At 41.5% G+C, this 122867-nt stretch overlaps 1 protein-coding gene across 1 annotated transcript; it reads left to right on the forward strand.

The window, feature by feature from the left end:
* Positions 1–1298: 1298 nt before the first annotated feature.
* Col4a3 (collagen type IV alpha 3 chain) lies at positions 1299–118990 on the forward strand. Its single transcript, XM_035438850.1, has 52 exons — positions 1299–1385; positions 52447–52503; positions 54189–54278; positions 58101–58145; positions 58797–58841; positions 59691–59753; positions 60375–60428; positions 61378–61404; positions 62345–62422; positions 64086–64148; positions 64271–64306; positions 67518–67559; positions 67768–67845; positions 69457–69519; positions 70688–70747; positions 71959–72003; positions 72653–72706; positions 74536–74581; positions 76382–76465; positions 76767–76802; positions 78423–78587; positions 79088–79180; positions 79618–79713; positions 80568–80638; positions 81790–81972; positions 83208–83376; positions 85275–85367; positions 86218–86319; positions 88054–88151; positions 88565–88715; positions 89031–89144; positions 90179–90346; positions 91727–91816; positions 92474–92608; positions 98233–98331; positions 99136–99225; positions 99562–99701; positions 101642–101768; positions 103199–103279; positions 103632–103730; positions 104155–104202; positions 104898–105083; positions 105570–105700; positions 109869–109941; positions 112070–112141; positions 112229–112354; positions 113138–113236; positions 115505–115717; positions 116303–116480; positions 116587–116701; positions 118124–118296; positions 118906–118990. Exons 1-52 carry the CDS (start codon positions 1299–1301, stop codon positions 118988–118990), a joined length of 5016 nt encoding a protein of 1671 aa, XP_035294741.1.
* The last annotated feature ends 3877 nt before the right edge of the window (positions 118991–122867 follow it).

The following is a 122867-nucleotide window of genomic DNA, read 5'->3' on the forward strand; positions in this document are numbered from 1 at the left end:
TGCTGTAGAGCTACAAATACCTAATTTGATGAGAATACTACCTGTCTGTTAATACTACTCTCCTTTAGCACTGTATCCAAGTACTACTGTCTGATTTTACTGTAGCCTCTGCATTTTACATGATTAACTTCATTTAGTGTAGTCTGCAGCACAAGAAAGCACAGAAGTCCTGCTCCAACAGGGTGCTCTAGCAAGTCTTGCATCCAAGGCCCTCCCAGGCGGGGACACCCTGGACCAGAGCTGGCTCTCCACCCCATTTCCGCAGATAAGGTTTAGCCTGAAAGGCAGTTCAACTCAGAGAATAGGATGCGCTTTCTCTTTCCCCTCAGCTGCCTCCTGCTCTTGGCATTTTGGAATGCCAGGACTGCCAGGACAGTAACTCGAGCCTCCAAATTAATCAAAACACACAGCACCCAGTTCAAGCCCTGGCAGAAAAGCCTGGGAGCCAGGAAAGCTCTCCTCTGCTGACCCCAAGGCCACAACTTCCCCAGCCACCACCCCTTAGATGCCACAATGCTTCTGCTCCCAGGCAGGTGCCCTGCTGTTGAGGCAGTGCCTGCCCGTATGTGGCTTACCTGGGCGAACAACCAGACAGAGAAGGAACTGCAGGCTATCAGGCAGACTTGACACACGCGCCTCGCGGTGGTGGCTGGAGGGAATCCACCCGTGACGGTGATTCCTCTTCACTGCCTGTTCAGCATCAACTCTGTGCGGTGGCTGCGAGTTGAAGGCCGGCAACAGATGTGCAGCCGCGGGAGCTGCCAGCAAACCTGGCCTCCAGAGTCACACACACCCGCGCGTCTCCAGCTTAATCTGGGCAGGGTTGCTGGCCACTCCCTCCACCCCGTACAGCCACCTCCCTACCTCACACCCCTAAATTCCTCACGCTGACCCACACCCGCTAGGCACAGGAGTCCCAGGATCTCAGGGATATCGCCTCTTTCACCCTGACCCTGGATCCGAGCCCACCTGCCTGCTCTGCGGGCGCCCAACCCTTTCTCACTTCCTGGGCACGATGCCCGGTTGAAGGGACAGTGCCTGGCTAGCTGGGAGGGGAGACGAGGGCGGGACCTCGGCCACTTCTTCCCTCCCTTAGAGTCGCAATCAAAAGCTTGGGTGAGGACAAACAGACCCGCGGTGGGTCGAGCCCTACAAAACTCTCACTAGTAGGCCAGCGAGCAAGGCGAGCTTCCCAGCGGGACCTCCCCAGTCTGTGTCCCTCCCGGGACACGGAGGCCTGAAAGCCCGTGGGTCCGGTGGATCCCTGAACACACTGAGACTCAGGACCAACGCCCATCATGCGCGCAGAGACTACTCTAAGGTTGCAGGCACTCCTGCTGCCTATGGTGCTGCTGCTCCTGGCCACACCATCTGTGGTTAGCAAGGTGAGTGAGTGAAGGACTGTGTGACCCCACTGCTGCTTGTCCCTATTCCGGGAGGGACAAGCCAGTCCCACACACTAGGGTGCTGTGGGGTAACTATCTGGAGGGCTGTTCAGCTGGAGGCTTCTCCTGAGTCCTGGGAAAAGAGCAGCTGCCCCGTGCAACAGGTGGAATTTGCAGTACTGGTAGAAGCCAGGAGCCAGCCAGCTGTCCAAGACCCCAGGAGTCCCAGATGGAGGAAAACAGCTTACAGAGATTAGCAAATGGATACCAATAAATAGGTCATTGGTAAATGTCTGATAGGGATGGATGTAATGTAAGTAATAGATAGTAAATGTAAGTTATATAAGATAGGCGCTAATGATAAATAGAAGAGCAGAGATGATAGGTAAATAGGCAATCGATGGATGGACAGGTAGATGGGTTAGATAATAGAAGATGGGTGGATCGACAATGATAGTGGACAGGGCAGTGGAGGTTGGTAGCAGACTGGTGAATGAACAGGTGGCTTGGGGTGGGGGTGGGGCAGACCTGGGAGAGAGAGAGACACCACCACCTCTTTGGAGTCTCAGCCCTACTCCTTTCTGAACCAGACCTCACCTTGACTCTGACTTCTGTGGGGTTCAGTGTTCCTTTGGCACTCTCTGGATACAAAAGCCATCACAATAATTTAAGACATAGAACGTATATTAAGATGAAGTAAGCAATGTCCCATTTGATTTCTATTTGGAATTTGGGTGAGCCTGTGCTCATTTGAATGTGCTCTATAATCCTTGTTCTTTACCACTAAAAAGATATAATCTCCTCAAAACTATGAGAATTGTTTTGGCTTGATTTTAATTTGTGAAACAGAAATTTAACTTTTCAGATGCTTGGTGTTATTTTTATACTTAAAAGTTAATTTGGGTGCAGTAAGCTTTGTTTCCAACAATGACAAGGGGTCTTGGTCTTACATCACTGAGACTGATTGGAGATAATGGTCTCAGAGCCACTAATGCATTACCTGAGAACACTTTAAGGGCTGATGGTTGTATATGCTCCAATTGTTTCCATTCCACTTACATTTTAAATGAGGCATTACAGCATCATGGCTAAGCTAACACCCCAATGGGCCCTATTCCAGTAGATTTCCATTTCCTCACAAATACCCAGACTCACCCTTTTTGTGGGGTTTCTTTCTAATATTTGTGTGCTTGCATACACAGCTACAGACCCATGCCAGTACATAGTTGTGTTGTTTTGTTTTGTTTTACATAACTGTTTCCAATCTAAAATGTGTCAGTTTGCAATCTAAAGATCTGTCTGCACCTGTGGTTAAGAACTACATCTTTTTATCTTTTTCACTTTGTTGCATAGTTTTTAACAATGTGCTAAAGTTAATTGATCTGGTCACCCACCATTCATTCACAGGTAGGTGACTTAGTATGTTTGCATTTGCATTCTAAAAGATTGTTGTGACCTATGTAAAGTAACTCTAACAATATCGCATTTTTCAAGGTTAGTGAGATGACCCAGTATATAAAAACTGACAACATGAATTCAATTCCCAGCTCCTGAAAGATGTGTCCTCCCCCCACCCCCCACACACACCCAGTGAATAAAAACAGTAATCTAAGACTGCCTAACCGAGGTGACTAAATACTGCTGGTCAGGATGGCTACAGCTTGTGCAAACTGGTGTGAACTAGCGACCAGCTTTAACACAAACCAGTAAATTGGAAAAGCTTAAAGGAAGTGCATATTATGTAAAGGCCTGGGAACACTCCAGAACAGTAATAATAATAATCTTTCTGGACTCAGAAGAAAAGTAGTGAGAGTGTGAAGGAACATGGGACTCTTGCAAGAATCATCCTTGAAAAGTGGTGCCCAGGGATTAGAGAGATGTCTCAATGGTTAAGAGCAGCTGTTGCTCTTGCACAAGACCTGGCTTCCATACCCATTTGGTGGTTTACAACCAATTGCAATTCAAGTCTCAGGAGATCCAATGCACTCTTCTGGCCTCCATGGATGGCAAACACACACATGACCACATACATACATACATGCAGAGAAAATGGGTATAAAATAAAATGAATCAATCTAATTTTTAAAATGTGGCACTCTGACTGTAGATCCTCCAGTTATATACTGTGCAATTATATCGTTGTCTTCTCTTGTATTTCACATGTAAAATTATTTCTGCTTTGAGTTTGGGGAGATGAAAACATTACAGTTTAAGTTAATGACTACCATAGTGAATCCATCTGTTGTGTTCCTCTTGAAGCTTGAGGTGAGTCTTTGTTAAAAGCATTCACAATTGTTATTTCCACTGCACCTGCAGAAGGAGACAGAAGAGATGCCCCTAAGATTACAAAACGGGCCCTCATATTGTCCAGGAAAAGATACCTCCAGTTTACCAGTAGCTGGATGACATGTGCCAACATGGCTGAACCCCCAAACTAACAGCTACATTGAGCAGGACAGATGGCTACTATGAATCTCTATCCATGGTGTGGGAGAATTGATGTCCCTCCAGTAGCCAGTAGGTGGGGGAGGGGATAATCTTCAAGCACACCTGGCTGTTGACAGTCTATAATTCAGGTCCAATGTGCCACCATCTTCCTAGGGGGAGAAGCTAGGAATCTAAATTTTAATCATAAATATCTCGTATTAAAATTAGCAAGCAACTGAATTCAGTTTTACTCAAAGCAGAATAACAAACAGGAAAAACAAACACACAAACAAAATCACGGTGAGTGAAACAACGTGTAAATAAGAGTTACATCCAGCCTTTGGGCCTGCGTGTGTATAATCTCTGTGCTGTTAGCTGAGTGTCTCCAGTTGTACTTTAGCATTTCCCCAAACAGGAAGCTAGCAACAGTGCTGACCCTGCATGCCCGGCTTAGCCAAGGTGAAACTGCAGGCCCACACAGTTTGTCCTCACCACCCAGGGAGATGGTCTTTGCTGCCTGGATGAGAAGCCAGGCACCACCTAGCTGTTCGCAGTCCCTGCAGGCTCACAGCTAGCTGTCTTCTGCCCGCTTCACCCATTTTAAACTACCAGGCCCTCTGCTATTACTCCAGGCAATAGGTGAGAACGCATGCCCATCTCTGCTCCCTGAATGAGATGAAAGTCACCACCTAAATTAGCATTGTCTTAAGTTCCAGGAGGAACTTCGAGACTCACATAGCACCTGACGATGTTTTCTCCTGTGAATTCATTTTCAAAATCAAAAACTTCAGTTGGATTAGTTAGCACTTCAAACAAACAAAAAGTAATGTAATAGCACAAATTTATCTATCCCCGAGACTAAGCAAATATTAATAAAACTTGGCTTGTCGTCTCTCAGATACCCTGTGCTAGGAGGAAAAATACAAAATGTCATATTATCTAAATTCTTGACTTTCTTCCAGCCCAGGAGGTCTGTCTATGTCGTTCTCATTCAAGATTTTGTTTATGCTCTCCATACAAGTGTGTGTGTGTAATCTCCTTAAGAAGAAATATTACTGTTTGTGGTTTCATATTACACACTTGCTTTTTTTAATCGTTGACTATTATGTCATTGGATTTTATCCATATTGACATACATGTTATTTTGTAGAAATACCTGTTTCATGACACTCTGTAATATAAAGCCCCCTCCTCAACAATGTAAGCCTGTCTTCCACACTTTTACTTTACAAAGTTGCAATGCATGCCTCTCTATGTGTAACACTGTGACAACTAGCACTTGAATTCCTGGGTGCTTATAGAAAACTCAGTACTGTTACATTAATCTACAGGGAAGTTGCATCAAGTTTACCCTTTCCCTTCATCTGTGACAAAAGCAGATTGCTGGGATGTTAACAAGTGTGGAGTGGAACCTCACTTTAACTAGTAAGCTTTCATACTTGTTCACCCCTTTATAGTTCCCTCACTATGGATTGCATGGACCACTTCCTGTTCGATCATCCATTACAAACTGTGCCTTCCCATTTGCTAAATGTTCAGAAGTGACGTGTGCATTTGGATACCAAACTTGTGCTATTCAAATTTGTTACAAGAAGGTGATCCTAATCTTTGGCTTACCTTTGAATGTAGTTATTAGTGTCCTAATATACAACACTGCACAAACATAACTTCAAAGCTACCCATGTTACTTTAGCATTTTGTCTTCTGAACCTTGTCAAAAAAATCCTTTCTTGGGATTATGAAAACATCACTTTGTATTCCTCCATTTGAAAAAAAAAGTCTATGGTCTAAGTTCTTTATCCTGGAACTGTCTCCAATTTACAGTATATGAACTCATTTTTATTCATACAGATAAGAAATTATTCCATATTCTTTCAATAGAGCATTCTTTCTTTGTTTGGCCATTATGTCTGTAAACATGTAAGGTATGTTCTATTCCATTGATCCTTTGTGTTATTTTGTTTATTCTCTATGGCAATAATATACAGATTTTGGCCACTTTGTTTTCAAACTACATCGTCTTCTAGAGCAAGTCTCAGACAGAGCAGTCATGCCTGATGTTATTCTTTTCTTCAATATTGCCACTGCCATTCTTCTGTGTTCCTCTGGATGAGGTCTGGTATCCACTTATCAAATTTCTATCAGAAAAAAACCCTGTTTGATGCTGATATGCATTGCATATAATATATAGGCTATGCTGCTGCATAAACATGTGTCTGTTTCATATAGATGCTACTGATTTTGAAACTTGAATGTGGGTCTAGCAACCTTCTTGAATTCTCTTATTATTTCTAATAGTTTATGCATTTAAAATTTCCATGTAGCTAGACATATTATCAGTGAATAATGACTTTACTTCTTTCTAATCTTTATAGATTTTGCCTCCTCTCTCTCTGTCTCTGTCGCTCTTTCTGTGTCTCTCTCTCTCCCTCTCTCTCTTTCCCGTGTGTGTGTGTGTGTGTGTGTGTGTGTGTGTGTGTGTGTGTGTGTGTGTGTGTGTTTAGGAAAGAGATTCCTGCACATGTGTATAGAGGCCGAGGTCAACATTGGGTAGCTTCTACAATCTCTCTCCCCCTAATTTTAGAGACAGGCCCTCTCACTGATCTTGAAAATCACCAACTAGCTAAACTGGATGACTAGCAAGTCCCAGGAAAGAGTGTTGGGATTGCACTGGCATATGCCTGACTTCTGTGTGGGTCAAACTCTAGGCTTCATGCACTCCACTGATTGAGCTGTCTTCCCAGCCCTTCTTTTTCCTTTTAATACTGTGCTAATTATAATTAACACTTTGGTCTTATTTCATTACTGGATTAAAGGGAATCTTCTAACATTTCCTTAATGTATTGTCTGCTGGATGGTTTTAAGAAAGTCTGTCATGTTAAAGAGTTTCCTTACCTCATAAATCCTACAGTTTCTGTTTTGTTAAATAAATTCATATTAATGTTATTGCTGTTTTTGTATATATTTTAAGAAAATTGTACAGTCTTTAGTCAGCCGATGTAGTAAGTCAATATATTTTGAATGTCAAACCATTCTTGCATTACTTTAGATTGAACTCTTAATTCATCACAATGCTTTTCCTTGAAACGCACTCATTATTAAAGATGGCACAGACATGGGAGAACACACTAACAAATGTAGAGTGGGACTGGTCACCAGTCAACATTGATGTAAGGGCCAGGCTGGTCAAGGAACAGAGTGTCACCAGGACCCAGAAGTCATCCCTCCCATCTCTCTCTACCATGATTCTTTGCTTCTTCCTTGAAAGACACTAAATCGATTTCAAATAATCACTTCCTTCATTTTCTTGAGATTTTTAGCATCTAAGTGTGTATCCGAGTTCTCACTCACACTTTGCCTGGACTGAAATTTCTGCAGATAGAGTCAAAAGGTAGTTGCTTCTTTGGGCTTCTCTAGTTTCATTGTGAATTTTCCTTGTGGCTAATGTCTTGGTGGATTGTGATGGATTTTCATTTTCATCGTTGCATAATGTTCTGGTGTATGAATAAAAACAGTATCTCTACCTGTAAGTGGCCTTCAATTAGAGGCCATTGTTGCCATGTATGTCTTTACGAGTTTCCACAGTATTTTTTGAATTTTTTGTCTCTTTAATATTTAAATATTTTATGTTCCTGGTGCTACTGTACACAATATATCTTAAACTTTTTAGTAATCTGGCTATTAAAGAAATAGTAAAAGTCTACTGAAGTTTGTATTTTGACATTGAGCAAGAAATTTGAAAAGTACAAATGAACCTAATGCAAAAATTTTCTGCCTTAGCTGCATTACAAAAATTAATTAATAGTGTTGCAGTATCATTAGTCTCAAAGCCTGTAAAATATTTTTTGTGACAGCTTTGTTGGGCGGATTATTGAAATTATATTTCTTAATTCTTAAATATATTAAGTTTCAAATATATTAAGTTTTTCCTGGTTATAATTTTGGTAAATTGTGGTGCCAGTTATAGAATGATTTTTAAAAATTTTTGTGAGTCCAAGTTTTTGACCATGCCATTAAAGTATAATATATGAGACAGGGCCTCACCATGTAGTCAAGGCTTGTCTGTAACTCTGCTGCCTCAGCTTCTGGAGTACCTGTAAGTGGACACCATCATTCAAAGATCACTATTCTTTAATATTTCCCCTCCTCGTTTTCTCTAAATACAGTGTTCTCATTAGACATTTTCTGGTCCTTGCTATGTTTCCCCCTAGTTCTGTTACTCTTTAAAAACTGTGACATGCATTCTATTTATTTTGTGTGTGTGTTGATGCACACAAGGCATGGCATGCCTGTGGAAGTCAGAGGACAAATTGCAAGGACCACTTCTCCCCTTTTGGCATGTGGGATCCAGAGATCTAATTTGAGTCATCGGGTTTGGTGGCAAGCACCTTTCTTACTGAGCCCTCTGACTGACCCTGACTTCTATGCAAATCAAACATTCTTGGCCCCCCTGAGTCTTGCATTTTGATCTTTAGCTTCTCAACAGCCAGTCACTTTCAGCATTTCACAGGCTTCTTTTGATGGCTTCCCTTGACTTCGTTCCACTGATTCCCCATAGCACCTCAAAGTTCATGGCTTCCAGGCCTATGGAGCTAATCTCTTCCAGTGGGAAATGGGAGTCCCAGAATAAATCCCCTTCTACCCACAGAGCTTCACACAGACCCTCTGTATAGTCCAGTAAGATCCATTATCATTTATACATACGCTGTCTCACACACTACTTCTAGAGAGTTCAAGGCCAAGCCACTTCTTTTGTTTTAATCCCCTTTTCCCTCCATATTGAACTCTGAAACTTCCTCACATTCACCCTGGAGTTCTTTAATTCTCTCTTCAGCTGTTTGTAATTCGCAGATGATTTTTCCGCAACTGCAATTTCTCGATAATAAGCTTGAACTCAAATTTTGTGATGCTCATTACAACCCAGGTCTATTATAATTACCAGCGCTAGTTTTTGACCTTAGTCACTCATCTTAACATGGTGGTAACAGGTTTGAACCTCAAGATTTTATGAGGCCTGGATGATGTAATATACACACTTTCCTTGGCATGTCTGGAATCATTCTCCATATGTTAACTGTAATCATTGATACTCATCATAGCTTCCTTTCAATGACCACTTGAGTCTCTAGGCTCTCTATATTTTCTATTTTTATCTTTATTTCCCAAAGTTCCTCTTGCTGCATCTTAAGCATTTTGCAGATACCTACTCTATACCATGCTTCTGATTCCTGTTCTGTATGTCATGGTCCTGCATCTTCTATTTGCTGACTTTCTCATAAGGAGACAGTGTGAGGGATGAGATATGGGGATGAGTCTCCTCTCTCATCACTCAGCCTGTCCACCCAGGTATCTCTCCAGAGTCAAATGTTTATGTTCTCCTCAAAGCCATATGCTGAAATCTACTCCCAAGGTGATGGTATTGGAAGATGGGGTCTTTGTGAGGAGATTTACTTACGAGGGAAGAATCATATGAATATGATTAATGTCCTTCCAGAGGAGGCATGCCTGCCTTACACTGTGTAAACAGTATAGAGGTGCCTTCTTCAAAGGAGCAAGCAGGGTATGCCCAGACACTGGATCCATTACCATCTTTATGTCAAACTTCTTGGCCTCCAAACTGTGGGTAATAAATTTCTATTATTTGCAAATTACCCAAACCAAGGTATTTTAGTAAATCAGTCCAAATAAACTAAGAAGGTAACAAACAAGTTTCTTTTCAATGTTCCCAGGGTCAGCTTCCTCCAAATCCTCCTGCTGCTTTCCCCAAATATATTAAGTTTCTGCTTGGTGAGGCAGGGGTCAAGATCAACACAGTACAGCCACCCACTCTTCTAGACAAGCTAAGCATCTTTCTTCTTGAGGACAAGCCCTTGGCTGTTTTTGAGTATGATCCTAGGGAAGGCATCCAATTGAGTGTGATTTATCTTCAGGATTCCCCTTTAGTCTTGACTGTATTTTCCCGTCTGCAATCTGAACTTCCTGGGGCTAACTATAGCTTGGTTTTTTGAAATATTGGTGTTGATTAAGGACGCAGAAGTGTTAATCAGTGTACTATTCCAACTGCAGGGCTGTCTAGTTGGAGAACGCCCTGAATTCCTGCATCCCTTTGGAGCTGACCATACTTGTGCTGTGGCATTCAGCCAACAAGCAACCATCCGTCATGGAGTAAAAGACTTCCAAAGCCCAGTGAAAACACACAGTTAGAGTATTTTTGTTTCGCAGGGTTTATATCTGGCTTCCGCCAAACTCTTAATCATAACATAGCTTCGCCATAGCTCATTTACCTCACCTCTGCACTCAGTTTAAGGGGAAAAGGAAACTAGGATGATATCATTTTAACAAAGCAGCCATCTTCCTGATCATCCCTATCATGGTGACCCTGAATTTCTACTTAAGCATCTATCCATCTCTAAAAACTTCAGCAGCCAAAGGCTGAGGGGAGACTTTGAGATAAACACAGGTGAACTCCTAATGCCATGTTCAGTGTAAGTTCCCTGGGTACACATAGAGCTCAACTAACAGGTACACGCTGTAATCTGCCAAAACTGATAAAGAATGAGAGGTCTTAAATGAGAAAGGTATGTGCTAGATAAAAAAGGCAACATTTGCAATGTTTTTATGGTTTTTAGAATTCATCTGTCTGTGTATGTTTTAGTCAACATGGGCTGCTTTGACAAACTACCATAAATTTAAATGGATATTTATTTCTCATAGTTCTTGGCGATCCTAAGTCCCCAATCTGGGTACCAAATGACTAAGTGGTGGTAAAAATCCACTCTTGGCTTGCAGACTGCTAGCTTCTTGTGTCCTCATGTAGCGAGAGTAAGCTATCTGTTATCTTCCTACCAGGGATTTACTCCCATCACAAGAACTTGGCCCTCATGACCTCATCTGAACTTAATTATTTCCAAATGACTAGTCTTTAAACACTACCACATTAGATATCATGTCTCTAACACATAGATTGGGGAGGGCGAATATAAAGATTGCCCATATATCTTGCGAAGGTTTCTTCTGAATAGAATGTGTCCCTGGCCTTTAACCAAAAACTTGACATAGATAAAAGTTACCAATGAAGTTCTGAAAAGGTGGTGACCCTTCTGTGATAATCCTAGTGTAGAACTTTAGATTTAACATAGTTTCTATAACAAAAATTATCAGTGTTTCCCATCAGTAGAAACTAGGACAATTTATTACAAAAGTCTCGGTGTGACAGAAAACAGTTTGGTGACCTTGGCATAAAGCATTAGACCAGGGCCTGACTCTCCTGTGATGGAGTACATATTGATCTGTTAAGACAGGCTTTATACTGTGAGTTCTGAATTTATCACAGGAGATGTCATCACGAGCTGTTGTCTTCTCAGAGCATCCATGTCAATCTTTCCTTCTTCTCAGAGTTCCCCCTTTGCATCTGCTAATTAAGGCTTCTGGCTTCAGGTGTTTGTTCTGGCCAAGACTGAACGAGGTTACACAGGTCAGTAACTTTCCACTTCACTCATGCTCAGAACTGCAGATATGTAAACATCTGTGTGTCTGTCATACAATAGGAAAATGATGTGAGCCATTACCTATGAGCCACATCAGCCATGTTACATTTGAAGTTCGCTTTAGCATATATCTTAATGCATTATCATATTTTCTAAATATATAGTTACTATAAAAACATTGAGGAGATATAATGTTCTTCGTAACATGTCTTCAAAAACTGGGAGTATTTTTGCATTTCTAGAGCATATTAATTAGATAAATTTCTATATTTTGCCACTGTCCTGAGGAGGGACTTCTGTGTATGTTTTCCAACGATGGGGGGAGGGGACATCTACAGGTTATATCCAAGGCAAGAACAGTGTGATTCCTTTCAACAAAAAAATTATTGTCAAAACAATAAATCTAGTTTCTGCTATTAATATAAGACTGGGAATTAAGTTATCCCATGGGTTCTGGCTGACAAATATATTCAAACCCTAACTTGGTGGGGTTTGCTCAGGGTTGTGTGTGGCAGATTATGGGTAACATTAGTGTTTACAGTTAACAAAATGGTTTTTTAAAAATACAGTCAACACAGAACATTTATGTGACTCACACAACAGCTATTGAACTACCCAGGACCCACAGGGTGGCTTAGGAATTAGCCACATGTACAGTGGCAGGTTAAGATGTCCTTCATTTGGACATCACTTGCCACTTATCTCTCCTCAGCCTCACTGGGAAGAATCTGAAGTCGCCAAACATGACACCACGTCAGAGAGTATAAAATCCCCCTACAGAGGTTAGAAGGAATAAATGGCATCTTAGAAGCACAGGAAGGATGGAGAATTCCCCTAGATCGGCATGGCTACTGCTCAGTCTAGTTCTGCTACTCTGTTCTCCTGAAGGTAACTTAATAACCACTATATACAGGGAGAAGTTTCAAAGGTCAACTCTGTACATTTAATATCAGACAAGGAGAGCTAATGAGAGGTTTTTCCACTGGGACTAGAGAGATGGCCCAGCAGTTAAGAACACCGTATGCTCTTCCAGAGGACCCAGGTTTGATTTCCAGCACCCACATGATGGCTCACTACCATAGGTAACTCCAATTCTAAGGGGTATGATTCCCACTTCTGGCTTCTGCAGACACTAGGCACACACAGGGTGCACAGATATATACATAGGCGAAACACTTACACACATAAAACAAAAAATAAAGACTATTCCCATATGTCATGATATGGTATTGTATGTATATTGTATACATATGCATTTGCATACATGTATGATTAAAGAATACTTTATTTTTTTCAGTTTTTTTTAGCATTGCAATGTGAAAGTGTGTAATCTTCAGGGCTTTTTAAGATATACTACTGGAGATGTAGTTCAATGGTAGAGCTCTTACTACCATGCTTAAAGCCCTTGGTGTAATCCCAACACAAGAATACACAAATAAATAGTTGTAGTCCTAGAAATGCTTCATAATCATGGCAGCAGGTTGGGGAGTGTACTGACTAGTTTCATCAACTTGATACAAGCTAGAGCTACTAGGGAGAAGGGAGCATCAATAGAGAAAATGCTTCCCTATGACTTGGTAGTAGACAAGCCTGTAGGGCATTTTCCTAATTAGTGATTGAAGAAGGAGAGCCCAACCTATTGTAAGTTCTACAAGAAAGCAGGTTGAGCAAGCCATCAGGAGCAAGTCAGTAAGCAGCACCCCTCCGTAGCCTCTGCATCAGCTCCTGCTTCCAGGTTCCTGCCCTGCTTGCATTCCTGTCCTGACTCTTCAATGAAGGATCAAGTGCAGGCCAAATAAACCCTTTCCTCTCCAATTTTGCTTTGGTCATGGTGTTTCATCATAGTGATAACAACCCTAACTAGGACAGAGAGTAAGTACAAAACTTTCCATTTTTAATCCGTAAGATCTACATTTCTTAATGAGAAGGTCTCTCCCAGTTGCACTCTCAGACAAGCTTTCCACTGTTTAAAAATGAGCTCCAGGGTGTTTAGAAACATTGGGGAGATTTGTCGTAGTATAGACAAAACAGTCAGGTTGATGGAATTTTTTCCCATCATGATATTTTTGTTGTTATGTGAACTTCCCAAGGAAAAGGTTCCATAAGTAGGAACTGAAAGATATGTGATCTTCTCCCTTTGGATCAAATGACAAACTTTGCATGAGGAGTCAAAATAACAAGGCAAGATGTTTATTTTCTTTGTTTGACCAGGGGATAATTTTATGTTGTTTGTTTACATATAATATTGAGAAAGCTGAAAAATGTGAATTCTGGATTTCAAAATAATCTGGGTGTGTTTTAAAGTGAAGGCAAAAATATTCTGTAATTACATTTTCTAAAGATGACATAGTTAATATGTTGGTACCATCCTTTCTTGACCTTTTCTTTGCTTACTTTTTTTTAATCCAATGGTAAACTAGAGCATTTTTTGTGTTGTTGATTATTGTGAAAATAATTTTCAAACTTCTACAGAAGACTTCATTATAAGCTGATGCCATGTATTACTGAAGGAAGATATTCTACCAAATATACTGTGTATTTTCAACTATTTATAAATAGTTCAATCTGTAAACTAATCACTGAGCAAGCTCAAGGACCCAAGCTCCAGCATTTTAAACCACTTAAGAAAGTTGGGTGTGGATGCATTCGTTTAAAAGCAGAGATAGGCAGATTCCTGTGGCTCATGGGCCAACTACCCTAGCCTAATGGGCAAGCTACAGATCAATGGAAAGACCTACAGAACAAATCAAGGTAAATAATACCAGAGGAACCACATAGAGGGTTCATCTCTGGCCCCCACATGCATACACACAAACACACACACACACACACACTGGGGGACAGGTAATGCTAAAACATAATTGAACATAAACTTTTCCTAAAGTCATGTTTTAGTGATAATGGTCTTTTAATAATGTAGATACTTTCTTGTCTAATGTCCAACTCCATAGCATGCATTTCTGGGAGCAAGATAGCAAAGTAACATCATTTCTGGTTCACAGATGAAAATCTGATCAAAGAGCATTGTCAGCTAACAGAGGAAGCGGGTGTGTCATAGGGATATCTGAGGAGTCTTTCCAGATACCTGAAAAGGAACATCAGATACTTCCATGTTTGTTGCTTAAATAACTACATGGTATTTCAGACAAAATTGGATTTCAAAATGCTTTGGTTACCAAAGTAAATGATTCCTGACACCATTACCCCCTTTTAATGAAACTCACCAGTCAACTCCATTTATTTGCTGGAATATAATCTCTCTCTGTGGTGCAGAAATGGTGTAACCTGTTCCTCAACACTGTCCCACTCAACTCCTTATAGATGGGTGCCACATCTGTCTTGGTGATTCCAGCTCTTAGATCCACAGTTGGTATTCCTGACCTTCAATGAGCTGCTGTGGAACTGGACCAATATTGAATTAAACACCAAAACCCGAATACCAATAAAGAATGACTAGTTCCTCAAATCCTTTGGCATTTGAAGAAAACCATGTTTGCTAGATGGAATGTTGAAAAAGCCATTTATTAATTCAACAATTCAAATACTTCCTCATATCTTCAATGTGTGTTAGGTACATGCTGGGGGAAAAAAAAAGATTTTAAAAAGGGCCCCTTGTCCTCATGGAGTATGTACCTAAGAGACAGGCCGGGATAAGCACCCAGAAAATGAGTGATACATATATTCCTTGAGAGGGTAAATATGGAAAAGCAAAACTCAAGTGGAGATTAGAAAGAGGAAGCAAGATGGGTAAACAGAACTGGGAGGAAGAGCAGCAAGCAGCTTGTTTAGTGCAGGAGTCAAAAGTGGGAAGATTTCACTGACCTAAAACCCATAGTTTGTCTTCAAAGTAAAGTATGTAAGGGCTTGCAGTGAGCTTGGAAAGCAGCAAGCAGCCTTTCTTGGCTGTGCTCATACTTCTCCCCCCAGCTTGGGCTCCAGCTCCAGCTCTTGCTGGTAGTTTGTATACATGTGGGCTGGGTCCTCTTTATTCGGCCACCCCAAGCAAACACAGATTCCACAGTCCCTTCCAAACTCTCTTTAATACCAGAACCGTGACATGTCTGAAATCGCATGTGTGTTCCTGCTCACAGGAAGCCTGCCCATGTGTCCTGGGCAGGTGTTCTCTAATAGCTGGCAGAGACCAGAAGTTAAACTTCTTGAATACCGAATGTGCCTGGGGCTGAGTTCAGAGGCCATTTTCCATTCACTGAGACCTACCCAGGCATTTCTGAGGCAGAACACAGACAGAACATGTGACCTGCATGTGCTGCATCCCCAGACCTACAGGGGCATTCATGAAGGCAGATGTGTCTAAGGCATCATGTCACACAACACGGGAAGAGTCCTTCGTGACATAGCAGGAGAGGGGCACTGTTCTGATAGCTTTGGGAAAGTCATTCAAATTCCAAGGCTCTCCATTTCCTCAGCCACAAAATGTGGCAGATCAAAATTTGTCCCTCTTATCTACAGAAACACTGCAGTTAAGCACACTCTGTGCCCAGTCAAGAATTCCACAGATGCCAGGTATTGCCAAGACAAGGAAGCTTCAACCTGTCACCCTAGCAGATGTCTGAATGTGCCTTTCAAGCGCCAGCAATGACCCTGTTGTCTTGTGACTAGGACCTCCTGGAATGTACTAAGGAGTTTCTTCCTTTCAAAAATATTATCCAGTGCATTCTTTACTGCTGGCATTTTCTAATAACTTCATTCTAAAACATCAGCAAAAACAGCATCCTCCCCTAGTGAAGTCCCCTTTATGGGTTTCTACTGTTATGGGTTTCTACCAAATACTTCAACCAACGTACTTGTTAATTGTAGAGCTATTCCTGACTGATAGTTAATATTAGTAATTTTGAGGACTGGGAGATGGCTCAGTGGGTAAGAGCACTAGCTATGCAAGCTCAAGGACCTGAATGCAAAGCCCCAGATCTCATTAAACAGACAACTAGAAATAGGCAAGCACAGCCACACATAGCTGTAATCTCAGCACTTAGGCTGGAGATGGGTGAGCAATAGAGAATGGAAGATTGTCAGGACATTCTGCCAGCCAGACTAACTGAAAATCAGTGAGCTCTGGGTTCAGTGGGAAATCCTGCTCCAAGGGAACAAGTGATAAATCAGGGCACCCAGCACCCACCTCTGGCCTCGCACACCTTCACATGGGCATGCACACCTCCCAGCCATACACAGCTATCACACACATCATACACATTACACACCAACACATATATTATGCAATCACATACATCACACACACAAAGCTATCACACATCACATACACACATCCCCCAGCTGTGAAACATATGGCACATAGACATCTCTCATACACACATCACACATACATCTAACATACACAATACACATCAACACATATATCATCCACCCCATGCATCGCACTTACAAATTAGGTCACATGGCATATGGCATTTGATATTCTGATTTTTTTTATCTGTGCAGTGATAGGAAAGAATCAGGATGTCCTACTTGTTTGCAAATGCTGTACCACTGAGATTCATCAAGCCCTGAGCTTTTCATGTTATACTCTATGGTGAGAATTTTCTCTACATTAAATATTTCTTAAAAGTAAATGCATTACTTTCTGTCATGTTTATAGACCACAACTTCATCAAATTTTCTCATGTTAGTAGTGATACCTATGATAACTTCTCTTGCTTTGTGTCTGATTTTTGTAATAGATTCATATAATGAAACCATTAAGTATAAGTAGCATAAAACCTTTTGCACTACAAGCAGTATTTCTAAAATAATGAAGCTTTAATAATGATAAACGAAAATAAAGTGAAACTACTGAAACTCCTACCTTGTAACTAAAACAATAATTAATATTGCATGTATACATATTTAATATTCTTTTCCTTTTAATAAAAATGTGATTGGCTGGAAACTAACAACTGAAACCAAAAAAAAAAAAAAAAACAAATAAAAGTAGTGATGGCTCATCAAGTGAAAAAAAATCCCCCAAATAGCCAATTTGTCCATTATTACTTCTGTCCACCTGTTTTTTTAAACTTGTCTCTGTTCTGACCCAAAATGAGTCAAAACAATATCTTGAATGGTGCCAGTATTTTCTGAGAACACAACCTTACAAGAAACTACAAGTCCAGTGGTCACAGATAAACATGGAATCTATTCACCTTTCTTATAATCAGGACTCAGCCAAGTATTGGATAGTAAGAAAGGCCAAGGGCCCCCTCTATCAGCCCACATTTTCAAGCATCCCTCCCCAGCTCATGGCAGCTGTGAACTGGGAATGAATTAGGGCTAACCTCTTCCAGCCACCATCACTGCAGGATGGTGATATTGGTTCTAGATGCTGCCAGTTACTAGAAGAGAATTTCCAGCATTTCAGTAAGCTATTTTCTCTTTTCCTACAGCATCCCTTTTATCCCCTCATGTCCCCTTCACCTATCTTTATGATTTGGTAGCAGGACATTTAGCCTGGTGTCTACTAACTTTTCTCTAGGTTTCTTAAAAGATGTCCTGTTATAAGTCATGTGCATATTCTGAGATAAAACTGACCCCCTTACTTCTCACTGAGCAGTGAGTTAATAGTTCAAGAGTGCTTTAATCTCAGAACTGATTATGTAATGGCTGCAGTATAATCTTAGAAACAAGAATGGAGAAAATCAACAGACTAGAGATAGACACCACCTGTAGACCCAAGGCTCAGTGACAGAGGAAGTGTGGGAAATCATGACTTGTCCCTCTTGAAACAACATGTCAGACCCCTCTTGAGGTGTCACACATGCCACCTAAGGAAACACTCAAACAAGTTGACATGTACACATGTTTTCCACCTTCTGATATAAAAGTAGAAGGCAAATTCCAATTGCCCAGGCATGCACCAGCTGGTGCACTGTAAATAATTTACCTGGGAATCCGTTCAACAATGTTCACCTTCACAACGACATAGCGACTCTTCCATAGCAACTCTTCCTCAAGTTCTCACTGGCTCTCACCTGTGAACCTGCCCTGCTCTTTCTATTGGATAAATCACTGAGTTGATCAACACAGAGTGGGATCTGGGTTTTTTTTATAAGTATTCTCAGCTACTAATCTTCCTGTTCACTTAATATTAGGGTGGTGGGTTTTGTTGCTAAAATGGAAATGGCCCTTCAGTGGGTGAGCAAATTGAATATGATGGCATCTGTCCTAGTCAGCGGTAATTGTCAACATAGTTCAGAATCATCTAAGAGGAAGAACTCCATTGAGGAATTGCCCAGATCAGATTGGCTTGTGGGCATGCATGTGGGGAGTTATCTTGACTATTAATTGATGCAGAAAAGCCCAGCACACTGTGGGCAGTGCCATACCTAGGCATGCAGTCCTTTGCTATATAAGAAAATTAGCAGGACTGGAGAGATGACTCAGTGGTCAAGATCAATGGTTGCTCTTACAGAGGACCTGGGTTCAAGTCCCAGCACCCACATGGCAGCTCACAACTGTCTGTAACTCCAGTTCCAGGAGATCTGCAGCCTCACACAGACATCTATGCAGGCAAAACACCAATGCACATAAAACAAAAATAAACAAATTATAAACTGGGTGGTGGTGGTGGCGGCAGCAGCAGCTGGGGTGCCAGTGGTGGCTCACGCCTTTAATCCCAGTACTTGGGAGGCAGAGGCAGGTGGATCTCTTTGAGTTCCAGGCCAGCCTGGTCTACAAAGTGAGTTCTAGGACAGCCAGGACTGTTACCCAGAGAAACCCTGTCTCGAAAAACCAAAAATGAAAGAAGGAAGGGAAAAGAAAATTAGTTAAATACAAGTTAGAGAGTAAGTCCAAATAAATCCTTTCCTCCTATAATCTGATTTTGATCAGTGTTTTATCACAACAGTAAGCAATGCAGGACAGAGTCCAGCATAGCATCAGTGCAAACTATACCTCCAAGGCTTGCTCGCCTGTGCTTTAGAATATAAGTGAGAGTGATTAATTCTGGCCCTATTTCTCCTCTAAATTCTAAATACATAAATTTTATCATTTTAAATAAGAGAATCTTTTACCTTATGCAAAACATTTTTTACAGACTTAACCTGTTTTGATGAGATACTTAGAAAACTCATCACAATCCACTCAACAAAGAGTTAGTTGTTTGGCTTGGTCAAGTTGTTGAGCTTTGTTTCCTGTGTTAGAAAATGATAATAGCATCCTATTGCTGCAATGATGAAGTGTTCAGCTCCATGCATGGCACCTGCTAGGAGCTCAGGGTGCAACTGTGTTTGGTAACAGCTGACAATCATCGTCTGTGCTGAGAGATGGCTCAATAGTTGGCAGCACTTACTGCTTCTGTGAAAGATCTGAATTGGTTCACAGCGATGGCTGTATCAGGAATTTGAGGAAAGCCTCAGCTACACAGCAAATTAGTGCCAGCCTATGCTGCAGAAGACCCGGTCTCAAAAAAACAAACAAGACAGCAAAAGCAAAGTAAAACAACAACCACATAAAATCCTTCCTGTTAGTTCCTATACCATACTTCTCCCAGAAGTCCTGGGGCTGGTTTCTTTAGCCTTCTTTTCAATATTCGTGAACTACCCACTCTCCATTTCATTCAAATAAATTCCATTTCAAAAAGTCATTTTACAAGCCTGAATCATTCCAATCGCTTACCACTAAACATGGAAGCAAGATGGTACAGGAAGCCATACAATAGTCTAGCCAGTGGAACTGGTGGGTCGGCAGCCTTCTACCCCTGTCATGGGTCTCATCTTACCATGCCAAGAAGCAGGTAGCTCAATAACCACAAACTCAGGGCAGCAAGTGCACACGGATGCTGGGAAGATCGAAGATCACCTGGCAGATACCCAAAATGAACTAAATAACCAATTAGTCTGAAGTCACTAATTGGTTAACCACCTGTGGCATTTCCAGGTTTGCATATCTTAGTACGAGTGCTAGTCCTGAAAAACAATAACAACAAAAACCAAGATTTAGTAATCTATCTACAACATAAAAGGAAAGCCTAACTACCAAAACATCACCTTTCCCAGAGACACTATTAGGAATGGTCACTTGACCTAGAAAATTCATCGGGATACCATGTATGCCTGCTTGTCAGGGCACCTGCCTAAGAAGATATTATCCTTACTTTTCCTATGAAGAAAGACCTGGGCAGTATCTTTTCTGAGCTACTGTACTGTATTTTGTATTCATCTCCAAGCGTATTGTTTATTAGCATAATTGTTTATGAGTTTTGCCTTTTCTTCTCTCTACCAGTAATAATTCAACTTCTCCAAATAACTTAATATGTAAAATCATAACATATCAAATTAACAAAACACAGCAGCATAATCTGAATATGCCTATAATTCATATTCATGGAGCCAGAACAGGACAAACTAAATAATGATTTAAGTACATGGAACGGGGGATAGAACAGCACCTACTTCACACACGTTTGAAAATTTTTCTCTGAACCACCATGCTATTTCTTATGCTATGGTGCATGTCGTATGCAGATGACAATTGGAGCCCCAACCACTCCCCAAGTCTCATTTGTTTATTGACTTCCATGTTCAGCCATAGGGTCATGCCACAATCTGCTGTCTCCCTACATGCCCAAAGAAAGCAACAGGGTCAATAGATGATGACTTCAAACTGCCCAAATGTCTTCAGCTATAGAAGTAAAAAAAAAAAAAAAAAGGTATCTGTTTCAAAATCTTTTCATTCTCTTGGGAGTTTTGGTTTTAGTCTGGTCCCATTTGCAAGTGGAGTTTAACACTGAAGAGAGACCTCAAATAGCCCACTCAAAGCTCAGTAATCCGTGTGAGGCATTGGCTTAACACAGAAAGCTTTTACATAACCCAAGCCACTGAGAGGGATATCCGGTCAGCTATTTTTAAAGTGTTTCTCCCCCACTCCAGCTCGTGTGGCAGAATTAAAACCATTTTGCTTAGAAAATTGGCACCATTTCTGTGATTCACGAGATCACATTTTGAATGAAATATTTTAACTTATTTAAAAGTAAAACTGTACTGCGTGTGAGCTGCCATCCCAGGAAACGACTTTCTGAAGTAGACACATGTATGCATGTGTTGGATATACCTTTATATTACTGCATATGTGGTATCGTGCATTGAATTAATTAACTCACGCAATGAAGATTCACAGAACAGATAATGTCTGGCAACTGTTGGGTTATAGTTGGAGACAAGAGAGTGAGAAAGAGTATAAAGTGGGGTAAAATTAAAGCCAAAGTCAACAGACAACCTCAGTGGGAGGGAAGGTAGTGGTAGAGAAGGCCTGTGAAGGAGCAAAGAGCCTATCAGAGCTCATCAAAACGGGCATGCTGAGAAGAGCCGAGAGAGTCTCACACAGGGAGAGCAGCAAAGGAAATTCTCCTTTTGCATCCTGCATCTTAGTTTTAGTCACTATTGGTAAATAAGCTGTATTGAAATACTCACAAAACCATGAAATGCTGAGAGGTGTGTGTGTGTGTGTGTGTGTGTGTGTGTGTGTGTGTGTGTGTGTGTGTGTTCACACATGTGTGGGTACATGTATGTGCAGGTAGACATTACATGAATGTGTGTGCACATGCATTCGAAGGCCAGAAACTGATATCAGCTGTACACCTCAGTTGCTCTATTTACACTGAGGCAAGGTCTTGCAGTTGAGTCCAGAACTTGCCAAATTGGCTAGACTGACTAGGCAGTTTGCCTTAGGGATTTCTTGTCTGAGCTTCTGAGTGATGGGATTACAGGTAAGTGGGGGTCATGATGGGATTACAGGTATGTGGGGGTGGCAGAGACGTCATGCCTGCCTGTCTCTGATATGGGTACTTGGGACCCAAACTCCATGCTTGCACCCACTGAGCCTTTTCTCTGCCATAGACTCCTGATTTCTTCATGTTAATTGAATTCACCTCCCTCTCCCTCGGGAGATAGAGACATTGTGGAGAGAATACTTCTTCCCCTCATTCCACCATGGACAACTGGCCCTGCCACTCTGAATCCCCCTGCTGAATATGGATCCGTCCTCTGTGATGGGTCTTGCCCCTTTACAACACGGGCATAAATGCCTTCTTCTTTTCCTATTTTAGCCTTTTAAATTTATGTGTTATTTGGAAGCATACATAAGTGTATTATTTTAAACTAAAAGATAAAATTATACACCAGATAAGGAGCTTCTAGATTTTGTATATTCAATAAGAATGGAGTGTTTTATTGACATATTTAGGTAGTACAGAGTATACTGGTAATATCTGATTAAAAAAAAATAGTATGTGCCCATTAAGGAAAACAAGGAAAGGTTGTAAAAAAAAAAAAAAACAGAAAGAAACTCTAGTTTCACTATGTAAAGGCAATATCATTAATGTTTCCAGGATTTCCTCCTAACATTTTTACTATGTAAATGGTTTCATAGAATATAGTTATGCATTGTACATATAATTCTATTTTCTTACAAAAAAGAGACAACATAAACAATATTCATAAGGTCTTATAGATAATTTTCAATATTCAAACTATTGGTTTGTGCTTTTGAATATTTAGACATTCAGCCTTGCTTGACTATTTCATTTTTAGTTTTTTTACATGTGTTTATTTATGGGGAAGAGGGGTACATAATAGCATGCATGTGAAAGTCAAAGGACAACTTGACATACTTGGTTCTCTCTTGCTACCATGTGAGTCCCAGGAACCAAACTCGGGTGGTTGGGCTTGGTGACAAGTGCCTTTACCCGCTGAACCATCTCTCTGGTCCTTGGCCATTTCTATACTAAGTATTTTGTAGATATTTAGAGCACTTAATTTTATATTCTTTTGACACATGTCCCATTTTGTAGACCAGGCTGTCCTGTCCCAATCTCCTGTGTCAGTCACCTAGTGCTGGGATTGCAGCAGCACCAAACACAGGTTTATCTCTATTTCCGTCTTGCTAATAGTGCTGTAATCACATTCACATATGACACTCTGTTTCATCTATAGGCTCATAGAAATAAATACTTCTGTGTTAAAGGATATGAAAATGGGATATGCTATGTACAAATGACCCATCTTATATATTCAGATTCTTATGCAAAAAAAGTAGAAGAATAATTACGGTTCAAATGGGCAAGAAGTATTTTGCAAAGAAGTCTACCCTGTATGAGCCATCGAAGACTGTTGAAAGGTTCCACAAAAGATGCATTTTGGGAGCCCTGTAACACGGATGCAGAGGACATGCTGAGTGGCTGCCGCAGAAGGGTGCTCAGCCAATGAGATTGATTAGATTCTAAATGACTCATTTTGCAGATAGTTATAGCTAGAATGTTAATGGTTACTGCCTTCAACTTCAAGAAATTCCAACACAACTCTAGTGAAAGCCAACTGTGCTTGCTACTATTGGGACAGTCTCGGGTTACTCTGAGCGGAAATGGCTTTCCTAGTCTGGTCATTACAAAGGCTAAAAATAATATTGTGTCATGATTGATTTCTAGAACACCAATAATAAAACATTAAAAATGTTCTTTTAAAGTACAAAAGCTCCGGAACACATCTGCTAATTTATTTTTAGGACAGAGAACAGAAGAAAACGATATAAAGTATGTATCCAAATACTTTGTTTTAGAGTCAATCAATGAAAAATTGTTCCATGAACTCTCTCCGAACATCCTATACTGTTATGTCAATTTCTGTGCCTATCTCACCACTGACATATAAGAAACTGAGGCACAGGCTTTGAGTTGCCCTGACTTAGAGGACCTTGCTGATAAAGCATCCTGTGACATGGCTGACCGTGTCTGTCTCCCACATACAGACACACATGTTCTCTGGGCTCAGAGAAGATTTATGAAGTCTTGTCAGAACCATCAAAAGGATATGAAGAAATTGTGCAAACTAAGTTCACATACAGAACTAGAGAAAAGAGTCTATTTTAGAGTGCAGTGGAGTCAGAAACAAGAAAAAGACTACCAACATATTTTAAATATTTCTCCTAAATAATTCTCATGTTTAAATAAATATAGATAATGAGAAAAATGGTAATAAGATTATATAAGCTAAGTTTAACTGCTTTCTTCAGGCTGTGCGCGCGCGCGCGCACACACACACACACACACACACACACACACACACACACACACTGCCTGAGAGTTAATCTTCATTGTCAACCTGGCAGAATTTAAATCACCCAATAGACACACATTTGGGCATAATTATCATGGAGCTTCCAGGAAGGATTACCCAAGGAGGAAGACCTACTCTGAATGTGGGCAGCCGTATCTCGTGGCTCAGGCCCCAGGGTAACTGAGGCCCAAGTGAAAGAGAAAAAGGAGAAAGCAATCTGAGTTCCAGCCTTCCTTCCACTCAGCTTCCTGTCTATACATGCAATGTGACTACCCACTGCCATGGTTACAGCCATCCCTATCACTACGCCTTCCCAACCTTCGTGGACTGTCTCCTGGAACTGTGAACCAAAACAAACCTTTCTCCCCTAAACTAACTCAGGAAAAACATAAAATACAAATGGAAAGATAAAAATGGAAACTTATCTTGCAGTGGTTAAGACATACTGATCCTGGGGCAGTGGTGGTGGTGGTGGTGGTGGAAAGCATTCCATGGGTATTAATTAGAATGCCCTCAATACTCTCACAGGGTAGGTGGCCAGGACTGGCTTACGACGCTAATAAGCAGCAGAGAAGGTGATGTGAGCCCCAGGTGAATCTCGGGTTTGGTTAATATGAAACTGGAGGTTCAGTCTAACAATCTGCTTCTAGAACTGTGAGGGTGATCTCTGGAATGGGCAATCTTTCCTGGGTCCTCTACAAGCAGTGGCAGTCACCTTCCTGCAGGGATGAAGAATAGATAAAATGCCATTCCTCTTGGAAATGGCCACGTAGTCTCTCTGTAGGCATCAGCGTGGACTTGTGTGTTAGTTTGTGGCTCTGGGGATGCTGCGTTTTTTTTTTTTTTCTTGTGGTCAGAACAGAGTGAATTCAGTGCTCAGTTATCTATGTGGGTCATCTGCTGTAAGCGATCGCAGGACAGCTATCTTCATTATTGCATACACTTGCATCGCTGGAGCCAGACACTCACTTCCTGCCCCAGGGTTTAATGAACTCAGATTTGTGAATGGCCACCCGGGTCTGATTAGAATGAGGGCCTTCGCCTCAAATATCTTCTAATAAGGCAAAGGCCAATACATTACTGCAAAAATGGTATTATGCTATCATTTTCAAAAGAGTCTGTGAGATACATCTCTTAAGACAATCATGTCCAATAATTTCTTCTTTCACAGATTCTGTTTTTTAATAAATAAAATCATAAGCAGTGAATGAAACATGTTTGTGGTCCTAGAACTCTGGAGCTTAGGACAGAGGCACCTGGGAGAGACAGAGAGACTGTATTTGAAATATAGAATGTATATTCATTATATATACATCTAACCAAAATGCTTGACCTTATGCTAGAAAGTAAAATGAGTAAGAGAAAACTTCTATGACCTCAGGAAATCCCCATCAGAGAAATAGATAGAAAAGTTTCCAACGTAAAGGTAAATTGTTACAATAAGGCGAATCTACAGAAGAGCCTACAAAGAGGGTGAGATTTTCCTCTTCTGAGAAAGCCTTAGTGATCTTTCCTCTTCATCAACTTAAAATCATTTGGAAGGCATGGGAGCACCAGTGTAGATTGCAACAGGAAGTTGGCAGTTCAGCATCTTACATAGGTCACCTGGCTAGAAAGAGTGTTGTCTAGAAACAAACGGGGGTGCCCCAAGACATAGCTGATATTTCCCCCATCATTCTGACATTACTACTGGCTAGGCCAAAGCAGCGATGTGATGCTGGATGAGGCCCTTCCTCTAAAAATATATGCATGTACACAGGAGACCGGAAATAGTGTTTGCAACACTTGAAGCTCTCAGAACAAACTTGACAGGTTGTTAGAACATTGTCTGTGGTGTTAAATACTTTTCTCTACTTGTTTGGTTATTGTTCAGTGGAGAACACTAGTTGCTTTTACTCTTCACAGAAGACCTAAAAGGGACAAGTGAGTAAGAAATGATACAACTTAGGTTAGGCACAGAGATGCTTCACCAGCAATTAAAGACTGGTACCAGCAGTTACAGCAAGTCAGTTACCAGATTCCTTGATGGTTCACACACATGTAGGCATGTGCATGCATGTATGTGCACTCGTGTACACCACACACACACACACACACACACACACACACACACACACACACACACAGACACACTTACTTGAGATTGTATTGTTTCTATCATAGACACCACCTGGTAAGTCTTGCCCCCAAAGAAATATTTTAGAAATTCAAATACAACCAGGTAATCCATGGCCTGCTGCTCATTTTGGCTCTGAGGGCCTGCAGATCCAGGGTTTACTTCTTTCTAAGCTGAAGCATTCCAAAGAGATTGACTTGAAATTGCCCTAAAAGTCTCTGCAAGTCCTCAGCTTGACAAGGACTAGGAGTCGGGCTTAATTCCTTGCTGTGGTATTCCTGAACTGTCACCTGTGACCCACAGGAACCACCTGAGAGAACTCAAATATCCAGATTCCTGAGAGGAATTCAGACTAAACATTCATATCCCTGGCTGGGGCTCAACTTCCCTGAATCAAAATGAGGACAGACTGTGGGCAGGGGAAGTGCAGGCTGATGCTTTCAGCAAGCTCCCTGGGTAATTCTTTTCCTTTGACTTTTAGGTTTGGGGAAGTTTGTTGTTTTGTTTTGTTCAGATGTTTCATGTAGCCTGGGGGCAGGGGGGGGGGCTCAAATCACTATGTGGCCAGAGTTGATCTTGAACTTCTTACCCTCCTGTTTCTACCTTCCAAGCAATGCTGGGTAATGTCCACTTCCAGTTTATATAGCACTGATCAAGCTCAGGACTATTTCTACCCTAATCAAACACTCCACCAACTGAGCAGCATCCTCGGCCCTGCCCTAGGTAGCTCTTAGGTACGTAATCTCAGAAAATTATCCAAAGAACAGGCCGTGCTTCCAGTGCTTTCTAAGAGAGAAGTACTCAGTGGCACGGTTTTCTATATTGCATGTTGGTTTATGTTTTATGCTTATCCAAAGCCTTGAAGCACTTACACATGTGCCTGGTTTCACCTCTTCACAGAATCTAAAAGCACAGAAATCAAAGAAAGAACTAAAAAGAGTCCTCCAGTTACACGCAGCTAACTCCCCAGGATCTACATGTGGACTGTAGAGAAAGAGAGCAATGAAGTTGTGTATACACTTGCAAGCAAGGGCTTTATCTGCCGTCTACAGTTACTTTCCATCAGAACATTCTTCAGCCCACTGTACTCAGAATCCCTTTTGCATGCCATTAGCCCTGGCATCTCTCCCTTCTCCACTATCCAGAACAATGTCAGTTCTCCAGACTGTCGGCCCCTGACTGTTCTCCCCATTCTGTTCTACATCATTGGTTCCATTAACACACAAAGGGGTTTTCCACAGTCCACACACTGTGTGACCCACAGCAGATGCTTAAACAGTGTGTCTGATAGTGCCCCACCCCCATAATAGGACCTTCCAAAGTGCTGTTGGAAGTTTCTAGAATGTGCTGGAACTGAGACTCACAAAACTGCTCAGATTCACAAAGCTATTCATAGTTGATTCTCAGGTAGCACAGCAGGAAGAAAAGTTTTAGGTCTCTAATGTAAGTTCTAGAAGCCTTGGACCAGACTCCAAAAGCAGGACCTGAGTTCTCATAAGTGGCACCTGTACCTGTCGCCATCTGTCCCTAACTCACATAAAGCTCATGGATTTATTGTCTTTTACAAAATGTCAATCTCCTTCCCTCTCTTAGCTTGTTTCTTGTTTTGCTTTTTTTTTTCTAAAATGTTACAGTGAAAATATTCAAACATTTGAAAGTATTGTTGTTAAATTTAATTACGATTAATTTATAGATTGTATACATTCAATTTTATTGTAAAAATAATGAAATACCTTGGGGATCCTTTTAAAATTTTTGTTTTATTTGGATTACAATGTTGCTTCCACAAATCTTTTTAGAAACAATCAGCCCCCAGAAGAATTGAGAGGGTAGGAGCTGAGCAACATTTACTTAGTTTCCATGTAAAGAACAAAGACCATTTTCTGTGAGGAAAAAAATGCTTACTTATAAGTTCACGAACTGTTTTTAGGGCATGGAACTTTTCCAGTGAGAAACAACAAAAAAAATTCCTCTGTTGGTAAAATTTTACAGTAGCTTAACAGGACTTGACCTAGTTATACAGGATCAAAAGGCAAAAGGCAAAAACCAACATGTGTGGGCTAAAAAGGAAAATTTCTTAGATCCTAGACTGGCAATGATTTTTCAGCTGTCAGTCAGTGGCTGTAGCTAAAGCCCAAAAGTACGAAAAGAATGGAAGGCGTGTGTATGTTTCCAGCTGACCTTGACTTCAATAGACTATAAATCCAGGGTGTAAGGTCGTGTGTTTGGAGAGACAAATAGTTCATTCTGAAACCTGAGAAATACCTGATGCTACTATAGACGCCAACCAGAAACTATCTGCTCCTTTCAACTGTAAAGTCAGAAGGCTACTGAATGTAACCAGAGCTTCAGCCGTTTGTGTGTGTTAGTGACTCTTGTCTGTTGGGTTTATGTTGTACAAAATACCTCTTAAGTGCATTGGCCTAGTTTTCCATTACTTGTTTTGACATATCCTTCAGACAACATGGAAAGATATATTATTAACTAAAGTACTGAATAGAAATTATAGTATGCTCTAAATGCCAACTCTTAACCATTAACCTGAATGTTGGTTAAAAAAAAAAAAAAAAAAGGACTTAAACGACTTGCTAAGGCACTAAGTCCCACTTAGCAGTCTGGTTTCAAGGTTGGCCAGCAGCATGAAACTCCAGGTGCAAAATTCCTTTACTGAATCCTTGGTGTTATATGTAAAAAATGGAGCTCATGGGAACTCAATATTAACAATGCATGAGGACATCACAGCATCCTGGGATCTGGCTTGTCTGTGTCACCTGTGTTCAGAGAACTGTGTAATCAGGACTCGTCCATAGCTTCCTTGTGGGTGTTTCTACATCTTCCCTTTTCGTGTTCCTTTGTCCTCTGTATCACATATAACAATACATAGGCTTTTGTGTGTACTGGAGCCTACCTTTTATGATTATGGTTGTCTGTCTTTAGCACCCAAATTTGTTGTATCCTGTGGATTCTAGTCTCTCTCTCTCTCTCTCTCTCTCTCTCTCTCTCTCTCTCTCTCTCTCTCTCTCTCTCTCCCTCCCTCCTTTTTATTTCTTCCTGCATGAGCAAAGTCAATTTTTATCACTTCTAGTAATAATACTCCATAACTATTAGACATACATCAAGCACACCCCTCTACAATACAAACCTTCTAAGTATGGAACTTTATCTAATGTTTATTTCTTGTTCCCTAGCAACTGCACCAGTATCGGGACTTCATACACATTCATTGGCCATCATTCTGTCTAAATAGACCCTGGGCTGGGTGTGGCTATAGTTCTCAAAACACGAGATATTGAGTCAGGTGGATCACTTGAGTCTAGGAAGTCTGGGTCATCCTAGGCAACACAAGGAAACTGCTTGAGTTCCTGCCTTGACTTCCTTGACATGATAGGAGTCATCTGGGATTTCAGCTCAAATAAACCCTCTCCTTCCTTAGTTGCTTTTAGTTGGGTGCTTTACCGTAGCAATGGGGATGAGCCTGGACCACCTGGCATGAGAGACTTCTCAGCAAATTGCGCAGCTCTCACCTGGCGCTGCATCTTTCATTTTCTTCTTGCTCTTTTCTCTTTTCCATCTCACACCTTCACCATTTTTTTCTCTTTTCTCATTTCTCCTTTACCACAACACTCCGGGAATTTTCACAAGCATCACTTAGCCCTGGGGAGGTTGAAGGTCCAATGCCTGCAGGCCCAGCTTTGGTAGCTCCAAAACTGAAACTCTCTGAGTTTCTAAAGACAAGCTAAGAGAATTCTTTGTTGGTATTTTCTTTGAAAAGGCCTCTTTCTTAGCTTAATCCTTAAACCCAACAACTGCTGAGCTGCATAAGGGATAAAGTGGCCAAGGATTTTTCAAATTCTATCTCTAGATTGGCCCTAGTCAGCTCACTAAAGCTGCTCCTTTGTTGCTTTCTATTTAGCCAAGAAAACCTAACTGGTCCCACAATAGTTTGTGGGCTCCTCAGAGCAGCAAGCAACCTGTGAGGTCAACTGTGCCTGTGTTTGTGTGCACATCAGGCAAGTTTTCAATGATTCTATTTTACCTGGCCAATGGCTGAGTCTGTGCATGGAATATACCCAGTCAGGAACTTGCATGTAGGTGTGACACTCATGACAGAACACAGGGTTCTTGGTCCTTTCAATTCTTTTTTAAAGATGAAAATAATGGAAACATCCAATTACATTCCAGATAATGGACAGATTTCTTCAAGTAGAAATGTAAACCTGGTTACTGTATAGAAAGCATGTAATACTTCCACGTGCTATCTAGAAATATGGGTGACTGACAGTTTGCTTGCTTGCTTGTTTGCCTGCCTGCTTGCTTACAGTTTGTTTGTTTGTTTTATTTTTAGACAGGATCTAGCATAGTCCAGTCTGGCCTTAAGCACATGGTGAAATCAAGAATAACCTTGCTTTTCTGATCCTGTTTCTACTTTCTCAGTTTTGAGATTACAGCTGTGTGCCACCATGCCTGGCTTATATGGTGCTGGGCATCAAACCCAGGACTTCATGCAAGCTTGGCAGATACATTACCAATTGAACTATATCCCTAGTCCATACTTGAGTTCTGAGAATTTTGTCTATACATTTGAGAAAGATTACCAAAATATGAGGCTTGTGCAGCTTGCCTTTTATGGAACCTAGGACCACCAGCCCAGGGATAGTACCACCCACAATGGGCTGGGCCCTCTCCCATCAATCACTAATTAAGAAAACGCCCCACAGCTTACATGCAGCCTGACTTATGGAAGCATTTTCTCCTCCTTTCAGATGACTTTAGCTTGTGTCAAGTTGACATAAAACTGTCCAGCACACTGAACATAGCTACAAATGCCTATAATCCCAGCTCTAGGATTAGAAAGGTGAGGATCCCAGCCAGCCTGGATGAGACAGTGAGCTTCAAGCTCCACCAGTAAGGTGGAGAATGACAGAAGATATCTGATGCCCTCCTCTGACTTGGTATACATGAGCACAAGTGCATGCACAAATTTATTGATAATAATATTTTATATTTCTCCCACAACACTTGAAACTCAGGTGAAGATTGGGTGTCTACTCTACCAGGCCTGGCTAAGTAGAAAAACATACATGGATTTGCAGAAGCTAGTTTATATCCAAATACCCCTCTCTCTTCACTTCATGTTTCTCTATAGTCTCTCCCTTTGCTCTGATGTAGCCAGTGCCCCCACACTTGAGTACAGAAAAAGAGGCAAATAACAGGATTCTAGAAGGAGGAATAAGGAGCAAAGTGAAGTCTGGGCTGGGGCTGAAGTGACAGCTCCACAGTGAAGAACGCTTACTGCTCTTCAGAGTACTCAGCTTTGGTCCTGCACCCTCGTCAGGTGACTCACAGCTACCTGTGGACTCCAGGAGATCTGATGTGCTCCTCCAGCCCCCATAGGAGCTGAATGCACAGGATATCCATAAAATCATACAAAAATCATGCATATCCATATGTACATTGTTACTGTAAAGAAAGACTCAAGGGGTCAGGCAGGAAGTGAAAGAATATCTGTGCATGTTTCTAATGCATGATAACTAAGTTTCAAAGATTTTCATTAAAAAAAAAAAAAACTTTCTCTAAAACAAGACAGATAGGTAGGTGTTGGTGGTGCACACCTTTAATCCCAGCACTGGGGAGGCAGAGGCAGGCAGATCTCTGTGAGTCTCCAGAGAGAGTGCCAGGACAGGCTCCAAAGCTACACAGAGAAACCCTGTCTCGAAAAACCAAAAAACAAAACAAACAAACAAAAAAAAAAACATACATTGAGGAAGTCCCAAGGAAGCATGGCATTAAAAACAAAGCTTTGGGAACTAATTTATTACCTAAGTCAATCATCTTATCACAAAGGGAAACCTGAGAAAAAGCAGTTCTGCCATACATGATCATATGCTTGGAGCATAAAGTGAAATGCTATAGCAATGGGATCCTTGGGAGGTTGTCCTGGGATAAGCCTGGGGGATTTCTTCTGGAGTACATGGTCTAGGCTGTGCTCAGCTACGTTGGGACAGTGTGGTTCAGACCACACTTGTCTGATTTTTAAATCCATCATCTGCTACTTCCCTCTTCCTCCAGTCAACATGATCCAATGCACACAGCCCTACCCTTATCACCTCCCTTATCACCTCCAGCTTTGCTGTCCTGCATCCTGACAGGCCCGCTGTTTGAATATTGTCATTCTTTTTTTTTTTTTTTTTTGAATGTTGTCATTCTTATCTGTGCAGCTGGGGTAATGTAATCTGGGAACGCCAGTCAGTGCTCCTGACTTGGGGCTTTCAATGATGCAGCCTTATGTGGGTACTTCTCATTGTCTTTTTACTTGGAAATGTGCCAAGAAACCTCATGTGACTGACAGAATGGAGCTGGATGAGAAGGCTGCTAGAACATCAATTTTTGCATCTTTTTTTTCTGTTAACTGAGAATAATCCTGCCATATACTCAAAAAGTGGTTGCTGATGTGGTCCAGTTGGTAGAGTTGCCTAGCATACATGAAGCCGTGGGTTCAATCCTCAACACTGCATAAACCAGGTACAGTAGTCCATACTTGTAATCCCTCCACTCAGGGGGTGGAGACCGGAGTATCAGAAATTCAAGATCATCCTTGGCTCCGTAGTGAGTTCAAGGCCAGCCTGGGCTATACTCAACTGTGTCTTTAAAAGAGCAAGCATAGTGAGGATCTACTGAATTACTCTAATACTCCATATACTTAGTAACAACTCTAAGTATCCTGTATGAGTCTGGAATGTTGTTGATGCTAACTACTGCTGCAGAAATGAGGTGTCTCCAAATCACGACTGTAAGTCTCTGCCTCAAGCACCACAATGCTGCCTCAGTGGAGCATGGAGCATACATAGACATACTGAATACACAGAATGCAAAGCATAGATCCTACCAGTGTACTTCTAAGCACAGTGTGCATTACCAAACTGCTTTCCTTCCCATAGGCTCCCCACCCCCGGGGCAATTTGAAACTCTATGCTAATTAATGTCTTGTCTTCTTCAGAGTTAAATTCCATTTCTTTATTTCCAAATAAGTGTATATGTTAATATACAATGTATATTTATATGGATTACGCATTAATACATATTACTGTGACCTGTTTTCAAATTCCACATCAACAGAATTATGCTGCTTGCTTTTACAGTAACTCACTTTTTGCAGTCCATGCGATTTCATTATTCAGGTAGAGTTGCCGTCTACTCATCTTCACCATTGTATAATATCCCTTTCATCTGATGAGTGCAATAAAACTAATTTTCTATTCTACCACTGGTAGGGTTTTTCAATTTTTACTGTTACAAACTACTGCTGTGCACACGTGTGTATGTTCACCCTTGTCCATAAGTGCCAGAGTTTCTCTAGGAAATAGTCTAGATGTGGGAATTGCTATGGGATAGAGGGATCTGTGCACTGGTCTTTTTTAGGAAATAGATTAAAGCCTTGCCTGAAGCACATTGAGAGTTGCAGTCTTTCCTCATCTCCCCCAGTCTTAAGTCCTGCCAGACGTAACATTTGCCAGTCTGCAGCTCACTTGGAATTTTTGAGAAAGTGGTGTATGCGAATTTCATGCCTGCATTTGGGTTAAACATGTTGGTCTCCTTTAAATTATGGATGTGATTTAAAGAAAGAACTTGAGAAGCTTCAAAGTTAAGGTCACTATGGTGGTTTGGATGAGAATGGGCCCCGATAGCCTCATGTGTTTGAATGCTTGGTTGGAAGTTACTGGAACTATTTAGGAAGGATTAGGTATTGGAGGAGGTGTGTCACTGGGGGTGGGCTTTGAGGTTTCAAAAGCCCACACCAGGCCCAATATCTCTCACTGCCTGCTGCCTGTGTATCAGGATACATCAAGCCACTCACAGCTACTTCTCCAACACCATGCCTGCCCATGCCATACACACACCATGGTGATCATGGACTAACCCTCTGAAGCTGTAAGCAAGCCCCTAATTAAATGCTTCCTTTTATAAGTTTACTTGGCCATGGTCTCTCTTCACTGCAGCAGGACAGTAATTAAGACAATCACCCTGCCATGTGGTCTGAATGAAGAGGATAAACCTGTTTAAAAAGATACTCCTACTTGAGTTGCCTAAGACATAGCTCTTGCCTCAGTCACACTGGCCTTGAACATTCACGGACTGTAGTGCCATCTTGCTTTGCCAGTTAACTTGGCGTGGTGACCACACCTTTCAGGTGTTCCGATGTGTCCCCTTATAAGGTAGAGCAGGGGCTGGCTCTCTCTCTCTTGGGTTTCAGTGAGAGCATTGGAAGGGCAGAAACTGAATCTCCTGGAGCAAGAAGACCACCAAGGTTATTTACTATCATTTGTGTAAGTGCTTCCCTAATAAATATCTAATTATCATTTATCTTGGGTCTGGTGGACTCATTTAAAGCCCACCTTCAATGGACAGATCCATTTTGAACAAAATTTTTGGTTTGATGTTTAAGAACTTGTAAATATAATTACTACCCTTCATCCTGACCCAAACTGACCCTCTCCTCCTCCACTGCAAACCAGGGTCACAGCATTGTTTTGGGGATTCACTGGAAGGTTTAGTAGGGTTTTCTTAAGCTGAAATAAAATGTAGGCTAAAAACAAGCTCAAATTAAATTGAAGGCGTCATGTGTATGAGTGTGTATGCCCAGGGCACAAACTAGCCTAGTGTCACACACTCTGAAAAATGACTTGGGTCTCTTTGCTCTGAACTCAGTCCCAATTTTTCCTATTCTGTGTCGTGGAGTGGAAAACTTTAGAAAATTGAGTAGTGACTATCTTGGTGCTTGTAGGCTGAGTCACTGTGTCACTTCTTTCAATACCTATCCTGTTAGGAAGCTTAACAACAGTCTTCATTTATTTTTTTAGTTTTGATTGACATATCATAATTTCAAGATGTAGATCACTCTCAGCTCAGGGGCAATGTAAAACCAGACAGGTAGATCAAATGTCCCCAGAAGATGACAGTTAGCAAGTCCTGCTCAAACCCATGTGTTAGAGATGTAAATTCTTGTTTCTACATTTTTTGTTGATAAAAGGCATGGGAAAATATATGGGGAGTCCCAAGGTAATCCTGGTTCTGATTGCAAATTAGGAGCAACCGGGAATTTCTAGAAAGAACTTAACTATACTGTAGGCCAGTGATTCTCAACATGTGGGTCATGACCTCTTGGGGGGCTTGAATGACCCTTTCACAGGGGTCACATATCAGATATGCTGTATAACAGATATTTGCATCATAATTCCTAACTGTAGCAAAATTACAGTTATGAAGTCGCAATGAAATTTTTTGGTTGGGGGTCACCACAACATGAGGAACTGTATTAAAGGGTATTAAACAGCATTAGGAAGGGTGAGAACCACTGCTGTAGGCATCCGAGGCTCAGCTCTGGAAATGTCTTGTGTAAAAACTGAGTCAGACAAATTTCAGATTCCACATGAGAAGGCTGTTATCTCATAGGCACTTTGGCACCAAATCCCAAATTAGGAATGAAAACTATTGTGAGCATCCTCAATAATGTGGTATAAGTTACCACATTTGTGTGGAGCCCCCCACACAGGCACCTTGAGACTATGCTTATGACTATGCTCCATTCTTTCCTTGCATTTGGAGACAGAAAACCTCCGTTATAGCTCTTGGAGCTTCTGAAAACCCAAGCAGAATGTGGCTGCAAGAATATCAGACATCCCATTAACATTCCAGTTTTAGGAGAGAGTTTCTCTTCAACGTGGGTGTTGTCACTGTTATCTTCTCTGATTCATGTTGACTCAGACATTTTGAAGTATGTTGTGTTTTCATGGCTTCAGTATCTTATCTTTCCTACTTCCTGTTCTAAACACAAATCACCAAGAATATGGCTCAAGCCATGCTTTTAAAAAATTATTGCATTTATTCATGCATGTATGTGTGTGCACCTGTGAATACACACGTGCCATGGCAAACATGAGAAGCTCAAATTCAACTTGCAGGAGCAGGTTTTCTCCTTCTATGGTGTAGGTCATTGGAATTGAAGTTAAGTTGCCAGACTTGGTTTCCAACTGGGTTTCAATTCTTTAAGTACCTGCCTGTAATGAGGCATAGCCTCTGGCATTGGAAAGTGAAAAGCATTTCTAGATTTATGAGTCTAGACCTCGAGACTTACTACCCAGCCCTTTGAAATATGGTCAGCTAGATATGTCTACCTCCTTCTCATTGGTTTTGTGTCCCATATTCTGAAGAGACTTCTAAACTCCTGGCCTTCTGGGGCCTGGGTGTCTAGCCTAAGAACACTCCTCTTATCAAATATTTCCCTGAGAGCCACCAAAGGCAGTATTTACCAGTCCCTCAAGAATGAAAAGTGTCGCTGAGAACATTCTCAGTCTGGCTCATTCTTGACTGTCTGACACTTGTATTGGATGTTTTTTGTTTAGTTGGTTGAGGATGGAAGAGCGAATGAGAAATTAACCCTAGCATGTGCACTCTATCTTACACTTCCATGGACCTGTCAATGTCCTATGACTCTTTCATTATGCTATGTCCTTCCTCACACAATGTCAGGTATTAGTGGTAATAGAGTAGCTGACACTCAAAGCAATGAAAACAATTCAAGAAACTATACTAACATCCATTATGGAATTCAACAAACTCCCATTCTCAGACCTACCCTGTGATGGAACATGCCCATTTCTTCAGAGATGAAATATAGAGGCCTTAAAAGTTAAGCCTACCAGTATGGGTTTTTGCCTACACCATCATACAGCGGCGTCAGCAAAGGAAACAGTGCATGCTCGAGGGCAGAGACACTCTCGGCACCATTGTGAGAGGAACATTCAGCCGTTAAAATATGCATTCCAACTCCCTGGCCAAGACCATTGGGACATTCCAGGACTGCATGTCAGTGCAGTCTTCAGTGCTCAGACATGCAGCAGCCCTGGTGGCTGAAGCCCAGAGTGCAGAGAGTCTCGCCATCTTACAGATCAGCTCCTGTGAGCAACTATAATGTAAAACATGCCCTAGGTCACTAACACATTCTAAAGGTTTTCTAAGTGTAACTGTGCGTGTGGAAAAATATCAGGTGAAAACATGGAATTTTTCTTCAAATATGACACTCGTGACATCTCTGCACTAAGGACATTATTTCATGTGCCTTTGTTGTTGTTTCTGTAGTGTGTCTTCCAAAACCAACAGTGAAGCAAGCTGTCTAGGTGTCTAACCTTGTGAGTCAACTACAGCAGTCAAACTGTTTTAGCGATGACAACACGATATTTTTGATATTAAGGAAAAACAAAAGAAATATGTGGAAAGTGTGAAAACGCAATCATTCCAGATAGCTCCCAGAAGATATCCCGTGCGGCATATGGCAAAGTTCAGGGACAGGAAGTTCAACTGCGTTGAGATCTATATCATGTTTTGTTTGGTTGGTTTTTCTGCCTGCTTGTGTATTTTATTGTAAAAATCAAAATCAAATTCTTTTAAATGCCCTTTTTCCAGGCTCTGTCTGTAAAGTGATTGCCATGTGAACATGAGGACTTGAGTTCAATGGCCAGAATCCATGTTAAAAAGATGGACAGGCATGGTGGCACACTCCTGTGAGCCCAGCCCTGGAGAGGTACAGACAGAAGGATCCCTGGGGCTCACTGCCTGTTGGTCTTGCTAAGTTGGTGAGGTCCTGGTTCCGTGAGAGACTTTGTCTCAGAAACTAAGGTGGAGATAAACAAAGAAAGACATTTGATGTTACCACTGGCTTTTACACACACACACACACAAACATACACACACACACACACAGACACACAGGTGCACACACACAGACACACACATGTACACATACCTAATTCCCTTTCCCTTACATATTCCAGTGAGACACCATAATGTAGCATGTCTTATCTTGGGAATTCTGTGTCCTCTGACCTACTGTTTGGATTTTCTCTGCCTTCCCTATTGACTGCTTTCTGCCTCTGACATGGCTCTTCTCTCATATCTTGCAGTTGATAATGCCCTACACTCGCTGTTGGCTTTCTTTTCGCTACTGCCAATCCTAAGGACTCTGGTCATTTCTTCCTTGACTTCCTCCACTGCTCAGAAGATTTTACCGACTTGATATCAGTAATCAGATGAGCACCAAAAAAGTCAGCCAGTCATCAAATGTCCAAAATACCCAAATGTGTGTTGTTGCAGAGCCATAGCCTCCAGCGAGGCATCTCTTTTGTGTGGTACCCTGTATAGCTGTCATCACGGAGCCCCCATCCCATTTAATTGTTTCTTCCCAGTCTACTCTCAGCACCATGAAGCACCGTCATTCTGCACCTCATCACAGTTCCATGTTTGACTGCTTTAATAATGGTTAGATGCTTTGCATAGCTAAGTAATATACACTCTTATTCATTTAGCATTATGCATTTAGCACCCCTCCTCCCATGACAAACCATTTTTCTCATAGTAAATAGTTCCAGAACTTCGTCTATCTGCATTTGTGGCCCATGGTAGCATTTGGTAAAGTCCAAGTGTTTCCCTATAATTTCTGTGTTCATCTAGGCTGGTATTTTATTAGTAGCATCTCCCTGGGATTTTCTGGACTTTTGTAGGCGACCGAAATTTGTCAACATCTCAGTTTCCATGCCTGTACTTTCGTTAGTGGATCAGAGTGGGGTAGAGTGCCTCTTGATCAATCTCCCTAGAACTGGGCAGTTTTGATTCACAGATGCCATCCATGTGGGGTGTTGGTGACAGTATCTTGATCATTTTCTGTACACAAGATTAGTTTCAAATATTAGCACCAATGCCCTGTCAATCATTCAGTAAATAGCGAATGAATGAGTAGATGGCATCATTTCTAGATTTGCTGACAAATGTAAAGTTAGAATGAAGGAAATGATAAATGTGAGGTCAGAAAGTAGGAACAGGTATGTGGGGGTGTTTTGAGAGTGAAAACGTGGATCATCATGTCATTGATTCCAGAAGATGATTTCATTAAGGGTAAAAGCCCCCTCAAGCCCCCTCAAGCCCCCTCAAGCCCCCTCAAGCCCTCTCAAGCCCCCTCAAGCCCCCTCAAGCCCCCTCAACCACAGAGAGGTTCCCCTTCCAAACAGTTCCTTGGGTTCAAAGAATATGCCATCCTTCAAATCTCACTGCCCAGCTTCTCTCTCTGAGACCACATGCATTTTCCACAATTCCTGTGTACTTGTACATAGGGCACCATTACATGTTCCTTGGCCAGCTCACAAGGTAACACCCATCCCCACCATGCTATGACCTAGGGTTTTCCTTCCAGGATTTACTCAGGTTCATGAAGTTGTGGGAGCTGAGGAGATGGTTTCCTCGTGGGAGAACAGTCCCATCTTTAGCTGGTGCTGAGAGACACTGTCAGAACCCAGAGAAGAGTGAAAGGAGACTTCCTTTGAGAAGCTGAACTCAGTGTCCTGGAAGCAGTGTAAACAAATAATTGCAGTGAATAGATGTATGTCCTAAGAGCAGTTATGCACCCCAAAAATGAGGGGGCTGGTAACTGCTTTGAGGACTTAGAGAAGGGGGTAACCTTTGAACAGCTCCCAAATGTGCAAACTTAGCCAAACAAAGAACCGAACAGTGAGAAATGGCCATGGCAGCCAAAATAGCATGTGGAAAAGCACAGGAATGTCAGCAAGCAGGCAGCATTTGTGGGTGGGAATAGCACACGGCATTTCCTGGGGAGCAGGGGCTCAAGCTGTGGGCAGTGTGGTCACCAGAACACAAAATAATGTCCTAAGTTTATGAGTGTAGACTTGGCACTGATGGCCACTCGTGATAAATAAATATGTTTAATCAAGGAAGTGGCATAATCTAAATTGGGGAGTTCATTTGGAGTCGCTCACTAATCCCAACTAGTCTGTATTCTTCAAACTAAATATATTCTCTTATTGTTTCACAAATACCACAGATAAGTAATTTTAATAATTGAGAAGTCAAGGATTTTGTCAGTGTGGTCTGGGGAACTCTTGCAAATGAATCGTACTTATTCAAGTGCAGACACCAGCCCTCCACCTGCTTGTCAGGCATGGGGTCCTGGAAGAGTAAGGCTGCCATGGCTCCAGATAGCTGGAGTAATAACGAGGCTGAGAATAAAATACCATGAAAGAGAGACATTTCTGATCCAGTGTGATGTGGACCAAAGCTGCCACACCGGCATGTTACTTAGAACAAATTATCTTGTACAAATTTTTATCTCATATCATAAGAGGCAAAGTTCAGGGAGTGGGGGATCCAGCTTGCCTAACATGCATGAAGTCCTGGGGTCCATCCCCACCATCACATCAACTGAGGGCGATGGTGCAGACATTCAATCCCAGCCCTTATTAGGTGTATCAGTCAACAGATAAACAAGTTTGAGGCCAGCCTGGGATAGGCAAACTATTTTAAGGACATTGAAAAGGTGTACACACACACACACACACACACACACACACACACACACACACACACTGTGCACATACACACACATAAATAGAATTTTTTTAGAAAGCTACTTCAAGGTTTTCTTATCCTTTATGGAGGGTTACAATAAGGATTCCTTGGCTTATGCCCAGTCCCACACCACCACTTACTTAGGTAGCATCTCCTGTCCCCTGTGTGGGAGAGAAGGTTTGGTGATGTAGCAGACAGCTTCAGGGAGCCCAGTTCAGTCACAAAAAATGGATGCATGTACCCTGGCTGCCACACAGGCCAACCTCTAGGCAGAAAAGTCAATGTGTAGATGGCTCTCCAAAATCTCCACAAACAGAAGTGTACTCATTTTCCAGGGACAAATAAAAAGATCCAGGCTCCAAAGACAATCTGGACCAGTCCTGGAATGAGAATGACGTAGGAGAAGCTGAGGCAATCTTAGCATCCTATAAGTTAAAGCCACCACCTCCTACCAGCAGTAGCTTACAGACCCCTTGGCTTTGGTATGTCTGTAGAAATTTTCCAACCTTAAACTTTCTTCACCAAATACCTTAATCATTTGGCACTTAAAAACTTTCCTCTGTTTACTCTGACTGTATGTTTTTCCTGTAAGGAAATCAAAGCTAAGTTAGTAGTTTTCCAAATGGAGAAAATTACCATCTAAGATGAACTTAGCATGTTTAGTAGTTTGAGAAAGCAGCTAATAAATTACAAGCATTTGAATGTAAAATAAAAGGCATTTTATGTATTTGAGATGAACGTTTTTGTTGTCCTGGGCTTTCTTTTCAGATGTTAATTCTGACTTTCAAAACAGCTATCCTAGATGGACTTTCTACTTTTATCTTTGTTAGCAAAGTAAACATGCATAGAGTAAAAACATAATAATAAAACACCCGTAACATGAAAGGCTGAGAAGAAAAGTCCACTCCTCCTGGCTGCCCCTTCCTGAGTTCTTCTACAGAGAGGAAACAACTTCAACTCCACACTCTGTGTCTCTGTCTCTGTCTCTCTCTGTCTCTCTCTTTGTCTCTCTCTCTCTGTCTCTCTCTCTCTGTCTCTGTGTGTGTGTCTCTGTCTCTCTCTTTGTCTTTCTCTCTGTGTCTCTCTCTCTGTCTCTCTCTGTGTGTGTCTCTCTCTGTGTCTCTCTCTGTCTGTCTGTCTGTCTGTCTCTCTGTGTGTGTCTCTGTCTCTCTCTTTCTCTCTCTCTCTGTGTGTCTCTGTCTCTGTCTCTCTCTCTTTGTCTCTCTCTCTGTCTCTCTCTCTTTGTCTCTCTCTGTCTCTGTCTCTCTGTCTCTCCCTCCCTCCCTCTTTTTCTCTTCCTCCCCGCCATCAACACTTACCTGTGTATAAGTCCTCAGAGGGAGTGAGACCAGATGAGCCTGTCTCCTTCCCTGACTGGGTGCTGGCAGCCCCTGTGTAGATCTTGTGCAGGTGACCACAGCCCCTGTGAGTTCAAGAATGAAGGAGCCATGACATGCCAGGGAGTCAGCAGTCCACATTGCTCCCCTCCCTACTTCATCTAACTATTCTGTTCCTTCTGTCCTTTTCTCCATAATGTTCCCAGAGCCATGGAGGGAGTGCTATAGATACCTTACTTATGGCGGGACATTTAGCAGCTACATATTCCCCATATTTGAGTAGTTATAAACCTCTACAGTCATGGCCAATTATTCTGACCAAAGCTGACAGCAAAACTATTCTATAGACATAAAGGCAATTTGTCATGTCCATTTAACAAAACAATAGTAGTAGTTGCCCTAGTCACAGGCTTTGGGCTAGGTTTACAGTTCCAGACATGAATTCTTTCATCCAGACTGGACATAAAATCTAACCAGAAAGCGAGTGGTTGGTCACCCCCATCCAGACTGGTTTCTGTGATACCAGTGGGCTCATCTTGCCTGGCCAGTCAGTATTATGGCACACAGGGTCAACCAGTGAGTAAGACTGGCGGTGTGATCAAACTTTTGACATTGTGGCATGATGTTTTCACCTATAAAAGTCACAATGGAGAACTGCAAAGCCAAGTTAGCAAACAAGGCTGCAAGAAAATCTCATAATATATTATGGGCTTTTATGATGTTGCACTGCAGACTGTGGGCTGGACACATCTACAGTACCCAAAGCATCTCAGGACCCTCAGGTCAACAAGCAGAATGCCACTGTTTCCCCAGCAGCTGACCAGTGCAAAAAAGGAGGCAGCTTTTGTACATAAGAAACAAACACTTTAAAAAACTAAATAGCAGTTGGGCGGTGGTGGTGCATGCCTTTAATCCCAGCACTTCGGAGGCAGACAGATCTCTGTGAGTTTGAGGCCAGACTGATCTACAAAGCCAGTTCCAGGACAACCAGAGCTGTTATACAGAGAAACCGTGTCTCTGGTGGGGGGGGGGAGATTAAATCGCATTAAAGTACTTTCTGAATGACCTAAAGAACCAGAATCCCAGGGACCCACTTCCCAGCATGGAGTTTGTATTTTCTACTGCTTGGTGAAGTTTCTTGTTAGGATTATTGGGTTGTTTGTTTGTTTGTTTTATTCTACTTGGGGGAAGTTTTTGTGTTAAGACTTATTGGATCCTAAAAAACACTGTGAGAAACATGGCAGACTTTTTTTAATAGATGCATTGGTACGCACGACGCTGTTAAATTAGCTTGCTTTCACTTCTTAAGAGAAAATCCTATAACAATAGATGACAAAGCCAGCAATGTTTCATAGGACAAGCTAGGGAAGTGGAAAGAGGCAGCGAGGGCCCATTCAGTGCCTCGCAGCCTAACCTGGGCAGGTCAGTGATTCTTTCTATAGGCCGAGGGAAGTGAGAAAGAACAACACTCCACATGCCCCATGAAGAATGGCTAAGACAGAGAAATGCAGTGACAACCGCTGGTGCAAACGTGGGGAAAGCGGACCCTTCCTCACTGCTAGTAAGCATCTAAACTTCAGCCGTAATGGAAATCAGTAGAGACGTTTCTCACAAATTAAAGCCGGAACTACTGTAAGAGCCAGCTGTATCACTCCTGGGCATAAATCCCTAAGGCTCCATGTGCTACCACACATCAACTTGCAGACCACATCTGCTGCTGCATTTCACAATACCAAGGAAATGGAAAAGATGGGTGGGTATTGAAACTGTGGGACATATACACAAAGGAATTATATTCATATATATTCATATTCATATATATACATATATATACATATATATGGAAAACTGAAATCAGGAAAATAGAGGAATCTGGAAAGCATTATATTAACCAAAGTAACAAGCTCAGAAAGAAAAAAAAATCTAATGTTTTCTCTCATACACGGGCCTAAGCTTGTAACATTCATATGTCTATGAGCGAGGGTGAGTATGGATATAGGCTATAAAACCAGAAAGGAGCTCAGGAGAAGAGAACGAGAGATCTTAAGGAAATGGGGACACCTATGGGACACGAGACGTGAAGGCAGAGAGGAGGCTATGGGTGCATGGAGGTAGAAAAGGACTGGGTGACAGAGGGCAGGGAAGAAGCGACACTGAGTCAATGAAAACAACTTTGGTTTGAAAACTCCATAGTAAAATATATGACAATTAGCAATTTTTAAAACTTAAAAAATTTTCAGTGTTTTAGGGGAAAGGGAAGCTGGGGTTGGGGTTGATAGTCACAGACATACACCTCATTGCTTGCAATTCACAAGGCAGGAAGAACATGTTTTTACCAAAAGTGTTTATTTCCAAACATGCCGGAGAACTCAGATTGCCACTTTCTTTGTCAGCGTCACTCATCTGTGTGTTTGCTGTCACTCAGGAAATCCAAAGTGGGTGGCTGGGTTCCTTGTCTAGACTAGCGCTGTCTCCCTAGGCAGGCACTGAAAGACAGGAAGAGTGCCAGCTTCGGTGGAGATGGCTGTGGGTGGGGCAGGCGGCCACTCTCCGCGTCCTTCTTCGCTGGAGGGCAAGCTGCCAAGACTCTCGGTCACTGGGTGGAGGCCATGCTGCAGAGAACAGCTGGCGGGGCCTGTCTGGCACCGCTTGGCTTGAACTTGGTCAGCTCTTCTTTTCACATACAAAAACCATTGCCTCGGGCCATTGGCTGGGCACCGAGACTGGCAGGGTCAATCATTTTAATGCAAAATCAACAGCCTTGCTCAGTAGAGTGTGAACCAGCTCAAGGTGCCAACTTCCCCTCCCACTGACCCTGGGTAGCTGGATGTGGAGTAGAGACAGGGGGGACAGGAGGTCACCTCCATATCATGAGCCGGCTGAAATGGGATGTACTGTATTCAGAGAGCAGGGGGAGGAGAATCTGAAAATTATTTTCTATTAATGGAAAATACAAAAAAAAAAGTGTGTGTAAAAAGTGTCCAAGATTTCTTAGACCTTTCAATAAACAGTAAGAATGCATGCACCTCATTAGCTCTCCTGTTGATTTACTATTTTTCTTCATGTATATGATTGTGGGGGTAAATAGCACATGTATGCGGGTGCCTGCAGAGGCCAGATGAGGGTGTTGGATCTCCTGAGGTTAGAGTTGCAAGTGGTTGTGAGCAGCATGCATTCTAACCACTGAACCACCTCTGCAGCACCAAATGTTTGCTGAGTTTAATGATGTATTAAAGAGTATGGGTGATGCTCTAATGCTACGGAAGTTGAGATGAAGACTATACAGGCCACCTGGGCAGCAGCTGAGAAGTCATTGCCACTTGTCTATCATCCGTGCAGTGTAGCGCCTGTCGTTATGAGCATCAAATATCACTGAGATTTCTAACAAGCATTGTACTAAATAAATAAAACGCTATGGTATCTGTGCCCGTGTACAAATAACAGTCAACTACTCAACCAACATATTTGGTGTCCTCTAAAAATACTGGCAACAGACACTATGATTCAGTTGTGGAATTAACTAAGGATTTTTAGTCTCATCCTTATTCTGGAAGTCCCAGCCAGTTCTCTGGCATTGGATAAACTCAGGAGGAAATGTCTGGGGGGAACATGGCTAGTTTATACTGACTGAAGATAAGGCCAGACAGTCACATGGCTGTCCTTTGGCAAACAGTCTTGTGTGGAACAGAGAGGGGAAATCCCCAGTGCCCGAGTCCTTACTGAGTATGGCCATCTGCAAGCAGCCTTTGACCAAACCCTATTGCTCTGCAAACTACTCCAAGATGGATCTTTTTTCTTGTCTTTTTTGAGATTATAACATAATGGTATCATCTCTCTTTCACTTTCCTCTCTCTGAACCCTCCCATACACCTTTCCTTGCTCTCTTACTAATTCAATGGTTGCTACATGCCACAAGACAAATCTTAATGTCTTCCGCTGCAAGTGAGACAATGGGAAAGCCTTTGGCAAATGACCCCAAACGCTAGTTAGAACTTACACAGATGACCCACAGGACATAAAGCAGGCCATGTGTACTGGGCATGTGATCACTGTGGTTCTAAATCTTTTAGATTCTCTACAGTGAATGTTTATCTTGCATTCTGAGGCCATAAAAATATTAATGCACTCATTTAGAGAGTGATTTTCCCCCAGGCAAATTATTGAATATTCAAATGTGCTAAAGCATTAACCTTGGGCAATGTTCTGATTCCAAGGGAGAGAAAAGGCAGTATTATTAAGAACTTCCTTTTCTTTGCTTCCTTGAGCTTTGGCATGGGGACCCTGAGAAGCACTTTGTTGTTGAAAAGGGAAAAATCGTAAAAGTGTTGCATGAGTCTGTTTTATTGTTTGGGGGAGGGTCTAGACCCTCCTTGCTGTATCTGGGCTGCAATAGTATCCCTCCATAGGGAATGGGCTCCCAAAGTCCATTTGTGCTCTAGGGATAAAGACTGGCTCTGCTGTTAGAGGAGCCATAGACTGTCTTGGGCTCCTAGCTCTTACCTACGTTCAGAGGGTTTGGTTTGGTCCAATGCTGTTTCCCCAACTTTATGACTGGGGTCTCCATTCTATCAGTAGGTCAGGTCCACTGTTTCTGCAGGGCTCTCCAGCCCCATCTTGGCTCCTTTGCTCAACCCTCCTCCCTCTCCACAACTGAATTTCAGTAGTATGGCTCAGTGCTTAGCTGTGGGTGTCTGTTTCTGCTTCGAACAGCAACTGGATGAAGACTCTCCTTCCTCTCCCTGGCCCGGGCTCCAATTTGGTCAGGGGTTCTGTAGGAGGCCTCACTATCCCTGGGGAGGAGTCTGGGGTGGGGGGTGGAGGGAACATGGTAGGAGGGAAGGGTGAAGGGATAGGGGGATGGATATGTAAATATGAGTAATTAAAAATAATAAAAATTTTAAAAAAGAATGCTAAAGAAACAATAAGGAAACATTTCACCTAATTTAATTTTTCAGAATGTTACTTTAGAGGATATAACTCATAATGGTTCACATCAGTAGCTGCTTTCTTCTATAAGTATACTTTTGTGTTCTTCAATATTAATATTGTAATATGAAAATGTTCAATGTTGACATAGAGCAAATTGACTTAAAATATAAACATTTTGAGCTGCCGAACGTTGGTGGCGCATGCCTTTAATCCCAGCATTTGGGAGGCAGAGGCAGGCAGATCTCTGTGAATTGGAGGTCAGCCTGGTCTAGAGAGCGAGTTCCAGGACAACCTCCAAAGCAATACAAAGAAACTCTGTCTGGAAAAAACTAAAATATAAAAAAATACACAGTTTTGTCTCTTGAAAAAAAAATGTTGCATGAGAAATAACCATCGGTAGAGTTGACTGAATGATAGCTACTGGCCACACTGATTTTCATGGGAATTAACTTCTGAATAGTAATTAATGGGGTGGATCATTAAATGGTTGTGGTCTTTCAAAAAAATAGGTCCATTGAAATGAATGTAAAATGTTTAGCCATGGCTTCTGCATCATTTAGTGGAGTGATCTAACGACTGATTGAAATGTATTTGTAAAGTTTAGATTGTGTTTAAGGGAAAAGGCCAAAATGAAAAGAATTTATATTTTGCATGCAAGATCATCTCTAGGGCCTTATTTCATGAGGTCCCACGTCAAGCTCTCTACACCATCACATGGGCCTGTGAATGGCTGTCAGAGAGCTGCCATTACTATAATGTTGAGTTCAACCAGTCAGGTGGAGTATCCACTTGTAGGCAAGTTGTTACGTAATGTATGCTGAATTGTCAGCCAGCACGATTGTGCAGATGTACAGGCAGGCCACACCCTGACTATTTGACTGATTCTGGAATAGTTCTGCTAACCCAAGCAGAAAGTGGCAGCTGTGGGCCTCACTGTGAGAGCCAAATCCACTACACAGCTGCAAGCACACAAGAATAGGGCAGATGTGTGAAGAGAGGGTACAGTGAGTCCACTCAAAATGTCTGTCCATTGAGTTGGCTCCCAGAAAGACCAGACTGTCTGTACCTTCACCCCGTGCTTGCCCATAGCATAGCAGTTTTAGGATTGCCATGAGTTCGTTATACCTACACTAATTTCTGCCTATAGCGCTTAGGGTTGTAATGGAGTAAGTTAATTAAATGTTGAGGAACAACTTGATTAAGTGTGAGTGGGTAAAAATGTATTTCTGTGAAAGCAGGATTGAAATGTTTAATAAGAATAAAATTGAAGGCCTGGAGGAGTGAGTGGCTCACTGGTAGGAACACTATCTAGAATACACAAGACTCTAGTACCATCCACGACACTGTAACAAAACAATAATGATTATTTATATAACAATTTCTGTTGTTGAAAGTTGCTTTTCCAAAAGATGTGGCTGAAAGAGTTTTTTTTTTTTAAGTTAGAGAAAACACACCAATTGAGATCTAATCTTGGGACTAGAGAGATGAAGACAATGGCTCAGTAGTTCAGATGCTTGCTGTTCTCCCAGGGCACCCAAGTTCAGCTCTCCCAGCACTGGTGTATGGGGCCTCATAACCACCTGTAACTCTAGCTTTTGAGAATGATATGTATTTTTCTGACCTCTGAAGGTACCCACACATTTGTAGCATACACACACACACACACACACACACACACACACAAACTCAAATAGAAATAACTTTTTTTGTTTTTGTTTTTCGAGACATGGTTTCTCTAGAAATATCTTTTTAAGTGATGAAATTTCTACTATAAAATCAAAAGCTTTGCTCGAGATTAAACAGCTTTTAATTTTCTACCATCATTAAGGACCTTAAATAAAACTATGGTCCTCTAATAAACAAGTACACTAAAATGACATCCATTTGGGTTTCTTAATTTTAATGCTGCAATTAGATAAAAACAATATGCTCATATGGAGGTGGCATGTCAGCCTGCATGAAATCTTCTTTTGCATTATTTAGTGTGTGTGTGTGTGTGTGTGTGTGTGTGTGTGTGTGTGTGTGTAGGTATGTAGAGAAAGAGAGGGAGAGACCAACAGAGACAGAAGAAGAAAATAAAGAGACAGAAGGAACCAGAGTGGGGGATTATATCACAGCTGCTGAGCTTAAAATTAGACATTATATAACTGTTTATTTACTGCTTTTCAACTCTCAGGAGGGATTAATGTTTTTCTAAAATTTTTTCAGCCCAAGCAACTAACAAATCATTCAGTTTGTGTCAGTTTTAACGTGTTAAACTAGCCAAAGACTCTGGCTTCACTCTTTTTCACCTCAATCATAATTGCCCAATAACAGCCACATAACTCCCATGTGTACCACGAAAAGTAAAAGACCCAGACACAGATATTGGAGTTCAAGCTTCAAGTTGGACATTAGAAAAGCAAAGCAACCAGCCACTAGCTTCTTACCTCTACCTCAAGCTGAAAGAGCTGATCCTGTTTCCATGATCTCTCAACAAGCCTCAGACTGTAGCCTCTCCTCAACGTGACTGGAGAATGAATTCCTCCTACTGACTCTTTACTCCTGTCTTTTATACCCTTCTAGTGCTGGGATTAAAGGTGTGAGCTATAATTCTCTTTTAGACTGATTCAATCTTGTGTAGATCTGGGTGGCCTTGGACTCACAGAGATCCGTCTATCTCTTAATCCTGAATCCTAGGATTAAAGGTGTGTGCCTGGTTTCTATGGCTTGTAGCTGACTTTGCTTTCTGAATCCTCAGGCAAGCTTTAATAAATCATAAATAATGTATCACCACAACCATGCTCTAAAATTCCAAGTTCAGGGTGAACCATAGCTTCCATTCAATCCGTTTAGCATTTGTTCCCAATATACAGCACAAGTAGGACATTAACATGAACAGCAGTGAGAGGTCCCTCCTCTCCTGGGACATGCGGCCATGAGGAAAAGTGTACATGAAACATGTAATTGCACAAGTTCCACAAAAGTAGAACGGAGGGAAAACGTGGTCTAGAAGAGATCAGCAAGGATGGGTTCACTCAAGCTCTGGTTAAAAGTTTCCAGTAGTGGAGGCTGAACACAACTGTTATTCAAAAATTGATGAGAGATAGATGATGATGACAGATGATAGATAGATAGATAGATAGATAGATAGATAGATAGATAGATAGATGACAGATAGAGAAATAGGTAGGTAGACAGACAGACAGATAAAATAAACAAAACAAACTGAATTAAGCCTGCCTTGTGGCCCATTTAATAGTCTCTAGTTTAGAGGATGGCCAACATGCCCCTCCCTTCCCTGGACCAGATGCTCAGGATGCAGGTGTCTGTGGCTTGTGAGACGCGGAGCTTCTGGTGATCTATGGAAGACAGTGGCTAGAGAATTCCATGCATACTCTACTTGAGGACAGTGGCTACGGAACTCCATGTATCATTATCTCAGGCTCACTCGGAGATGGGGTTCTCAACTGTGAGAAAGAAATCATTATCAACAAGAGGGCTTCATGAAACAGATTCCTGGGAGCTTGCCCCCAAGTTTCTGATTGAGTTAGTCATGGGGCAGAGATGAGATGGCACCGATGTTCAGGGAACCTGTGCTAGTAAGAGTGCAGTTAAATATATGTCTGATATGAATGTAGACAGTTAAAAATCCAGAAAGGCAACGTTGAGATAATTACATTAGGTCTTCATCATGCCAAACACCCAAGAGGAAAATAGTAAAGACCCGGTCTTATGAGAATATCAAATAACCAAACTCAGGGAGACTATCAATGCCTCAGTCAGTTATTTCCCAGTCATAAAAATCACAATGTTTATGAATGGGTTGAGGGTGGGAAGAGTGAAAATGATCACCTCTGTGAATGGCAGAAGAGCCTCCTGTCATCACCTCAGGAAATATATTCAGTTAATTATGTTTTGAGACTTTTTAAGTTACACAAATAGAACTCCCTGTTTCCTTTGTAATGTACCCACCAGCCTCCTAAACTTGTTAGGTCATCAATTAGCAATTGGTGTCATCAATTATCAATCATATTTTTATATAGAAGCAAACTAATTTGCAGTTAGTATTAACTAAAGGAAACAATAAAGGAAAAGGCTCATATATGACCATAGAATACATCATTTATGTCAAAGCACATATTAAATCTACTGCTCGTACCTATTTTCTTCTTGTTTTTCTGCAGATGGGTAGTATTTTTTAGAGTTGGTTTGTATGTCATTTCTACGGGCTGAGTTTGTAGAGGTGTCAAAGTGACTAGACTGGATAGAAGATGTAGTTTTCATTCTTTACATAAGAAAGGTCATTTTGGTATCAGCACAGTAAGTGAAGGTTTTAAAGAGACACAGGGAACATCAACACTCTTATTCCAGTGTTGAATGTTATTTCAGGGAAATCGAAGCTTGGAATTGCCTGTGGGAGTGTTATGTATTCAATCATGACATATGAAATACGGTGCACACAGGAGAGCCAGGTACAAATATGCATCAAGCCCAAACACACACACACACCACACACACACACCACACACAACACATACAACACAACACACACAACACACACATATAACACACACAACATACACACACACATACACACACACCACACATTGATACACACACACACCACACACACACCACAACACACACAACACACCTGTACCACATACACACACATACGCCACACATACACCACACACACACACCACATACACCACACACACACACACACACACACCACACACACACACACACACACACACACACACACACACACACACACACACACACACACACACACACACACACACACACACACACACACACACACACACACACACACACACACACACACACACACACACACACACACACACACACACACACACACACACACACACCACACACACACACACACACACACACACACACACACACACACACACACACACACACACACACACACACACACATGCACACACCCTTTCTACTGAACCTAAGAAGATTAGGCTACTTTCCACCTACAACAATGGTAGTTTCACGCAGTTCAACATTTTATTTTTGTGGAAAAAAGAGAGAGGGATAACTGGCTTTTCCTTTTCTGCAAATAAATTTCCTAACTTTCTAAATCCAATTTTAAAAAAATGGTGACCCTTCTATGTCATTTGACACTTCTTCTGTGGTGTTTTTTTTTTTTTCCCTATTCATTTTTATTGATGACTTGCCAGTGTCACATGCATCCTGAGTTTAAGTGTTCAAGGTTCAAAGGACATAAAACAGGTTTGCTATCCATTAATTGTCTTCTTTTGCTCTTTCCAGGGCTGTGTCTGCAAAGGCAAGGGCCAGTGCCTCTGCCTGGGGACCAAAGGGGAGAAGGTAAGAACAGAAATTAACGCTGCCTCTCCACACTGGAGATGCCTTGAGTCTGTCACACTTTGCTCTTCTGTAGCAGAGATCACCACTACATTATCGAGTCCCCTAAATCCACCTTTAAAGTAATTGTATATAAACATTAACCTTAAACAATGTCGAAAGCCTTCTAGGAAGCTTTGGCTACTCCCTTTACCATGTGTAAATACTGGCAGTTAGACTGTAACTCTCTCAGCTGAATAAGTAGCAAGTTGGCAGGGGGGAAAAAGAGCATTTTAAGAAGCCTCCCTAGCATACACTATATTTATGATGTCGCTAAACATGAGAGAAAAAATTAAAACAACTTGATTCTCTCGCTTCGATATAAACATTGAAACCCACAGATGCTGTGCCGCAGTACTGGACAAGACTGCCCCCTGGTGGCAAAATCCTGCAGCAGCACTTCAGTCAAGAAAAAAAAAAAAATTCAAAGCTCCATTGCAGAATTCAAAGAAAAAGAATGCTGTGAAATCTCATCAGTCCGCTCCATTAACTCGCAATTTATGACAATTAAGACAGGGGCAGAGCTAAAGTATTTTTGTTTGTTTACAAACCCCTTCCTCGGAGACATTAATTAATTGTTCAACAATACTGAAGGGCAACTATTAAAAAATATTTCAAAGAAAGCACATTTTAAGCTTTTTAGATAAGATAATTTACATATAAATATATACTAATTACAATAATTATTTTGCTTATAGATGCAATCTCTATAATTCGCTTGTACTAGTGTCCTCCCCCTGCCCCAGGAAGCTCTGAATGTTGCCTGTTCACATTTACTCTGGAATGCACTCCCTTTGTCCTTGAACTTGCATTCAGGCATATATTGAGTTGCAGCTGTATGCATGATGCAATTCTGAAACATGGGAAAGTAACTGAGCTGTGAGAAGGATCTAGCAAATCCACTTCTTTGTTTATTGATGTGCTTGCCTATATACCAACATAAAGTAGCAGACTTTTTATCTTTTCTGTGGCTTTATTCATTCGTTGTGTTTGCTAATTGCAACAAAACAAATTGACTAGTGGCCTTGACTGTTGAAGACTGTTCCCCGGTAGGTATTCACAGCCATGGGAAGGTTTTGTTGGCCAAACTCTATTTCACTCACCTCTGCCAGGCTCTTCCCCCATAGCATCATCCAGCTCCACCTACAAGATCATTTGGTTCACACTTTGTGGTATGCTGTCCTTGACACCTCTCCTAAGGCTTCTGTGGAAATCATTGATGGGGGAATGCATTCCTGTGCAACAAAACAGCTCTCTAGTCTGTACCTCCATGATATTCTGTTTTAAATTCTGTCATTATGAAGACCTCAAAACATGGCCCTCCACCTTACCGTCTCCACACCTTAATAAACACACTCCACTAACCTTCATTTTCTAACCATACTGTCCTTTCAGTTATTGGTCCCCTTCCCTCTAATCTCCAACCTGAGCAGTAGGGCTACCATCTGGATAAAGTCAGTCTCTACCAGGACATGAGCCTCACTCTGAAGCCGATGGGCATGTGTTACTCGATGGCAGCTTTCCCTGGAGTTGAGTGATAACTATTAACTCCTTGACCCAAGGGAAGACTGGTATAAAGAGGAGTGGTGTGGCTCAGTGTGTTGCTAGCTAACTGCAGCTTGCTTCTTGTTTCATTTTGGTTTTAACAGGGGGAGAAAGGCTATCCTGGACCTTCTGGTTTTCCTGGCCAGAAAGGATTTCCAGGTCCTGAAGGCTTTCCTGGACCACAGGGACCCAAGGTACGTCACATTGCAAACTTGGTGAATCCTCTGCCCACCTAACCATCTTCGTGCCCACCGCAAAAGGCCACCAGGGCTCTGAAAGGAATTCCCCATTTAGCCACCAGGTGGATGGAAAACAAATTCTTTGTTTCCTATCTTAGCTGAGCTTTCAGAACTGTACTCTTAGCCACCCAGACCCCATGTACTTTCCACCCATGAATCTGGCAAAGCTTGTCTTACATGGGAGGATGAGGTTTTTTCCTCCTTCACTGAAGACCTGTTCCTCTACCTGTGCCCTGACCACTGGGATTCACCGTGACCCTGGTCCAGGAGCACCTCCTTTCTGAAGGACCTTTGAACTATGCCTTTGATGTTGGCTTATTACAGTGATTCACCAATACATAAGCAGATAGGGTACGGATATATTTATTGGGGAAATATGCCTTACTTACAGTGCACCTAGCCAACCGCCAGGAAAACAGAGCAAGTCGAAGCAACAGCAAGAAGAGAGCTTTCCCACGTGTGTCCCTGTCTCCTAAGCTACACTCACCTCATCCTGTCCACGCCCTAAGAGGCATGGACAGGTTTACCTGTAGCCAGTCCCAGGAGGCGTAGTCAGGGTGACCCCTACATTAGCTCTTCTCTTTTAGTGCTGAAACATGCAAATATTTTTTCTATACTGGATGTAACTTCATCTAGTTTCTTTAGGTACCCTAAACAGAGGTTTGTCATCCTCTCCTTGTCTTTTCTGTGGCCAGGTTCTTGAAGGAATAGTTAAGTTAATCTGTCGGTCTCCTGCTCTTCTCCCCTTAGCCAGTGGCACCTTGTCTTTGGCTTCCTCTCCTGAAAACCTTCCTGCAAACCTCACAGTGACCTCCGATAGTCACCGCAAGGGGTCCTTTTGTGTCTTTACTTGACATGAACCTCTGCTTTGATTCACATGAAGTGGGTCAGGAGACATCTGTCTGCCTTTGATTTTGGAAGTCCCCTAACCCTGATTCTCTTTCTGTCTCCCCATCCACGGGTTCCTTTGTGGTGTTCTGTTGAGTATCAGGCTTCTGAGGCTATAACAGAGCCTGCTACCCATCCCACTTGTCACAGATCTTTATCCTAAAGGCTGTGACCACACAATGGGCCTTGCTTTAATAAATACCAGAGAGGATTTACTAAATTTCTCTGAAGCACTAGATCTGTTGATCTTACCTTCCTGCTGGGGATGTTAACTAGAACACTGGGGCTGTCGGGCCTACAAACTCGCCGGACTACTGGCCTCCAGCAAACGGTCAACTAATAACGGGTAAAAGATCATTGTAATTGATCTTTGTGGAGTCTTTCAAATTCCATAGTGTATTGACATATATATTAGAATAATGCATAGAACACTTAAATGATGTATCTACTCCATGCCAATTATTCCTCCCGGTATTTCATCTATTCCTCGTGTTGCCCCTGTGATGCATACAGAGAATTCAAGGAAACCTTTCTGTTTACCACCTTGCTATAAATGTGAACAGACAGACAGACAAGAACATAGGGTTCATTGAAGGTCCCCGAGGAGGCAATTTCATCCCCTGGAAGTGAAATGTCTCAATGTCCTGGCGCATGGTGGGCACATGGTGAGCACCTGCCCAGAGCTCTCTGTAATCACCTAAGATTGGGGACTCTTGCAGACACTTCCTAAAGGACTCAGGATCCACTCTCAACTCAGGCTCTAGCTCCCCTGCTCCCTAGACAATGGGGCTGCTGTCAGAGGCTCCAAGCTTCTAATCAGGGCTTGGCTTTTCTGGTGACCCGCCCCAACCAAAAAAAAAAAAAAAAAAAAAAAAAAAAAAAAAAAAAAAAACCTCTTCAAAAGATGTGACTCTTGATGTGTCAGGAGATTCTGGGGGATTTGGGAACACTATATGGAGTCAAACATTAGGTGACTAGAGACAACCCTTGTTCCCCAGTCTCTAAGGAAGAATAAAGGGTCTTGGGAGCTACAGGCCAAGCACTGAAGGTAAGGCCAGCTGTCTGTTTACCACACCTAAGACCAAAGCCATACTTCCAGTTTGCAAACCAAGCCCAATGCCCAGGAACTCTACAATTCCTATCTTGTCTAGGTCAATGTTCTCTTTCTCCTTTGCTTTTTCTGATGCTAATCTTGAATTAGCTAGGGTGGGAAGATGGCTTAGAAGGTAAAATGTGCTAGCTATACAAGCATGAGGACTTGAGTTCAGATCCCCAGCACCTCTGTAAAAGCCAGACATAGCAATGTGCATCTATATCCCCAGGGCTGAGAGCATAGGAGGGGAGACAGGGCATACGTGGATCTCATTGGCCAGCCAGCCTAACTGAATTGATAAATTCTCGATTCAGTGAGAGACTCTGTTTGAAAGCATAAGATGGAGGATGATAGAAGAAGAAAGCAAAAAATGAATCTGGCTTCCACATACATACATACATACATACATACATACATACATACATACAACAACAACCACACACACACACACACACACACTTTAAAAAACTCTGATTGGGTATTTCATTGACTGCTTTCAGGACTTGAGCTTGCATTTCATTTCATTTCACTGGTAAAAGATTTTTGATGTGTGAAGCCTGTAGGTAGATTAGCTGAGAATTCCTTTGTTATTTCGTTCTTTATACCCTCCTGTTTGCTTGCCCTTAGCACCTCTTTAGGAATACCAGTCGCCATTAGAGTTGTTAGCTCTATGGTGCTTCTCGTGGATTGCATGGTGTGCAAATGTTCCATAAAACTAACCCAGAAAACACCTGACATGTCATGAGATCTTATTTTCAAACATGTCTTGTAGACACATACAGCCCCCAAGGAGAACTTGACTGAAGGCAAACAACCAGAGAACATCAAAATCTTGCCAAAATATTTTTCAGATTTATAAGCTTCCTTTCTCAGTGCTATTTTGTGCACATGAAGATTTACAACAGGGAAATAAAACCTGCAAATCTGTCTTCTTTACTGCCCTCTGCATAACACAAAGCAGCTCCCACAGGGGAAAGACACAGCCTTGAACACGGCCTTGCACCTAGGAATTCCACCTCAGAAGGGAACGGCTGACTTTGACCTTGATGGTCCAATCTCAGAAGACTCTGTAACATCCCTTTCTCAAAAAAGAAAAGAAAAGAAAAAAAAAAAACTCTGAAACTCTCTGGAATGATTAAAAAAAAAAAAAGCATTTGGACAATGGTGGTTTCACAGCAAGTGGCTTAGTTAAAATCTTCTCCATTTAAGGATATTCACTGTGGAAGAGGGCCTCAAACCAGGATTCATTAAGCGCTGGAGGCTAAACTATCTGTGCTGCAGCCAGTCCCCACTTCATTCATTATTTCCTCCCACACATGGGGCACATTGTGTTATGAAGTGTTTCTCTTGCACAGAATCACCGGCTGCTGGTCTCCTTTGCTGCTGTGATCATGGTGTTCTTCCTTATCGGTCTTGGGCAGCTGCTAGGCTAATATGGGTCTTCCATAGGCTCATGCTCTTCCCAGGGCAGGAGAACCTCTACAGAGTCCTGTGGAGATGTGGATTCTGAATCAATATGACCAGGAAGAGGAGTGGGGCTGTTTGAGACCAAGTCTCTGGTCGTTGGTCCCTGATCCTACTTATGAGTAGCAAGGGCTTGAATGCAGCTTTGTTGGCCCATTCTGATTGGTACTTCTGATTGGAAGCAGCAAGTGATTAAGCTCTATCAACAGTGAAATAATCACAAGACCAAAACTGCTCAGCGTTCAGACAAGCCTGGGGCCGTGGATGTGTGGGTATCCTAGCACCAAATGGTTTTTGCTGTACTGACTTTTCCTTTTTCCACTTGGATCTAGGGCTCTCCAGGACTTCCAGGACTCACTGGTCCCAAAGGCATCAGGGTTAGTAGTCCCACGCATCCTTTCCAATGGTTGGTTGAACACTCTTCGTCTAATGGTAGATGTTATTCAAATATCAGAGAGGAGTAAGTACGACGTGTCTGGCTTCACAGAGGGAGTGTAAGAACAGGAAAACTAAGCCACTGGCTGAGGCCAAAATAAAGGTCACTACCTTAGAGACTGATGTGAACTGATAAGGAAACGGTTCAATAGAACTTTCTAGAGAATTGACGATGTTGTTGCTACTTGAGGTTAGGAGTAATTATGAAGTGAACTAAGTATGCCAGCCATGGCAATGCACGCCTAGCCTCCCACCACTCTGGTGGCAAGACAGGAGGATTGGGAGTTAAGGACAGCATGAGCTACATAGCAAGATTAAGGGAGGGAGGAAGGGAGGGAGGATGGGAGGGAGGGAGGGAGAGAGGAGGGAGGGAGGGAGGGGAGGGAGGGAGGGAGGGAGGATATATATATGTTTTTCCCAGAAGTCATAAACATTTCACCACATGTAAAATATACCTTTTTGTTTTTCTAATCATTTTTGATATACCCAATACATAGCTGCAAAAAATGATCATTGAAATGGCAAATAACTTTATAGAATGAACATTTTTAATTATTTTTCTCTCTACTCCCTCCTCTTTTACCTATGTTTAGGGAATAACTGGATTACCGGGATTTTCAGGTCCTCCTGGACTTCCAGTAAGTAATGAGAAGTGTGTGTGTGTGTGTGTGTGTGTATGTGTATGTGTATTTATTATGTATATATATATGTATATATATATATATGTATGCATGTATGTGTGCACATTTGAATAGGTGTGTATAATGTGTATATATGTATGCATGTGTGTATAGTCTTCTGTATGTATGTATTTTTGCTATGTATGTGTGCATGTATATATATATATATGTATGTGTCTACATATGTGTGTGTATATATGTGTATGTATGTATGTCTATGTGTGTATATATGTATGTATTTGTGTATGTGTGCATGTATGAGTCCATTTATATATGTGTGTGTGTGCTCCCACTCACATGTTCATCTTAGTGAAGATATTAAAATAGTCACACATAGAAACATGTCTGACACACTCTTTAGAAGAAGAAATACACCCTAGGACTGACCATGGTGGAGTGGATTTATATGGCACATGAGCTGATAGAACAAAATAGGATGGCCCTGTTTGTAGCACAGAACAGGGACATAGTTCCCTCAATGTCTAGCCCTCTCCTCTTTCCTCCCTTCCTCTCTCACTCAGAACAGCACGTCATGTGATCCCACTTTCTGTTTTCTAGACTTTTGTTTTATCTGAAATATCCACACCTCATCCAACAGTCTTCATCTTAGCATGTTTTGTTTGCTATGATATTAAATTATATCAAAATCTACGATGTAAATTTGCTATGTAAGCATTTAAGCAACTATTTCTAGCTAATAGCCATTTAAAACCATTATCATTTCCCTTGAGTCCTGACTTTTTTGCAGGGTCCTGGACCTTGTGAAATTGCCTCTGCCTTTGTCAGTGAGTTTTGCTCTCTTTCTAGGGCATCCCAGGCCACCCTGGGCCTCCTGGGCTGGCTGGTCTACCAGGATGCAATGGTTCTAAGGTACGTCCTGCTTGCATGGATGACTAATGAGAGCATTGCTAGATGAATAAGTCAGGAAGAAGCTGTAGTGAGATAAAATGGACTTTCTGGAACACTCTTTTAATCAGAAACAACAGCATGGTTTTGAGTAGGGATTGATTCTTTCTCCTTATGCATGGTTTTAAAGGGAGTTTTCCAACCGGCTTTCACAGAAACTTAATGGCTTACTTGCATCAGAGGTTGTAGATGCCAATCAGAGACTAAAGCTTCAAGTACAAAGCTAGTGTCTGGGAAGAAAAGCCTGAGCTATGCAGGGCCCTCTTGCTTCCTGTGTGTCCTAACTTAGTCCTCCGCTCCCCTAGAAGGGTGACCACGAGCGAACTAATTACTAAAGTTCCAGAAGCAGCAATTAAAAAGTTCTTGGCACAATTAGGCTACCATTTATGCCCAATTTGAGAATCAGTAGACCCTGATCTTATTTTCAACTAAGATAATGGGTTTCTGGCCCTCAGCCCTCTGAGGAGTAGCCATCAGGAATTTGAATTAATTTGCCTAGGTTTGGAGCGGCAACTGGGGGATAGCTATCTGCATGGGATGTTCTAGCACAACTAGGAACTCTGACAAACTTTCCGTGTCTTCTAGGGTGAACAAGGATTCCCAGGCATTCCTGGGACACCAGGCTATTCGGGGTTCCCAGTAAGTTTACATCCCTAACTCCGTATCGCAGACATAAATTACTGATGAAAGTGGTCCATTCCAAGTGCCAGGCACACAAACCTCTCCTGACAGGGGTAAGGTTAACAACTTATTGGACACTAAGACAGAAAGAAAAAGATAGGAAGGAAGGAAGGAAGGAAGGAAGGAAGGAAGGAAGGAAGGAACAAAGGGATTAAGGAAGGAAGGAACAAAGAAAAGAATGAAAGAAGAAACAAAGAGAAGGGAGGAAGAAAGGGAGGGAGGGAGGGATGGAGGGAGGGAGGAAGGAAAGGTTATAAGATCAACTTTAGATATTAAGGTTTTGTTTTACTTTTGACACATCCACATAGAGATGTATAATAAACAGACTGATTGGAGGAGAGGATGTGAATTCTACCAATTCAGAGAGAGAGCAAAGAGAGCAGCGAAGGTCAGACTTCACTTCTGCATGTAACTTCTATGTCAAGGGGAATGAGCAAGGAAAGGAGAAAAGGTCCTAACAACTGAAAGTAACCCAGGAAGAGTATAGAATGGAAGCCCTAGTGAAAACTTACTTCAGGGAAGATAGGGAAGCCCCATAATGCAGAAAGGTCTGGTAATACAAGGACTGATGGATTGGTCTTAGGCAGTGACATGAACTCATTGGAAAGCAGTGCTCCCATGACAGGAAGGAACCAGGAGGCACGTATGGAACTGGGGAAATAGGTGGGAGAAGAACAGTCTGTAAATTTGCAGGCAAGATGAAGAGAGACACTGTCTGTATTAGAGGGAGGCAGAAGATGAAGAAGAAACTGTTGAAATGTAGAGATTTGAGCAAGTTGAAAGTCAGTATCACGAATGTTATGGGGCCAGCAGGGAAAAAAAAAAAAAAAAAAAAAAAAGGAAATAGAGGCAAGGTCAAATGTATGGATTTGTTTGGCCTCTGGTTAATGCATTGCTTCTTTCCCAGGGTCCTACTGGCTTGAAAGGACAAAAGGTAAGTCATTTGTCAACTACTATTACTGAAGATCTCGAACCATGTGTACAAAAAGGACTTCAATTAATTACTGAAATATAAACTATTGCAAACTGACCTCATAACCCAGGTCTTGGTGTTAATAACTCAGACACCATAGACATTAAAACATGGCACTTTCTCCTATTGAGCAAATTCCTCTGGCTCTTGACACAGACAGATCTTTGGGATGGTTATGTCATCCTTTAAGGAAGGAGAATCTAGGAGAAGGGAACTGGTCTCATGTTTGAGACTCCACATTCTAGATTAGGAATTATTACCAATTTGCATATCTTGGGAAATTATTAATTATTTCTTTTCCTCCTTATCACAGTAAGTTGTCATTTTTTTCTTTTGGAAAAATAGTACAAAAGTAGGAGGAGGAGCTTGTAAAGTCCCACCTACTGGAGGATCTGTAGGCAGCTAATGGTTTCCGGGGAAGAAGAGAGATTTTCCTCAGTGTTGTAGCTGCTGGCAAGTTTTCCATGCACCTATAAATAGCCCTGTGGCCATGATCCCACAAGAAACATGAATTAAACTTATTGGCTTACCCACACACAAAAAAATATGTGGGTGGGATAAAGACATGAAGGTTTGGGAGTCTATAATCAGCAGGAGTGTGGGAAAAATGGGGGGATAGTGAGGAGTGACTATGATCAGAATGCATTATGTATACAAGTACAAAATGTCACAATGAAACTCATCATTATGTGTGATTTACATAGGCTAACAAAAAAAGTTTTAAGAAGTTCTTTGAATCCTTCAAAAATAGAATAACTGAAAGTTTTAAAACACTTCTCTAGGTATATACATCCTCCCAGACACTCATCTTCGAGGAGATATGACCTTTAATAAACACTTAATGTGGAGCCTTTTGAAAATATAAAGTTGGTTGGGGCTGATGACTTTCTCTGTTTTCAAGGGTGAGCCTGCTCAAGGAGAAGACAGGGGATTCAATGGAAAAGGTGACCCTGGGCCTCCAGGGCCTCCAGGCTTCCAGGTATAACACTTCCAGAAGGATCTCTCATTCATATTCATATTATATCGTATTTATATTCTCTACCTACTGCCCTACCTCCCTCCTTCCTCACGGCCTCTCTTTCTTCTCGTCTCTCCCTGGCTACAATGTCCACTTCATGTGTCATTCTGACATTGACCTCACTAGGAGAAACAACAAGCTGGGATGCAAAAATGACACTGTAGACATCTTTTAATCTCTTAAGTTTCTGTCACTTGAGTCTCTTCAGGGAAGAGTTCCTCTCTCTGTGTGTATTGGCTGAAATCAAGGACAGGTTCACACCACGCGTTGACTACCACTTAAAACTGGAGTGTTAAAAGAACATCCTGGCTCCACTATTTACACAGCATCTTTAAGATTTTTATTGAAGCATGGCTCTCGCCCCTTGAACCCTGAAGAGTTTGCTCCACTGGTTCATCTGGAGCTAGCCTGGGAGTGTTCCATAATAGATCCAATGAGACATGGCTATTTGGGGCTTATGTATACTTTGTGATTCAGAAGCGCCCTTAGGTAGATATCTACTATAATTGCTGAAATTCAGGCTAATTGACCAGAAGTAACTTACCTTAGTTCAGAATTCAGTGTGGGAATTTCTGAGAAGAGATGGGATACTAGTCTCATTGAGTCGGAGTTTGAGTTAAGTCTGTGATAGCTGGTGAGCCAGGCCAACAGACCTAGGAAGCAAGGCTAAAACCGGAACAGCCATAGGAATGCAGCCAGCAGCAGTGATGAGTTTCTTAGACTGGCATGGGACAGGATGACTCTTAATACTTTGCATAAGAATAAAAGTTGCAGAAAGGAGAAAAGTGACCAGGAACATGGCTATCTACTGCCAGTGCACTTCTGTGAACTATTTATTGTTCAGGCACTAAAAACGGTGCAATGCACTTGAGGTTTCTTAGGTGCCAGTTATGTGGGACTATTTCTAGACTCTAGGGCCCAGATCAGGCAAAAACCAGTTCTAAAACTCTTGCCCTGGTGGATACGACATTTTAGTGAGTAGAGAGGAAAAAAATGTCAATTAATAACAGTACCATTTGTTACACCATAATGAATGCTAATGAGAAAAAATAGTGCCAGGAGCAAGGACAGGACCTATCAACAGGGAAGAAGGACTCCAACTTTGGCCAGACAGAGAGGGAACCCAGAGCTCCAGTGGCACAGTCAACTAATTCGAGGTACTGATCCAGTTGAGAGGGTAGCCTTCTGAGGTCAGCTGTAGAGATGAGGGGGGAAGTATAAGGAAAACTAGGCAGGAGAGCTGTGGGTGGAGCCAGCCCTAAATGAGGAGGAGAAACACTGTCTAAATACATAGGGAGGGAGGGAGGGAGGGAGGAGGGAGGGAGGGAGGGAGGGAGGGACAGGAAAGGAGAAAGAGAGGAAGAGAAAGAGAGGGGGAATAAAACCTGAAAACTGCCCAAATCAGTAATTGTTGCTGGCCATGCTCCTGTATGCAATAGCAGAAGGATGTCCAAGCTATCTGTTGCCTATAGCAACGAGGTTGGAACTTATTCTAGTTTGTTGCAGTCACTTAGAGGGGAGGCAATATGCTCTTGGGATTTCATTAAAATATCACTATATCTAACTAATGGGCTTTGGTGTTATTTGACAAGTACATTAAATTCACTCTTCTCTTAACTTCAAGGGTTTTCCAGGCCCCCCAGGTTTTCCAGGGCCTGTTGGTCCACCAGGTCCTCAGGGAGATTTTGTGAGTATGAAGTCCCTGCTGCTATGCATTCTCAATGTACACATTAATGATAGCAAAATGTTTTAGAGCACTCTGTGGCTGGGTGTGATTCCTGCTCTAACTTTTGCTTACATCTCTTGTAGGGTTTTCCTGGTGCTGTGGGACCCAGAGGACCAAAGGTAAGTCTACATTCCTAAGTTGTAATAGTCAGAGCATCCTAGACAGCCCAGAAGCTTAGCAGACCACTGTGGGTACCTCCCCAGGATCACAGGAGTCCCAGCAGGAAAGGGGACAGGACCAGCAGTAACTTAATCCCTGACTCAGAACACTGGGAAAAAGCCAGGGTTTCTCATGTAACCCTTCTTTTTCTCATCAGTTCTTGTAGTGAGCTACTTTGCAAAATCCATGTGATCCCATGTGACTAAATGAAGGGTGACGGTGTGTGGTCTTTAATCTGGGCACGTTAGGTGCTTCTATTAAAAAAAAATCAAAGGGTTTAAGGATAGAAATGTTGAAAGAATAAAATAAAATCAAATGAAATTAAAATTTTAAGGTGTTGAATGAAGGTGAGCCTCACCAAGGGAGTATGACTAAGCACTGTTTCTTATTGATACTAATGACCTGGTGCACAGGAAAAATGGGCTCTCGCGGTTAGTACTTCATTGATGGATGCACATAAGCATTCTCTGTCCCTGTGCCCCCTCCCCTGCCCCTCTTTTTCCCTCTTCCTCTGTATCTCATGGGTTCAGTTTATGTGGATGGCAGCTGAGGCCTGAAATCTCTTGATTCCCCTGCAGTTTTCTACATTAATGGGACCGAGGCTGTGGCAGCTGCTTTTCTCATTATTGCAGCCAAGTCCCTGACAAAAGCAATTTGAGGAAAGAAAGGCTTCTTTGAGCTCAAAGTTTGGGGGTACAGTCCACCAAGTGGGAGGTCATGGCAGCAGGAACATGAAGCCGGCCATGCTGCAGCCATAGTCAGAATACGACTGCTCAGGCCTTCTAGCCCCAGTCAGCCTAATTCAGGGACATGCCCAAGGGTCACCGCCATGGTGACCCCAAATCCCATCAAGATGGCAATCAAGGTTAACTACCACACTCAACAGTCACACACTCACGAGCATAGAAGTGAAATGATACTTGGGGACAGTAGCATGGGAGGGGTAGAACCAACCCAAAGTAAATATGCATGGAAATGCCACAAGGCAATGTTACTTTGTATGTTAATTTACAAAGAAAAGCCACAGTCCAGCAGAAACTTTTTCTAGAAACGAAATGCCAGTTAAACAATGATTAAAAACATATCTCCAGAGCAAAGATTCACTGTTGCTGGAAGATTGTTTGAAGCAGAAATGGCACATTCTAAACTAGGAGATATCCACATACAATGTATTGTTTTATGTATATTGTCACTACATGCACACTTCTACACGGCGACCCTAGGCTGTTTCCATAGAAAAAGCTGCAATGTGGAAAAAATTGATTTTACATTATGAACATTTTGTAAAGGTTTTCCTCCATGTTTCTTAAGAGAGTTAATTAGTAAGATAAAGACACTGGATCACATTTATAAGACTGTTTCATATCATCTTTACTATGAAAACCATTAAAACAAGAATAAACTGCCCTCGGAAGAGTTCTATAAAAGATACTGCTTCAAACATTGAGTTAACCATTGTTATAGTCTGATTTCAGTTGCATTAATGAATTGCTACAGACTGGGTAGAAATGTATTCCTTATCTCGATAAGGAGTCCAATGTCAAGGGGATGTATCAGGGTTTTTCCTTTCCTTTTAATTTTACTTTTACTTTTACATTTATTTCTTTATTTGTAGAACATACATGACATGGAACATGTGTGAAGGACATAGGACAGCTTGAGGGACTCAGTTCTCTCGTTCCACTATGTAGGTGTGAGCAATTGAAGTCAGATGGCCAGCTTTCGGGAAGGTATCTTTACCCACTGAGCCATTTTGATAGTTCCTTTGTAAAGGAGTCCCTGCAGAGTACAGAGAAGTACAGACACCATATGACGAAACAGAATGACATATGCAGAAGGCTCACTTTCCTCCCCCACAACTCACTATTCCCTGAGTCCAGGAATGAACTAATCGGCTCATTTTTAACAGTCCTACCCAGACCTACCTCTTAATAATGGTTTTAGATTTCCTCATTAGCTGTGGGTGTTCAGACCACAACAGCCATTGTTGATGAATGGAAAATATTCACCTAAAGTTATCTCATGTCACAAAATTAATACAGACGTGGCATGGCTGGCTTTCCACTCTTGGCTTTTCTGACTTGAATTGCAAGATCTTGAAGTTCAGTTACTCATCCTCTTATTTTTAGCATGGCAAAAGTAGAGCATCAGGAAACGAAGCCGCCAGTAAAGGAAGTCAGGTAGCCAGGAAGTTAAGGGCTCACCAGGAAACAGCCTGCCAATGGGATCAAAACCAGACAGTGGCTTAGCCAGAGAAATTCCCTCTGTACTGGCTTCCACTCCCCTCCCCCAACACTTGTGATATCCGTTATAGTCAGTGAGTTTCCAGTTTCCTGAGTCCCCAATCCTCTACCTTTAAAAGAAACACATTGCTGTTCTTAAAAAATGTAATATAGCTTTATAATTTCAAAACTAACATAGACATATGTCTTCACTTACAAAGACTGGAACTTTAATGAGTTCCAATTATTCATATTTATTTGTTTATTTATTTATTTATTGGGTTTTTTTTTGAGACAGGGTTTCTCTGTGTAGCTTTGGAGCCTATCCTGGCACTGGCTCTGGAGACCAGGCTGGCCTGGAACTCACAGAGATCTGCCTGCCTCTGCCTCCCGAGTGCTGGGATTAAAGGCGTGTGCCACCAACGCCCTGCCTCATATTTATTTTTTAAACACAATGTTTGTATACAAGGGGGTTCAGTAAAGAAACTGTTCCATTATTAGAGTGAAGAAAGAGAGAAAAAATATCCAGAGGCACCTGGAATAGTCCACAGCAAAGAAAAAAGATAGCAGACTAGACATAGCCAAGAGAGGGAGAGGGCAAGAGACAATAGTGGAGATAGTTGAGATAGCAAGAGATTGCTGGGGGGGGGCACTCTGTCTTCATAGAGAGAACAAACAGGAAGGAGGGAATCCTGAGGAGGCGAAAGGGCCTTTGAAATGTCAATTACTTGTGACTGAGGATCCTACTCTGGGCTCTGATATGTAACCACAGTACCATGTCAGTGGAGCCCTGCAAGAGAAATGACTCCTTAGGGGACATTTCACAAGTTCCTGAAGAATGCTGGCTTTTATATATAACATTCAGAAAACCTTCTATAGTCCCCCTGAACTCATTTCTAGCCATATGGACTTCCTGAGACCTACAGTGGCATTTCATGTTGTCTTGCAGGGTCATATGGGCGATTACGCCATAGGACAAAAAGGAGAAAAGGTAATTGACGTACTACAGTATGTGTGAGTGGGTCCGAAGACGTAAACTCCCAGGTGTACTTGCTTCTATTCGCTGGCCATTTTGAAATGAGTGCTTCCAATTGGCTGTTTTGTTGTGTATGAGGCAGAAGTTAAAACAGTCCTTTGAGAGAGCAGAACTGTTGCATTGATGTTGGGTGGTTCTCATTCTCTGCTGTACCTGTCTTTAGGGTGTGGAAGGATTAACAGGACCTCCTGGGCCACAAGGAACTGTGATTGTTACACTCCGCCACCCATACAACAAATCGGTAAGGCTGTAGCTCTGTGACTACAGTTGTGCCTTTGCTACTGGAAAGACATCTTGATGATTCCTCTTCTCTTTTAGAAGCTCCATCACGAGCTCTCTTCATCCTAGTTCCCCCGCTCCTGGCCAGCCTGAACATCTAGGTTTAATTCCCCCCAATATCTTTCATGGTGAAGGATGGAAAACTTAAATGGGGAAGTAGAGGCATGTGACTCCAAGACAGCAGCAGCCAGATTCCATTCACCCTTCTTCCCTCTTCCTTCCCATTGTCCCTAACACAGTATGTGTGGCCTTAATACAATGGGACGGCAATGACCTATGGACAGGGTAGAGGCATACTACCATCTAACAGGACCCTGTGCATGGCCATTGCAACCCCAAGGACACATCCAGTCTTCGCCAAGTATGCTGCTCCATGTCATTATGACAATGATCGATTTTTGTTCCTGTAAAGGGATGACTAAGAGGGCTGGGATATGGAGCTGAGCTAACTGAATGCTTAGGAAATGAATCCACAGTGGCATAAAGCCATCCAGCCACACGCCTGGCCTTGGACAGCCTGGGGGGGGGGGGTTGTAAATAAAGAACTCAGATGGTTTCGAACTAAAGCTGGTTTGGCAATTAAATAAATGTAATATAATTTGATCCGAAGGATATGTTTTTTATTTCACTCTCAGCCCAAGTTTTACTGCTAAAACATATACACGCGGGTGCAGTTTCCACCTCTCACAACAGTTCCTTTTCCAAGGGCTCAAATTACTTCAAAATTCCCAAAGATGCATAGATAGATTGAGAAGCTGTCTTTTGGGGTACTTCGAGCACTCCATGGAGTTCTTTTAACATCATCTCCTACACCAATGAGGCAAGTTAAAGTACAGGAAAGAGCAAGTGAACAGTAACATCTGTGCTTGGTAGGCAGGCAAAAGACTATCAAGTAGATCATTTTACTATTCCTGATATTCATTAAACAGATGAGTGGATTTAAGGTCAGTGCCCAGACCTGTACTGTTGTTTAAGGGTTGATAACATGCTAGGTAATACTTGTCCCATCCTTGGGGTGCTGGTGCCAGTGCCAGGGCTTAGATCCAGGGTCCAGGTGCTCTCCTGATGTAACCCCCAAGCACAAAGGCACATTTTAATTAAGGACGTAGCACATCTTCACCAAAGGTGACAGAATGTTTTGAAAACCATCAGTAATCATAACTGCATTCTGACCTTAAAAGAATTTAGAAGTTTGAGCTCTACCAAATGCCATGTGCTTTTTGGTTTTCCTGTGTCATCTATTTTAATTAACTATAGTGGTTGATTAGAAACAGGGTTTTAGAAGAACTCTGATCTTACACCTTTATTGGCTATCAAATGTAATAGTAACTGGCAAAGAATATTTCTACTTGGGATACACAAAGGATACTTTTTCTAGGTTACAACAGTATTAATGTGAGATCATGCATAAAATGTGAAAGATGAGAAACAAGAAGAGCCCTTGTGCTGTTGTCATGAGTCCCAACACTGGTTTCACACCTAGTTTCACCAGACAGATGGTATTTCCAAACGTAACTGGTCTAATCTTATTTGATTGGTTTGTGATAGTGACCTTGAACTGTATGTATGACAGGACTTCAAGGGGGAGAAAGGAGATAAAGGAGATATGGGTGAACCTGGACGTCCTGGACCCCCGGTAGGTCATTTTAAGTCATTTTGTTCCTGTGACACATAAAACAGAACCTTAGTCCATACTGCTAAGATTATGTTTATTCCTCGACAGTTTTATACTGGAATACAATGTATCTTGATTAGATCCACCCAAGACTCCCCTCTCCCACTCCTGCCACTCCTCTGGACACGCCCCCATCACCTTCTTGCCTTATTCTTTATCAGTAATCCAGAGTCCAATTACTGCAATCTTTATCCTTATTTTGATGAATGCTCAACCTTTAAATGTCATTAACTAAAACACAGAGCCCAGGAATATTCTAGAATTGTCTTGAGGTCTTTTCTAGGTGAAATCTGTTATTTTTTAAAAATACTTTACTTTTATTTTATTTGAATATATGTCTGTGTGAGAATATCAGATTTTAAAGTTACAGACAGTTATTAGCTGTCGTGTGGGTGCTGGGAATTGAACCCAGGCCCCTTGGAAGAGCAATCAGTGCTCTTAACCACTGAGCCATCTCCCCAGCCCCTCTGTGTTATTTTTATGTCTGACTTGCCAATAGCACCTGCTTTGCATATCTATTTAAAATGAATCCTGACTTTAACATAATATTTTTATTGATTATTTGGAAATTTCACCTAATGCATCCCAATCACATGTACTTCCCAGTCCTCCCAGGTCCACCCCTGACCCTTATGACATCCCCCCAAAACAAAAGAAGAAAAAAATACCAAGTCCAAGAACACTGGAACCCGGTCAAACTCCCAGTGACCAGGCCCTTAAAGAAAACTGAGCCAGGCTGTGGCAGTGCACACCTTTAGTCACAGCACTCGGGAGGCAGAGGCAGACGGATCTCTGTGAGTTCAAGGCCAGCCTGGTCTAAAAGAGCTAGTTCCAGGATGGTCTCCAAAGCCACAGAGAAACCCTGCCTCGAAAAACCAAAGAAAAAGAAAAGAAAACTGAGTCTTTTCCCTACCCAAACTCCTGCCAAAAGCCAGCAACTATGAATAACTACACCTCAGCATTCCTACCACAAATTTTAATATAAAACTAATTCTTATGATAAGATTTTTCTTTTATACTCTTTAATTTTGAATATGGCCAGCAGAAGGGACAAATTATTTTTTAATCAATGAAAGTACAAAAATCAGGAAGTGCATTTCCAAAGCTTTTAATATCTCTGATCATACAGGGGCCACCTGGAGACTCCTACGGATCAGAAAAGGGTGTTCCTGGAGAGCCTGGTCCAAGGGTAAGTTGGCGATTCAGCACCATGTCAGCCCAAGGAGGGAGGGACTTGGGACTCTTTGGGTTGCAGAGTGAGATGCTCCAACTCGCAATGTTTTTTTTTTGTTTGTTTGTTTTGGGGTTTTTTTTTTAAATGTTTTTAAGTTTAGATAGATGGAATTTATTTTTCCAAGTATCTGAAAAGTTCAACCCTAAAACAAGCTCCAGGGACTTCAGAATCTGAAAGCTGGGGCAGGACTCTCCTCTAGGCACCAGTTCTAGTCTGTCCGATAAATGATGATATTCTGTGAAGGGGGAAAGGAATGAGGTACAACCCCAGACAACTTCAGGCTAATGACATGTAAGAAGACAACACACACACACACACACACACACACACACACACACACACACACACCTATTGAAAACTCCAGAGGTTCAATTGGATTGGCCTAGCTTGCTCATGTGTCTCACTCTGCAGCAATGGCTGTGGCCACAGGGGTCAGGTCCCTGATTGGCTAGGCGTGGGCTCCTGGGAATGATAGCACAATAGAAGCAGCCTGAGTGGAGACAGAACACAGCATGTATGTAGTGTGTCTGGAAGTGTTATACTGAGAACACAGAAGCAAGCAGGACCCACTTCCCCATTCAGCTACATTTTGGAAGATTTAAACAGACACATCATGTAAAAACTCTAAAAAGCATGGGTTGAAGAGAAGCAAGTGGAGTAGGGATGTTCAAAGAAAACTGATTCAAGCTTGCCTGATTTTAAATTCTATCAGAAAGGGTCCAGACCACAATATTTCACCTAAAGGCATGTCTTCTCAGACACCACAATATTTAAATATTTATCTAGGATTTAAGAAATTACATTTCAAATCAATAATTGTAAACATTTCCTTCTCTCTAAATTCTTTGTTTACCTCTCTGCTTGGTACTTCCCTGAGTCTCCTTCCAGTATCAGGATGGGACAGGAACTCCACTCAAAGCTTAGCCATCCTCTCCTCTCCCTCCCTTTGACTCTAATCACTGCTCCTACCTAGCTTCCGCCTTCCCTGTAAGAGATGCCCATCACCTGTAAGGTTAGGAGTCTTACCTTAAGAGATCATGCAGTGAGGAACCTCCCTGGGGGCTTTCTTTCCTGTTGTCAACAGGAGATTGTACCATGGATATTTTCTATGTCTACTGTCGTCAATCTGTTTAACTTATAGTTAAACTTCAGTGGTTTTGTTTTAGGGAAAACCTGGAAAAGATGGTGCTCCTGGCTTCCCCGGCACTGAGGTAAAACATATCTGTTGATATATCATGGAAGCAGTAGTGATAGTAGATGGATATTGATAGTAGATAGAAGGATATTGAGAGTCATCAGGTGAAGGTCAACTGAACACACTTAACACTATGCCAGACACAGAAGGACCGATACTGCTCAATCTTCTCAGACACAGTATGTACAGCAGCAATTCTCTCAGAGTAAGAGAGTAGATATCAGGGGCTATGAGCTGTAGTGAGTTGGAGGGACAAGACGTGGTTAGTCAGTGGATGCAAAAGTTCCATTTACTCCCAGGCACAGTCTCACAGTAAGGTAACTCGAATCAACAATGGTGCATTGCCTACTTGGAAATAGTTAAGAGGATTTTTAATACCATAACAAAATGATAGACAATGGAGGGGGGCGGTTGCCCTAGTTCCATGACCTGGTCAATACATGAAGTACACAATCTAGTAGATACACTGTGACTATACAGTCAATGTGATCTCGAAACATCACATTGTATACCAAATGTTTGTACGACTATTACGTATTGACTTTGAAAATAAATCTTAAATATTTTAAAATTAGGTAAGTTCAGACTGCACATGTTTCATTGAGATGCAATTGACTCATGTCCTCTAATCTACTGCCTACTCTAATCTTTTACCTTTTCTCTAGGGAGCCAAGGGCATCAGGGGCTTTCCTGGATTAATGGGTGAATCTGGCATTAAGGTAACATCCTCTCTTCAGTCTTTTCCAACTGGTTGGGCATCACCTACCTTCACAGTAAGAAGGAATTGCAATCTCAGGCTTTATAAAAATACATTAGGCGATATTGAATTGAAGTACATGTTTTGGATCTGTCTTCTGAGGTTTCCACATATAACGGAAGCTGCTAGTATTACTGAGCATTTCATTTGCCCAGCTGAATACTTCTCAGATATTACTACTCCATCCAAAAGTTGTTCCTGGGAAATGGGTGTGAGTCCCATTTCACAGATGAGAAGGTTGTCTTTGTGAAATACATGGCAGGCTTTTGTGGACTCTCTTCCCTTCCTCGGCACCTTTGACAGTGGTTACTTTTCCTGTGAGTGTGTGTGATCCAAGATCTCACTCATTGTGGCTCACAGATCCCGTCCAGTCTGTCTTACTAAATTTCTATCTCCTTTAGATTGTTGTTGTTGTTGTACTGATTTTTGTTTCACTTTTATTTATTTATTGGGGGAAGGCCTATGAGCCAAAGCTCACTGGTAGAGGTCAGAAAGGACTTGTTGGGAGCTGCTTCTCTCTTCTACCATGTGGGTTCAGGGAATCAAACTTAGATTGTCAGACTTGATGGCAAGCACCTTCACCCATCAAGCCATCTTGCCTGCCCATATGTATTGCTTTTTTTAAAAAAAAATTATATTTTTATTAACAAAGTATTGAGATTCAAAGCTGTGACTTGACCTTTAGCCAGGAATCTAAGAGGGTCACGGAGTGAAATGTGATCACTGGATAAATATGTGCAGTGAGAACTATGGACGCTGACCAGACATTCTGTCAGCCCTGTGGCTCCTCTTGGCTCTTCCCCCTGCCTCTCCCTCTAACAGTGCTGGTTATCACAGTGCTGTCTGTGCCTTTGGAGAGCAAGCTGGTTCACTCTTGGGTTAGACACGGAGATTCCCCGAGGAATAATATAAACTTATTTTGTGGATCATTGATAGTAGTTTGAAAAGAAAGGAAAGACCTTTGTGATTTTTTTAAATCATATTTATTTGAATGCCTGAGAGTAAATAATAAAAGGAGCCAGGAAAAATTCTTGGCTGTTAAGCATATTTGCCTAGATGAAAGGACAGAGAAACATTTAAGATGGCTCTCAAGGAAGAGATAAAGCCCTGCTCTGTGTAGTTGAAGTTGACACTAGCTGGCTCGGCTTTCTCTCTCTCTAGTGAAGTATCAGGTCCCTATGAGGAGGCTATCAGAAAAGGCCCACAGTAGCTGTGATCCATCTGGTCATCTGAGGTCATGTAGTCTGGACCCTGGGACCTCAGCCTGGGTCATGTATCCCTGAAAAGTCCCAATCAGCTAACTGGGTACTGTATTCTATACCACCTGCTTCTGATATGCTGCCATTGTTCACAAATAATTCACAAATGCAAAGATGTGTGTTCAGATTCAATGTTTGCCTTTTAATAGTCAGTCCTGGAAGAATTTTGGATGGCCCTCTTGAAACAAAGGATACACTGACCATTAACTACAACCTTGACCTGGCTATACATATACAGTCTGTGTGAGAATGTGGACATGCATAGCATGTGACCATTCAGTAAAGGGGACAAGAGGGAAGGAGAAGAACAGACAAGCTAACATCCCCTTCTTCCCAGCCTTGTAGACAAACTCCACCTAGACAAGGGCTGGTCAAGGAGATGACTTAAAGGCAATGCCCCTGTAATCTGGTTTGCATCTTAAACCTAAATGACACAATATTGACTATTGACTTATTGTCAAACCTTGCATTTTGTTTCTTCACTATGCTGCATTGGGCTTGTATATTCATCTGCAACTGTCTTTCTGTACAGGGATGGAAAGGAGACATTGGCCCTCCAGGATTTCCTGGTCCAGTAAGTGTAACCAGAGATAACAACATCAAGTTCCTTCAAGCACTGAGCAAGTTTTAAATCAGCATTTCTCATTCGCTGTTATGACGAATATGAATTTACATTTTTATCAAGCCAAGGCAAAAACTAGTTGATGTCATTATTTACCCATTTGGCAATAGATAAATATTTCTATTTGATTATGTTTGAGTCCTAGAATGTGCTAATAAAGCCCATTTTGGACTCAGAACAAGAAAAAATAAACCTTAGCTTCGTCAGTTTGTCCAAGGTGATCCTGTGTTCTCAAAGCGGAATAAGAAGGCTGCTGAGTACCTAGGGACAAGAGAGCCTGGTCCTTCCTTAAGCATGGCCCACTTTTAACAGCAGGCAGCTGCAGCTCAGTCATAGGCTTCGGGCAGGTCAGCAGGAACCAGTCCTTACAACCCAAGCTCCACTGCACTGGGAACACCACCCTGCCTAGCACAGACATGAATCTGATGACACTGCAGGGCTCATGAGAAGAATGGGAGTGCCTGCTAGCTCTCAGTTCCACTCATTTTTCCAAAGCAGTCAGTCTCTTAGCCAGTGTGCTGAGCAGTGTTTGTATGTCGAACTGTACAAGCTGTACATGACCCGGGATGGCAAGAGTCATGGGATGCATCTCATTTAAAAAACGTAATTCTCAAGGCTGGAGAGAAGTTAAGAGTCCCTACTGGTCATTCAGGGGACCTGAGTTGGACTCTTAGCACCCACCCTTGGCAGCACATAATCACCTGTGACCCCAGCTTCAGGAGATGCGAGCCTCTAGCCACGTTTGGAAGCTGCACCTCCATGCACATAACCGCACACACGAGTGCACATGCGCGTGTGCTCACACACACACACACACACACACACACACTCTCTCTCTCTCTCTCTCTCTCTCTCTCTCTCTCTCTCTCTCTAAATAAGTGAGCTGCTGAAGAGATGATTAGAACTTAAGAAAAAGCCGTTAAATGGCTTGGCTGCCAGCACAAACATAGTGGTTCATAACTATCTGTAACTCCAGTTCCAGGGCATCCAATGCCCTCTTCTAGTCTCTGGGTGCCAGGCACTTAAGTGGTACACACACATATATGCAGGAAAACCCTCACATACATAAAACAAGTTGTTTTTTTTAAATGCAGCTCTCAGACCCCCAAGCTACATAACTTAACTCACTGAATGAAAGTGGGTCCCAAAAGTCTGTATCTTTCTATTTCAGATGCAAGTCACCCCCCAAAAAAACTTTTGTGGAATTGCTAGGAAAATCATAAGCTACAGTAGAGACCAATATCTGGCAGCTGTACAAATAATATTGTGGAACTTAGGGTGATCACTATTACATCATTGTTATTGGTAACTTTTGTAATGTAATATACAAGGCCTAAATAAAGGCTCTTGTTATTTTAGTTTTTAAGTCAACAAATATATAAATGTGTTAGTTGACTCAGATTATAAAATGTATTTCTAGGGCTAAGGATATAGCCCTATGGCCCAGTGCTTGCATGCACAAGGCCCTGAGTTTGATTCCCATCACAGAAAGATTTTTTAAAAAAGTAACTAAATTAAATGTAGTTCTAGCTGAAAGCCTGTGATATAAATAATGATATCAGAATAGTCATCTTTGTCTATACATTTAAGCATTGTATGGGCATGGCCAATATTTCTGCTAATATAAAAACCTCTGAAATCAGGAAAACAAGAAAATTCCTTTTTAGGCCAAAATGAAGAGACTGAAGTAAGCGGGGTTGGCGAACAGTCCTCCAGTAACTTTCCTATTTATTCTTTGCCTTCTTCTTTAAGACAGTATATTATGATGTGTCGTACCTGGAAAAGGGAGATCAAGGAATACCAGGCCCACCTGGGCCCAAAGGTGCCCGTGGCCCACAGGGTGAGGATACACTTCTTCCCAAATCCTTTACCATCATTGCTCTGTCTTTCTTTCAAAGTGATGAGCAGTATTCTTTATAGAACTATGAGTTTCCAGGGGAAGGGGGAGGGGAATTCCTACTTAAATAAGTGGAAGTATTTTTTGTGTTTCCAATTTTCATATTTTACATGAAAATTTTGTGTAAGTGGTATACCTTAAAAGTTGAATGGCTACTATAATGATGTCCTCATAGAAGATTTAAACAGTGGATGGGGAGTACCTATAACTTTGCAAGCAATTAATTGGTATAATGTATTCCCAGGTCCTAGTGGTCCACCTGGAGTTCCTGGAAGTCCTGGTATGTTTGTGTTTCTTTGAGTACCCATGAGAAAATGCTATTAAAATGGGAAAAACCACTGTTTTTTCAAGTTCATATTATTTATAAAAGACAAATTTCCATTTATTAATCTAAATGAGTTTCTGGCTTAACAAATATAACGCAGTGATATTTGTGACCACTTGTTTAAGTAGGCAGTGGCAGGCATTGAAAAAAACTGATAAAGTGACTCTCAAGGATTTTAAGTGTAAGCATATGACTTTGGGGTATGAGCAGGAGCCCTGATCCTCAGAGGTGGCACAAAGGTAGAAAAACATTGATGTCACAGCAAGAAGGTTGGTTGAAAATAACCATTTTTGTTAAATAATACAAGATCTACAGGGATACCTACATTATAATGAAACTTTTTCTGTAAAATTGTTTTTGTTTTTTGCTGGATTTTTTGCTTGCTTGTTTTTGATGTTGTTGTTTGGCTTTGTTTGGTTTGGTTTGTTGTTTGGTTAGGTTTTGTTTTGTTTTCAAGATAGTTTCCCTGTGTAGCTCTGGCTATCCAGGAACTCTCTTTGTAAACCAGGCTGGCCTCGAACCCACAGAGATCCGCCTGCCTCTGCCTCCTGAGTGCTGGAATTGAAGGCATGAGCCACCATATTTGACACTTTTTCTGTAAAGTTTTACATTTTCATCTCTGCATCATTTGCACCTTTACCCTCCAGGGGATAAAGACTAACATTAGAGATGTGCTCACAAGAACCGATCAATGGTGACTGTGCCATGTTCTTTTAAAAGGAAGCAAATTTAACAGACACAGAAACTGACAAATATTGTGTGTGCCTGTAGACACCTGCTACATACACACATGTATATACACTTATGTATACACGTTAGCGGTGGGTATCTCCTGAAGCTAGAATGAGCAGCATCCAGATAAAGGCTCAAGAAGACGTCCTTCTCCATCCCAAGCCCCTAAGGAAAGAATTTCTCCTTTAAGAAGGTAGTGAACAGAAAATTACAAGATTCTGAAGGAGATAATGATCAGAAGGATTTGGTTTTAGACTCAATTAACAACCCAGCTGGTTTCTTAGCCCTTTGGTGGTGATATCACTCCTCCTAATAATTCAATTGTTTATGAGGCAGAAGTTCAAGATGGCCTCTCATCGCAACATGCTGACTTAGTAGAGTTGGGTCTATACCATCTCACCTAGCGTCTCTACTCAGATATGTCTGCCCTTTCCCCACCTTTTCATAGTGGAAATACATCTTAATTACAGCTTGTTCTTTCTCAATTGGGGGTGCCAAAATTAAGCATTCTCTACTCTCTAATTTAAAAAAAAATCCATAAAATAACACACGTGCAAGAACTCCTCACAAGTCTTTGTACATGAAGTCTACAGCGCAGCCCAGACCCTGTTTCTGCTCCTTATAATGAATTGGAATGGGCTGTTTTGCATATCGTCTTAGTATGATGTAATCTAACAAGGCCACCAAGGAAGGAAGGATAGTCACTTTTTATTTTACATGCTTTATGTAGCTATCAATGGTATAACTCCTGTAAATAAGAATATATCTTTCTGTTTCCAACTGAAATATAAAAATATTCATCAGAAAAAAATTGTAACACTACAAATGGCTCTTTTTTCCAAGGACCATCAAGGCCTGGCCTCAGGGGACCCCCTGGACAGCCAGGCTTGAAAGGAAGCAAAGGCGAGAGAGGACTCTCTGGAAAAGACACTATGGGCCCTCCGGGGCCCCTGGGCTGCCCTGGTTCACCAGGTCTGCCAGGCCCACCAGGACCTCCAGGACGTCCAGGTAAAGATATAAAATGGAGTATTTAGGAGTTCATTGTCCTATGGCAGATAGGTGACACAGAACTTCCTAAGAACAACCACTCAAACCAATCTAAACACAGACAGTCACATATGCCTGTGTATAACCCTAGAAAGTCTAAGTGAAACAAAACACCTTTGTAAGCTGGCCGGCACGTGTTTATCAGTTGTAGGTAAGCTTCTAAAGGTTCGTCTTCCTCCAACAGGACGGAGGAAATGCATGTTAAATCATATGTATATTGAAAATTTGCTTTCCGAAGAACGCAAATAAAAATCAACTGAGCGTGTGTGTGTGTGTGTGTGTGTGTGTGTGTGTGTGTGTGTGTGTGTGTGTGTGTGTGGTGGCAGTGGTGTTGTTGTTTTGTGTTGTGTCAGTGTTGATCATTGAACCCAGGGCCTCATGCATCTCTTGCTTGTCAGACAAGCAGTCTAACCACTGATATACCCAGACAAAAACTGATCTTTGATGGTGTCTTTTCCTAGGTAACATTGTTTTTCACCCGGGTCCACCTGGTGACCATGGAGTGCCAGGCAATATAGGACCTCCAGGAGACCCAGGAATGGATGGGCCCAAAGGTTTGTTCAAACCCAGTGTTATTCTATTTAAAAAGCCCGCTTCCATAACTGATTTTTTTCCCTATCCAAGCAGCAGTGATCTCAACTAGTCAGAGAATGACTTCTTTTTCAAACGAATTACCTAGAAGTATCCACTTATCTGTCAATCGGTAACCCATTAGCCATGCAATGAATTGCTGGCTAACCCTAAATGAGAGTCTATCCTACCTGCACAGGGAGAAACTGAAACAGAAGATGCTTTGTGTAGATTTTTCGGCTTTCCTCTCTCAAAGAGTCATAGCTAACAAGAGAGTATATAAGGAAATGTAAATTAACACAGTGATTAGTTTCACAACATTTAAAAGATGTTGCAATAAATGCTGGTGGGTGGGAACTACCTGTCCTTTCTGACCAGTCTGTGTGGCTTGGAAACCGATGCATGCACTGTCCCAATGCAGGAGAACCAGGCCTTCCGTGTACACAGTGCCCTGGCATCCCAGGGCCCCCTGGTCCCCCTGGATTTCCAGGATTGGATGGTGTCAAAGGAATCCCAGGTATGGACAGTTTGCTTGAAAATTTGTGACTTTGTAAGGACAGGAAAGTAAATAGGCTGTGGCCAAAATCTCATAAGCCTGGCATCTTTTTCCCAGTTTCATTTGGGTAGCTGCATTCTAGTGAAGGCTCTTCCCACCTGGGAATTGTAAAGATGTCCTGCAGGAGACCCAGAGATTGCCAAATACACAGCCCGCCAGTCCACTTTTGAGAGAGTCCAGGTTATATTCAGTATTTATTTTTCTTGTAAGCATGTGAGTGCAATAAAAAATTAGCAGCCATATGCACAGCTCTGGGGGTGATAGTAGTAAGAGAGCCTGAAGGACACATTTAAGAGGCCTGTCAGTCACTCGGCCTATTATACTCCAGCATTTTCAATTCTTTTTCATTAGTCTTTTAGCAGCAGCTGGCTTTAAAAATATGATAGCCTAGACAGATAATAGTCAAAAAAGTTTTGAAGTGAATCTATACATCTATACTTATTGACATGTACAGGACATGATTCTAAAATGGCACATATCTGAGTCTAATGAATTTATAGATATAAAATTTGCAACATATAACTAAAATTGAGCAAATATTAACTTTCTGGTGGTAGATTTACAGTTTTTTCTCCTGTATAATTTTCTTCAATGAACATATATTATTTTTATTACAAGAAAAATAAATATATATGTCCTTAAAATTGCAAGGTTGCCAGGGCTGGGAAGCTGGGATCTAAGTGCACTCTGGTTAACAACTTTTGATTGCATGGCTGGTTCAGAATGGAAATTCTCTTTCTGTTCTCACAAGGAAATGTGCTTTCTCCATACACGGCTCTGCTTTGCTCAACAAATCGTAATACATTGCTTTGCAGGAGGACAAGGTGCACCTGGTATGAAAGGAAACCTGGGGTCCCCCGGAAGTACAGGTCTCCCAGGATTTGCAGTAAGATTTCATGGTTATAAACTCTAGCTTCAGCTTGGAAAGCCTAGTCCTCTGGAAATCTGACTGCACCTCCCATGGGTCAGCAGTCGATGGCAGAGTGTAGGTTTTTAACTCAGAGAACGGAAGTGCTTCACGGGTACTTCTTGAGTAAATGAGTGAATTTATTTATCTACATGTCATTTTTAGTGGTAGCAGAGACAGAAATTAGGTCATTGCCTGGGGCTGAGTGTGGAAACAGGCATTGATGATAGATAGATTTGAGGGTATCTAAGGGTGCAATGAAGATGTCTTAATGCTGATTATGGTTAATATCATTGAATTTTACTGATATATAATTATATGTATACATATTTATTTACATACATACATATAGAGGATCAATTTTATGCTATGTAGTTTATACCTCAATATATCTTTATATACCCTTGTATCTCAATATAGATGTTAAAATTACTGATCATCTGTCATTATACTGTGTCATATATAATCCTGTAATTAATTCTATTCATTATAATGAGTTAAAAAGTTATATTTGATAACTAAGAAATGCATGTTAAAATTTATCAACACTGAAACAGTCTGAATTACAATGGTGGTATTCCATGTAGAATTTCTATATTTGTGACACACAAAAAAGTTCATGTTAACAGTTAAGATGGTGGCTTATACCTGTAATCCTAGCACTGGATACTGAGACAGGATTTCTGTGACTTCAGTGTCAGCCTGATCCACAGTTTGAGACTCTGTCTTGAAAAGCAGCCCCCCTCCAGCAACAGTAATGTATGCTAAAAGATATCCATGTTATAGCATTTACCCCTAGAGCAGAAGAGAGACTCAGACTAAGGAGGGCGTATGGGCAGTCTCTGTGATGTGGGCACTGGGCTGTCTACTCTTCAGAGAGAGGTGTCGTGGGTCTTTGTGTTACAATAACTAATCAATCTCTAACATATGTATTTAATAGTATGTGTATATTGGGTGTTTTATATAAACACAGAACTACCTGTGTCTGTCAACATGTAAATATTAAATGTGTTTTAGGGGGAAATCCATGTTTATTAAAATTGAAAAGCTCTTATTGCTAATGTTATTTAAGACTGACTAAGGACAGTTCTACCAAAGCAGAAAACCAACTCAATTTTGTATCACCACAGGGATTCCCAGGGGACCAAGGACACCCAGGACTGAAAGGAAGCAAAGGTGAAACACCTTTACCCTGGGGGCAAGTGGGTGACCCAGGTGATCCTGGGCTCAGAGGCCTACCAGGGAGAAAGGGCTTCGATGGAACTCCTGGAAGTCCAGGAGCAAAAGGACTGCCAGGACCTAGAGGTGAACTGGTTCGTATTTAGGATTTATTTTTTATTTATTTATTTTTTTTTTTACATTTTCACTCTATACTAAAATGCTCACAAACTGGAGATAATACGATCACCAAAAATTCATGATCACCAAAAAACATGGCTCAGTTGGCAGAGCCCTTCCTAGCATAGAGGAAGCTCTGGATTGTATCCTCAACACGGGATATATGGGGCATGATTGCACATATCTGTAATCCAAGCTGGAGGAAGTCAGAACAGAAGTACAAGGTCATTCTTAGTTATGTAGAAAGTTTTAAGCCATTATGAGATACAAGAGATCCATTCTCAAAATAAAAAAAAAGGGGGAGAGGGGCAAGACTGTTAAGAAGAAGGGAAAAGGAAACAAGAGAAAATTACTAGCAAGGAAATTTTTTAGCAAACATTCTAGGGTCGTTCTTCTTCTAAGTAAATGCATAAAAGATACAATATTGGCTGGGCGGTGGTGGCGCATGCCTTTAATCCCTGCCCTTGGGAGTCAGAAGGAGGTGGATTTCTGCGACTTTGAGGCCAGCCTGATCTATAAAGCGAGTTCCAGGACAGCCAGGGCTGTTACACAGAGAAACCTGGTCTCCAAACAAACAAACAACAACAAAAACAAAAAAACAAAACAAAAAAAAACAATCAAAAATAGGATACACTATTTAGGGATATATTAGTCAAATGAAGGGAAAATATTTAAAACATTTCTGTTCGTGTAAATGTTGTTCTTTTCATGGGATATAATTTCTCACACATTCAACTGAATATGTCACAGAGTAACACATCAAGGGTCTGCCATGATATACTTGTGAGAAATTTGCCCAAATTAATCTACGAAATGCCAACTTTTCCACTTTTCCAAAGGGTTAGTCAGATTTATCCAATAAAAAGATCTCATGTGGGAGAGTTTGGGGAAACTTGATAAGGAAGTTTGAAGATTCTCTCTCTCTCTCTCTCTCTCTCTCTCTCTCTCTCTCTCTCTCTCTCTCTCTCTCTGTCTCTCATACACACACACACACACACACACACACACACACACCATTCATTAACAGATTCTCTAACAAGGTGAATCTGATTCCCTCTGAATGTAGATATGGTAGGCAGCTTTTCCTGGTGCATTTATAGGACCAGGGAGTCCCAGACAGCCTCAGTGTTCCCCCTATTTGAACTAATGCTAATCTGTGGTAAGGAGATACTGAACTGAGGCACTGCCAAACATGTTCCTATTGTCACAGGCCCTGAGTGGAAGGAAAGGAGACCCAGGACCTCCAGGGGCTCCTGGATCACCTGGGCCTCCAGGACCTGCAGGAGCAGCTGGACCACCAGGCTATGGGCCTCAAGGAGAAACAGGTCCGAAGGGATCACAAGGAGTACCTGGAGCCCCGGGACCACCTGGAGAAGCCGGTTGGTTAGTTTTTTTCAAGTCTTGCTTTTCTGTGAAGTGGGGATGGTCCCACAGATAGCAAAACTCCTTCATAATAATGAATATAAACATAAATTTGTTCCTGACAAATATGTCTCCTCAGAGATTGGAAAAAGAAAGTAAATACATGACAGGAAAATCCATGTCCCCTGTCACAGGCAGCTCATCTGAAACTTCCTGTAATCATCGGTATCTATGACTGATATCAATACACTTTCCAAGGGTTTACAAGCACCTGGGGGAGGCAAAAAAGCAAAAAATAAATAAATAAATAGCTAAATAAATTAAACAAAAATAAATTGACCTGAATAAGTGTCTTCCCTTGGATCTGTGATTCCAGGTTACAAGCAAAACTTCAAAATAGCTAAGATAGATGAAAAGTCATTGATAATAATTTTAAAGCCCATGGGACTCTTGTGACCTATAGGTGCTGAAAATAATTCTCTGTCCAGGAGAAATAGGTCCTCATCTTGTGGTGTTTTCAACAAGGAATTCCTGTAAAGTTACCAGTTCTATGATCACTTTAGACAGTGGTTGCTAGGATACCCATGCTGTCCAAATGATCATAGTATATTCTCTATATAAGATTTGGGTAACACTCCATAGTGTTCATATATGTCATCAAGTGAATACATACTTTTATCCACATGTGTGTAAAGCTTATTTTATGTTTTGTTTTTAACTTTGGAGGCTGTTGTTCTCATCCAGGGATTTAGCATGCTGTGTGGAAAGTCCAAACCTAGCCCATTAGTGGATTTTATGTGGCCCAAAAGTTAAGAGTGGTTCCTACATCTTTCTTAATAATTGAAGAAAAATTTAACAACATTCTGTTACACATAAAAACTTATCAAATCCAAATTGGAGTGTCCATACATGAAATTATTGGAATTTAGCCATACTTCTGTGTCCTCTATGGCTACTGCACAATGACAGAGTTATGTAGTTGTAACAAATCAGAACCTTTATGAGGTTTATTGGCTGTTGTCTAATCTTTCATCCAGCTGTCTTCTGTTCTTTCTAAATATGAATATCATAAATTAAGGAGCTCATTATCATAAATTACATTATCAGATGTTCCCATCATGTACTGGAACCATACCTTTTTCATTATTATTAATGCACACCTATGAGAAGACTAATCACAGACATGGTTTACCATGGGCCACCATGTTCAGAACATTGCCTTGAATGTATCTGCTAGGTAACGATTATTTCCACAGTGACAGATAAGAAACTTCTCAAAGAGGTTAAGAAATGTGTCTAAGCTCATGGGGCTTGCAAACAGTGTGCCAAGCTTCAAACTTGAGCCCAAAGGCTGAGTCACACTTGCTGTTTTGCTCAATATACCACACTAACTTTCCATGAATAGCAGGAATCCAAACTGGTACCCTACCACTATTCTCCAGCTCCATTCCTAGTATCATTTTCTGGAACAAGCAAGCTTTCATTCAACAGACCAGCCTTCTGGGCTATTTTTAAATAATTATTAATAATAATAATTTCTATTTTGTTTGTATTGGTGTTTCACCTGCATGCATGTCTATGTAAGATGTCAGATCCTGGAGTGACAGACAGTTGTTAGCTATCATGTGGGTGCTGGGAATTGAACCTGGGTCCCCTTGAAGAATGGCCAAGGCCCTTAACCAATCTCTCCAGCCATCACCACCCCAATTGCTGGGTTATTAAGTAAAGCAAGGCTTAGACAGATGCCAATAAATATTTGCAGATCAAAGCAGAAAAGTTTCTGTAGACTGGTTACCCCTAAACTACAGGGATTTGTTTTATTTTCCTTGGGATGTGTTTATGATTCCCTTACAATATTTCCCACTGTTGTAAAAACATACTTTAATACGTAACAATCATGTTTTTTTTTCTTAAGGTTTTAAAGGAGAACCTGGCCCATCTACACCAGTTCCAGGTCCCCCAGGACCTCCAGGGCCCCCTGGTCAGGCTGGCCGCCGAGGTCTACCTGGTGAGTACCCCTCTTACCAAATAAAGTCCATGACATCAGGTGGGCCTCTCACGTTCCTGAGAAAATACTACTCCTGTTAGAAGGAAAAATTATATTTGTTGGGTCTGAAAGAGAGCACAAAGCAGGGGCCATTCTGAAAAGCAAGCGGGCAGGGGGCTTTCTGTTGTCCTTTGAGATTACCCACACGCTCCCCTGGGGCTCCTGATGCAACAGGAGAGAACGGATCCAAAAGAGAATGGATACAGTTGCCTACAGAGGTTATAGAGCAGAAGATCCCTGCGGCTTCTGGTGGGAGAGCAAGCAATACCTCCCCCATGGATCATGGTGTTTCCTTCAGCAACCTCATTTTGAAACTTGATTTCTTTGCTAAAGTGGTTTGAAATTTAATTTTGATTTTTCTGAGAAAGACATATAGGTCAAAATATTTAGGATCTTAAAGAATGAAGTAGAGTGTGAGTGCGTGCGTGCGTGCGTGCGTGCGTGCGTGCGTGAGTGTATTCTTGTTATTGTTGTTTTGAGACAGGTTTCTCTGTGTAACAGCCCTAGTTGTCCTGGAACTCACTTTGTAGACCAGACTAGCATGAACTCACAGAGATCTGCCTGCCTCTGCCTCCCGAGTGCTGGAACTAAAGGTGTGTGCCACCACCGCCCGGCCTAAGTTACATTTTTAAAATTCATAGCAGCTCCTGACCTCTAGTTCACTGGATGGAAGTGGGAAGAACGGCTGAGATTATGTTAAAAAATTATTTCACAATTTCCAGAAAGTGTTGGGAGGACACAGAGAATACAGACATTTCTTTTGGGAAACAAATGAAGGGAAGTCACTGGTACACATGTATGTGTTTTTAAGGTTTGCCTGGACCTGTGGGAAAATGTGATCCTGGTCTTCCTGGACCTGATGGAGAACCAGGACTGCCAGGGGTTGGATTTCCTGGACCTCCAGGACCTAAGGGTAAATTAAAAACTATTTGCTGTGGATATTTTGAAGCTATAACCATGGATAGTGGATAAAATAAGAAATAGCTATGATGTGCTGCCCAAATGAAGCTTTCCAAGACTCTTCAGAAGTCTTAGGACAATGTTAGGTGAAAAGAGCATTCACATGGATTCATGCAATACCATCTCAATCATACTTTTTCTTTGTCCATTTTAACTTATTTTGTGCACCATCGAGGATACGGAGTATATGTGGAAGTCAGAGGACAATTGCCAGACTCCTTTCTCTCTTTCTACTCTGTGGGTCCCAGGGCTGAACTCAGGTCATCAGGCTTGGCAGCAGGAAGCTTTATATGCTGAGCCATCGCACACACCCACCAATCAGACTTTTTTTTTAAAAGCGCAGACAAAGCAAACAAACAAAAACTCTGGAAGGTAATTTACCAAAATGGTAACAGCAATTCTTTCTGGCTATAAGAATGTTTTTTATTTAATTCTGCCCTTCTTAGATTAATATATTTCTTGGCTTCACACCTATTAAATTACAAAATGAGCTGGGGCTATAGTACGGCAGTGTGATTAGCATCAATCAATAAGGCGCTGGATTCATCCCATAGCATCAAACAAAACAAAACTCTAGGCTTCCCTGTGAGCATGAAAATAATTAGAGTAGCTATTTTGCTTTAAGAAAAGATGACAGGGGTTGGAGAGATGGCTGAACAGGTAAGAGCATATATTGCTCTTACAGAGGACTGGAGTTTGATACACAGAACCCATGTCACGCATCTCACATGTGCCTGTAACTCCAGCTCCAGAGGGAACCTGGTGTCTCTGGTGTCTGTGTGTCTTAGCACTCTTATTCACATACCCACAAACATATACATAATTTCAAGATGGCAAAATATGTCTTTTTTGACAAGAAAAAAAGAGAGATGCTATTTTCATCAAAACAGAAACACCCCCCAAACTCCAGATGCTTTTACTGAATAATTTGAGCTGCTCCTCTAATAATCACATCAAGTAAAATTGTGTCCAGGATCCATAAAACAAAACAAACAAAAACCATCAGGCTCTTGACTATTACATAGAACTGTAGGCTCTATGATGCTTTCGTGTTTGTTTCACAATTGCCTAAATTGATTATTAAAAATACAATCATTTTGATATTTTACCTCTTGTCAATAAGTCATTGTTAATCATTGCCCATCCTTGCCATCCAAGTAAGGGATAGTTCGTAAATGAAAATACAATCCCAAAGCAGTTTTGACTCTAATTTCATGGGTTTCTTCCTCCATGAAGTAATGTAGCCTAGCCCATATTTTGCCTAGTCCTTCCTGGACCCTCCCTTAATAATTTGCATGCCAATTTTGCAACTCTAATTCACTTTCTGGAAAAATGTAGCAAACTAGAGGCAGCAGAACTATCCTAAGAGCTAGAGGACCAGGAAGTTGTCTTGTCGATGTATCTGTTGGACCAGGGCTCCATAATCTGCATTTGATTAGTTGAAGTTTAAGTCTTTTTTTTATTGAAACAATTTTCAGAGCCAATGCAATTTTACTTAGAACTCGGTTTTTGTTTTTGTTTTTGAACTTCCAATTTATCAACTGGTTTTATCGTCATCCAAACGTTCATACACACATCTCTCTACCTGGATACCTCATAAATATATTTGATAAAGGAAATATTGCTCATAAACTTTCTATGAGACTAATCTCTAATGTTTGTTTCTTTTGTTTTGTGTTTTCTATAGGAGATCAAGGTTTCCCAGGAGCAAAAGGGTCACCTGGTTGTCCTGGTTCCCCAGGAAAGCCAGGCCGTCCTGGAGAGCCAGGCCACCCAGGAGCCAAGGTCTGCAACCACGAAATCACAGACTGATTTCAGGGAGGGGCAATCATAATCAATAGTTGCAATGTTCATATCAGACAAGACACTTGGGGTTTAGAATTTGTCAGTATATTTATAAAGATACAGATTTTTCAGGACATTTGTAGATATCAATTTTTAAGTTGCTGTGGATGCTTGAATTTCTATTCCTTTATTAATGACTTTATAAACATTCAGCATGTATAGGGGCACTTGTGCTCTCTTCAGTGAGTATGGACTGCATATCCTGATGCAGCATTTTGTGGCAAGGTCATTGTCTAAAGTTGAATGGGAAGTATTTGTTGAACTGTGGTGTCTATGCAAACAAATTCCGAGCACCCCTAACAAGAACTGAGAAGCACTGCACTGGAGACACTAACCTAATGTCTCTGCTGCAGGGAGAACCAGGATTAGGCACACCTGGGGAACCAGGAAAACCCGGCTTTCCTGGAGAAAGAGGCAATTCTGGGGAAAATGGAGAAATTGGACTCCCTGGGCTTCCAGGTCTCCCTGGATCTCCAGGAAAAGATGGGCTTGATGGGCCTCCAGGTACAACACCAAGTGGGGTTACCTTTCTCCTCAGTGAGGTCCACTGTAGGTGTCCTAGGGGGCTCTAAGCACTTCCATCTTGGTGAATAAATCAGAAAAAAAGGGGCCTAGCTCTTTTTCCATTCAATGTGGCCATTCTATGTTCCTCCCCTCCTTACTTCTTTCTTCTTATGTGAGTGTCCTCTATACAAGCATGTTGATGGTATTAAATATAGGTGTGGTTTGGGAAGGTGAATTTACAGAAAGATGAGGAGACAGCAGCACTGGAACCTTGTGCTTTGGCACCTGATCAAACCCCTGGATTGTCTGTTGCAGGAGACCCAGGACAGCCTGGACCACCTGGAGCAAAAGGGCCCCCAGGAAGCTGCACACAGGGACCCAGGGGCGCCCAAGGACTTCCAGGATTAAATGGATTGAAAGGGCAACCAGGTAGGAGGAAAGCCTCCCATTCAGAAGAAGGGAGGCAGGCGATGCAGCCTCTGGCTCTGTCCTTTGCTGTTTAATATGGAAACTGTCCAGCAACAAGTCCTGACTGCTGTTCAGCAAGACATGTTTTTTTGGAAATGTAATCCTGGCTTTTATGGGTATTTCCAATAGTAGTCTGTACTGGTTACTTAAAGAGACTCAAACTTGACACAGTGAGTTGATTTGTCCCTTTTATATATGGAAATATGAACTCCATGAACAGATTAGAAGATAAAGATAGACTGGAAAGTGAGTGATTAATATATATTCATATATATTTTAATATATATAAACTTTCAATAAATATTTTACTATTAAAACTTCCAAAAAGAAAATAGTAACTTTATGATAATTAAAACAGAGAAAATGTACACAAAGCTGCCTGTTTAGTTGTAAACTAAAATATGTATTTGATTATGTCATGAGCAACATGAAACCAATATTTATGAAAATAAAACTGAAGTGAATAAGGCTGCATGACCCAGTTACTGTGAAACATACTTTGCCTACTTGGACCCTTTTAACCAGATTTGGTGATGGTTTCTAGAAAAAGTTCTTTAGAACTCCATTAGTGTTTCTAGACTAGCATTCTGCTTATTTGTTACAGATAAATTCTTGGCCAACACCTTAATCATTATAGTGGCACTACTGTTTGCAAAAGTGTGTGGGAGTTCACTTCTTGGGAGCTGCTATGTAGGTCTAAGGTGAAAGATTGGGAAACAACATAAAGAACAGTCCCAGAATGCACCTGCAGCACTCAGAAATAGACATATGATCTCTACCTTCATCACTGTATGACCCCCCCCCCCCGCAAAATAGATAACATTAGTGCAATGGGGATTGAGAAATTTTAGGGAAAGACAATAAACAAACACACTAATAAGTGTGCTGTTTACCCAGCATCGTGTAGCCAAGCATCAAAACTGAAATAATTTTTGAGTAGGTAGGGAAAGCAATTGTTAAGTCACGTGGTCATCTCTCCATCTATTCAACTGTAGGTAGAAGAGGTGATGCGGGGCCAAAAGGAGACCCTGGCCTCCCAGGCTTAGACAGGTCAGGAGTTCCTGGAGAACCTGGACCACCAGGAATGCCAGGTCACCCAGGTGAGATGGGACCACCTGGCCAAAAAGGATATCCGGGAACTTCAGGATCCCCAGGGCCACCAGGTATCCTTTGTGCCATTGTCTTCTAAGACTCCTTCATGTGTTTCCCTTCATGTGACTCTGCACACTGTATGCTTTTTCTTTATGCTAGTATATTTTTTTCTCCTAAATCATTTTAAGAGGGAAGGGTCAAGGGGTGGGAGAATGGGAGAAGAGAACCATTACATTTTATAATAACCCAATATATGGTTATTTTTGTTGTGGAGTAATTTTCACATTGTAAGGTATCAACTAGTATTTGGTCAGTTTTCTTGTGATGGCTCAGTCCTGTTTGAGCCAATGCTGGCCCTGTAGAGAACAGACTGGAATGAGTACTCCTGTCGTGTTTCCTAGAAGAGCTTATGAAGAATTGCTATTCCTTGACCACTTGATAGAGTTCACTTCCAAAGTCATCTGGCTCTGGACTCTTTTTTTTGTGGAAAATCTTGATATGATCAGTTTGGGATCTAGAGAGATGGCTCATCAGTTAACACCATTTGATCTTTTACCATGTCACCCACACCAGGTGGCTCGTGACCAGCTGTAACTCCAGCCCCAGGGGATCTGCCATACTCCTCTAGCCTCTTCAGGCACCCATACACATAATTATCAGTTCGATGTATATTTATAATGATTAGAAACAGTTCTAGTCGATTTTCGATTGCATTGTGAGTCCATTTTGGTACTGTGTTGCTCTAAAAATTTCCACATTGTATCTAAGTCATCTACAGTGTGGTCACAGAACTGTTCATAATATTATTTCTTCCTAATTCTTTTTAATTTGTGGTAGTTTTACCATTCCTTCATTTGTAAAGAATCTTCTGTTTCCTAGTGTCATAAGGACATCACTGCTCTCCTCTCCAGGGAGGAGACCAAGATAATGGTTTAACTGACACATTTGCTTCCGTTCCTATTACTGAGCTTCTCTCATGTCCTGGCTCTGTTCTTGGCACTAGATTCACATCTCCCATAAGAAGAGAGCAATAAAAACTACATTTCAAAACCAACTTTAGGATGAATAAGAACGATGTATAATGGCATACGTAAATGAAAATGTCAGAATAAAACCTTGTCACTTAGGATGCTACTTTAAACAAATGAAGAAAAAAAAGTAATTTCACTAAGTACTATGAAAGAATAAAATGAAAGGTTCACTGGGAAGAAGGTGAGATGGCAAATGAAGTTCAGGAGTTCAGGGCGCTATGCTGTCAACCATGGTGTGATTTGCTGTAATGACACACAGGCCAATGAACATTTAAAAGACGCTGACCCATCTTTTACACAAACTTGGCTATCTTCCAATTTACAAAAACTATCCAGTCCCCCCCAAAATTTAGTCTCCATCTAAATTATTTTATTTTGCTTTTCATATTCATGGAGTACTTTGTGTTAATTTTTCCCTAGGCAGGAAAGGAGAGGTTGGGATGATGGGCTATCCTGGAACCACTGGACCTCCAGGGCTTCCTGGGAAACCAGGGTCACAGGGGCAGAGAGGTGAGTGATGGTGTTCACTTACTTAGTCTCAAAATAAATGACATTTGTTCTTTAAAAAAGAATAGTTGCGAGTGAAGAATATATTTGATTTTTGTGCATGTGTGTTCTGTATTCCCTTCTCCCATTGGAATGGATCTTATTGTCACCCTGCAAACTTACACTGTCTTTGTTAAGCAGCTGTGCATTTGGAAACATGAACAAGTTCTGCTGTTCTGTTTGATTATGCACTCTCCAAAATGTTGGTTTCTTTTTTAAAATTTTTTATTTAAATTAGAAACAATATTATTTTACATATCAATCCCAGTTCCCTCTCCCTCCCCTCCTCCCCTGCCCCCCCCACCAACCCCCATCTCATTCCCTTTCTGCTCCCCAGGGAGGCTGAGGTCTTCCATGGGGGATTTTCAAAAAATCTGTCACACCATTTGGGGCAGGGCCTAGGCCCTCCCCCATGTGTCTAGGCTGAGAGAGTATCCCTTTATGTCTATCCCTCAAGGTCCATTCGAACACTAGGGATAAATATTGTTCCACTACCAGAGGCCCCACAGACTGCTCAGGCCTCCTTACTGACACCCACGTTCAGGAGGCCTGGTATAGGACCAAACTAAACGTTGTTTTCTAATGCACTACTTATGAGATAAGGTTACTCTTGTCTGTCAGGCAGCCTTGGAATCCCAGGAGTAAAGGGAGAAAGAGGACGCCCAGGAACCAAAGGTGAACGAGGAGAGAAGGGAATTTCTGGGCCTTCCCAAATTCCACTCTTAAAGGGGGACAAAGGAGAACCCGGGCGCAAAGGTAAGGAACTTTCTGTGTTTAGAGTTGGCTGATTCTGGGACTAAGAAACCACCTGAACAAACCCCTTAGGTGACAAGTGAGGACTGTGTTGAGTCACTGCTCAGTCGCACAGCCATTGGGAAGCTGACATGAACAATACTATGTTGTTCACTGAACGAATTCATTGTTATTACTAAATTAGTTTTACATTCTGGTCTGCTGTATTTAAATGCATACTAGTTGATTTTTTAACCATAAGCCTCAAAGCCCAGTTTTTTTTGAGAAGTATATGAAAATATGACATCTATTTCTCTGACCTACATAGCAATGTTCACTGCCTCCCTATTCAATACAGTTACAGAAACAATGCAGAAGCCATTCAACAGAAGGATGGATTAGAAAAAGTGGTGTATGTACACAGTGCAATTATTTTCAGAATAATGAGGAAGAACAAAGTTAGGACATTTGCAGGAAAATGGATGCAACCAATGATAGCTACATTGAGTTAATTCAGTCCCAGACAAATACCATATGCTTTCTGTCATGTGCGGATCCTAGATTTTAAACTTACAAACACTATCATATTGTGCATAAGAAATGAGAAAATACATGCAAAACTGTCTACGGAAACAGAAAACTAACAGGAGCAGGGCCTAAAAGGGGAGGGTGGAGAGGGGTCTGGAGGGGAATCTGCTCAAAGTAATTTATATTCTTGCATGAAAATGGCCTTATGTAAATTATCATAATCAAATAAATAAACAATATTATTTTCTTTTTAAAAATTCTCTGAGGCGCCCAAATGACTAGATTTAATGGCACAAGCCTGTAATCCCAACACCCAGGAGGCTGAGGCAGGAGGATTGTGAGCTTGAAGGTAGCCTGGGCTACAGAGTAAGATCTTGTCTCAAAATATAAACAAAAACAAAGTAACAGCAATAAAAACAGTGTTTCTGTGGAAATGGAAATCTTTGCTCCAAATTCTACTTTATTCTTTATCAGGATAGACTTTTCTGATTGCATCTAAAAACATCTCATCTTCAAAATCTTTGGAAAATGACTAAGAAAAAAAAGTTAACCTGAATTTTATTTAGTCTTTTAGCATATGGTTACTTGCCAGGTGTAGCTATTGGGCTAAAAGTCAAATCCATTCAAATTCTTTCAAGTTTCCTGGGTGGCTTTTGCAGCTGTTTTATGTCCTATCATTATACAACCAGTATCAAGCCAAATTCCAAGCAGGCTCAAATCTAGTCTTCTTGATCAGATTGGATCTCAAGCCATTGTAGATAGAAAATTTCTGGAGAAAACATTTTCTTTGCAGCTAAATACTCACATAAGAAAAAACATTTTTTAAAAATGCACTATGTCTTGCAGAGCCTCATAGTGGAGAGAATTCTGATGTGCTTTGAGAAATGAGATGGCCATCAGTAATATTGGTATGCTTGGCACATAAATTTATATGTATAGACTGAGAGAATATCTGAAATATTTGAAAACTCTGCATAGAGCCAGAATTTTTGTGGTGGTGCATGCTTTTAATCCAAATACTCAAGAGTATAAGCTACTCTGAGTTCAAGGCCAGCCTAGTCTACACAGCAAGTTCCTGGCCAGCCAAGGCTGCCTAGTGAGACCCTGTCTCAAAACAAACAAACATAAATTCTGCATAGCCCATGCTAGAGAGACTGAATAGAGTCTCTCTCCAGGCATGCCAAAGAGCTTTCTGGAATTAAAATCTGACACACTCTGAAGAAAGACCAAAGCCACCCAATTTGCCATCAGAGAAAATAATGATCTCTGGGAAAAGATTAATTTATAGGAGGTATTTGGTTTTGATAAAGGAAAGCTCGGAAGTGGTAGTTATCACTTACTTAAGCAAAGTGGTGAAGCTGTATGTTGTCACAGCGTTTTTGATACATAGCTGAGGATCAAAGATTCAAAAACAACAAAAGGGAACATCATCTAAGCCTCTCTAATATCTGTATAATCCATTTTAAGTGTATTTTTTTGAGACAGGAGCTCATTATATAGCCCATAGTGGACTTGAATTCATTATGTAGCCAGGCTGATTCTCCTGACTTAAACCTCTTAAGTGCTGGGGTGCCATAACACACCTCCTTTTTTAGAACACAGAGGCATTCACTCCAAATATGGGAGAGACATGGAGGGTACAAATCAGTAGTGGCTGTCATTGCTTTGAAGAGTCTGCATGGGAAATAGATATATCTAAAAAAAAATCATAACCAATATAAGGCATAAATGAGAAATATTATACTATTTAACCAAGGTCTGTGTATCATTGTGTTCAGGTACTACTGTATGCCTAATAAATATCAACTCAGTTTCATGGTAAGCCAAGGTGGTGGGTCTGCTGGAGAAGATCTCATGTGGTTGAGAAATCAGCATTGCTAATCTCATTCCACACATAGCACATAAGAGGTCAAGTCCCTTACCCAGTGTGCTTACCAGTATCACTGTAAGAAAAAGCAGCTGGTTCCAGTGGTCACACCTGTCCTTTTGGTATGCTGCCATGTGTCTGGACCATGAATACTGGAAAGATAAGGGAAGCAGAAAACTCAGCAAATGCAATAGTCAGAGGAGCCTCTGTGAATAAGGCTTTGTGAGTGGGATCGTGGCAAGCAAGTAGCCATTGGCTCCATGGTTTTCTGAGGCTCCCACTCCCAGCTGAAGACCTTCTGGCAGTTGGTGGTCACTGGAGGAGGGAGAGTGTTCTAGTTTGCTCTGACCAAAGGCAACTTGGGGAGTAAAGGGCTTATTTTGCTTACACTTCCAGATCACAATCCAACATCGAGAGAAGTTAGGGCAGGAATTCATGAAGAAACTTGTAGGGAGACACTGTAGCCCCGCCTCCTAGTAGCCCGGACAGGTGTGCTGGGACACGCCCGCCCGTGATGGCATGGTCAGGGGAGGTCTAAAGGTGACGCAGGAAGGATTCTTAAGGGACGGCGGACACGTGGATAGCCCTTCTCTCTGGCCTGCCTGCCTTGCTGCCCCTGGCACGCTTTGGCTTGTGCTTGGCTGGTGTTTATCTGAATAAAGAAACCTTAGCCTTACGACTGCGGATCAATCTCTTCAGAAACTGAATCAGGCTGGGCATTGGTGGTGCACACCTTTAATCCCAGCAGCACTCGGGAGGCAGAGGCAGGTGGATCTCTGTGAGTTCGAGACCAGCCTGGTCTACAAGAGCTAGTTCCAGGACAGCCTCCAAAGCCAAAGAGAAACCCTGTCTCAAAAAACAAAACAAAACAAAACAAAACAAAGAAAGAAACTGAATCAGAAACCATGGAGAAATGATGGTTACTGGTCTGGCTTGCTCAGTTATTTTTCTTATATAACCTCGGCTGGCATGTCTAGGGATGGTTATCCACAATAGGCTGGGCCCTCCCACCTCAACCACAATCTCTGACAACCATGGCCACAGGCCAACCTGATCAAGGCAATTCTTCAGTTGAGGTTCCCCCTTCCCAGGGATTCTAGGTTGCATCAAATTGACAATACCAAGACAGAGGGCCAGTTGTTGTTTGTTTGTTTATTTTTCAATGGTATAGCCTATGATAGCTTGCCATGTTCTAGGTGATGGAACCATACACTCATGCATATACTGGCAGCACTAATTAGGCCCAAGGGATTATTTTAAAAGGAGGAAGAAGAGGAGAAAGAGGAAAAAGAAGAAGTTGGGAGAGGGATATGGAGGGAAGGGTGTAACCAGGAGGAGTTGAAGTGAGGGAAAAGCGTGGATAATACCTAAATACATTGCATTCATATGTGAAATGAAGAAATAATGAGTGTTAGTAAGAACTCAACCTCCTTATAATACAAGTTTTGTCTCCAGTCACATGCCGTGTATGTATTATTTTTTAATGTCTTTGTGTTAGGCATTTTATTATGTCCTGGATACATAGGTAAAGCTTCCTATGTATTCACAATGAAACTTACAGCCTAGTTGGGGGCGGGGAGAAACATTAGTGGAACCTAAACACTGTTTCAATGCAAGTAATGGATGTTAGGCTTTGTGTGTCATATGAGGTCTCTATTGTATACTTTTCTTTGGTTTTGTTTGCTTTTATAACCCTTTAACAGTTTACATTGTTACACTGTTACAGTTCTACAAACCACCCTTTGCTCTCCAGCTATGTAGAATCAAGCCAGAGAATGTGAGATGACTCTAGGGGTAAAAGTGCTTGTCATGTCAACCTGGTGACTTCAGTGCCATCTACAGAATACACAAAAGTCCAGAAAAATTTCCTCTGACCTCCAGACACAGGCAATAACACAATCACACCCACATATGTTTATCATAAGCACACGTGCACACACACACACACAGACACACAATGATAATAAATGTAATGAATAAACGAACAGAATCAAGCTATACAGGGCATGCAGTCTAGAGCAAAAGCATCCACTGAACAATATACATTCTTAGATGGTGATAAATGGAAAAGCAGAGGTGCAGACAATCTAAGCCTTTTACCATTCCTCTCTTTGCACAGGCTATTGTCTAGCCTGGAAATCCTGTCTCATCCCATGCTCTCTTCATCCAATTAGCTGCTCAAGGCTGAGCCACAAAACAGATCCTCTTCCAGAAATCCTCCCTTGTGTCACCTATGGAGCCCAACTGTATTACAGAACTTACCTCACTGGGTGGCAATTGTTTGTTGCTTGGGTGTCTCCTTGATTAAGCACTGAAAACTTGGAAAGAAGAACATGACTTATTTTTATTTACAGAAAACAGCACCAGACCTCTCAGTTAATTAGACACTTAATCCATATGTAAATAATGTATGAACAGGAAAAGGCACAAAGCCAGGCCAAAGACAGACTGTAGAATGTTCCATGAACGTTTGTGATTGACTGCCGATAAAAGAGTATCAGTTAATATAAATTAGCAGGAGAATAAACTGATCAAAGTTTTAGGGATGGAGGGGTGTCCTGGGATGTTAGTGATCTTCCTAGCCATGCAAAACTATGTTTAAACCCCAGTGCCATTGCTGATTGACAGTGAGTCAAGACAGAGTCTTTGACCTACCCAGTGCTTAAACAGTCTCAACAAATGGATTGAAAGCATAATTGTTTGTATAAGAATTGTGTAGTATTCTGTTTGTCTATAAAAAAATGAAGATGTATTTAGGCTACTAAATCTTAAAATACCTTACGATTGTCTTCAGTATTGGGGATTGAACCCAGGGCCTCATACATGCTAGGGAAGGGATCTGCCACTGAACTATACTCCAACCTTTCAAATGTTACTCAAATGTGTCTCATGATGGCAGCTGTCATTGTTAATTGAGAACTGATTCAAGACAGAGACTGCTCTAATGCTTTCTACATCTTAGTTTATTCCATTCCTCTAGACACACACACACACACACACACACACACACACAGAGAGAGAGAGAGAGAGAGAGAGAGAGAGAGAGAGAGAGAGAGAAGCCTACATCTCCCCATGCTCTTGATAAATGTGTGATGTTGTATTTTGGCAATAGCCTATCAATTCAGCCCAGGGTGTGAATGAATCTGATGAATTCCAGTTTGTTTCGGTACCAGATGGAACCCAGGGCCTTGTAAATTTTAGACATACACTTTACAATTGGCATGTGTCTTTAAAATATGGTCTTTAACTTTAGGATTTGTAGGAAATCCGGGTGAAAAAGGAAACAAAGGCATTCCAGGGTTACCAGGTCTGAAAGGCCTCGAGGGACTGCCCGGGCCACCAGGACCTCCAGGTATTGCTAACTCTTCAATAGAAACATCATAGTCTAAGCAGTCCTGCACCTAAATGTAATGAAATGTACTTCTAGACTTATTAGGTCAAACATAAACTTTGCCCCAAAAGTGTTCGAGGAGAACGTTGTTCTAAATTAAACCAAAGTGAAGGTGTTTAGTAGCTGGTATCTATTGACTAAAAAAAATAGCCTACATGCGGTTGCATTTTTATTCTCAAAGTTTTATTTTTAACGTGACAGAGATAAAAAAAATATGAATGTTCTAGTCATTTTTGCTTTTGCATCTTCTTTCAGTAAACAAATTATGGAGTTTGCAAAGTAATTTTAAGCTACTAGGCTCCTGCCTCCAGCAACCCCAATAGCAAAATGGCTGAGATGGCAATTAACCTTCAGCTGTCAGAGATGGACTGCAGTACAGTCTGTCTTTTCTGCTGATGTTCGTCCTAAGAAGAATTTGAGCAGGCCTAATAATAGGACAATCACTTCATCCAGTTTTCCTCAGTCCCCAGTCCTAGGGTGAGCCCTAGCTGAAGACAAAAGGACAGTTAACCCCTAACCAGTTAGCCTAGGAGTTCCATACTTATCTACTGGTGGGAACACCGGCTTCCCAGCTAATGTTATCACCCTGTTATCATAAGCCCTTGAGTTCAGAAGTCAGAACTGTGGGTTTTTCTGTGTCTGGGATTGTTGTGATATTTTTTTGTTTAGTAGAAAGTTCTGTACTTATCTACTCATGCAAGCAGAAGATATGTGTTGAACACATATGCCCAGGAACTGGGTCATGTGTCTCTATTTATTCTCAAGGCCCTAGAGGAGATATGGGACACAGTGGGAATCCCGGAGGACCAGGACCAGGCGGCATGCCAGGAAGCATGGGGAACATGGGTGTGCCAGGTAATGCTATCCTACTATTATGAGCCATTGAGATCATGACAAGTCGGAATTGTAGGTTTTCTGTGTTTCAGGGTGTTTTGTTTTGTTCATTTAATAGAAAGTTTATGTTACTAAGTGTGGCTTTTAGACAAAGGTCCTCTGTACAACTACAATATGAGTGGTAACCATATAATATTCATATGTCATATAATATTCACATTATATAGCTCAATACTGTGAAAAACCATCTTCTTGGAGAATCTGTTCATACAAGCATCCTTCAAGGTGCTTGGGATACAGGGAATGCTTCAAGATCCTTCCTCCACTTGTCTTACTCAGTAGCTGTCCTCATTTCAGGTCCTAAGGGGAATAAAGGAACTTTGGGACTGCCAGGTCTAGCTGGAAGACCAGGCCTTCCAGGGATTCATGGTCCCCAAGGAGATAAGGGGGAACAAGGTCATTCAGAGGGTGCAAGACCAGGACCACCAGGACCAAAGGTATGTAGACCACTAAAATAGTTACATTTTGGCAAGGGTAGAGAGCCTTAAACTATCAACAAAGACCAGACTCAGTATAAACAGAAAAATAACTAAGCAATTTCTATACATTCGGGCAGCTATGTTTTTTTTTAACATACTCCTATTTTGCAACTGAGGCTGCCTTGTGCTCTTGGGAAATTTCTCTGTCCCTGCAGTTTAAGTGTGCTTCCAGGGGCAATGGTGACAGGCCCATACAAACTGACAGGGCAGGGTTTCTTTCTTTCCTCTGGATACAAACCATGGATTTATTGCAGATAAAGTTTTTGTTCTTGTTGTTTTTTATGCAGAACTTTTACATTCTACATGCAAAATTATTTGTCTCATTAAGATATAATAAAAGGCATAGAATAAAATAACTTTACAGCATCATGAAAAGGCAAACAAAGTCCTCAGATGCCTTATGTATCCTTGTGTTAAAAGATATTTAAATGTTTTCACTTCGTTGCACAGGATGTTTTTGCCTTGCTGCAGCGGTCTTTCTCAGAGCTTGTGTTCCATCAGACTTAGGTTGGCTATCAAAACACTTTACGTGTGTGGCAGCAACTGGATGCCTGAGTGGGGCTTGGTTGCTCTTTTTGGCTTATTTCCATCCATCCTTTCTTTCTGCACTTAACACTAAGAGTCAGAGCTGCACTAGTAGGGAATCATTAGTAGACATTCCAGTGAGCAGAACTTTTAAACACGGGGTTTGTGGCTCTCCCTGAAGAACTCTGCAGCAGCCCAAGGGACCCACTAATCTCCTAAATTGGATGTAAAGTCCTCGGGTGCATGTTTTTATAAAGGGAGCAGATATTTTTCATCAGCTGTTCAAGGGTTTCCGGATCCAGAAGGTAAAGTTGTTGCCTCAGAAATCATCTATTTTGAGCCAGCAGACTAGCATTTCCTGTCACACCTGTAATCCTGAGGAGACGGAGACAGGATGAGCAGCACTCGAGGTCGTCAGTAGTTATACAGGTTGGAGGCAAGTCTCAGCTGCATGAGATCCTGTCTCAAGACAGCAACAAAAAAACCATTGCTATTATCATTCCCATAATCTGCAGTAGTCATTGTCAAAACAAAAAGGAAAAATTTTAGAAGCTGCAAAGACTCAAGAAAATAAGCTTTCAGTGTTTGAAGCACAATCCCCCCCCCCCTCACCTTGTTTGGACTGATTTTCAGAAAATCATGGTAACACCTTCCACTGGGGTATGTTCTGAAAGAGCAATTCTATTTATTGGAGTCTTGCTCAGTTCCCTACCAGCCCTGTCTAGATTCGGGTTTTTGCAGGTCATAACCACATGAACTCTTTAGGGCTCTTAGTTGGCCACAGGCTGCTTTTTGTTGGGTTAGGGAGTCATCATAAGAAGATAATATATTCCAATCAGCCGTGATCGAAATTTTGTAAGTCACCATTAACCATACATGTGCTGGATTGTCATTAATCTGAGACACAGATACAATGAGTCAGTGAAGGGATTTTTTAAAACATGTGATTGGCATACATGTGTCTTTAACACTTCTCTGCTTAGCCTACTTCTTATTCCTGCCAGTCACCACAATTTTTATATCTATCTCCGAGCTGGTCTCTGAAGTCCATGAAGGCAGGGTTTGTGTGCATCGTATATGGGTATGCAGTCTGCCATCACATAGACCTAGTGCTGTCCCCGGTCCCATCTTGGTTAAATGTTCTACTATTGTTCTCTTGAAACCCTTCCAGAGTCCTTAAAAAGAGGGAGCTACATTTTCATTCTGCATTGGGCCTCACAAAATGTGCAGCCGACCTATCCCCATACATTTCAGGATACTGGCCTGTTGCAGACGTTCAGTGGGAATTGATAAATGAATAAACAGGTTTTCCTTACTTCTAACCACATATCCCGCTTATATGAGAACTTTAAAGGTGTTTGACTGAATTTAAGGGTGATCCAGGATTGCCAGGTGACAAAGGACAGAAAGGAGAGAGAGGCCTACCTGGGCCACCTGGACAATTGGGGCCTGCTGGACCTGATGGAGCCCCTGGGAGTCCTGGGAGTCCTGGCCATCCAGGTGAGCCCCAGCTTTACAGTTCAGAAAGGGGGGGGTAGTGTATATATAATGGCCCTTACCTTTTAGAACCATCTTTATAAACAGAAAGCTACAATTTTGGGTGTACATGCTACAATTGTTTTGATTCAACTTTGAATTTCAAATTCTAGGGCACTAAAAAAAATAGTGAATTGGTCAAAAGCGGCCTCATTTTACTGTTTATGAACACCTGCTCTTGTAATCAAAACATCTGAAGTTCTGCCTCAACAAATTCAGTGAAGAAACATAAAATGGTACTTTCCCACACAATCTTAGGTTAGAGTAAGGTAGCTAGTGGGGCTCGGCCAGAGCCACCTCTCCCTGTCTCCCTTGTGTTTTCATCCTAATCCCTTACAAACATGCCACGAGTGCTGGGCAAGAATCCTCATTTGTGTTTAACTTTTTTTAAAATCGAATTACGTATTTATTTATTTATTACATGTGAGTGAGATGTATGTATACTGTAGGATGCTTGTGGGGGTCAGAAGACAACTTGCAAGAACTTGTGAGAATCTGTGCACTCTTTACGTCATGTGGGTCCTAGGAATCGAACTGAGGTTGTTGGGCTTGGCTGTAAGATTGATGCTTACTTAGCTATCTAGTCAGTCCCCATGTTGAAAAACCACATTTCTAAACACAGTGGCATTCTGAGGTACTGGGGGTTAGGACTTCAATACATAAATGTGGGAGAAACATAATTCTACTTGTAGTGCTGTTTTAAATCTTTATTTTTCCTAGCATGTTTCTGGTCTGGACATTGACGTCCATGTTACCTTATAACAAGTTTTTGTTTTATTTATTAAAAACAAATTGCTCCGCTGGGGATGAAGCTGGGTAGTGCAGTGTTTTCCTCACATGTAAGGTCTTAGGTTCAATTCCTAGCCCTGAGAGGAGGAGGGAAATGTGGGAAGAAAAAAATTTATTTAGTGAATCTGAAAGACAAAAAACTTGAACTGTTTGGTGTCAGCTTCAGACCTACATAAAGATGGCGTTTAGCTGAAGTGTTCAAATACTGGGGGATTCGAGAGATTTGTAGTTACCTCCTGATCTTAGCAATATGTCAGCTCTTGAGTACTCTGTGTCAGGGATTGAACTCATGTTGTCAGGCTTGGCTACAAGCACCCTTACCCACTGAGCCATCTTGCCAGTCCCAATTTTTAACAACCACATTGCTAAATACAATGGCATTCTGAGGTGCTGGGTGTTGGGACTTCAACGTATGAAGGGAATCACACCTGTGCAGTTTCCGGGAGAAATGTCTTTTGGGACAAATGTCTGAGGTGACCTGTCAGGAATTTCCTTAAGGGCAGCCTGAGCATGGCTGATGGGAGGAACTGGCTACTTCAGTCGCTGATGTAACTACCACTTATGTCTTGGCGTTCTTTTTCTCTCCCCTCTCTCTGGATCTTTAGGGAATCCGGGTCCTGGTGGTGATTTGGGTCATAAAGGAAAGAAAGGCTTCCCCGGCCCTCCAGGACGCACTGGCTTTCCAGGTTCCATTTTAAAACTTTTTCTGCCCCTGTGTCTGAAGAAAACACGCTTCCCTCTCAAGGTTAGGCTGTCTAAGCTCACTGATCCCCTAGAACGCAGAACAGTGGTGTCCATATCACTGCCTATGTAATTGAAGAATCTGCTGGTATAAAATACCACATGGTCACCTCATGAGGGTATTAATCTGGGCATTTTTTTTTTTTTTTTTTGCTTTATGCAGTTACACATAACTACAGTTCTGAAAACTCAGTACCTTTGGCACTTTCCACCTGTCTTCCTGGTATTCACAGTGGGTCACAGAAGGAAAGAGGACCTATATTTTAATGTCATGGTTTGGGTTTCTGTTTGTTTCAGGCCCTCCAGGACTCCCAGGACCTCCTGGGCCAATGGGTATGAGAGGTAACCAAGGACGTGATGGAATTCCTGGTCCACCTGGAGAAAAGGGAGAAACAGGTACAGCTTCCTTAAAAACAAAACAAAACAAAACCAACCAACAAGCAAAAAACATTTATTTACTTTAAGTGCATATGTGTATGTGTTTGGGTTCATTTGTGCCCTAACTATTGTGTAGAAGTCAAACGGATGAGCTGCAGGAGTTGATTCTCCCTTACCCTACATGGGTCCTGGTGGACTGAGTTCAAGGCATTGGTCTAAAAGGCATGAACCCTTACCTACAGAGCTACCTCACTGGCTCTTGCTTTTAATATTTGATCCACTGGTTTATTAATAGCATTTTAATTCCTTGTGGTTCTAACAATTCCTCACTGCTAGAACTGATGGTCCCTAACAGTCTCAGTGTATACCAATCGTACTTCCTTCATATATAAGATGTACTGAGATTACTCAAATATTAATATATATAAATTACCTCTTACAGGCTTGCTGGGTGGCTATCCAGGTCCAAAAGGGAGCCCTGGTGTTCCAGGTAGGCAGTTCTTCCCTGACCTTAAAATTCATATCTTCTAGATGAGAATCTAGTTCTCTATTTTTGATTTATCAAAACAATGTAACTTGGCAAGTAAAAGATGCCCCAGTGGTGATACTAAATATTTATGGTCTTAATAGCCAATTAAAACTATTTAATTTATTAATAAATTTATTAATAAAAATTAGTAAATAATTTAATTTATCTTTACAACAAATGAATGAATCCAATGCTGTAACCTGGATTTTGGGATTTCCTTCTGTGAAAATTTTTAAAAATAAAAATAATTCATATGTCCTTGTTTTGCTGTTGTTGGTGGTTGGGTATTTTGATGACTAGACTTCCAAAAGGATGCAGGCAGAGCTGGCTCCCCTGGGAGCATCCTTCCCTGTTGTTGAAATACAGGGGTAGTGCTGTGTCCTTTCTCACTTTGATTCCAGCCCCTGCACTGAGCTAGGGGTTCATGTTATTGTTTGCCAAGGGCTATCCTGTACCTCTCTCAACATCTGAGATATGACAACTTAAGTAACACGTTCCTCAAAGTCTATGCATTTTTTTGACAGACTAGACATGTCATTCTCAAGCTAGTATCATAGGATAAACAGATTCTTTGAACTCTTTTCCATTTTGTAGAGAACAAAGCCAAGAGAAACAGCAGACTGTTTGCACCTTTCAGTGAATGTTCTTCTTTACAGGTATCAAAGGAGACAAGGGAGCTCCAGGTTTGCCTGGCTTCCTTGGCAGGAAAGGGACTTTGGGAGATGTTGGACCTCAAGGACCCCCAGGCATCAGTGGACTCCCAGGACCACCAGGTCTGCCTGGAGCAATTGTCCCTGGCCCAAAAGGAAACAGAGGTCTGCCTGGCCCAAGAGGAAATCCAGGTAGAGAGGGTTTCCTTTCACAAGTTGGGATGGAATCATATTTGACATCAGAGGTGTTCTTCCTCACCCTACCTCATAGCTTCTTTTTTCACTCCCTGTTTCCTTCATTCTTCCCAGATCCTAGATTCTCACACGAGTGAGTTGGTCGTGGTGTTGAGGGACAGTGGCCTGGACAAAAGATTAGCAGATTTCATTAATATCCTAAAGACAGAGACCTCTATTGTTGAGCCTGTACTATGCCTCAGACTGGATGCTTCCCCACAGACCATCCTCAGGGAGGTGTCTCCCTGAGTGCCTTCCTACTTTCCCGCATCCTCTCTGGCGTGCTTTTACTCCATTTCACCATAGTCCCACCTTCCAGCAGCAAAGGAAAGGGTGTTTGAGGCAATAACAAGATGTAGGGCTTGTATTTCATTTAAAAGAAGCCATGAAAGAACTCTCCAGAAACCCTTACTGGCAACTCTAATGGACTCTTTGTGAATCCAGGCATGCCAGGCCCCCCTGGACCTCCAGGACTTATTGTAAAAGGCATAAAAGGTGACAAAGGATTTATGGGCCCACCTGGCCCCAAAGGTCTACCTGGAACTGTAGGCGACATCGGCCCACCAGGTCACCCGGTGAGTGTGTAATGTTATTAATACACTTCTGACTTACTGTTGTTACACTGCATCATATTGTATACATCAGTTCTGGTCACACCTGCTCACTATTCATGAGCTGTCCTATTAACTCTGGTGAACCAACTGTCGTGCATTGATCAGCCGGCTGCACCTGAACACAGCAGATACTCACTATTGATGATACATCTGTGCAGGGATGCAATGCATCCAAGGTCCCACAGAGCCCAGGAAATCTTAAGGGCTGTAAACGTTCCACCTCTACAAGGCATTTAACACATGGATCTATGGGGTATAAACCTCCGGCCCTTGCTTATTTAAACTCTGAGCTATTCCAGTGGGGGCAGAAACCTAAACACGTATTAGTTGACAATTGCCCCCAAATGATAGTCATTTTTGCCCTCTATTAATATGTTTTCAAAATGACCTTTGCTCTTCTATAAAATTTCAATTTTCTCCCCACCACATATCACATATCTCCAAGGTTTGAATGTAATTTCCATTTTATTCCTCTTATTTTCTACTTGGTTCTGGAAGATTCAGTCTCATTGTTCATCAGCCTTACCTCTACCCTGAATACCCCCAGTTCGACACTATGTCCCTTTAAAATGAAGCCTGCAGTAGAAAACCTTGCAGAAATAAGAGCTAAGTCCCCCAGTGGATGGCTAAGGGAGGGAAGTATCCCACTGGCCTGAACATTACCATTTTAGGACTTCAACCTAAGATCCCCGTGGGCCACTCGGCTGACTCTTGGCCACACTGGTAATGACATCCTGAGCTTAGAGTCAGCTGGGCTCACAAGACTTTTCTTCATAAAATTCTGCAGTGTTATTGTAGGAATAATCTGCCTTCCCAGTGAGAAATCACTCCACACACTTAGAGATTAATAAATGAAAAGGCTTTTTAATAGCATATGTTCAGCCCTGGCTAATGTCCACAAAAAGTTTGCCATAGGTTTTACTAATTTATTTACACTTAGGATTGTGCATTTCACATAAGTGATCATCTACCCCACTCCAAAAAAAAATAAAAAAATAAAAATAACTCTTAGGTCATGGCTTCAGGTTACAAATTTAAACAGAGACTATAAATCTGGACATTTAGGCAAATGGGAGATTTCCACAACAAAGATATTGCTGGAGTTATTTTAAGCACACCAGTGTTGCACTTTCCTTCCCAAATAGTTGTTATCCAAGTTCATCTTGACCAACTGGCAGAATTATGCTTTTCTCAAAAAGAGAACCAGGGACTTTATGGCAGGCAAGGACTTAGCACTGCTTGTGGCCCCACTAGTAAACATTTACATCCTAGCATCAAAGTCCTGCTTCTCTCTAACAGGCCTGGTTAGCTGCTTGCCTTTGGGGTAGTTTGGAGGCAGCACTCCCTCAGCCAACTCCTCCTTTATGTGATTAATGTCTCCTAAGCAAATGTGCTTTTATAAAGTAAATCCTTTATAACACCAATTCTTTTACTTTGAGTTTCTCCTACATCAGTGTTTTTTCCATATTTTCCATGTCTAGCTTTGTGCTGTTGGTGCTTGAGACATAAGTGAAGAATTTTACATTTACCTCCAAGGATGCCATCCTGTTCTTGTACACCAACTCCTGGGCCTATAAGGCCTCTTATTTCTGGAGTCTCTGAGACCTCAATCTCTACCACTTCTCCTGAATTGTATTAGTGGCACATTCAATAAGCCTGTTTCTGTTTTTCTTGGCCCCTTGGAAAGAGGTGTTGAGTAGATGAGGGTGATTCAATGCTCATTATGGAGTGTCTGCCATGAACTAGTCAGTGCAGCCTACGGTGAAGGAGACGGACACGGAGACATGTCATTTCCATGGTGCATGCTATGAGGAAAGTTGGAGGGCTGAAGGAATACAGGACGGACACCTAATTTCATCTGTGGAATGTGCTCAGGGCCTGAGTCTGAAAAAATACACACCAGTTATCTAGGAGAACAAGAAAAGCACCAAGAGTGAAGGCTGAGAGGAAAGGAGTATTTTGGAACCTAAAGACACTGTGTATGAGGGGTACAACTGGAGGCAGAGGTGGAATGAAACCCATCCAGATGAGACCAGAGGACTGAAAAGGGGTCGGGTCATGACGGTCTCATTTACTAGACTAAGAAGCAATACATGACAGCTGGAGAGATGGCTCAGTAGTTAAGAGCACCTGCTGTTCTTCCAGGGGACCTGGATTCAGTTCCCAGCACCCACATCAGACAGCTCATAACCGCCTTGTCCTAGTTAGGGTCTCTATTGCTGTGAAAAGACACCATGACCATGGCAATTCTTACACTTGAGACGGCTCACGTGCAGTTTCAGAGGTTTAGTTCATTATCACCATGGCAAGAAGCATGGTGGCATGCAGACAGGGATGGAGCTGGAGAAGGGGCTGAGAGTTCTACATCCTGATCTGAAGGCAGCAGGAGACTGCCCCACTAGGCCTTGCTTGAGCATATATGAGACCTCAAAGCCCACCTCCGTAGTGACACACTTCTTCCACCAGGGCCATACCTTCTCCAACAAGGCCACACCTCCTAGTGCCACTCCCTGTGGGCCAAGCATTCAAACACATGAATCTATGGGGACCATTGCTATTCAAGCCACCATATACCTATAACTCCAGCTCCAAGTTATCCAACACTTCTGGTGTCTGACAATACCTGTGTACACACACACACACACACACATACACACACACACACACACACACACACACACACACACACACACACACACACACTTTAAAATTAAACCTCAAAGAATAAGTACATCACTTATTCATTCAAGAGTGTATGGTGAGTTTCAAGTTGGAATTAATCCTTTAAATAACTTGCCTTTTGTTTGGTCATTCACTAAGTTTAAAGTCTATCTTGACCACCCTACAGAACAGCCACTGTGATCACAAAGCCATGGTGAGAAGATCACATGAAAATACAGAATCTCTATGACCCAACCCACCACCTCACCTCTAATACCCTCACTAGGGGTGAATATGGGGGCTCTGTGACAAAAGATTATTAGGGACTATATTAAACTTCTTTAATCCCTTTTGTTATTTGGTTTCAAGAGTCTAGTTTTTGAGATACTGTCCACCTCCATCCAATCTTTGGGTGTTACTCATGTGCCCTCTGATGCTTTAAATTCTCATTATTGATCTGATGATCACATCTAAAGTTCTCCCAGGGACACTGGCAGACAGAAAATCCAGTCTGTAAAAAAGACTTGTCTTAATTCTTTGGGTGCTTTCATAGTCATTTCCAATGGACTATGCTTGAGGGATGTCCTGACTGGCCCTCTTAAAAACTCTCTCTTGGTACAAAATGCCTCCCTTTCCACACGAGGGCTGAACCTGGTATCTGACTCTCCTTAGCTGCCTTTTGCTAAAAAGAATAGGCAGTTGCCAGAAACCAGAATCTTTGATCAGACAGATGGCTCCCTTTCCTCTCTCTCTTCTTTTAACCTCATACCATCTCATGCCAGCAATTGGACTACTGTCTTTTTCCTCTGGAGGCAGCTGACTCTGTGGCAACCTTTGTGATTCTTGGCACCTTTTTCTTGATTTTTGGTTCATTATTTTCAATAGCATTCCGTCTCAATTCCTCAGAAGAGCATGAGAGTAGATTTAAGAGACCCCGCTCCCTCTCTTCTCTTAGGGCTGCCCTTGAGTGTCTCTCATGGTTCTAACAACAATTAATTTGAACACCTCCTACTCAGGAGGCTCAACCCCTTCCCCAATCACCCTTTCCAGTCCCATCTCTAGGCAGTTTAGTTCTCTTGCCACCCTCATCAGGAGTAATTTAGAACACTGCCAGCTTAGCAGAATGACAGTTGAGTTCAACAATGGCTCTCTAGTGGTCTTTGCAAAAAAAAGAAAAAAAATCAAAGGTTCATTCTTCCTGAAATGATCTGAGATACAGGGCAGTTTCATTTAAATGCATTCAAAGCTAAAACAGTATACACTAACATTAGATAGCAAGTTTGTTCTGTGAACTTTGCACTGTGTGTGTGTGTGTGTGTGTGTGTGTGTGTGTGTGTTTTAAATAGTCCTAATCACCTTACTCTTATCCAATATAAAGTTACATCTTTTGCTTAAAAATAATCAGTCATGAGTACTGTGTTTTTAAAACTTTGTGGTTCTGCTCCTTCCCCATGTACTTGAAATATAGGGAGCACCAGGCACCCCAGGTCTTCCAGGTCTCAGAGGTGATCCCGGATTCCCTGGATTTCCAGGCATAAAAGGTACTATTTTGACACCATTATCTTACATACAAATACAGTAACTGCTACTCAAATCACAGTTATAAAACTGCACCTCATGTTTGATGAGCTCCTATTGCCACCAGAGCAGTACAAACAGGACCTTGGAGCAAGGACCTACCAACAGGATATCAATGTGAGCACTCCACTAACATCTGAACCCATGGGACTGAGAGCAAAGCTACACTATAATAAAGGAAACTATAGGAAAATTAGACAATTGAAAGTTTTACCTTTGGGAGTTTTAAAATGCATTGAGATGAGGAGTGGCATACTACATCATTACTGATGGTATTGTTTAGAAGTTTTGGCCTTGTGCATTTACTCTCATTATTTGGAAAGCTCAAACTATCAAAAACAACAGCCACCAGACCATTAGTGTGGGTAAAGTGAATTTTTATGCATGTGTATGCATTTGTGTTTTATGGGACTTTTTATTTACAGTGATAGGGACTGAACTGAAAGCTTCATCCATGCTGAGCAAGAGCTCTACAACTGAAATTCAAGCCATTATATTCTTAATATTAAATGTTCTGTGACATGCTGGGTGTCATGCTTCTAATTCTAGCACTCGGGAGGAAGTGGCAAGAGGATCCAATAGAAGTTCAAGGCCAGCCTCCTCTACATTGTGAATTCCTGGCCTTCCAGAGCTATGCAGAGAGATTCTGTCCAGGAGGGGGGGAAGCGTAATGTAATGCAAATACTTTTTTTTTAATTAGCATCATTGTTTAACTGTTCATTCCCCTAGTATGAGTTTCACAGGGCAGGAGTCTGTTACCACAGACTGTAGAGATACTAAATACCAATTGTATCCCACATGTACAAGGCCAAGTTTCCATGAAGGAAAACTCTTTCTCTGTTCAAAGGAGAGCCAGGTGGGCTTGAGAACATCTTTGTACAGTTTCTTCAGACTCCAGGCTTTTAAGGAGCAGTTGGCTGAGGATAAATCATTGTGAGTGATTGGGAGGCGTCTCACTGGATGTGGATCGAGTGAATACAGGCAGGCCTTCCAGGGCACAGTTAATGTCACCATCTTCCTAAGCCTCAGAGTAAAAACATCGACAGTGTGAAAAGCACATAAAGCCTCCACTAAAGAAAAGCACCCTTTAACGCTTTTAAGTATTTAGAGGTAAGCAGGGAGGAAAGTCTTATAACCAATGCCTGTGGTCTATCCCAAGGGGCACAATCAGTTACATTTCCGAATCAAACCCATGTTTGGATCTTCTATGAGATTCTACTTTTTTATTTGGGAAAAGTTCAGGTAGCTTCTCAGAGTCACAAGTAAACATTCATAATTTCTTCTGGTTCTCAGAGAAAACTGGTAATTTCTAAAGTAGTCATCAGTTAACTTTTGGTGTAGTAATTAATTATTTTCTTCTGTTTCTGTTTTTTTTTTTCTTTTCTCTTGTCTTTTTTTTTTTTTTTGAGGCAGCCTCAAACTTGTAGTCCTCCTGGTTCTGTCTCCCAAGTGCTGGGATTAAAGACCTGCATCTCTAAGACCAACCTTATTATATTTAACCTATTGATATAATATTTAATATTAAAGTATCTGAAGTAATTATATGTAACTTGTGTTGTTGGTTTGAGACAGGGTCTACGTAGTTAGTACTGGCTGTCCTGGAACTTGCTATGTAGACCAGGTTAGCCTCAAACTCACAGAGATCCACCTGCTCAGCCTCCTGAGTGCTGGGATTAAAGGCAACATGCCCAGTCCATATCTATGCACTTTTAATACTCTCTGAAGGAGTATTTCTCCAAATCCATAGCTATTTCTTGGTAACTTCTTATCATCTGTACAAAAGATTATGAATAGAAGTGAAACATTAACCACTTAGTTACATAAATAAATTTACATGAGAATCCCTGACATAATGAACTCTGGGCTATCTGTACAGCTGGAGCAACAAAATAAGAGAGTAGGTAACTGAGACAACTAAAGGCTAAAGCTCATCAAGAGGTATTAACATGGGTTCCGTAGGACCTCATTCATAACTTACCCCAAACACTTCATTGGTTCCCAAACTCGAAAAGTGAACTTTCAGGAATGCTTCCCTGTGGATATTAAAATGTAAGGCTTTTTTGTTTCTTTCTTCCTCTCCCTTCTCCTTAGGAGAGAAGGGTAATCTAGGATTTCTTGGGCCAATTGGACATCCAGGACCAACTGGGCCAATAGGACCACCTGGTAAATATATCTATTTCTCTTTCATTGTTCTCTATACAGAAAGGGTGGTTTCATGAAGTCCTATTCTCATCGTGTTTATGTCACTAGGTGAACGTGGAAAACCTGGAACGCTTAAGATCATCTCCCTTCCGGGAAGCCCAGGACCACCTGGTCCACCTGGACAGCCTGGAATGAAGGGAGATCCTGGGCCACTGGGACCACCTGGAATCCCAGGTGTGGTCTAGCACCCTTGACCTGGATCCTAAGCAAAGGGTGAATGAGGAAAAGCTGTAAAGCATTTTGCAAGCAGGCGAGAGAACTCCACAGAAAACACTAAACACTGCAAGGTCTTGTACAGGCAATTTAGGACTGGGTTCATTTACCCTTAATCGGCAGAAGAAGAAAAAAAGAGTTTAGACCCTTGTAAAAACATCTGGGCATAGTACAAAGTAGGAAAAAGCACACCTTAAAATGCCATGTTTTGTTTTTATTAGGAGAAAGGTATCATACTCAGCTTCAGGGTTCACTTTTTAAATGAATGCCTAACTACACCCAAGCTCTGCACATGTGGACTCCTCTAACAGTTTGTACAGCCAAGTGTTAAGGGAAAAATGACTCCAAAGTCTTTCCAGAATACTGATTTTTGGAAATCAAACCTAACCCCTCACATAGTCTTAGTATGTAGGAATAGACTTGTGAATAGGACTCCTGTTCTCTAAGTTTGTCCAAAACACCTGAGAGATGAGAAAGGTATTACTTATTGGTTTGATCACTTCATGAGCATTGTGAATTCTAGAGTAAAATGAAGTACCACACACTTTCATATATTCATGGTTTCTTAAGGCCTTCTGGGGAAGTGAATGAGCGAACATTCTAGTTTGCTCAGGACTAGAGGCCTTCCTGGGATGTCACACTTGGCTGGTGACACTGCAGAAATCCTGTGTTTCCTCAGATGGGTGGCAGCCTGACGTTTTATTGTTATGTGATGGAATGTAAATCAACACTGCTTTTGCCTAGGGCCCTGTGGACCAAGAGGCAAACCAGGCGAGGATGGAAAACCAGGATCTCCAGGACCAGTTGGTGACAAGGGCAACAAAGGCTCTAAAGGCCAGCAAGGTAAACACCCAGCTTGCCTCACTTGCTGAAGCAGTATTGTTTCAGTATTCAGAGGAGACTCGTTTATACGTGTGAGTGATCAGAAAGAGTATTCTGGGTCTCCAGGTTAGTACTATTGTTCGGATTAGAACAAAGGCGGGGCACCAAATGTTCATTTGGAAGAAGGGAGAGTCACAAATGACTGGAATTCACTGTCTGTTCTGCCCTGGGCAGATGTACTCTTCAGTTTTAGTCAAGGCTAAGAACAAATAGAGCTGATGAGGCACTAGTTAGTATCCTATTTTCAGAAAGGCCAATTGTTCCTTAATTACCTACAGGTGTTATGTTGGCTAATAATTTCTTATAGGAGCTGTATGACCTGGACCGGCAGGTGGCTCTTCAGTGGCAGGGTCTTAAGTGGGAGGGCTGGGAGATCAGAAGATAAGAAGACAGGAAAGTTTGGGATGGGGAGGTCTTGCACAAGCTACATCTCATGCCAGGCAAGTTGGTTAAGAAGTACAGCATCTGGTGTACGGTCTCCAGTGTTGCTCAAGGACAACTCAGGGGCCAGAAGGGCCATAGCCCCTCAGGGCAGGAAAAGTTGGGTTCTTGGGATCCTAAGCCATAGCTCTCCCAAGGCACTGGCCCCAGGTCATTAAGGCTCTGCCAGGAATATCCTAGGTTTTAGAAGAAGAACTGTGTTCCTTCCCCAGGAGTCAGAGTCTCAGGGAAAAGCACTCAAGGTCCTGGCCCCAGGCTATTACTGACTCTGCCATGCTTGTTTCTGGTTTAGAGAAGGGAAGGAGCTGTGTTCCTGCTCTACACATCAGGGCTTCAGGGAAAGCCTTGTTTGGTCTAGCTCTCAACAAGTACATCATGCTGAGCCGGGGTTTTTGTTGTTGTATTCTTTTTAAAATGCTATCTTGGAAAGAATAGAACAACTTTTCTTCCTTATTTAGGAAAGTCACCTTTTAACTATACTATTTTTGAACACAAGTCAACTCTTCATGTGTATATTCTGTAGAAAAAAAAAGCCTCTTAAATATAATGTTGTACTTGGAATATAAGCTATGTATCTAAGCCTATCTTCTGCAAAAGTTTCAAAGAATCCCTCTGGAAAATACTGAAATGTCTAACTGCCTAAGGTTCCCAACTTTATTAATGAAAGCATAACTTCCACATATGATTTGCCAACTAGATTAAGAACTTTAAGAATTTCAAATATGATACTATAGTATTAATTGTCATAGTAACTGCAGGGTTACTTTTGATCTAGTGTGGCTGGGAATCTTACATTAGAGGGCATCCACCCACTTGACTTCATTCATAATGTGCTGTTACAAATGATTCTGTTAATTTATACACTCTACCAGAGCTTGTTTGCACCTCTAGAAAGAACTTTCAAAGTTTTACATAACTGTTTTCTGGATTTACCAGAAGCTTAGTAATTTTTATTATCTACTTGAGCAGCCTTACAAGTTGTAGTTGCTTTATTTAATTCTATGCTTCCCCCTACCCCCCACCCCCCACCCTGCCCCATACATACACATTGTAAGTCAAGATATTCGTTCATTCATTTAAAAACGTACATGAGGACTACCGAATCAAATGCAGGACACAATGCTAGACATCCCAAGGGAATGCAAAGATCAAAAATAACCTGATCTCAAAAAACTCAAGACACATGCAAGTTTGTGTGACAAGACACATCCTGTGATAAACTGGCCAATGTTTAATACTATTTTTCCATCGCATCAGCTATATTTCTGTCACTAAACAAAATACCTGATAAAAATAATGTAGAAGAGCAAAGATTTATTTTGGCACTTGGATTCCGGGGTGGGGTGGGGCAGTCCATGGCTGTTTGGCTCTATGCTTGGATGCCATATGGTGGAAGAACATTGCTCACTGCCTGGAAGACAGAAAGCAGAGAAAGGCAAATGGGTGGGGCAGGGCAAGATACCTTATCCCAGAACAACCTCCACTTCCTACCTCTCACCAACTCCCAGCAAAGCCACCACAAATGAATCCATCAAGGAATCAATCCATTCATTAGGACAGAGCCCTCATGATCTAATCATCTCTAAAAACTCCTCCACAGACACACCCAGGAATGTCTTACTAATCTCCTTAGTGCTTCTTAACCATCTAGATAATTAAAATAAATGATCCTAGCCATTTTATAGCATATTCTTCCCGAAGATTCCTTTAACTCATTTGAAGTACTACTTTGGAAAACAAGTTGGAGAGTCTGGTCATGTTGCGACGTGTATAATTTGTTTTCCAAAGGACCACCTGGATTGGATGGATTGCCAGGCTTAAAGGGGAAACCTGGAGACAGAGGAACACCTGCCTCTGGGACAAGAATGCGAGGGTTTGTCTTCACGCGGCACAGTCAAAGCACAGCCACTCCTTCATGTCCCGAAGGAACACGGCCACTCTACAGTGGGTTTTCTCTTCTTTTTGTACAAGGGAACGAACGCGCACATGGACAGGACCTTGGTAAGGGTCTAGTTTCCAGTCACTTTATGACGCAGATTGCAAAACATTTATAGGATGGGCAGTTCCTCTGGAGGTCATTGCAAACGATATTAGCATCTTCTGGTGCATTTGAGAGAACAAATTGTGGTCCAAGGTTTAATTTTCATCCTGATGAGAAACTGCTAGAAGGAATGCAGCTAGGTTAGTCAATGCCAACAAATTTCTCCTCAACATCTGTCTTTTGTTAGTCCTCTTATTAATCTTTTCTAAAGCTTCCTCTATTATGAATACCTGGAAATAGCTGAAGCAAAGACATTGTCCCAACTGAACAACATCAGGCCCCAAGTTCTATCCAGGCTGGTTAGAAAGAGCTGTAAAAAGCATTCTTGATGGGGGGAGGTTGTTTACCCATTTGGGGCTGGGGCTTTGACTTTCATCGTTCCTAAAGCTTTTCAATGCCACATTTTGCAAATATTCCTTGAATTGTCTTTTTTTTTTTTGTCTAGATTTGTCACTGGTTGTGTGATAATTAACCCATGTCTAAATAATGATACTCAAAATGACTTTAATTTACAGGAAGTGATACTCAGCTTCATGTTTTCTTAGGCACCCTGGGCAGCTGCCTGCAACGATTCACCACAATGCCATTCTTATTCTGTAACATCAATAATGTGTGTAATTTTGCATCACGGAATGATTATTCATACTGGCTGTCAACACCAGCTCTGATGCCAATGGACATGGCTCCAATAACTGGCAGAGCTCTCGAACCCTATATTAGCAGGTAAAAACGCAATCCCTTCATTTTATCAGAGGGCCCAGTAGATTGCTTAACTTGTAAGGAATGTAAAGGTAGAAAGTGGCTGTCATACTATCTGTTTCACTTACAGATGCACCGTTTGTGAAGGTCCTGCGATGGCCATAGCTGTTCACAGCCAAACTACTGCTATCCCCCCATGTCCCCATGGCTGGGTTTCTCTCTGGAAAGGTTTTTCTTTTGTTATGGTAAGAAAAAAAAAGCCTTAGCACATTTGAAGTAATTATTATTACCTATATACTCTTGTACTGTGTGTTGAGAAAATGTAGTCCCCTACCTGCTAATATGTGCAATATGCCATAGATGCTCGACAATCTGAAAACACACTTAAATAGCAACTTTGGGGCTGGGGATGAACTTAGCTGGTAGTGTTTACCTAGCATGAACAAAGTCCGAGATTTCATTCCTCAGCAGTCCATCCTACTGAGTAAACCTAGCATTCAGGAGATAGGGGCAGGGGGATCAGAAGTTCAAGGTCATCATTGGCTACATTACAAGTTTGAGGCCAGATTGGGCCACAAAAAAAACCTCAATTTCAATAAGTAAAACATTAACAATAGAAGAGTGACAGCTTTGATGCTGTTGATAAGTAAGAGACAGCAAGATGGCTCAGTGGGTGAAGGCACTGCCACCAAGCCTGATGACCTGAGTTCAGCCTCGAAGGCCACAAGGTAGAAAGAGAATCCCCTTTCCCAAGTTGTCCTCTGATCTCCATACATTTGCTGTGGCATGCATGTATACACACACACACACACACACACACACACACACACACACACACACACACCACATAAATAAATGTAATCTACAATTTTTAAAAGACTTCTCAGGAGATTCCCATAAATCCTTAACTGTAATATTCAAGTGAGAAGTAGCTACTCTTGTGATAACCAGAGGAATGCTTTTTAGCATCTGAGGATTCATAAATAAAAATGGAGCTGTTTTCTTAATGCATCATGATTATGAAGTAACAAAATGTGCCTTGTATTGTGCTCCTCTGATGCTCCTACGAAGCCAAGAATGGGGGGGAGCCTCTTAAGAAAAGCTCTGACACCAGTGCTAAATTCAGGGTAGACCATCCATCTATAGTGCTAACGGCAGTGCTAATGGCCATGTATGTGTCACTTTTCACATTCTGCATGGCTTTGTTATGACACATCAGACCCCTTCTTCACTCACAGCTGTCCACTGGATCAGTAATTAACAGCTACACTGAACACCCACCATGAGTCCCAGCTGGTCTGGGAAGCAAGGATAGCAGGTACCATGTTGTTCTCGTGGAGCTTATATCCCAATGATAAAGACAGACAATAGGCAAAATGAGAAAACAGTAGTGGTAACGGGTCTAGGTGCTCACAGCCATGAGAACTCACAGCTCTCACTTTCCTTTGGATGACTGTATGTCTTCCTAGAAGATGCCCAGAGTGTTAGCAAAACAGGAGAGAAAACAGGAGAAATTTCTGTTTTCTGGGTTTTGTTGTTGTTGTTGTTGTTGTTCCTGTTGCTTTATATTACTGCTGCCTATCCACCCCCCCCCAAAAAAAATGTGGAAGACTTGTATTTGAACTCCAGTGAGTAATGTTGACATTGGGATCCTTTTGTTGTGATAGTTCACAAGTGCAGGCTCTGAGGGCGCTGGCCAAGCACTGGCATCACCCGGCTCCTGTCTGGAGGAATTCCGAGCCAGTCCGTTTATAGAATGCCATGGACGGGGAACATGTAACTACTACTCAAACTCCTATAGTTTCTGGCTGGCTTCATTAAACCCAGAAAGAATGTTCAGGTAACTATGTAATGTCAGCCTTAATCTGATGACTCGACTGGAGAACTGTCCAAAGGCTGCCTGTATCTGCTTTTTATTTTTTACCTGTGTATGAATGTACTTACATCGACTCTCTCATTCCTGCCAATAAAATGCTGTGTATCTTCTAACTCCCAGGTTAGAGGTATTTTCAAGTCAACAAATGGACTCTATTTCTCACTGTGTCAGTAAAGACCAGTGTACAAATGATTTTGTCATCACTAAGTATATTCAACACATATATGGATTTATAGTAAATTACTGAATAAAAACACTAGCTGATCTTAAAGTAATGTATTAGAAGGCTCATGAGAATTTAAAAGAGAAGGAATAGTTTTCATAAACAATGGATCTGTAGGTTTGCAGGAAAGTTTGCATTCCATGAATTCAGATGAAAATATAAAATATTGATACATATATCTATATATGCAAACATAACTTATCTTTTCAGAAATTCTTCTCTTCTATAAAGGAAGATTTTCTGTAATTAAACTAAAATAAGCTACACTATTTATTAACAGAAATCAAAGCAAATTAAGTGTTTCCTTTTATCCACAAATCAATGAGTTCTTTTATTTGTGTTTCTTTCAGAAAACCTATTCCATCAACTGTGAAAGCTGGAAACTTAGACAAAATCATAAGCCGCTGTCAGGTGTGCATGAAGAAAAGACCCTGAAGAAAATAGAAGCACTTTTTTTTTCCTTCTTAAATAACCAAGTCATGGCTTGGTGCATGCATTTATCTAGGTCTTTTTTTCTCTAACTGACAGTGTTGTTTGGAGAAGATTTAGTATTGCCAAGTTTCACCACACCAGACAGCATGTCATTCCAGTTAATCTGTGATGCGGGTCTCTACATCTGTGTGGTTTAAAGTTCCCTGTGGCAAGGCAAAGGCTTTCCATAAAATGTCACTGAAATCACATTCCGCTTGTACCCAAAAGCACTGACTAAAATATGCCTATGTGCTGCTTGAACTACAAGCTAAGAGAGATTTGGTCAGGGGATGATGTACAATGTGTTCCTTGTCTTCCACTCTTGACCTAAGGAGTTTGGTTTCTTTCCACCTCCTTCCTGAGACCTTAGACTTCAGCTTGAGAAGGAGACGGAGCATTCAGAACAGCATCACACCATGACAAGAACTGGGTAGTCAGACCTGTTGAGGAGGACAAGGCCTGAGAACACAGAATGAGTAAGAGTCATGTTTCAGGACTCATTTACATATGCCCAAAGCTAGGACCAAAGGAAACTTCCTGAAGAGAATCGTGACAGGCTTAGATATAAAGTGTGCATTGTTTTCTGTTTGGTTGATGACGTCTATTTGCATGTTCACTGGGCTCACTTTACTATGTTACAAAATGTTTACCCTCAGGGGATTTATTTCCTAGGTTGTTATACACATACATTGAAACGTTTCTCTTCAGTTTTCAATATACTCACAAGCAACAAGGACACTACTTACTAGATGTGCACTTTATCCACAATCCTGTAAATACTGACCTTAAAGAGTAGTTCAATAACCCAGGGAAGAATGAGAGGCACCCGCTGGTTTATCAGACTCCTCCAAACATTTTTCTTTGATCAAAATAGCTCATAACATGTTCCTTTGTTACTTTTCTAACTTTTCCTTTGGAAAACATCACACACACACACACGCGCGCGCGCGCGCGCGCGCGCGCGCGCGCGCGCGTGTCAATTTTACGTTATATATTCTCACCAAACATGTGAAGGGAGACCACTGGGTGAAAATATTACTGTACACAGCTGCTATGTCTTAAAACTTGCTTTTAAGTATATTGATACATTCCCAAGTTTACTTGATTCAGGATAACAAGTATTTTCTTCAATACCAAACTATGTCCCATACATTGTGCTGGGAGGAGAGGCAGGGGTAGTGAGAGAGACTTGTTCTGGTCTAATCTCAGAGAAGGCAACTTATTCCTTGTATAAAGACTTCCACACATGCAAGACCCCCCTACACACACACACACACACACACACACACACACACACACACACACACACACACAAAGTCCCATACTAATGTATGCAAACTTTTTAACATTTAAAAACTAAGATCTATGCCCAGGAAATGTTCATGACCTTTAATGTCTCTTAATCACCCCAGAAGCTAAGTATTGAAAAATATTAAGAAAACAGAAACATTTTACAAATCAAATAGTTGTGGCACTATTTGATGACTCTTAGAGGCCAGATATTATGAGGCAAAGCTTACATTTTTGATCCACTGAGGTGGAACTGATGGTGCTGATATTTACGCTCATGCTGGTGCTGTAACCTCAACTACTTTGTATTGGAAAATGTGACCCAAGAACATAGACAAGGGTTGACATTCTTCACCACTCATGTGACTGCTGCCAAGATATTTTACACGTGAACTCAGACGTGCAACATCTCATTTCAATTATGTGTTTCACCTAACTTTCTTATTCAGAAAACACCCTACTGCCCTAGTTACAGTCTAGAGTCAAAAGAAAGAATTCATCTTGACCAGTAGGGTCCCTGAGGAATAGTAGTAGCAACAGCACCAGGGAGTTTGTTACAAATGCCAATTCCAGAATATTCTAAGCCTGCAAAATTAGAAACTGTAGTTGGAAACCAAAAATTTGTGCCTCATTTTGATGTAAGTATTTCATTATATAGCCTAAGCTGGTCCCAAAATCACCACAATTTTTTTAGTCTCAGACTCCCAGAATTCTGTTTTAAAAGTTTTCCCCATGATTTTGGTGTACTCTACTCACTAGGCAAACACCCATGAAACTGGCTACAACCCTTTCATCTTTCCTCTTTTAAAACTCCACAAGTGACTTTCAGGGTAATCTATTATACTACCAGACTGGTGCTGATGTCAAATGGCTGCCCTTCATTTGCCCCCAGGCCTCTTTTTGCTCTGGTCCTCTCATCAGTGCTTACCTTCTGGGGAAAGACAAGTAACCCTGAAGAACACTTACATCCCAATGAAGCCATATCAACGTTTATTCAGTCACACGCCTAAGAGCGAGCTTTAAAAGACAGTCTGTGCATAGCACTTCCCAGGTATTTATGAGTAAATTATGAAGCTAGAATTTAAATTCATATGTGGCTAAAGAAACAGTTCAGTGGTTAAGAATGCTGGCTGCTCTGCTGAGGACCAGAGTACAGTTCCCAACATCCAGGTTAGGCAGCTCACAACTGCCTGTAACTCCAGCTCAAAGGGATCCAACTGGCCTCTAAGGACACCCACACAAAGGTGGCATTCACTTGCACAGATGCAGGGCACATGAATAAAAATAAATCTTTGAAATTTTTTAACTTGATTAACAAAATGTTTATTTTAAATTTGGTGCTTCAACATCAGAAGTTCACAGTGTGCTAAAATAACCAACTTGTCAATTGCTTGTTTTTGCAAGATAAACATTATTAATTTATTTATAAAGGTATTAAAAATGTTTAAATTTGAATTGTATTGCTAATTTTACAAAGGTTTTCTATAATTCAAATGTAACTTACTACCATTAAACTTAATTTAATATTTTCTCTATAACCAAGTTAGATTTATTTAAAATATATTGATTTTATATTGTTACATCCTGACAAAATTATGATATATTACAGTATACTAATATTTCTATAAATATAGCTAATGTTCTACTGTTTTGTCAAAATAAAATTGAAAGAACAACTGTATCAAGTATTTGATTTTTTAATGGAAATAAGTTTATTTTGGTTTATAAAAATAATAGTCACTGTAAAAACACCAAACAACTTTGAAGAAGACTATCAAAGCTACTACTGTTTCATATTCATTCTCACCCAAAATAACCATCAACTTAAGACAGCAAACTATAACTACAGAATTTTGAATATTGATGCCTAAAAAAGAAATCTTGCCATAACTGAAAACTGTAACTGGAGAAAGAATGTCTGCATTGAAAAAGGAAATATTTTTGGATGTAAAACTCTACTAGGATTTAAGTCCTATTGGGAAACATAAGTAGTAATGGCCAGAAATCATGTATCATGATGAAACTAAATGGATCAGATTATTTGGATTTATATACTATGAGGCTGTAGAAAAAGCCAATGGCAGATTAAGTCATAAACAGAAATGTATACATCAACGAGAGAAGTAAAGGAAGACCCAGCATGAATCTATAACACAGTAAAGAATAGACTTTCCATATGAATGGGGGAAAATATGCTCCATCGCATGCGCACGTGTACACACACACACACACACACACACACACACACACACACACACACCTTTTTGAAGACTGTATACACTGTTAGGTTAGGTACCCTGCCATTCCATGAAACACTGTCTTGTTTAATAGACTCAGATGATTCTAGAAGATAAATAATAAAACAAGGTTATGGGAGAAGACTTCTATCAAATAGAAGAATCTATTTGATAAATAGATTATGGATCCTTATATTTTTAGAAAAAAAAAGTTATTTCAAAAGACTTATCTTTGAAAAGAGGAGGCTATGACAAAAAAGTCAATCTGCCACATCTAAGAAGTATAAGGACTAACGGGAATTCAAAGAACAGCT

This window comes from Cricetulus griseus, chromosome 2 (assembly GCF_003668045.3).
Source record: "Cricetulus griseus strain 17A/GY chromosome 2, alternate assembly CriGri-PICRH-1.0, whole genome shotgun sequence".
In the NCBI taxonomy this organism is placed as follows: domain Eukaryota; kingdom Metazoa; phylum Chordata; class Mammalia; order Rodentia; family Cricetidae; genus Cricetulus; species Cricetulus griseus.

Bases quoted from the DNA above. Each gene is read 5' to 3' on its own strand.
- Col4a3 (XM_035438850.1), top strand. From the start codon at position 1,299: ATGCGCGCAGAGACTACTCTAAGGTTGCAGGCACTCCTGCTGCCTATG. The intron at 99,226-99,561 runs GTAATGCTATCC...TCCTCATTTCAG, and splicing joins GGGGAACATGGGTGTGCCAG to GTCCTAAGGGGAATAAAGGA. The intron at 103,280-103,631 runs GTTCCATTTTAA...TGTTTGTTTCAG, and splicing joins AGGACGCACTGGCTTTCCAG to GCCCTCCAGGACTCCCAGGA.